This window comes from Fundulus heteroclitus, chromosome 3, assembly GCF_011125445.2.
Source record: "Fundulus heteroclitus isolate FHET01 chromosome 3, MU-UCD_Fhet_4.1, whole genome shotgun sequence".
Taxonomy (NCBI): domain Eukaryota; kingdom Metazoa; phylum Chordata; class Actinopteri; order Cyprinodontiformes; family Fundulidae; genus Fundulus; species Fundulus heteroclitus.
This window is the reverse complement of record NC_046363.1, coordinates 38,960,652-39,103,963: the sequence shown is the minus strand read 5'-3', so window position 1 is coordinate 39,103,963 and position 143,312 is coordinate 38,960,652. Positions and strand designations below refer to the sequence as shown.

At 40.3% G+C, this 143,312-nt stretch overlaps 7 protein-coding genes across 15 annotated transcripts; 5 read left to right on the top strand and 2 right to left on the bottom strand.

The window, feature by feature from the left end:
• The first annotated feature begins 23,235 nt into the window (after positions 1 to 23,235).
• On the top strand, positions 23,236 to 56,307 carry dpy19l1l (dpy-19-like 1, like (H. sapiens)). Of its 2 annotated transcripts, XM_036135359.1 has the most exons (22): positions 23,236 to 23,458; positions 23,900 to 23,924; positions 24,024 to 24,111; positions 26,633 to 26,770; positions 29,386 to 29,506; positions 33,062 to 33,155; positions 33,335 to 33,392; positions 33,710 to 33,801; positions 36,091 to 36,190; positions 39,260 to 39,337; positions 42,747 to 42,833; positions 42,960 to 43,019; positions 45,879 to 45,959; positions 46,472 to 46,573; positions 48,609 to 48,680; positions 50,576 to 50,655; positions 50,793 to 50,817; positions 52,188 to 52,307; positions 53,366 to 53,540; positions 53,693 to 53,792; positions 55,206 to 55,331; positions 55,431 to 56,307. In XM_036135359.1, exons 1-22 carry the CDS (start codon positions 23,236 to 23,238, stop codon positions 55,591 to 55,593), a joined length of 2,208 nt encoding a protein of 735 aa, XP_035991252.1. In that variant the 3' UTR covers positions 55,594 to 56,307. The 2 variants fall into 2 exon arrangements, with proteins under 2 accessions (XP_035991252.1, XP_035991253.1); XM_036135360.1 differs by lacking the exons at positions 23,236 to 23,458; positions 23,900 to 23,924; positions 24,024 to 24,111 and adding an exon at positions 26,226 to 26,482 and having other exon boundaries at positions 55,431 to 55,593.
• Positions 56,308 to 63,787: 7,480 nt separating this feature from the next.
• On the top strand, positions 63,788 to 67,418 carry LOC118562670 (fucolectin-7-like). Its single transcript, XM_036135357.1, has 5 exons — positions 63,788 to 63,931; positions 65,772 to 66,066; positions 66,139 to 66,293; positions 66,781 to 67,060; positions 67,213 to 67,418. The coding sequence occupies exons 1-5, from the start codon at positions 63,868 to 63,870 to the stop codon at positions 67,355 to 67,357; spliced, it is 939 nt and encodes a 312-aa protein (XP_035991250.1). The 5' UTR covers positions 63,788 to 63,867; the 3' UTR covers positions 67,358 to 67,418.
• Positions 67,419 to 72,584: 5,166 nt separating this feature from the next.
• LOC105923817 (fucolectin-7-like) lies at positions 72,585 to 75,117 on the top strand. The gene is made up of 5 exons (XM_036135358.1): positions 72,585 to 72,678; positions 73,522 to 73,816; positions 73,892 to 74,046; positions 74,528 to 74,807; positions 74,958 to 75,117. The coding sequence occupies exons 1-5, from the start codon at positions 72,615 to 72,617 to the stop codon at positions 75,100 to 75,102; spliced, it is 939 nt and encodes a 312-aa protein (XP_035991251.1). The 5' UTR covers positions 72,585 to 72,614; the 3' UTR covers positions 75,103 to 75,117.
• Positions 75,118 to 86,017: 10,900 nt separating this feature from the next.
• LOC118562667 lies at positions 86,018 to 88,382 on the bottom strand. The gene is made up of 5 exons (XM_036135355.1): positions 88,252 to 88,382; positions 87,403 to 87,697; positions 87,176 to 87,327; positions 86,352 to 86,631; positions 86,018 to 86,215 (listed from the first exon to the last, which is right to left on the bottom strand). The coding sequence occupies exons 1-5, from the start codon at positions 88,313 to 88,315 to the stop codon at positions 86,071 to 86,073; spliced, it is 936 nt and encodes a 311-aa protein (XP_035991248.1). The 5' UTR covers positions 88,316 to 88,382; the 3' UTR covers positions 86,018 to 86,070.
• Positions 88,383 to 93,098: 4,716 nt separating this feature from the next.
• LOC105935534 (fucolectin-7) lies at positions 93,099 to 137,693 on the bottom strand. Of its 6 annotated transcripts, none has more exons than XM_036135346.1 (5): positions 137,554 to 137,678; positions 94,206 to 94,500; positions 93,979 to 94,133; positions 93,449 to 93,728; positions 93,099 to 93,301 (listed from the first exon to the last, which is right to left on the bottom strand). In XM_036135346.1, the coding sequence occupies exons 1-5, from the start codon at positions 137,615 to 137,617 to the stop codon at positions 93,157 to 93,159; spliced, it is 939 nt and encodes a 312-aa protein (XP_035991239.1). In that variant the 5' UTR covers positions 137,618 to 137,678; the 3' UTR covers positions 93,099 to 93,156. The 6 variants fall into 6 exon arrangements, with proteins under 6 accessions (XP_035991239.1, XP_035991240.1, XP_021178987.2 ...); XM_036135347.1 differs by lacking the exon at positions 137,554 to 137,678 and adding an exon at positions 131,517 to 131,639; XM_021323312.2 differs by lacking the exon at positions 137,554 to 137,678 and adding an exon at positions 94,984 to 95,124.
• On the top strand, positions 103,994 to 109,466 carry LOC118562664 (fucolectin-7-like). 3 transcript variants are annotated; one of them, XM_036135351.1, is made up of 5 exons: positions 103,994 to 104,131; positions 104,945 to 105,239; positions 108,191 to 108,345; positions 108,831 to 109,110; positions 109,261 to 109,466. In XM_036135351.1, exons 1-5 carry the CDS (start codon positions 104,068 to 104,070, stop codon positions 109,403 to 109,405), a joined length of 939 nt encoding a protein of 312 aa, XP_035991244.1. In that variant the 5' UTR covers positions 103,994 to 104,067; the 3' UTR covers positions 109,406 to 109,466. The 3 variants fall into 3 exon arrangements, with proteins under 3 accessions (XP_035991244.1, XP_035991246.1, XP_035991245.1); XM_036135353.1 differs by lacking the exons at positions 108,191 to 108,345; positions 108,831 to 109,110; positions 109,261 to 109,466 and adding exons at positions 105,312 to 105,466; positions 105,880 to 106,159; positions 106,307 to 106,509 and having other exon boundaries at positions 103,995 to 104,131; XM_036135352.1 differs by lacking the exon at positions 104,945 to 105,239 and adding an exon at positions 107,823 to 108,117 and having other exon boundaries at positions 104,003 to 104,131.
• LOC118562666 (fucolectin-7-like) lies at positions 114,306 to 116,803 on the top strand. Its single transcript, XM_036135354.1, has 5 exons — positions 114,306 to 114,399; positions 115,208 to 115,502; positions 115,578 to 115,732; positions 116,214 to 116,493; positions 116,644 to 116,803. The coding sequence occupies exons 1-5, from the start codon at positions 114,336 to 114,338 to the stop codon at positions 116,786 to 116,788; spliced, it is 939 nt and encodes a 312-aa protein (XP_035991247.1). The 5' UTR covers positions 114,306 to 114,335; the 3' UTR covers positions 116,789 to 116,803.
• Positions 137,694 to 143,312: the final 5,619 nt, after the last annotated feature.

Below are 143,312 nucleotides of genomic sequence, written 5' to 3'. Positions count from 1 at the left end.
TTAGGTGATTCATTCTTCTTTCACTTTTCTTGTTTTTGTTTTTCATGTTTTCAGTGTTTCCCATCACAGTAATCCAGCACGCTGGGACACCACAGAGTTAAAGAGCTGCGGAAGGTCAGATTTATGAGGAACGCGACTGCGATGAAACCGCATCCAAGACATAAATCTGTGTTAAAATAAATCTTCAATTATTAGTTGTCCCACTCTGATATATTCATATTTCTTTGACACAGATGTTTACTGTAAAGCAGTAATTTATTCCGCAAACAGTAGACAGTAGACCCACATAATGAGAGACAAATCATATGGGACGGCACCACTCGGCGTCATTTTCAAAAAAAAAAAAAAAAGACTGATTATATAAAGAAAAGGAGAAGAAATGACATCAGTTAAGATATCTGCTGATGATTCTGGTAAATACGGCCATTTTCCTGACAGCCAGTGATAAACTGACAAAGCAACACATCGTTTGTTTCACTGAGCCACAAGTCAGCAAATTCTTTACCGCCATGCTTTTGTAATCTTCAGGAGTCCTTCCCGCATCATTTGTTCTGCAGCGGCTAAAAGCCAGTGATGGCAGCGTTTGATTTTTGGCCCATTTTCCTGATTAAAATCCAACCCAATGAAGGTTAGCATAGGCTTTGTTTTATCTATGCAGATATATCTGTAAATATGTAATTATCTATTCAAATTAAGGCCTGAGACTTTGGCCTATTGGCCAAATTTGCTTTATTTTTTTCTCTGAATTTATGGTTTTGTCATTTTTAACCTTTTTAGGACTCATTTGTGTTCACAGTGCACGGCCGCAGATGTCACTAATGTCCCCGAGCTATCCTAATTAATTCATTAAACTGTCCGATTCTGCTGCAAGAGTCCAGTGACCGTAAGGAAATTAATTGTGAGGAGTGGGAACGAGTGTTTAATTGAAACATAATGATGCTTCATTGTTCTTTTTTGTTTTGTTACAGGAAAGTTTTAGAGAGAGATGCATATTTTATCCAGGGCAAAATGACGTCAATTTTATCAAACCGAATCCAATTACAAACTCTTCATATATAGCTTTGGGAAATAATTAATAATAATGAAAAACAGCTATAAGAATTTGATTCCATTAGGGTTATTTAAGTTAATTTATCACAAAACATGCTGAAATAATAAGCAGGTTGAGTAAAAAGGGTTTAATTAAACTAATATTATTTACATTGACAAAAAAAAAAACCTTTCCAAACATTACTACTCATCATTGGCGCTACATTGTCAGGTGTGTGCTATGAATGAAAGCTGTTTAATATCTGTTTTAATATGTTAATAGATTGTGTGCAGTGATGATTTGTCAAGTTGCTCTTTAGCTAAAACTGGGAGTCAATGAGGTTAATCGTTCCTCCAGTGGATCCATCCTTCTTCGTTAGCCTCTTGATCCATCCGTCAAACGGTGAAAAAAGCCTCCAAGCTGAGATTTCCCGACAGTTTTTCAGCCTCCGCTGCAGCCTTCACTCAAAACAATCATCAGAGAAGACAAATAAGCGCCGCCATGAAAAAGGCTGCCACTCTTCCAGGAAAGGCCACCCCGATCAGTTGTGCTCCATCACTCGTCCGGTTGACAGGGGAGCATTCGACAGGGCAAAACCGTGTATCGAGAGCCTTGCCACACCCACCGTCTTCGTGTCCTGATGTCTTCCTGGACTCTCGGGGGCCGCAGCTGCTCGTCAGGCCTCCTCGTGCCTCCATTCTGTCAGTATCGGCAGCCAAAACTAAATAAAGATGTTTACTGACAGCTTAATGAACGGATGGGCCCTGGTGATTTAACCTTGATGAATGGTCCGCCCAGGTGTTTTCAATAACGACAATAAGCACTGCAAGCCGCAGGCCCACTGATACCGGTATAATGCATTATTAGGCCATTAGAGGCAGGCCAAGAGAGACCACTTATGCACTGGCCTATCAATAATGTGGTGTCCCAGTCCACATTTGGGCCGGGGGAATTAGTCATACTGATATTCTATTTAATAAAAAAATCACAAGACGACGCATAAAGAATCTCATTACATTTTAACAGGGTTACAGTAACCCAGGAGGACTGCGAGTTTAATTTTCATAAGAGCATCCATTCCTCAATTATGTCAAGCAGAGAAAATGTAAATGGCAAATGGAATGCTAACAATATCTAACCAGCGGCGTATTGGCAGGAAAAGAGACTAAGCGGGCAGCAGATCTGTCTGTGTGCTTACATAGTTTCTGATCAAGCCCAAAAGAGAAAAGGGAGAGCCTCACAGTTTGCTGTATTAAACCAGCGTCACCCTTGGATTCAGGAATAAAGTGCAATAAATACGACTTCATCTCGCAGCTCATTTTTACCAGAAAACACAAATAACTAACGAAGATGTTTTACAAACTTCAGATTGAAACTGAGAACTGTAAGATCAAACTTTATAATTTCAGCATAAATAGCCATATATTTTATAGTTATTGTCAGCAATGTCTGAGTTATTGTTGTTTAATTGTTAGTCTGCTACTGCGAGCTGTAAAGCTAATTGCCCTAAGTGGACAATAAGGAGTCCTTGAACCTTTGTTATATATACAATTTCTAAATGCAAAGCCACGGATATTCAGTTGCTGAAAAAAACTACAGTTTTCAAAACTACAACATGGTCATTGATGATGAAACATAAGTACACACTTTATGTGTTTTAAAGGTGAATCTAACAGACGAGTGCTTCTAATCAAAAGCAGCTGATTTACTGAGCCACCGTCATCAGGGACCAGCTACATGAAAATGGAAATTTAGGAAGTTTGCAGATCTGGAGCCTACTGGTGTGCATTAGCACAATACTAAGATAGAAAGACGACAGCAATGAGATGAAGGAGGAAATGGCTGCTTGCCATTCATTAAGGATTATTAGGCCATATTTAAACAAATTGAAGTTCAGTAACATCAAAAGTTAGAAAGACTGTCCATGACAGGAACAGAAGCTTCACATGATTGAGTCAGAGGTACAGGATTACCAGAGGCTGGTGGGCTACGTTCACACTGCGGGGAAATGAGAACCAGATCCGAACTTTCTGCCCATATACAACAGATATCCTTCTTTTTTTTATGCCAGTGTGAACAGCCCAATTTCTATCTTTTCATCCCCCCAAAAAATCCAATCTGTGCCACTTCCATATGTGGTTGTAATTCGGATACGTATCAGATGTTTTTAAAGCGTCCCCAGTCTGAACGGTCATGTCGCATTTTATCCCTCTTTCATGTAACTCTCCCGTCTCTTACTACACGTTCACGCAGTAGCAGTTCCATAGAAGATCATTAAAAGCTGTGCTGCTTTCTTCATATATTTATTCTTCTTGCAATTATATATGTTATATATGTCAGGATTTGTCTTTGATGAACCCAGAACCACACACACAGGACTAAAGTTGAGGAGTTTTATTGACAGGTTTGATGGGATGGTGGGTGATGTAACCAGAAATCCAGGAACACACAGGTACAGGGGTGTAGATGAAGGCAGGAGCTGACGGCTTGGAGAGAGAGTTCAGCTAAGCTGGAAGGCTTGGCACTGAACCGAGTCTTCTCAGAGTGGCTAGTCAGGTTAGCAGAACTTGAGAGACACCAGGGCATAGAGCTGAGCTTCTCCAGGGCGGCTAGTCAGGTTAGCAGAACTTGAGAGACACCAGGACACAGAGCAGAACCTCTCCAGGAGCAAACAATGAACGAATAGTCTTTAGAGTGACTGGCAGGACTAACCTTAACAACAGGAGTGAAACAAAGCTTCCAAGGCAAAACGGGAACTGGCATGGAGAGGTGTGGAATGATGTCGGACCGGCACAAGAGTGAGACAGAGGGAGGCTTAAATAGGGAGACTAGGAGGTGAAATGCATCTGACTGATTACCAACAGGTGTGACTAATGGCTGTGGGAGGGAGAGCTGGGTGAACTACAAAACAAGAAACAGGCCAGACAACTAAAACCATCACAATATATTATATGTTTGTTACTGGTCTCACAGCCAGTGACTGTTTCAATGTGATTATTATTTTTTTTATGTTTTCATGATGTAAAGCACTTTGAACCGCCTTGCTGCTGAAATGTGCAGTACAAATAAACTTGACTTGACTTAATATTGCCAGCTCCCATTGCTCAATAACTCCTAGTAATGAGAGACACCATTTTATTTAATTTTATGTATTTATTTAAAAAAAATTTTAATTAAGATTTATTGAACACTTGTAGAAACAATTACAGCCACCCTTACTTCTACAGTAATTAGCAGTGTAATTAGCAGTGTGCTGCTGTGCCACATCTCCTGTTATCTGAGCCTACGGGTAGCATCGCAGTCTTGAACTGTTCAGACAGCAGTATGATGAAGGTCCCATTTAATAGTATTATGAACCCCAAAAAATCTCTTTTCAGCAAGAAATCAGGAGTGAGCATCAAGACCTGCAGTGTGAACAGCAACAAGACCTGCAGTGTGAACATAGTTTGTTTTTTACTTTTTTTTAAATAGTGGTGGAGTTCAAACATCTGGATGGTAAGGTGCAAACGATGATGACTAAGGACAATATTGTTCATGAAGTGCTGCATCAAAACCATCACAATGCAGGAAATGTTGGTTACTGATGAAAATATCAACAATTCTTCTGTTTGTGAAGAAGACCAGCAAAACATATATTGTTGGCTGGACTTTAAGACAGCTGCAAATCCTTTTCCGTTTGGAAGACACACAGGAGAAATCCTCTTTTCTCTAAAAAGAATAACCACTGTAGAGTTGAAGCCAGTGTCAGTCTTGACTCATTTAAACAGAATGTGAAGTTATTCTTACTTATGTGTGATTTTCCCTAAGCTCTCTTTATATGCTACTTGTTATAATTTTATTTACCCTTTAAGTTTAAGTTGTTATCACATTTTCACTTTTTTTCTGCAATCAGCAGGGCTCTGATCTCTCGTCTGCCGCTGGTTCCGAACTCTCCATCTGGACTTCAGACATGGAAAAATAGACAGTATCTCCCTTGTGGTAGTATCATTTCACTGGATTCCTGTTAAGCACAGGACAGATTTTAAGTCATTCTGGGTTTTTTTATAGGCTTTGGATGGCATTGGCACTGAGATATATATTTCCACATTTCCTGTTCTTCACCCTAATATTAGAACGCTTTGATCATCTAAAAAGCTCCTTTTATATCCTGTTCTAGATCAGTCAATAGGAGAGATAATGTAATTTTTACAATTTTTTGTTGTTATTAAAATTTCAGTTCATTAAAAATGTAAATTTGAGCATGAATTGTCATGCAATCTCTCTATGCTTTTTTTGATTTTATGAATTTTCTTTACACGTTTTTTCTGTTTGAGGCAGGGGTCAGAAACTCTAGAGCGAAAAGTGGCTCTTTTGACATTTCATAATGGCTCTTAATAACTTAATAACACAAAAAATAATATAGGATGAAATCATATTTTTTTACATATGGATATAATAACAGTTTTGGTAGACTTTTCATTAAATAGTTGCTTTAAATTTCCTATGAATTACACTAAATAGACCAATAATATATTTTAGATGTATTTTGTTCTCGTCATTAGGTTTGAAATTGTATGCTTTTACACCATTTCCACAAATATCCACATTACATTGAAAAAAATATTCATTTTCTTTTTGCAAAGGTTTTCTTTATTTTAAAACTTAAAAATTATGATAAAATGGTAAAACAGATTTCCTATAGTAGATATTTATATTAAAAAAATATAGGTTGTCTTTTTAGGGCCATGCAATACTTGCAATTTTAAACAGGGTTTATTTATCTAAACTGAGGGCAAAAATGGCTCTTTGGAATATAAAGGTTGCAGACCACTGGCTTGTGGGGTTATTTTACGGTACTTTGGTCAACTTCCTTCTTTTGAAAATAAGTGTTAAATAAAGTTAATTGCTTTATTCTATACATTTTATCCACCAACACTTTGAAAGACAAGATATAGGTAATTTAGGGCACAAGTACTGCAACACACACATGCATGAAAAATAAAAACATAAAAGTGTCAGTGTTGGATGCAGCTTTCAAATAAACTATTTTGGTCAATTTGTCCTGAATCTTGTCTCAAGCTCCAAAGTCTCCTGTTGAAATATGTCACTCTGCGCTTTGGCACTCCATCTCTCTCACACTCACAAACACACGCACAACTCATACACTGTCAGTTATTGTATTGGCATGTAGCTTTCAGCACTGGGGGGGGAGGGAAGGGGGGGTAGTGCAGGGCCCCTGCAATAATAAACTGCTAATTGAAGGACTGCAGTGAGTAGAGAGGTGTGAGCGGGGCTTCCAGCCGCTGAAAGATCACTGCAGCACGCCAGCCTGCCAAGGTGCTGAAAGAGTCTATTAGAGCCCACCTCTGTACCTGGATCTCATAGTAATGGGGACACACATTTACACACGAAGGCTGGAAGAAATATAAACATCATTCATTAGACCTCACGTGCTGCATGGGCATACTGTAAACAGGCAGCTGATCCTGCAGCTGTGGGCTAAACCTCAAGCTTCCCTTTCAATCACTTGATCAAATACTTCTTCTTTGGATAGTAGAAGCTAGTTCCAAAAGAGGGGAGAGTGTCGGCATTTGGATGGAGCAAGTTCTCCTATCAGAAACCAGTTTGCCACAAAACTGGTAAACTCCCAATAGCTCCTAATGCTAAACCCTCGGGTCCTGGACAGACATTTAATTTTTAACTCCTAGAGACTCCAAGTATGAAACATCATTTGAAAGAGCTGGTCTCTTTATTACCTCCTCATAAGTGATTTAGCAGAAACAAAATCTATATGCCACTGTTTGAATTGATTTTAGGAGCGTGGGCATTACTTAATGATATTATTGATATTGTTCTGTGTGTTTTTGTAACTGTTTTGTTGTCAGGACTTTCTTGTATAAGAGAGCTTTGAATCCACGGAGTCTTGTCTTGGTTAAATAAAGGTTGAGAGATGATAGAAATAAAGGGTGTTTACTGTAAGAGCTTAAAAGTGGATTTTGTATGATATGTCCCCTTTAAACATAGATCCACAACTTCAACAGAATGGTTTAGATCAAAACACATTTATGTGTTTAAGTCCACACCTAAATCTACACAGAATCTGATAAAATACAAATAAAATACATTTCTGTGATTAACGTGATTAAAATCTGGAAAAGTTCAAGGCATTAAATTACATTTTCAAGGCCCACTACACATTTGATTTTACTGCTCATGGGACAGTTGTTTAAATACTGCAGAAAAACCAGAGGTTCACAGAAGAAACACACTTGTAAATCTGTGCATTTGTAATGGTCGTTTTTCTGCACAGAAAAATCCAACACAACAGTCAAAATCTCAGATACACAAGAAACAAACATAGCAGCCCCACCAACTTTCCTTTAGTTTTCAGGAAAATTAGAAAAAAAAATATACTCTTGACACCAACATTCCCTTAAAGGAGCAAAACGTAATTTTTCGCCACTAGGTGAAGCTTGAGCACTGTCTGTAGACCAAAACAAGACGTGTATTAAGCCACGCCCTTCTCAATCTCATCAAAGGATAAAAACACAGCAAAACAGCATCACCTTGTAAAGTGAGGAAGTAAGTAACTCATAACTTTATAATGTTGTTAGTAAGAGAACGGTCTGATCTGATGGTCATGCTCTCCGCCATTTTGTGTCTGGCGGTATCATTTTATGGGCAGGGAGAGGGCAGCTGTTCACATGCACGTACGCGCGGTCGGCCCGGCTATGTCAACAAGAGATTGTGGAACAACACAGAGTGATAGTGTGTGGCGTTTGACCATAGTCCGTCTAAAAAGAAATTTTTAGTTCTTCACAAAACTATTTTTACTTCTTTCTATCTAAAATAAAATAAAAATTCGCTTATTGCTCCTTTAACTTCTGTATCCCTCCCCTTGTGTGCCTCTCTTCTGGTCAGCCTTCACTTTATCCTCTTTGAGAGTTGACCAAGTTGCCACTGGTGAACCAGCCCCTTATGCCGTGTGCAAAAAGCCATGAAAAACACTTATAACCTTTTAATACTCGCACAAGGCAGAAAAGATTAAACCGTCAAGGTGTTGACAAGCGACAGGCGAAGCCAGACACGCTCGTTCACAGAAAGCATTGCAGGGCTTGAGCCACCTTCTTTGCAAATGATCAGTGACTCTTCAACTTGATTAAAGCAATGGGATTTCCTGACCGCTTCCCCAAAACTGAACTGAACAAATCTGCAGAGGTAAGAAGCTTAGGCGTAGATCACTGCAACAATGAAAAACCAGTGGATGAACAGGGGGGAGAGAATGGGATATCGGAGATAATCCTGGGACTGAGGTGGCCATGGAAAAAATTAGAATTTTTTTTTGTTTGTCTTAATATGTAGTGAACCATTTCTCTGGTTTTGGATGTTTTGCATCACTATCCTGCAAAGAGATAGTCAAAGTCGACTAGATCTGATTTAAAACCTTCTGGGATTTCAGAGAGCTCATTATTCATACCTAAAACCTTTCTATGGGTATTAGAGAACCAACAGCATAGCATCACAGATCCTCCCCATGCCTAAAAGTGGCCACAAGAGCTGTTTCCAAATAAACCAAGTAAAATACATTTCAGCATGTTTAAACTGGTTTTGAGTGGGACTGATACATTATCTACTTCGTGGCTTACAAAAGGAAAAAATATACACCCTTTAGATCCAAATTCTGGATTTGACGAACTATAAAACCTTGAGCTCTTTGTGTTTTATCTGTGCGTCGCCGCTTGACCCTGGGTCCGCCATTGTTGTTTGGTGCATTATCTAGAGAGTCCCAGCTGTGTTACTCTGTTGATTTTAGTATAACAGTGTGTGTGTGTGTGTGTGTGTGTGTGTGTGTGTGTGTGTGTGTGTGTGTGTGAGAGAGAGAGAGAGAGAGGAAGAGAGAGCAGGGCCCCTGTAGCATTGTGTCAGCTCTGAATAGGGGGCCACTGATTTAGACTAATTGTATTACTTAGACCCTATTCAGGCCTCCTTAGGGTCTCTCATATGTGTGTGTGTGTGTGTGTGTGTGTGTGTGTGTGTGTGTGTGTGTGTGTGTGTGTGTGTGTGTGTGTGTGTGTGTGTGCTTATGTTATGTGTGTTCTTGTATGTTTGTCTTCTCAGTACCAGTTTACGACCTTGAAAGTGAGAATGCATTTTTTTAACTTAATTTTTTTTTTTTTTTATGTTCTCAGCAACTTCGTTTTGAGTGAAAGAAAAAAAGGCAAAACAAAAGCTGTTCTGCTACTGGAGTAAATTAAACATACTCACTCTTAGTAACAGTAACGCTCAGTCCTGCCACAGCAGCCTGCTTGGTTCAAGCACAGCGCTCGTGTGTTTTCCTCGTTGCAGCGGCTAATCCCCTGTGTGCTGGCCTGCCAACTTTGTCATTGCTCTGCTTCATTTGTCTGCACAGCCAGCACGGAGCAAAGCCCGTCATGTGACTGCACGCTCTGCACATCGCCTAATCATATGGAATAGAAGATCACAGGACAGGAAATCGCAGCACAGCACCAAAGGAAACAATCTTTCTGCAGCACCTTAAGCCAATCATGTCCTCTCTCTCACCTCACTGCCTGGCCTCTTGCTTGCCCTCCGTCTCCTTTTTTTTTGTCTTTTATGCTACTTAACTGTTTTCAGTAGTTACAGCTTATGTTACCTTTGTTTTGAACAAAATATCTAGATTCTGCTTGTTTTTCATCTTAGAGTATCAGGTTTTTTCAGGCGTGAAGATGTCAACAGAACGTTCTCTTATATTTAATGCTATTATTTCCGTATCTTCTGTTCTCCACTGTATAAATGCCCGGCCTGACTGAGATGTGTGCTGCTTAAGAGGCCAATTTAGCACACTGCTCTCCTGGAAAATCCTCCGTCGGAACATTCTGGGGGGAAAATGCTATCATGATCAAGTTGTGTACATGATGTGGTACACCCCACGCAGAATCACAAAGGACGGGGTTCATAAATACATTTAAGAACAAAATTGTTCTTTGCTGTGTATTTAGATTTTAAACAGTTTCCATTCACCTGATAAATTTGTCTCTGATGGCAAATGAGACAGGCCTCCTCAAAAGACAAAACCTTCATGTTAAAAGAAGAAGCAAATTTCTGTTTCACTAAGAAATGGCATGCTAAAAATGTATTATATCTTTCTCAATAAATGGCAGGAAAAACATTTGCTTGGTTTATTTCCACAAGTATTATGAAGATTTGTCAGCTGAAACTTTTAGATTCAAGTCAGGACTCTGGCCGGGCAACACCTAAATGTTAATATTACTTCCAGTTAGAAGAAATGTGTTGTTAAAATTGAAATATTGCTTTTCACAAACCTGCCCAGGGGGTATGAATAATTATGGGCTATTTTTTTTTACATTTTCAATGTGAAAATATACTTTTTCCAAGCTTACATTTTTTACATTAAATATAGAAAGGTCTACCATAAAAAAATGTATGTATGTATGTATGTATGTATGTATGTATGTATGTATGTATGTATGTATGTATGTATGTATGTATGTATGTATGTATGTATGTATGTATGTATGTATGTATGTAATGGGATTAGTATTAATGCCAGAAAATGCTAATATTTTCCTTGTTCCATTTTATTTTCCTGTAATTCTTCAATAAAATTCAAAAACATTATTTTGGGGAAAAACTAGGATAATATTATTCAAAGCCTTTTGCTGCTAGAACAAATCTTGCTGCTGGTACCCCAAGGCAACCAGACCCAGCCTTCTGCACATTCTGCCTGGACAGGACGGTGTTAAAAAAGCTTCACCATGAACTAGCAAGGAGTGGTTGAGTCACTCTTTATCATGTTTATTGTTACCACTTTACAGCTGATTGATTTATGTCCAAACATGATAAAAATCATTCTTAATCAAATTGATCACCTGAGGGGGAAAGAACAGAAGAATGCGTGTCTGATGTTCTTCCTGATGCCTCATGCTCGCCTTTATCTCTCCATCGCAGAGCGGCAGGTGAACCAGGCTGTCAGCTTTGTCCTGGGAAGAGAGGGATTGAAACCCACCAGGTCAAGGTGCGCTGGTAATCCAGGCAGCTGTGTTACTGGGATTAAGATCCGTCCAAGGGCATCACTGTGTCCAAGTAAAACAGTTTTTCCATGACAACGACCAAAGGGTGAAGGAAAGGTCCCGGAGCACCTGTTGGAGCTAAAGACAAAACATCACAACAGAGCGGAAAAAGCCGCTGCAGTCGTACGGTACAGATTTAAAAATTGTATGTACCATTTACTCAACGATTTATCATCTGATGCATTAGAAACTTTAGAAACCACAAAGTGACTGTCAATTTTGAAATAAAAACTTTTTTGTCCATTTTTAGGTGCATTCCTTCACCTACAGATGTTGTTCTTTGTTGGCTTTTGCTTTTAGTTAATTTCCTTTCACAGATTTTGATTTAAAATGCATAAATTCCTATAATATAAAGTAAATGGATCAGGATGTCAAAGAGCTTTTAATTAAATTAGTGTTCCGTTTTCCCAGGGTACCAATAAGACCCAACACAGAGACCCGGTTCTCTTAACCACTCTTCAAAGTGGGAAAGACAAGAGAACATGCGTTTCAAGCATAGTGTAATGCATGTTGATCTGTATCAGTCAGGACATATTTACCTAAATCTAGCTTAGATCACTAAGCCTCCACTACAAACATTTTCATCAGCATGCCAAAAAAAAGCATTTCCATCCTAATAACACAAATGTAAATGGTTAAAGATGTGAGGTTTGCTCATGGGACTTTAACTTGTCTAATTTAAGTATTAGACAAGAAACAGTCCAGGTTGGTTTGCCATGAAAAAAGCAGGAAAAACATGAATGCCCGCTGTTCAATCCTGCAATAAAACATCCGCTCACCAAAACCTCCCCAACTCTACAGTCAGAGAAACAATTAAAATGTGTAAAGCAACTGGAACTGACTGTCACGCCAGGACAAAGACTCGTGTTCATCAGGCCCTCATGAAGAGTGAGAAGGACGGTAAGGAAGACAAACATTTCCTCAAAGCATATTGTCCAAGAACTGCGGCAAAAGAGTGGCACCTCAGTGTCAGCAAGTCTACAGAACATTTATATTAAGCCTTGTGGCCAATAATTGTAGAGGTTTATGCGTGTATCACATTAGTACATTCATGTTAACATGTTCTGCTTTGTAATTTAGAGTGCTTTTTGTCTTGTACTTTGCGTACTTTGATGTAAACAGATGATGTTTTCCAATTAGGAAAAGCAAACCTCATAAAAACCCATCACTTCTAGTTTTTTTGTTTTTTATGTGATATGTTTTTTTTTTGTTTTGTTTTTTTTTAAAAGCCTACAAGCTTTAAACTAAACAGTTCAGCTCCTATTGGATGAAAAGATCGAGATACAGAAACAGGATCTCTATATCTTTACTTTTTTTTATTAATGGCTATGTCGTTTTATTAAAATAAACAATTTATAATAATGAACAGCTGATGACACTCAACTCCTAAACTGATGAGTTGGAAACTCAGTTGGAAACTTCTTCCTGTCTCAAAATGTCAGCGAGCTCCAACAAAATGATTACACTATACAATGAAAAACCTATCAATAATCAATTAGTACAGAAAATTTTTTAAATAGCTTTTATATAATACCTTGCCTTAAATTGAATCATCATGTACCATAAGTTTAGCAATCCACTGAAAATACCCTAAAGTTAAATATCGTCATTTGATGTATAAATGTTTCGCTCTCATTACTATAACTTACAATATACAGTTTTATATTCTCTCTAACCAGCACACAGCACTTTAATCAGACAGCCGTTCAGTCCTGCGGCCTCAGAGAGGTGGGGCTGAGGGCCCCGTGGCCCCTGGAGATCTCTAATTGAATTTGTTTCCCGAGAATACTGATGGCCCATAATGTTGAGATAACTGACACCCAGACAAGGAGTGAGCATTGACAACATATGTTCCTGCTTCGTAATGAACATGTCACAGTGACAGGAGTGGCCAGCTGGCATGTAAATTAATTCACACATCCTGCCTCTCCCTCACAAACACACAAATATGCACCAACCATTTTTAGCCCTTTTGCCCAGCCAGGATTTATGCAGAGGGAGTGAAAGTGGGCTTCTCAATAAACAGGAACGCCCTCTAATGTCTCTTCCAGCGCTGGTTCCAGTCACAGCCCACACCGGTGTAATCTCCAAACTTTTAAAAGGGCCTTTCTTCACCATACTTTGATTATCTCTGCTGTTTTGTGCAACTGTTTCGAATGCACATTTTCCTTCCACTAAATTTTCCATTTATATGCTTGCATACAGCACTCTGTGCGATTACCTTGTGTGAATGCTCACCTTGGTTGAGGGGAGTAATGCCTGTGTGCTGGACAACTGAACAGTAACTTTTTAATTTAATAACAGAAATAAACTCCATCTTATGATATTTGGATTTATAGAGATGCACCTGTATATGTTTGGATCCCAGAAATCTATTGTGAGCCCATGCCTACTTATTGCCAATCAGCCTGAGTAAAATCCAAATGGGGCTCATACAGAGAAGTTTTCAGAGTGTTTGCCTCTCATCCTTTTTCATACTTCATTCATCCAGTTTCCTCGGACACACTGCACGCCATGGTGAGATTTGCAAATATTTCTGCCAATTCTATGCCTTTAAGAATTTCAGCACTATAAACATATATTTTATCCTATATTGTGCTGTCTTTGGCATATTTTGAATGGGAAACCACAAAGATGATGACAAATGGTGTCTCTTTGTGACAAGCTGTTCGTAACGAAGCACCAAAAACACAAACATAGCTCCTTCTTACAAAGTTGGCTGTTACATGCAGACACAAAACTGCTGATGTATTTGGGTAAAGTAAATTTTATGTTTGTTGGTCAGTAGTACAATGGTCAGCAGAAAGTGACTCATAAGGAAATAATACATTTTCTGATAGAGACCAGGGAAAATCATTTTGAAGTTTTGCAAGACTATTTCTGCAGAGTTTTAAAATAATTTAAGGACGTTTTGCAGCAATGTTTGATGAAAATGTATGCAGAAATTACGAGCAGCTGCAAACTGTTGCACAGCACTGTACAAATCTTGTAAATCTAATACAATCTAACACTAATGTAACCCATTTAGCATAAGATAAGAGAAATTTATTGCCACAAATAAGTTGTGGCGACTACTGTCATTTTTCTTTGACACAAATAAACTGTTATAACAACTTCCTATGGGCAGCAGCAGCAATAAAAGTGATGTAACAAAAACAACAGAACACAATTAAACACAATGTAACTTATAAAGGAGGAAGCAAACAGACAAAGCTGCTGCGTTAGAAACAAGAACTGCAATAGTGACGAAACAAACACAATGAGATGTTATGCTGAAGCGTGGTAAAATTATATATTCTGACTCACAAATGTATACAAGGTGGGACAGAGTTTATGGTATTTAAAATGTAAATATTGTGGAAGAATGTAACAATGTGTGCCATAGTTATTTTACAACATATACATTACAGTTACAGTAGAAAATATTTATCATTTAATGCAGGATTCTGTAAAAAGCAAAAATAAAAACTCTAAATGTGTACAAAATTATTCTTTTCATTAGGAACTTTAAAGCTCATATATTGTATGTTGGAAATTCCAAGCAGATTATCAGGAAATTGGAGATTAGAAAGTGTCTAGTTTGTCATATAAAGTCTCCCACTAGCTACGTTTACATGGACCAAAGTAATCGGAATAAAAGGCCGATCTGAAGAAAAAAGCATCATGTAAACAAGCTAATAGGAATATGATGATTGGATTAAACTCAATCAGAATTAAATTGTAATCCAAATGAGAGGGTTGGTTTATGCCGATTGATAATCCGTTCAACGCGCATATAATCGCTTGTCAGGCTTAAGTTGTTCCAAATATGGCAAACTGACCCGAGTGCGCATGTGCGCCTGACGTCAACAAGACATATTTTCACGTTAGAGAATGCCGGAAATATATGATATGACCTTTCTGTTCAAAAAAATAAAAGAGCTCAAAACTGTTGCTTAATCAGTAACGTTTCAACCGTTATTAGAACATTGTGCAAGTCCAGCCTGGCCACTTGGAAGACAAACAAACTCGTATAATACTCCTATGTTTGCTTTTTTTGTTGTTGTTGTTGTTGTAGTTTAGCAAAGACAGAAGTACTTTTTCCGTGATTTTTTTTAGGGGAATTTGATAACTGCGCATGTCAGAGTGGTTCTATTCTGAATAAACCCAGGTGCATAAATATGCGCATTATGATCGGACTAATTGATTGTGTGCCCATATGAACATACAATCCAATTATTTAATCCGAATACATTTTAATTCGATCGTGACATTTTGTGGATATAAACTGCTGCATGTCCTTCATTTTTGTATTTCATCAGCAGCAGGTCCATTACACACCACTCTGTGATTCAATAACACTCCAAACGTCTTGGATGGACAGTGTTGTCAGCACCGGTTCACTGACCAAGCTGGAAACCAGTGACAGTACCCACCCTGGCATTCCGTGTTTTCTGTTAAAACAAATCCCTTCAGCGTAATCACACACTGAGTGAACAGTTTTCAATAGCTCGTCCCTCACCAGAGTCCAGTCCAGCGACACCTCCTGTTTCTGACAGCCGCGACGACCACTCAGCCACAGTTATTGTGTTTCAGTTTAAACTGGCTGCTCTGGTTCTGTGGGGAGTTTGAGAAAATAATGTTGTGGTAGCAAAGAAGGGCGAGGAATCGGGCTCCTGGTGGGATGGAATTAAGGCTGGATGATGAGAGATATGGCATGCAGGGAAGGATTTTCTATCCCATGCGATGTCCACATGTACCGGTGGTTTTGTAGGGTTGGCTTTGGACAGAGGGAACGGTAAAGGCACAGCGCCTGGCGCTCCAACAACAACTGCTGAGGATGTAACAATAAGCAAAGAGTCAGATGTGTGTGGGCTGAGAGAGCGCCTGTTTGACCAAGGCGATGATACCAAACAGTCTGAGAGACGACGCAGTCTCAGGGAATACAGAACAGTAATACGGATCAGATCTGCCAGAGAAGATGTTCTAAAGACAATCTAGCATTTGTGTGGATGTTCGTCTATTCTGTCTTTTTTAATCAAAAAGTTTAATTTATTTGTTTTACCTGCAAAACGTGTGAAAATGTCTAGAGACCGGAGATGCACTGAGAAATGGCCTCCTGACAGAAACTGGTGGTTTTCTGCTTTATTCGCCCCTGACTGAGGACTGTGAGGAACTCAAATATCGGGAATCCTTTTTCCGATCAGTGAACCCGACACAACCAAGTGCTGACAGGTTGTGCTGAAAGCAACACTGTTTGGAGTGGACACAGTTAGTGAGTGAAAACTCCACGTTTGGCATTTTTAGTATCAGTAGGGTGTTTAAAAATGAACTGAGACGAAGCACAAAAGTCGCAACGAGGTAGATAGTGTATGCTGTACATCACGAGGGATTCTACAAGGGTAGGATCTAATAAGTATTTCATTACTCCTACTCCGTTTTGGATAAGAAATGGTAGGATTTTACTTTATTCTACATAATCTGAATGATAGAGATAATCTGAAATCTTATTGAGATTTGTTTTTTATTGCTTCTGTTTCTTGTTATATTTTCATATGTTTAATAACATGTGTTGTTTATTTATAAGTATGAAATACATCTTTTAATTATTCATTAATACATATAAAAGGGAGCTGTATTTTTTATGACATGTCATGTGTGTGGCTCATTCAAGCCAGGATATAGAGTGAGAGAGAGCAAGGTTTTCAGCAGATAACAGGAAGGATATAATGAGTATTTACATTTACTGTGTTTTATCCTTTGGACCTTCAACCACCTTCCAGCAAAGGATCACGTTAGATTTGAAAATGTTGGATGCCTTCACAAAATCTCAGTGTTAAGACGGTGAGTGTCTGCATAAGAATTGTTAGCTATTCGCTAATATATGATGCTAAAGTTTTTTAAGCAGTAACACCCAGCTTTGCGTTAACGGCTCACTCACTTCTTGGAATGATAGAACATTTTCCTTGGAGCAGGAAGGTTTGAAAAACACTTTGAATGCTGTCATTATAGCTCTTAAAGAGAAACTGGAATTAACTAAAACCAACATCTGCTGATCGAAGCTTTATGAAAATGCAGAAACTTGTTCCAAATGTCATGGTTTCAACTTCTTCAGGGCTTAATTAGCCAATTTGGCTTTTTAAGGTCTATTGTTACTTAATTTTCCTTAAAAGACGTGTGAATTTCTAATTGTTTTATGCGCTACAGTGTCATTATTTTGAACAAACCAAATGTGGGACTTGCTGAGCATGTTTGTGTGATTAATGAAGGATGTATAAAGGCTCACAAGAAGTGGTTCAGAAGATAATTTCACAGCAAGACACCAACAAACCTGAGAACCCTCTTAACAGTAACTTAACTGTCTCATGGGTAGCTATCTTAATAGATTCAGTCTCCTTATTTAAGATAATGAAGTGCAAAATGTGCGATATTGTGTGACGTCTAAAGGTCAAGCACAGTGGAATCTTAGTGACAACAAAAAAGAAGGAAAACTTTCCAAAAATAATTGGCGAGATTCTTGTTATGCTGTTTGTTATGGCCTAAATTTTCACTCTCTTACTACAATAATGCTATAATGTTTTGTTCGGATACCTTAGTATCCTGAGTTCATTTGCATGATTTGTTGGGTTGCATTAGCTGAAGATATTTTAACAGATGTGCTCCTCCGAAGTGTCTGTAAAGGTACCCGTATTTGAATCTTAGTCTGAATTTACCTCTTACTTGCTTTTTCTGCAGATTTAAAATCTGAGAGTGCCAAACCTCCATTGATTAAAACAAAAGTGCATTCTCATGTTTAAATAGCCCTTAATTGATAACCCAGTTTAGCAGTACTGTGTGTATCAATAAATATAAGATTAACTAAGTAAGAAATCTTTTTGCAGTTTGATGATGGAGTTCGTTGACTGGTTTAAACAAGGCACCAACTACATACAGTATATCCAGTTTAAGTTGTTGCACATTCAATGTTTTCTTTAGTTTGACTTCAAACCGAGTTTATGTGTTAAAAAATACAAAAAGAAAAAAAAAAAACAATGGGTTAATGTCCTTTTATTATCTGAAGCTACAGCATTCAGAAACCACCCAAATATCAGATTCTAGCTCAGAACTGGATGCTCTGAAACGTTGAAAAACAATTTGATTCAATACACTTTCCACCTCCTTTTTTCACAGTTATGCAGCCGTGATGTTCCCGATGATCAAGTCTCTGTTGCCAAAGATCAAGTTTCATGTTTCTGAGCATGAGCCGAAAAACATTTGTTTCACGTCTGAAGTACCATTTCCTAAACTATCCATACATCATTCGGGTTTTTTTTTGTTTGTTCAGTAAAGAAATAAGAAAAAAAAAAAAAAAAGTCAACCGGGCAACATACAATCAGAACCATTAGTGAGAAAACAAGTCCAGCTTGTGGTGCTGCAGTGACGTCTACTGGTCAGATTTGCTACCCTGTCACGTTTTTTTGTTTTTTTCCCCCCAATGTGATCATCTTGCTGCTGTAAAGAATAATGTGCATCGCATCTCAAAAATAAAGAGAATTAGACACTGACATGATGTTTCCAAATCGATGGCTGTCACAAGAGAGTTATAGTTTTTGATTTACCAGAGCCTTTTAGTGGGAGTTGTGACATGATTGCGCTCACTTAAAATACTTTAATCTGTGGAAATTATTTATTTTGTGGTCATGTTTCGTAAATAAATTATTTCGGTCTGCTCTTTTTGTCAGCCAGTTATTCCTTATTTTTCCCTTTTGTTCCTTTTTTTTTACGTACAAAATGAGATTTTACTCTTTGTTTTTGTAATGTGCATTTTATTTATTTATTTGGCTACTTGATAGTCTGAAGCTTTTCATAAATGTGTGCTCTAAAAAGTGCTTTACTCTAGTATTTCTCTTTATTTTGTTGCTAGTTTTCTACACCGTCATGTCCTATTTTTTCCATAAGCAGCCTGGAGCAGAACACATCAACATCCACACACAAAATACCAAAATTTGTGCTTTTGAATAGCTTTCCACTGTGTTAGTCACTACACATTGAAACGTTGGAGACAGGACAGACTGGAGCTGATGTATTAATTGTGCTTTGCTGATTGTTCTGTAGAGAACAGGGATCGAGACGAAGCTTCAGAAAACAGTTTGTCTATAGCAGCAAGACTGCCACTGCCCTGTGAGTGTGCAGTGGCACCTCCAGAAATGTTTTAGGGGGGGGGGCAGATGGGGCCGCTTAAACTCTTGGGGTGGCATACTGAAACTAAAAGCCATAATTTCATGATTTTATTCTACTGTTGTAGTACAGCTGCCTGTAGAAAACTATCTTAGAGACTTAAGTAAATGCCTGCTAATATCTTTTGGTTTATTGTTTGATTTTTAATGTTACTAGTGATCTAATATGCATAGACCAACAACAGTACAGTTAACACTTTGAGTTGAACAACAATTCCTTTATATTATGTAATTATACTAGGAATAAGGTGTACATTTATTAATTTATTGAAAAACAAAACATTTTCTACGCACTCTGTGCATACAAAATGACAAATAAAGTTGTCTAAGTCTAATTACTAGGAGAAAGTAGATACTGGCAGATACAAATAAAAGTGCGATAAAAGGTCAAGAAGAGCAGCTGCCTTGCTAGTGGTGCATAAGGGGATGAAATGCTAAACTGATCCTACTACAATTTACACTGGCCAGTGGGGTGGCCAGAACAAGGCACCACCCACAGACATACATACGTAGATGCCTCATTGGGCACAGGTTTGCACGTCGACATCACCGCCGTATTGTATGTGACAAAGAGTAGTGAACGTCGATCAGAGAAGATGCTTTATTCCTATATATGTTTTACGTATTTAGATAGAAAGATATTGATAGAGCTTATATAAATATATATTTGTAAAGAAATATATATATATAGATTAATTGATAAAGATTGGCAGAACAGAGAGGTAGTGATTGAAGTTTTTAGATATAGATGTGCATATATAGATTTTGAAGTATTATAAATAAATAGGTGTGTGTTTATATATAACTATATGTCCAAATTACAGATGTATATACATCAATAGCAATACCATTATCAATATATATATATAAATATAATCTGGACATATAGTTATATATAAACACACACCTTTTTGTTTATAATACTTCAAAATCCATATATGCACATCTATATCTAAAAACATTGATCAATAGCTCTCTGTCTGCCATATATATATATATATATATATATATATATATATATATATATATATATATATATATATATATATATATATATATATATATATGTCTATGGCACCCCCTCCCTGACGCCATTGACAGTGTGAAAGATGATTCGAGTCTATTTTGAGTACAACAATACGATATTAATACAAAATAATAATAAAAATTAAAAATTCGAGTAAAACATTTTAAACTAGAAAAATTTGCATTTCCTGCGAAAATGCACTGTGAATGCAGATAGCTGAATGATTAAGCAAAAGATGCAGAAGATCTTTGAAGAAGAGGAAAAAATAGCTGAAAAGCATTGAAGAAGTTGAAAAAGTTGAAGAAGTTGAAAAAGTTGAAGAATTTGAAAGAGTTGAAGAATTTGAACATGAAAGAACAATAGCTGAATGATTAAAAGAAGAAAAACTGAGGGAAAGGCACCAAACATTTCCTAACTCATTCTAAACACTGAATCGTTTAACAAAGCGGAAGTAGAATTTCAAACTTTAATATACTGTAGCCATATGTGGGCCTGCATTTCTAGGGAGTATAAGGGGTTTCGCCCCCATTGAAAAGCATTGGATGTTTGACACCTCCTAACTTGGAGATGCTTTACGTGACGAGGCCCAAACTTATTGTGGAGCATTCTGTATAAAGGAGGTACAGACTCTGTAAAGCAGAAGTTTGTCCGAGCTTCCTAGAGCTACTTCCAATTAGCAACATGCTAACCATTAGCCGCTAACATGGTTGTGCTCAGGATCACCGGGTGATTGTACTCTGTCAGTTTGGTCCAAATCCTGTACTGGGAAGTGCCTCAAATAGGGGTGCCAATACTTAATGTCGCCAAACGTCACCAAAGTTCATGGGTCAGATTGGCCTCCTTTAGCAACTCAGCCTCACCACATCTGGGCCCAGAACTCAATATTTGACCAAAATGGTCAGTAGCGCCATTTCCCACAGGTGGGTGGTGCTGTATTGGCCAATTGGGTCGTGTCTGGGCATCATGCCAGGTCCTGTTGGAAGCAAAGGCCCAATAGGAAAGCATGTGAAATCCAAAATTGGACAGAAAAATGACACATAGCTGAAAGTCACTTGAAAATTTGAAAATGTCAAGAGGAAGTGACTGTGCGAATTTCAGATTCCTACATTAATCACAGCAACTGCGGTGAGCGTCGAAAGTTGCCATTCTATCTCAATTGATCCTCTCCCTCTGGCCCTCAGAGTTCCGTCGTCATGGAAACTCACTGACACACCTGCAGCGGCCAGTCTGCCGAAGTGCAGAGACTTTGCTCACAATAAGTCTCATTGGATTATAATGGAGAACTTTGCCCCGAACAACGCTTCATATCTCCTGATCCCTGAATGGTAGAGACGTAATTTTTTCTGCGTTTAGTTCATAACGGATAGGGGAAGAAGAAAAGCTATCGTTTTTTGCTGGAAAAAGTTTAATAAAGGCGTAAAAAATTATGATCTAAAGGGTTTTTTTAAGGAATTTGCAAAATCCTCTAAAAACAGTCCCGAACAAATCGCTCTAGCTGAAAAAGTATAAGAGATATCAAAACAATTATTTCACTGTGAGTATCAGCAGGCTTTTGAGGACTATGTTGCTAATTTTTATGTTTGTACAAAAATCGGTGTAGGCACAGCGACGATGTAAAAAAGTGGATCATTTGGGGTGATGGAGGTCCAAAGCGTCTTCAGGATTTTGCAAATTCGCTACTCCCGAACAAATTGTTCCTGCGGAAAAACCGTAACAGTTATCCACAAAATTCCTTTTTTGTGAGTGCCAGAAGGGTTGGGACATTCATATGTGAAAGTCTCATGCTTGTACATCAAACGGTTTAGGAGTAGCGACGATGTGAAAACGTGTGATGTTTTGAATTTTCAGACGTCATTTTTCAAAACCGCTCCATAGGAAATGAATGGGGAAGGTTTCGGGTTTGTGTCGCTCTGAGGTGATTTGCGAAAAATCTATAAATGCTACACCAATGAGGGTTACATTTCCTGAATCCTGACAAAAATTCCTACGTTTTGATGTATAATTTATGTGGATAGGTTGAAAATAGTGCGAGTGAGAAGAAGTTGTTCGGAGAAGAAGAATTTGTTGAATTTCTAGAGTGTGCACTCTACCAACTGCCACTTGACGACCATAGCAACGCATGTTATTTGCTGAATTTCTTGAAAAGCCAAAATTATTTTAAGGAGGTACTATATGAAAATGGTAAAAGATATGAAAAAGCTGAAATAGACCATACTAGCTGAAAGATATCACTACATTTTAAAAGTTGAATGGCGTTTCTAGCTGAAAGTAGGCTGAAGCAGTAAGCTGTCAAAAAGCAGCTGAAATGAGCGGAATTTTAGTGAATTACATTCATTTCCTATGGGAGAAAAAAAGCTGAAAATTTGCAGAAAAAGCTGAATATTTTAAAAAGTTGAAGAGTTAAAAGTACAAAAAGACATAGCCATCCATTCCAGAAGAAGCTGAATAGTTTAAAAGTTGAATGGTTGAAATCGGAGAAAAATTGTAGGAGGAGAAGCGAATCAAACTTTAAACAGTAAAAACGCATTTGGAAGAATAACCCATAAGAATAAGAAGAATAAAGAATAAAGAGAAACAGGATCTCAAGAACTGTGAATGCCTACTGCATTCACAGTAATAACTGCACAGTATTGTTCGTTTATTGTAGATTTGCCATTGCTCAATAACAACTTTCTCCTGCTTTGAGCGCAGGATCCGCGCGCCATTGGCGTTTCCATGGCTACAGTTTAAAGCTAACTGCAGTGCCGCCGACCCCCCAGCAGAGGGCGCGGTGTCACAACACTTGCACGAGGAGTCCAGTCGCAGCATCACTTTTAGGTAGTAAAGCAGATCGGAGGAGCAGATAGGAGCGACAGCGGAGCCGTGTAGCTCCATTCCCCCAGCTCGCTCCCTGAACCTCCGCTCTTTATCACCATGGTGGCTAAAACCAGGAAACAGACCGGCAAGAGTCCCGGTCAGACCCCGACCGAGCGCGATCGGAACCTTCACCACGTTTCGCCCCACAGCAAAAGTAACATCAGGCGACCGGGCAGGGAGAGCAAGGCTTTCTCTCATCCGAACGGGCTGTCGGTGATCGGGCACAAGCTCGGGCTAACTTCGTCTTCGCTCTGGAAGCTGGGCGTAACGATCCTGCTCGGTGAGTTGGGAGCCGTAGCCTGCTAGCATGCTGGTGAATCCCAAAGCTAACGGGGGGGCTAACCCTGGCCAAGCGCTGCCGTTATAGCGGAAACCTGGGAAATTATCTCAGTTCACCATCGCGGTGCTAACAGCTAGCTTACACCAACGCTAGCACTCCTGTGGTCGTTATTGTTGAACTCTCGTATGCATCATCTGTTCTCGTGTGTTTTTTTTCTTATGTTATACAGCAGTTAAACACGTGTTAAATGGGTTTTCACATCAACTTCACGCTTTGGCATCTTATTTAATAATAACCCAACAATGAACTAGTGAGTCATATTTGAATGGTGACCTGTGTGGTTTGTGTAGTGGTTTTTCTTTTTTTTTACTCGTTTTTAATGCCAAGATGAAGCAGTTTTGCTCTTGCACATTTAAAGTTGGTGATCTCTTGTGTCCACAGCTGGGCTGACTGGATACCTGCACTGGTAAGCCGTGGCACCGACGCTGCTGTGTTGCGCACACCTGTGCTAAGCCGCTCACCGTTTGCACACCTCTCCTCCTCCTCCTCCTCCCTGTGACCACAGGTACCATCTGTCTCAGCTCTTTGAGAACGACAGGCACTTTTCACACCTGTCGAACCTGGAGAAAGAAATGGCTTTCCGAACGGAAATGGTAAATGGTTGTTTTTGTTTGTTTTGGTTCCAGAAAATGCTCCAAATGTTTTCATTTTAAGCTGATTACTCTTTCTGCTTTTATGATATATTGGAATAGATTAATTACTGTTGTTAATACAGTTTGCATTTCCTGATGCTGGACAAAGCAACAGTTTGATTTAATAATCAACCAAACAGATCTGGAGTATTAATACACTGACTGGACATAACGTGATGAAAAGCATGAACATCCTGCCATATGCATCAAATAGGAAGGCGCTGTGCATTCTCACACCTTTCTACCAGAACCAGCATTAACGTCTTAAGCAATTTGAGCTACGCTGGCGATAGATACTGACGCATGCTGGTGAAGATTCTCAGTCATCCAGGTTACGATCGATCCAAAAAGAGGTTAAAAAGACGAAACAACCGGACCTGAAGACGTTCCGCTTCCCATCCAGGAAGCTTTCTCAAGTCAAAACTTGAATTGAATACATTTTTGAACTGGGAAAGCTTCCTGGATAGAATAGAATAGAAGTCCGGTTGTTTTTTTGTGTTTTTTTTTTGACCTTTTATTTGGATTGATAGATACCGACCACTGCAGACCTGTAACGTTTGTCGAGCCACACAATTTGCCTTTGATGACCTGCAGTAGTTTTCAAATTCAGTTTAACAAAGAAAGAAACAGTGTGTAAAATACAAACAGATGAAACATCAAACAAGTGCAGGACTGTAATGTTTATAATTTCACCGTCCTGTTGTCCTTAATAGCTTGGGACAGTGAATTATGTAGCAGTCAGGTTGTTCAGTATTTCATGTAGCTGTAATGTTTGCCTGATGGGAGCAGTACAAACTTTCCACAGAGTGGGTATTCGGACCCTTTCACTGTTGATTGTGGACAGGTCTGGTCCAGCAGTGGCTTTAAAACAGATCCAGGGCAGAGAGACACTCACCTCCTGCAGGATCTTTTTTCTATAATCTATTTATGGTTCACTGTTAGGGAATGTGATCATTTGACTAATAAATATCAGATAGCACCATTTAGCCTGATCACAGACCATAAGCGGCCATATTCCCACAGTCAGCTGACCCAAACAGGCATCAGAACCTCTGGAAACAAAAGTAGGGTCTCGAGAAAATGTCGTACAATTTTGTCATGCAAGACATTTGAGTATTTTTAACACTATTAATTTGACCAAACTTTAAAATTGACCTAACTAAATTGAAAAATGAACTGATAGACATTTGTTAAGTCACGTAGCTTCACAAGCAGGAGGTCCTGACTCTGAATCCTGATAGGGGCATTTCTGGATGAAGTTTTGCATGTTCACATCACCCATTCTTGTGTTATTTTTATTTATTTAAATTTTTTGGATAGTGCAGTTTCCTCCCAATGTCCAAAAACTTGCATATCTCTGCAAATTGCTCTCAGGTGAAAGTGCTTTTATGCACAGTGGTTTCTCCCGAGTGTCCCCTTGTACCCCGTCGTTGCTCACCTGTTGACTAAAGGACATGTGACCCCAGCGCCTTCACCAATCTGCAAAGCAAATATGGAAAATTAACATAGCAGTTGATTGTTTATACTCTGACTTTTGCCATTTTTTCTTAAGGAAATATCTGTACAGTTATCGGGTGGAACTCTGGCGTGTGTAGCATTTGTTCTGGGTAGAAAAATATGATTTGTATTAAAAATGTCTGTATAATGTCTGCACAGAGACTTCTTCCTTGTCTTGAAGCAGATTGTGGTAACTCCTTTGACCATTTAATAGATTCTTTACTTCACATCTTTTGTGTCATCACGATGTTGCTGCACGTATTCACCAGTCGTAGGATTTGTTGCAAGCGATGATCAGATTAACAACATTGAGCGTAATGGATCAGATAGGAGCAGCCCCTCCGCCTGACAGAAGGATGTGGTCTCAGCTTTTGAGTGCAGGAAAGAAACGGATGTTGAGCAACAAGATAACTAAAGTCCGAGGCTGGTTTTGATGACGAGGCAGCAGATTTGGTCGTTTCCCAACACTTCGTTTATATTTGATCAACAAACAAGATCAGTCTGTTCGAGCAAAGGTCAGCCTTCCCCTTTGTGTTCACCGGTCTGGGTAGGCCACAGCCGTGTGTCTAAAATTGTGAACACATCCAGAAAATGTTAAGAAGGGGACTTGGATTTGAGCTAAACCATTTTTTTTTTATTTCTGTGACATGTTTTGTAATTCCTTGCTTTGGTCGTGACACGGATCCCCGCTGAAGGGCAGCGTCGGGGAACAAGTGTCTGCTAAGACAGCGCGGCGTCTCAGTGATATCGTTAAAGGTGCAGACGTGGTCGTTTCGTCTCACCTCTGCTGCGTGTTGCCAAACAGACGGAGAGTCTTGTCATCTTCTGAGCCAGTGTAACAAATCTCCCCTGGGTTTAATTAAGGCTCCGTGTGCTGCTGCTGCTTTCTCTCACGATGGATCTCTTGTGCTCGGCTGTCCTTTTTGTCTTCTCCTTCCTCTTGTTCATCCTGCTGCCTCTTATTGATCTTTTATTTTGATTCCAGGGCCTGTACTATTCCTACTACAAGACCATTATCAAGGCTCCCTCATTCCTGGACGGACTCCACATGATCATGAACGATCGACTAACGGAGTATCCTCTGGTTATTAACACGCTGAAAAGGTTCAATCTCTACCCTGAGGTAACGCTGTTGTTTTAACCACGTTTTTAACTGCTGCACTTTTACATCTGCCCACTTTACACTATAGCTGTGTTCACCTAATTGGATACGCCTAATTGGTAGACAATTTGGGGTTACCCAGGGGCACATCAACCTGTAAAGCCGGGCATACACTGTACGATATTTTCAGTCGTTGCACTCAGACACAGCTCAAACTGTACCATGAATCCTCAGGGTTTAAAAGTTCACTGCCCACCATATCTGTTCTGTATGGCCCGACGCTCTGATGCGACCTGACTGGTCACGCTGTACATTCAAAAACCACACGTCGGACTCAGCCCCGTAGAGAGATGGCGCTACTCGGACTCGCTTACCTGGAAGCCATATGTCAACAGTAGAAGAAGAAAAAGACAGAAGTATCAATGCTCACTGTTAAATATGAGGCTCACTAGAACGAAACACGCTGCTTGGCAATTCTATGAGTTGCTCCTCCTTAGTTTGGTTCCATGTCACACGTACCGCCACCATGCTTCTCGTCTTCGTCTGAGGAGAAGAAGAAGAAGAATTCCCTTGTTTGCACATGCTCAGTGCGCGAGGTTGGGGGAAATCGGCTCGTAGACGCTGGTAGCTCTGCTTCAACAGCAGGAGGCGCTCACGATCACTCACGATTTCTCACGAGGGCCGAATTTCAAACCTCTTTGATTTTCATATGACCGTACGATTCCTGATCAGGAGGTGGTGAGAGGCTAATCGTCCCTCGTTACCCCCTGAATGCTACACAACGCAGGACGCACGATCAAGCTGAAACTCGGCTCGATCCAAATAATTCTCGCACGACTGAAGAATCGGCCCAAAAAGGGCGAAAACACGTACAGTGTACGCCCGGCTTAACCGGGGAGAAAATGGAATTGATCCCTCAGCCTTCTTATTGGTAAACAACTATTCAACCTGCTGAGCCATAGTCGCCTAACTATTTCATTCACAATGTGGGGTTTGGGGTATTCAGTGAGAAGAAATAATTGGTATTAGGGCTGGATGATAATTTAATAACAATATATATCAATGATAGAAAAAAAGGGTCAATAAAAAGATCAACAGAATAACAGTTTTCCTTCTTTTTGTATTTTAGCCATATAGGTTAATATTACAGTCATTACATCCTCCAAACCAATCACAAACGCAGACTCTGGAACCAGGCTCCGCCCCCTTCAAAGAGTTCAGAGAGCACGTGTTATTTGTTTCTTTTTTTAAAAAGTTGCAGTTTTGGTAAAAAGTTGGTTAAATAAACGGTTGAGTTTGAATTCAGTGTTTGTGTGTATTGTATATGAAAATAGGTTGCTAAGCAACAGCATAAAATGACTAGGGCTGCGCTCAAAATATGTTTTGAATTTTGAATTTGTTGATAATTATCGATATCGATCAATGTGATTCATATTTTATTGATAGCCTTTTTTTTATATATCGTCCAGCCCTAATTGGTATAAAAAACAATGACCTAATCCACACTTGTTAGCACCCTCCCTGAAATACTTTATGTTGAATTCAATACAATGTTATGTATATAGCACCAATTCATGAAACATGTCATCTCAAGGCACTTTTCAAAGTCAAATTCAATCAGATTATACAGATTTGTCAAAAATTTCCTATATAAGGGAACCCGTTGGTTTCTTGACAAGCAGCATTCACTCCTGAAGCCACAGGGACAGTCGTCTGCATTGTTGATGGCTTTGCAGCAATCCCTCATACTGAGCATGCATGAAGCGACAGTGGAAAGAAATGTTATCCTCTTTTTTCCATCCAACAGCTCTTAGGCGTCTAAACATTTCAAGATGTTTGCACAAATAAACAGAAGGATCAATGATTTCCTTTTGTACAAACCTTCAGGAGTTCTGGGTCCTCCATTCCTCTATTATGCCCCCTTCTCCTCAGCAGAACCCACTGGTTCTCTATAGGACTTAGGTCTGCAGAAAGAAAGGCTCTAAAAGACCAAGGAGGCGCAATACATCGGTATCAGCTGTTAGTCGATGAAAAAAAGTATATTTCTTAATTTACTCCTGTGTATTGTACAGTTCTCTAGCAGACAAGGCATGGAAATATATATCAGTGATCAGCCTTATCTGCAATATAGATATCAGCATCGGCCTGAATTTTCATATCATTAGATCCATTTAGAAGATGATTGATTTGTTTTGTTTCTCGTGAACCATTACTGCCTTGATGTGACCATGTGTTTTGGACCATTCTCCGACCCATTTTCAGTTTTCTCGCTGATCTCATCGGAGTTTTTGCCCAAAATGTTCTGGTTCAAAATGATGCCATGCACTCTAACTTGGTCACCAAGCCCTTCACTAGAGAACAGGCCCACACCATCACTGATCCTCCATCTTGTTTAACAGCGGCCAAGCGGTTCTGTTTATATAGTTTTATGGGATGTCGAATAGCTTAATCCCAGCCTCGTATCAGGATACTAATGAAAAGTTCCCAGACACTAGGATTACCTTTATGGTCAGAATCAGAAACCCAGAAGCCATTCAAGAGGATCCTGTGTTGTTTATTCCTCCAAGATAAGAGAGACAACCCTTTTGAAACGTGATGTTTGAACAGGCTTTTCACCGCCTGTCTCCTCTCCCCAGGTGGTCTTGGCCAGCTGGTACCGCCTGTACACGGGTGTTATGGGCTACTTTGGGATTCCCACAAAGATGTGCTGGTCCATCAACAGAGGAGAGGGCCTCACTCCAGTGGATAGCTGTGAAGGTATCCACCCGTCCTGAACTGCCGTCGCTTTCCTCACAGTCAAACACACACAGAGCAGATCTGCTGCATTGCAGTAGTTGGTTTTGGTGCAAGGGTAAACGGTCTTAACCATCAAAGGCCTTCACCGAAACACAGTTTGGCACAAGTGTTAAGAGAAATAAAAAGTCCTGTGTCCCCGGAACTAGGGCTGAACAATTAATCGCATTTTCAATATAATCGCGATTTAAAAAAAAACGCAATTTCCAAATCGCAGATTCTGCAATTTTTGGCTATGTAACAATTAGGGAATCAGACGCGTCCATTAGGTGTTGGTAAAATGTTTAAAGTGGGTTTGCCTCCACATGGAAGGGAAGACAGTTGCAGCAGTGAGATAATCTAATTGTATTACTTGTTTTAGAGTTTATATAATCATACAAAGCATTAAGTACAGGTCAATCAGTTTAATACATAGACTTGCTTGTTGGTTGCACTTTATGTTCAACAAGAATTGATGTCCAAATCAACTATAAGCTGTTCTCTTGAATAATATTCTGATTAATAGAAACATTAAAAATTCTTGTTTTAAATAGTCCTTGTTTACAAACGTCTTTATTTAGACGCCATTTTTGTTGCTTGTGGTTAACGCAGAGAAAAGTCAAAATTGCAATTTTGGTTGAAATATATTGTAGGCAGAACGCAATCATTTCTGCTCTGAGTTTAGATGCTGCGGGTCTTTTAGCAACTAATCTGCACAGCGAGGAAACAAAATGATTTGTTGTTTGTATATGTTTAAAAAGACATGATAAATTAAACTGGGGAAAAAAATCGCAATATTAAGAAAAAAAATCGCAATTAGATTATTTTCCAAAATCGTTCAGCTCTACCCGGAACCAGAATCGGACATCAGGGATCAGTGCGCCGTGGCCCTTAACAACTGATGTTAATGTTCCTCGCCACAGATAGAGGAACATCCAGGCCCGTTTGGATGGGGCTCCTCCTGTTACTCAGGTTGAGCCACCAAGAGCTCCCTACAGAACCTCCTAAAAGGTCTGGGTTGGAGAACTGGCCATTGTCTTCCTAATCTGTGCCAGGTTGGTTCTTGCCATCTAGACTCCTGTATCATTGTTAGTCTGACCCCTTAACCAGCGGCGAGTCTGTGAAGTGAGACTGGAGACCATGGCCCTCAGGACAATACTGGTATAAAAACCCTCCATTGGGTTGAGGAGGACTAGGTGTGCCGCTGATGCTCCTCCAGTTTACCTAGATTGGCTGATGTAGTTCTGGGTATTTGATCAGGATGCATTATAATCAAACTAGATCTCACTAAAAGGAGATCTTAAGGCAGTCTCTGAATGTACCAGAGGGAACTTGCATCCCATCTGTCCCAGGAACGCCCTGGAGAGCATCTCCAAGGAGCTCGATGTCTGGGTCTATTTTCAGGTATCGGTACGACGTGTAGATGGTTCCTCCTGAGCTTGTCTCCTCAATTTCTTCCAAGATTGAGGAGAAGCTGAAGAATGAAAATTAATTTTGTTTTGATTTTAAATTGACCCATCGGTCAGGATATAATGAAGTTTTTGTTTAAAGAATTGCTAAAGGAAATTAATAAGGGAGTCCATCCAAGCCTTTAAAGATGAGAGCTGTCCGGGGATTATGACGAGGACCTTTTTTCTTGCTGTGATGTGGATAAAAATGGCTGAGAAAAAAAATAAGCTAATCATAACAAATGCAAAGCAGCGCTCTCCTCTTTAGTGCTCCTTTTTTTAAAAAAAAAAAATAGGCAACAAACAAAAGATGAAGACAAGCTTCACAATTCATTGAAATGATTTCCTGAGTAAAAGCTGTTTGTAGCATCTCTCCATTTAATAGCTGCGGTATCTGTTCTGCTTCTGTTTCATTAGTGGAAGCAGCCGGGCCGTTATAAACAGTCTGCTTTCACAGTGTTTACACAGCTACCCCCCCCTCTCCTCCCCCCCATTTCCGACAAAACCTGTCAAAATGCGTTTCCATGTTTTTGTGAATCTTGAGCAACACGTCAGAGAACAGCGTACCGGTTCCATATATAGAGCAGCAGCTGCTGGTTCTGTGATTCACAGCCACAGAAGGGCGTTAAAGGATCATGGCAACGCACAAAGAACCCGTTAGTCATTACACCCTTAATGCTGTGCACCGTTTTCTGCCTTACTCTGCTGCAAATGTTGTTGTTTTTTAAAGGTGCTCGTTTTTATTCTCCTGAAATGAGTCAAATGCTGCGTGTTTATCCTGGTGATGGTAGTCTGTTGTGTGTAAACGGTAGTTAACATTGTGTTACTCTGCTGTTGCATGGTTTTTAATTTCTTTACAAGTAAAGAGCGTGCTGTAAATCTGCAGCCCTCCATCTCTACCAGCTTTGTGATTCTCTAAATGGAAAATTCTTTGCGAGTTAGCGCAAAATCAGTCAGATTGGATCTCACAACATCTGTAAACACCAACTTTCAAGTCTTTCTGTCTCTTTAGACATTTAGGTCTGGCCTTTAGTTAAGCCATTGTGACATAAATCTATATTTAGGTGTAAACTACCCTGCAAAAACAGATCTAAAAATAAGTAAAATGTTCCTAAAGTTAGTGTATTTTTCCTTGATTTGAGCAGGTGAATAAGATGATTAGCTAATGGAATAAGATTTTTGCACATAAAGTTGGAAAAATTCATCTCCATCATCTTATTTCAAGTGCAGTATGTCTAATTATCTTATTTTAGGGGTCAAAATACTCATTCCATTGACAGATAATCTTATTTACCTGCTCAAATCACGGATAAATACACTAACTTTAAGAACATTTTACTTATATTTAGATCAGTTTTTGCAGTGCACAGGTGCACAGCTCCTCTTCTGAATGTTTTAGATGCTCCCCCTGGTTTATCACACATGTATCAAACAAATGTGTTTTTTTCCACATTTTGCATTTGGTATTCAGGCCAAATAGTTTAGTTTTAGTATTAACTTTAGTCCACATGTTTGCCTTTTTTTTAACTTTGCGATCTTGTAACAACTTTGCTTTGGTCTGTCACTTATATCCCTAACAAAACACACCAAAGGTTGTTGATGTAATTTAACAAAATTTGTTCCAGAAGTATAAATACTCTTCCAAAGCACCATCGTTTAAGAGCTCAAGGTTATTTTTACTGAGGGATCAAAAAACTGCAATACTAAATTTGCTAAATATATAATCAAGCATTTGAATGACATATATCAAAAAATTGGATAATAATGATCTGTGTTTTCAGCCTCTCGAGTACACAAAGTGCCCCGACAGCTGAAATTAAAATCTTAACCTTATCATCTGTAGCAATGAATCAGAGTTACGCGTGTCGTCATTGGAAAAGCGGCGCTCTGCAGATATGTTGCCTTTTTCATGAGCCATTTGAGTGACACCGAACTTCACCAACCCAAAGCGCTCCTGATCTTACTGAACTCAAAATGTCATCAGTTGAGCTTTAAAGTATTTTTTTCCTCAGTGTAAACCACAATAATTTCACTGCAAATCAATCAAGTGACTAAAAACTTTGATTTGTTTTCTGTGTCTGCTGCACATCAGGACTGGGCGACCCGGCATATTTCTATGTAGCCTGCGTCTTCCTGCTGAACGGTGCAATGATGAGCCTGTTCTTTATTTATGGCGCCTACCTCAGGTAAGGCCCCCCCCCCCCCCTGCTCTCTGCCCTGGAGCGTCAGAGAAAAAAGCTTTTTTTATGCCAAGAATGTGTCAGTCATTCGTTTTTATTTTTTGGATTTTAAACAACATCTTATCCCCTCATTCTTCTGCTCTCTTATGTTTTTTTATTTATTTTTTCTGTCTTTTTCTAACCAGTGGGAGCCGACTGGGAGGAATCGTCACCACGTTGTGTTTCTTCTTCAATCACGGTGAAGTGAGTTCCTTGTCCTTACGAACCGTATCAGGAAAAACGCCCTGATCAGACTGCAAATCTTTTGAAAATTTGGGAAATGTTTAGGTTTTAGGGTGAAAAAGTAGTTTGAAAATCAGAGATGGACCTTCAGCCTAGCTGCAGTTTCCTTTTTGCATGCATGATGTGTGATGGTTAAATTTAGTTCAGAGCTGTACATGAACACTGCCTGTCTGCCAGTTTGTTTGTTTGTTCTTTAATTAGATGCTGAATGATTCATTTTATAAACTGTGTTTTGCTTCCGTTTACTCTAAATAGTTTTTTTTTCTGTATGAAAACAGAGCACTCGTGTGATGTGGACTCCACCTCTGAGGGAGAGCTTTGCGTACCCATTTTTAGTCCTGCAGATGCTGCTTCTCACCTACATCTTACGGTAAATGCACATTTCAGCATCGGCTGCTTTGGCGCTCAGACGCTTGAAATCACGCCGTATTCTGACCTCTCGAAGCTCCTAGATGCACGTCCACCATAGACTTTGCATGTAAACCAGACCAGATCTTGGATTAAAAGCTACACCTTGTAGTCATTGAGTTGTCTCTAAGGTCCTCCATATTTTTACCCGAGTCCTCTAGAGCAGAGGTTTTCAATAGGTGAGGCGCGGTTCCCCATGGGGGGCACCAAAGAGTCGCAGAGGAGGAGCTAAGAAATATAAGACTCAACTCTGTGAAATCGGTCATCAGAGCGGGTTTCCACATGTTTCTGCCAGAGCCATGAGAGTCCTGATCCTCTTCACCTCCACCTACCTGTGTGAATGTGGGGTTTTCCGCTCTCACCCTGATCAAAAACAAATACTGGTCAAGGCTACAAGTGCAGGACGACTGTTTCTTTCTTCTGTACAACCCCAAATCGAACAGCTTTGCGCGTCAAAGGCGCATCCTCATTGTTCGCATTGAGAATGCTTGAGAACATGGTTGTTAAAATAGCAACAGGTTTAAGTTGTGTACAATTAGCCTAAAAAGTAAATCGGTATATGGAATATGTTGACGTCTGTTAAATTCAGGTTATCTTTTTTTATTATTATTTTAGTTGACGTCTCCTGTTGACGTGAGTTCAGTTTGACATTGGCGTCTGTTTAGTTCAGTCTGTCTGCTGTTGAAAACAATCGTTTATGAATTTGCTCCAAAGACAGTTAAATTTTAAAAGTAGGCCCTCTGTTTGTGACGTTTCAGTAAAAGTAGCCTCTAAGATGGAAATATTTGGATGGATATTTTATTAACAGGCCTTTTTTCTGAATGTAGTTTGTTAAAACAAATAGAATAAGAAAAAAACATGTGTTGGGCTATCAGTTGTTTTTGAAGCACTGATAGCCCAGGAACACAAAAGAAGGATGCATTTACTGTAGGGATCTGTGTGGGGTAGGTTTGTGTTTGGGGGACTTGGTTATCTTTACCTATTCCAAGGGGAGGCTCACGTTCAATGAATTTTAAAACCCCTGCTCTAGAGTCATATGTGAGAACGTCTGTCTGAAGGCTGAAACCCGGCTCAAACTTGGAACAAACACGTAGAACAAACACGTCCCAAACCCAGCAGCAAATCCAGAACCATTGTAATTAGTAAAAATATAACAATGTTTGCTTCACATCACTTGTGTCACTTAATTACAAAGTAACTTTCAAAAACTTAATTAATAAATAAAAGTGCCTCGTCTTATGATAAAAAAAAGTTTACTCTTTACATTATTTTGACAGTATATTTACCCAAACAAATATTCAGCATTGCATGCTGTTCTCTTCATGGAAGTCCAATGAGTGCATTGGCAAAATAAAATCCAGATTTTCCAACAATTAAATCTTAATAAATTGTAAATTCAAATGAATCAGTTAAATCGATTTATCACCCAGCCATAGTAAGGCCTTAAGAAAGCTGTGCAGAAACAAATGTTTGAAAAGCTCCTTGAACTGAAGCAACGTTTTGATGAAGAGTTGGGTCAACGCAATGTGAGAGAAGGATGAAGTCATCGCTGCCACCGGGGCTCCTCCAAGCTGTCGGTTCCTAGGATCCAATTTTTTACCCACGGTTTTCTTTCATTCTGGCTTTCTGTATGTTTAATATTTAATGACAGTGTGAGATCTGTGGTGTGGATTCATAAACTTGAGGTTATACGTAAATATTAACAACCTGACAAAGACCAGATTATCATTTCATAAAACCTTGAAACAAGTGTACTCTGCCCCAGGGTATTTCAGTAATACTGAGATGTTTCTAATTAAGCCGTCAGCGTGTGCTCGAACAAAAGCCCTTGTGTAATTTGTCTCGGTAGCCTATAACTATATAATGTCTTTTGCGCTTCGAAGAAACGAGGTTCTGCTCTGGTTATCAGCTAAACGACAGTAGGAAGGAGCTCTCAGAGGAGCTACAGCACTTACCACAGCGGAACGTCATCCTGTCATGTCGTGTCACCTTGTGAATAACACTTTGTTCTGGGTGAGACCTGTTAGCAAGCCGTTTTACGCCAGCTTTGTGGCAAACGTGAAACGGTCTCTGTGCCATGTGTCTGAGCGACATCATGCATAATGAGGCATTGTGGGTTTTTCTCCCTGTACCCTTTGAATGTGTCTGTTTTCTCAGGCGTCTTAATGCAGCTTTGCTTATCGCCCTTTAGCCAAATGGATTCCCAGCTCTGAAGAACGTCTTTACCTCCTCTGTGTCTCTTCTCCCGCAGCACACGAAACCCAAGCAGGACCGCCTTGGTGGCTCTGGGCATCTCCACCTTGTGCTTCATGCTGCCGTGGCAGTTCGCCCAGTTTGTGCTGCTCACTCAGGTAAACAGAGAGCGCGTTTAGAGAGCATGTGTGCAGGGCTGGTAGATTAGGAAGAAAATACGGGCTGGGAACAAATATCACACTCTGGCAAGGACACTGATGACAAGGGCTGTCACTGAGCATGAGAGAAACGAAGCAAGAAGATAGGAGGGGGAGCAGGTAAGGACAGGGAAACATTTAAGTGCTGCACACAGTCTGAACATCGGAGATTCACTGCCTCCTACCACTGTTTCACCAGCAAATAACACCCAGGACAAGCATGGCAAATTGTTAAAGGTAAGGAAAATGGTGTTTGAATTAGCCTGGAAGAGACCAAAGACAGATACAAGCAACCTTTCCCTGAGTCTATTCACACAAACAGACCCAGTGCTCCTGAACGTTTGCAAAACCAAAGCAGGTAAAAATATGTCACGACTCTGAGTGTGAGTTTACCTGCATGCGAACGCAGGTGACTCTGAGCTGAAAGTAGATCAGCGACGACTTTTAGGAGAACCATTAAAGGCTCCGGCACACCTGGGCGTACTGGGTGCAGACTGTGAGCAGTGCGGACTCTCCGCGAACGTTTTAGCCGTCATAGGTGAGCGCACCTGTTGGCTACATCGCTTGTGACAAATTCCACCCACCGCGCAGACGTCCGTGTGGCACAGAGGGGCTGTGACGCCGCAGGTGTGACCGCCTTGGAGCAGCTCAGTGTATCAGCTCTGTGCTACATAGAAAAAACAGTTCAAGGTTAAGATTTCTGCCCGCCGAGCAGTTAATGGTGTGACGCCGCGTACAGGCTGGTAAAAACTGAGCTCTGCACGTACCTGTCCACAGACTCACGTCCGCCTTAGTGTGTTAGAGCCTAGAGGCAGAAACAGCTCAGGATGTGATCTGGTGCTGGAAAAAGTCTGAAGTTGACGTTTTTAAAGTTGGAAAATGGTTGTGTGATGGGGGTTAAATACCTGCAGTGAGGTGAATGCTCGTTCAGAGACCAAAACTCAAGTGTGTGTGAGGGAAGCTGATTACTGCCCACTATGACACAGGCTCTGAGTCCTAAATGTTACCAAATGATCTCATAATGATTAAATGTCATTTTTTGACCTCAGCTAGGGCTGGACAATATAGAAAAAAAGCATATTGATAAAATAGAAATCATTTTGATAATTATCAAAAAGTTCCAAACATATATTTTAAGTACAGCCCTGGCCATTTTATGCCGTTGCTTAGCAACCTATTTTTAGATACAGAACACACAAACACTGAATTCAAACTCCACCCTTTATTCAACCAACTTTTTACCAAAACTGTAAGTTTTTTTTAAAAAGACAAAAGAACGCGTGATCTCTGAACTCTTTGAAGGGGGCGGAGCTTGATGACGGAGCGTTCCTGGGTCTGCGTTTGTGATTGGTTGGGAGGATGTAATGACTGTAGTATAAACCTACATGATAGGCTAGAATGGAAAAGGACAGGAAACTCTTCTTCTATTGAACTTCTTATTGACCCTTCTTTTTTTCTGTCTGCCGATCCATCCATCGTCTTCCCCTTATCCGGGGTCGGGTCGCGGGGGTAGCAGCTTCAGTAGGGAGGCCCAGACGTCCCTCTCCCCGGCCACTTGGGCCAGCTCCTCAGGAGGAATCCCAAGGCGTTCCAAGGCCAGCCAGGAGACATAGTCCCTCCAGCGTGTCCTGGGTCTTCCCCTGGGCCTCCTCCCGGTGGGACGTGCCTAGAACACCTCACCAGGGAGGCGTCCAGGAGGCATCCTGACCAGATGCCCGAGCCACCTCAACTGGCTCCTCTCGACGTGGAGGAGCAGCGGCTCTACTCTGAGTCCTCCCCGGATGACTGAGCTCCTCACCCTATCTCTAAGGGAGAGCCCAGACACACTATGGAGAAAACTCATTTCGATCGCTTGTATCCGGGATCTCGTTCTTTCAGTGACCCAAAGCTCGTGACCACAGATGAGGGTAGGAACGTAGATCGACCGGTAAATCGAGAGCTTCGCCTTTTGGCTCAGCTCTCTGGACAGACCGGTACAGCGCCCGCTTCACAGCAGACGCCGCACCAATCCGCCTGTCAATCTCCCGCTCCATCTTCCCCAGCACATCCTCCCCAACCCGAAGAAGGCACTCTACCCTTTTCTGGCTCTAGACAATGGCTACATATTTTTAGTGAATTATTTCCCGGCCCTAACATCAACTAACTAGCTGAAATAATGGACGGTCGGACCTGCTGGGATCAAGGTCAAGCCGACAAAATCTCCCTGAGGGATCCCCCACCTCCCACCCTTTCATGACCAATCACTGTCATTTTGTCACGTCATCTATTGTATAAAACCTATGCACTGCACGATTGAGGCTCTTCCTCTGGAATGTTGTGCGTGTCTGGGCGTGTATGGTGAGACGAACGCAGCGAGAGACGCAGCGCGAGCCGAACACTTGGGACTCCAGTAAATTCTGACCAGACAGAAGCAGCCTGGTGATCAGAGTACCAGAGTCAGTATCTTTAAAACTCAAAAGGCTGCTGGTATGTGTGGTATGTTTCCACCAAACTGATCCCCACTAACTTATCTTCAGCCCAACTGCGTCTAATTCATTGTCCGACGTGTGGAAATTAGAATGAAAAAGAAGCAAAGTAGCCAAACCTTGTCTCACTACATCTTCTTTTCTCTCGGCTCCCCGCAGCCAGAGCTTAAACCAATTTTCACCCTTTGCAAAGCATCCTTGGCAACATGTCCTTGACAGTGTCGTAACCCCCCCCCCCCCCCCCCCCCACACCCTGTCTCTCAGAAAAATGTGTGTTTTTCTATCCAGGCGTCTTTGAGAGCTGGGTCCTATGACTGAGGCACCCCTGGTGAATATGTGTAAAACGCCTTAAAAGATATTTATCTTTATTGCAGTGGAATAATTTCACTGTAAAAATAGTAGAAAACGTCAACATTTAAGTACAGTAATTCACTTTGGGCCAAAATGTGACATGACGGGTGCTGCACCAGCCGTGGGGGTTTGTCCCTTTACATTGGAGCTAATGTTATTGTCTGAGCTGCTGTGGGTCTCCCTCTCTAAGGTTTCTGCCCTGTTTGTGTTCTAGGTGGCCTCCCTGTTTGCCTCCTACATCCTGGGCTACCTTGTTGCAGCGAAGATGCAGTCTATCCTTGTCACTCACATGGTACGGTAGATCCAAAGCTCTTCCTGCGTTAGTCAGTGAATCTGTTCTCTATGTTTTTGCTGCTTCATTTTTTTTTTTACTAATTTCTGCAGCTAATCAGCTTTGATTTGTCGATTTTTTATTTTTTTTTGAAGTGAAGGAAAGTATTTGTATAAAACCAAGCTTTTTCTCGGCTGGTGTCACCTGTTCCGGCTCAGTTCTTGCTTTCCCACTCGGCTCTCTCGGCTGAAAGAGTATCCCACAAGACAAGAGGACAGAACCGGCAGACACAGGGATGAGTTCCTTGGACATTAACAGTATCACTGCACACTGTTCCATTTTTACTTCAATAAACGGAGAAAATATGGGTATGCAACCGTTTGTGCCTCTGGTCCACATTCCTGTCGTCCTAATCCTCAGCCTTGCCTGGCTCTCAGCTGCTGTCTGTGGCCGCTACAGATAAGGAGAAGCTCCTTTGCGGTAAGATTGGGACAGGAAGGCATATGGCTGTGCATAATTTAGAGAGCTTGGCAATGACTTTGGTTTTGTCTGCTTAAATAGAAGTGACACAGTTTGATGTGTGCGTCCTCTACCGCATGCTCCGCTGCGTGTAGCAGATAATATGATTAGCGCTTAGCCTCTCAGGTGTTTGTTTGAATAATTAAAAAGCCCTCGAGTTGTCAGAATAAATACGGTTTCTGAATGCTCAAAAGCAAAAGTGATAAATTCATGTACATCCTCAGCTTTTTATGATAATAAATCAGACAATAGCTGCAACATTGTTTACTTATGGAGGCGTATTAAAAGAGCCCGGTAGAAATTGTTTGACATGCTTTATAGTCTGTGAAGTCAGATTTTCCTTAGAATAATCAACATTACCAAACATTTGAGACTCTAACCATTGAATATGTCTTTAAACGGGCACAAAATCAGAACCCCACCCAGGAGAAGGTTCCATACAAACACACCAGCCACTTTAGAAAGTACACCTTCTTAATAGGGACTGGCAACGCCGCTTTCTTGCAGAACTGCTTTGATTCTTCATGGCATAGATTCAACAAAGTGTTGGGAGAAATATCTCCAATATTTTGGTCCATATTGACGTGGTAGCATCACACAGTTGCTGCGGATTTGTCGGCTGCTGAACCCTGATGAGAATCTCCCATTCCACCGCCTCCCGACGATTTCAGTAGAGCAAACCTGTTGCCATGTCCAAGAAACCAGATTAAGATCATGTGAGCTTTGTGACGCGTTGCACCATGAGAAGATTGGTGCACTGGGGTCATAAATGGGTGGACATGGTCTGCAACAACACTCACCATGTTGTGGCCTTTTAATGAAGGTGCTCAAACCATCACACCACCAGCCTGACCCACCAACACTACACAGGGTGCATGGATCTATGTTTATGTTTACTCCAAATTCTGACTGTGGGTCTTAAAGGTATACTATGCAACCGGGGTTGATTTTCCAGCGAGGCTCCCCCCAGAGGGCGAAAGTAAAAGTGCACTGTCATAAAGATGCTCAGCTGTTCTGGTTCTCCGTCAAGCCAGGCGCGGTTGTTTTGAGCTTAGCAGACAGGCGAACGCAACGAAAAGTGGAAAAAACGGCAGTACAAACAATGACTAACACAGTGAAAGTATGAACATCAGGGTTTTTGTTTTTTTTTACCCAACATCAGGGTTTCCCGCAGCGCTATCTTGGCGAGGCGGCCGCTTCACCAAACTCACGCTACACCTCGCCAACATAAAAAAAAATAAATAAAAAAAATAAAATAATAATAATAGTAATAATAATAAAAAAAGAAATCGATATGCTTACATGTTTATTCTACGTTAACACGTGGTTCTTTGTTGTTGCTTTTGCGCGTGCATATAGTGAATGGCAGGGCAAAAACACATGGAGTTCTCGCCGTAAAGCAAGACCGACTCTCGCGGTCTTGCTTGAGACTTCTGTGTGTGCGGGCCGAGGGCTCCTGCAATTGCAAGTACGGTATTTCCCCCACAGATCACCAGGGCGGCCGAGAAAACCTTTGTCCGACCTGAAATGACTCATTTAATCATCCAAAACTGTATGGAACACATTAATTAACTGAAAAATGTTGCACAGTATGCCTTTAAAGTCGTAGCTGCAATTAAGACTCGTTGGACATCTTCACTCAATCTGTTACTGTTTGAGCTGCTTTTTGCTTTCTACCAACCCAAACCAGTCTGTCCATTCTCCTCTGACGCAACAAGGTGTTTTTGTCAACACAACCTCCAAATAAAAGCTCAGTTTTGTTGTAGGTTTTAGTTCTGGAGTGGTCTCTCCCCTTAAAGCCCAGGCGGACCAGGGTACAAACAGTTTCTCTAGAGACTAAAGAAGCCAGGGCAGTCGGGCTGTGATTGGCCACCTGTGAGAGCATAGATTGCTATTAGCGCCTTTGTAACGCATCCAAACTGGTTTAGGTTAGTATTATTTTCTCTCCGACTACAGTTGACGATTACAGTCTTGTACCTTCAATTGCAGAGCAGCCGTCTCAGTATGGAAGCGGCTTTTCCCTTTTCATAACCTGCTACAGTAATCTTAATGCCGCTTTATCAAATACCCACCGGCAGCCGCTAAAAAGCCCCTCAGTTCTAAGCAACCCCCGTTGGTAATCGGCGTCTGCATAATGGAGGGTGGTTCGGTTTTCTGCACTTAACTGGGATTAAGTTTTAAGACTTTGTTGAATGGGATTACTTTTTGCTGCTGGCCCTGAATTCACAGTTTAATGCATTGGTTAGATGCATTATTATCACTCCACAGGGAGATCCGTGAGCACCCTGCTGCTGTGCCGAGGCACTGAGAGTATTTTTGCAGACTGCTGTTTGTGTTTCTCTGGGTCTACAGGAAACCGCTGAAACGAGAAGTGTGTATAGTGAAGAGAAAATTGTTGGTACTATATTACCTGATATAACAAATGTTTTTTTAGAGAGAGCCACACAAAAGGAGGGAGCCATTCTCAAGTCCCCTAATCACCCACTTCATGGAGAATTTAAGCTCCTGCAATCTGGTTATAGATCCAGACAGCCTGAAGCAAGGACCAACAGATGGGAAGGGGGGGGAAAAAATCGTTATTACTCAGACAAGTTATTCAGATAAATTTAAAACTGGATGAGCTGTATTTGCGTTGTCGTTTTAGTCATGTTAATTGATATTTGTGCCAATGTTTTTCCTTGCGTTTCCTTTTCTGTTTTCCTGTTGAGAGAGTGTGTCAGCTTTTCACATCGCTGCAAGGCTAATTTCCCTACAGGGTCAATAATACAGTGATACTGTGTGGTATTGCTGTCAGCCTTAAAGTGTTATTTGGGACTACACGGACCGTTCGCGAACACAAAGCTACAGATTTCACTCTGAGGGAATATCAGGGCTTCAATAATCAACACTTCTTTCTCTGTGTTTTCCTCAGATCACACTCGGGGTCTGCTTCATCCTCATGTTTGGGAACTCCATGCTCCTCACGTCTTTTTACGCCTCCTCGCTCATTTCCATCTGGGTGAGTTCTCCGAGTCCTTTGTGCACGCATATAATTAACCGGAGCTGTGTTTGTGAGAATAAATGTATTTTATACAGAAACAGACTAAAAACTGGTGTTTTTTTTGTTGGTTTGTTTTTCTTTTAGGTCATCATTGCTTTAAGGGACCGGTTCATTCAGGTCTTCAAACCTGGCGTTGTCATCTGGGTGAGAGGAAATAACTTAATACTGTTTTTTTTTTCTACATTCTTACTAAATGTTGGGGTAGGTGCAGGGTTAGGGTACAAGGTTCAGACAGACAATGTCTCTCTTGGCCTCACAGAGCGTATAAGAATTTAACTATTGGCGAAAAACCACAAAACAAGATTACTGAAAGAGAAGATTAGTAAAGCACACAATGGTAAATGGCTTGATTTGTTCAGCGCTTTAACTCGTCCAGGGGTCTGCAGCCTGTGGCTCTGGAGCCACAAGTGGCTCTTTGGACCTTCCACAGTGGCTCTTAATGGCTACAAATTATATTTTTTTTATGGTGTTTAAATGTAATAATGATAATAAATGCAGGTTTTAGCAGTTTTTTCTTAGAATGATTGCTTTTAATTTTTTACAACAGAATGATGCTAAAAGTGCCAGTAATATTTAATTTTAAATCAATATCTTTTCATTATGTTGGAAACTATGATTTTTTTTTACATCATTATCCACAAATATTAACATCCCGTCCATCTTCGAAATAGACTCAAAATAGACATAAAAGGGTGTTTCTGTAAAGATGAAAACATATTTCCTACAGTAGATCTTTATCGAAAAATTAGAACTTGTCTTTTTTCAAAAGGCCAGGCAACATTTGCGGCTCTGAGCGAGTTTAATTCAAGTGGGCAAAATGGTTCTTTGGACTGTAAAGGTTGCAGACCCTTGAACCAGTCCAATGACCCCAAAGCACTTTACACTTCAGTCAGTAATTCACCCATTCACACCCTGACGGTGGTGAGCTATGCTAGTAGCCACAGCTGCCCTGGGGCAGACTGACAGAGGTGAGGCTGTCGTACGTCGGCGCCATCGGACCCACTGACCACCACCACAATGTCTTAGGAAGCACATGGGGGCAAGCTGAAGGATCGGGTGTTGGCTCAGCAGATGTGTTTGGTCCAGGTGTTCCAAAGCTGGTCCAATGGATGCTCCTCAGCAGGGAGGTGGGTCAAACAGTCAAACAGCCAGTCCTAGGGATGTGCTGCCACATTCACCACTGCCTCCAATGTGAGAGGCCATAACAGCTGTCTGCATGCCAGCTAGTTGTTTGGAACAGGTGTCAGGTGAAAAAAAAACACAACACCTATCTGTTTTACCATCAAAATGATATAAATACAGGCAGCTGGTAAACTTGTTACGGAGGTCGAAATGCAAGGGATTTAAAGGGAATTTTGATTAAATCCTTCAGCTACATGTATTTGATTGTGGAGGCGCCACACCAAAAGAAGTGCTGCTCTCGGTAGTGAAGGAAAACTGGAGACGACAGTCCAGTGGTACCAACTTAGCGACTGTCGCTTCATCTGGAGACTTTTCTCACCTGTATAGCAACTTTTATGTAAAAAAAAAAGCGATTAGAAACAAAACTAGTGACTTTTCTCTGTGTTTTTGGCAGCTTCATGTGAAAGCATAGCGTCTCAGGACAGCTGCTAGAGCTGTGCGAGTCTCCCTATTCCCTCAGCGCTGTCTCACAGCGCAATATAAATCTCCCCTTACTTTATATTCTTGAACCAACTGGTAACAATCCATAAACTCATGAATTTTGTAGGTTGTTAGCTTATTTAATTTGAGTTGAAAGTTTTAATCATTTGTATCGTTACTGTCTTTGTAACTTTTTTGATATTTTTGTGTTTCATCAAAATGAGTTTCTTGTAAATGAGATCACTCATCTTAATGAGACAACCTGTATAAATAAAGGTTAAATTTAAAAAAAAAATAATTGTTTTTAATAAAAAGGCAGTAAGATGAAATTTAAGATTTTCACACATCTTTACAAAACATTTATGGCAGCAAAGTATGTTCGCTTCGTTCTGTTAGAGGATTTAGTTGTTCCTAATGTGGCTAAATGTGACATTATAGTTGTTGCATTGAACATTAGTTTTAGTGCGCCTATTATTAATGAAACTACTTTAAAAAAGTGCTATCATAACCATCCGTCATGTGATGTAGTGCATGTAGGAAGTCACACTTATCGAGTCAAATCTATTAACAAACTAATGTGGTTAAAAACTGTCGCTTCGCAGCAAGAAGCTCCTGGCTTTGAATTCTGACATTTCTGTGAGGCGTTTCTATGTTCTCCCTGTGCGAGCGAGGGTTCTCGCCGGGTACTCCACCTTCCTCCCACAGCTGGAAGCCGTGCATGTTAGGTTAAATGGCCTCTTCAGACTGGCCTTAGATGTGTGTGCATGTTTGGATGGACCTGTGACTTGTCCCAAGTTGAACCCCCGCCGCTCACACGACCCTGCAGAGAATAAACGGCTGTAAAAATGGCCGGAGGACAAGAGTTTTCAGAAATAGACAAACACAAGAAGTGTCTGAAGTAGTAATAACAAGTCAGAAGTGGTTGATCTAATGCATGCAGCATATCCAGTGAAACCTGTTGGTAAAAATAATAAAGCCTTGGGCTGTTAGACATTTTCATTTTGGGATTGACTTGGGGAAAAAAGAAACGGCATTAAAAATTTAATATAGTTGCAGAAAAATGTTTCTCTGAGTCCAGCTCAGGCTTTTCTTTTTTATATTCTGACCTGTTTTTTCTTTCCTCTGCATTTTCATTTACTGTGATTTCTGTGGATTTTTTTTTTAGCAGGCCTGGTTTATATTAATTGTTTTAATTGTAGCTTTTGCTGTTGTTTTGTTGGTTAAAGCCAACGTTCAGTGTGATACAACACCTAACTCAAAAGAGTGGGAGGTGAAATGATGCAGATAATAATTAGTATATTATTGTAATAATAGTAGAGGATGTTTTCTATTAGCCTTACCTTATTACAGAGAGGCTTGTGTTACTAGTGCATGATGGATAATGTGTGTTTTTGTCAACAGGTCATGCAGGGCCTGGCTTGGGTCGGCTCCACGGTTCTGCTCAAATTTCTGCTTTCCACTGTATTCGGTGCCTCTGATGATGTAAGATACACAGTTTTCATGTTTAAAAGCTTCTACTTTTGCATTTGATGGAGATATTCTGACTCTATTAAAAGATTTTACTGTTACACTGCAAAAACAGATCTAAAAATAAGTAAAATGTTCTTAAAATGTGTGTTTTTGTCCTAGATTTGAGCAGGTAAATAATATTATCTGCCAATGGAATGAGTATTTTGACCCCTAAAATAAGGTAATTAGATATCCTGCACTTGAAATAAGATGCTGGAGATGAGATGTTCCTATTTTAAGTGCACAAATCTTATTCCGTTGGCAGATCATCTTATTTACCTGCTCACATCAAGGTCAAATGCACTCATTTTAAGAAAATATTGAAGCTGCAGTCTAGTAAAAGCTGCTCTGTAATGTTCGATGTGGGAAAAAGGAATCACAGAATATTTGGAAACCCGTTAAAAATGTAAAATAAGCTGCTGGGTTCTACATTAGAGTAGAACGGGCACGTTCTGTTTTGAACCAGATCTTTGTTATTTTTCCAGGCTCACATCAGTGGACTGATCAAGTCCAAATTCACAAGTTACAAAGACTTCCACACTCTGATGTACACCTGCGCCGCCGAGTTTGACTTCATGGAGTTTGAGGCAAGTGGAACCAAACCGTTTTATTTCATTAGCGCCGATGTTCATGTTTCTGCTGCTGAACGCTGGAATCTGATCAGGGGAACATTCAAGTCTTCGCTGGCAAACTGCGAATCTGAAGCAGCTCAGCGTAAATGGCTTCACTACAAAATGTCACTCGGTTTTCTTTTTAGATGTCAGAAATGTTGAAACGCCCGCTGCTTTGTGTCAGGGTTCAGATGAAAGCACATCTGTCCCGACAGGGAACAAAAAAAAAAAAAACCTGCAGCAGAACTTGACAGCTCGTTCAGAGCGGAGCTGTGTGCTGCACAATTATCTGATTTTGGTTAGAAGATCTGTAGACGGCACAGAGAGACTAATGGACGCTTTTCTGAAGTTTTAAGAGTGAACAAAAGACGGAGGAAAGCACGCTCGCTACTCTCCACACACGCTGTTCTTAAACCTTTTGCAGTACATTGTAATTCCTTACTTTGCAAGTATTTTTGTCATTAAAAGGCGTTTAATTTCAGACGCAGGATGTCTCACTTGATTTTGTAGTGAAAAAAGTTAACTTAGAAATTAAATATGGGTCATTTTTAAAAAAGTTTTTTTAAATGTTAATCTGTGTTGATTTATTTTGTCTTACCTCTTCAATATCTAGAGTTTAACCTTTTTCCTCTTTTGCTTTTTTTCTGGTTGTTTTTGCATTTAACATTTATTTACTGGACCGTTATGATTCCCATCAGAAGTTTATTTAGCCTGATCATCAGCATAAGGATCCTGTTTATTTTAGCCATTTTGCTATTTGATCTCTGCAATTATTCTTCAACAAACCACAACATTGATTTATAAAAAACAAAACAAAACAAAAAAACAATTGAAGGATCTGCAATAAGTTTATTGTAGATTTTTTTTCCCAAATCCGTGTGGGATTTAAATTCAACATGAAGACTGAATTATCCAAATGTAGCCCTAGTAACACTTTTTGTAGCCATCCATAAGCTTCTGGGATAATTCAGAAAACTGGTTGTCTTCTTGGCTGTTCAGCCTTTTTATCCATCTTTAATAGCAGTTATTGTGGCTTTGGAGTATCAGGTTGGAATAAGCAGTTGTTTTGGTTTAGACCAACCATCTAAAGTTGATTTGAGGTGAAGAAAGCTTTGGCCGGCCTCCTTTCTTATGCCACCCACTCTGTGAAATGCGCTGGCAGCGAAACAGACCATCATCATGATGCTCCCTCCGCCATGCTTCCCAGTCTTTACAGTGTGCCGGGGTTTAAAAGCCTCACCACAATTTCTCCAATCTTTCTTTAAACATCTTGATCTTCGTCTTACTTGATCCTGAAGCTTTTCTTCAGAAGGCATCTTGGCCATGTGGTGTAAGCGAGTCTTTGTGGGCCACCACCGGGACAACAGCTCGGGTGTTCCAGCAGGTTTCAGCTTTGATGGTTCCTGTTGTCCTTCCTGAAGTTTCTAACGAGCTTTATATTTCTCTAATGGGGCCCAATTGTTGCCAAATGCTTAAAACTTGGGACATAACTGGATTTTCCAACAGGACATTGATCCCAAACACTAAGCAGAATTGTTTTTTGGAACGAATAAAGCATCCAACATAAGTCATCTGGAGTTGCCAATCAATTAAAAGTTTAGACTGTACTGACTAAGTTCGTGCCAGGAAATGAGCTATCGAACCTGCCAAGAGGATTGGCCGAATATCCAGCAAGAATTATGCAAGAAGCTTGTTTATTGCTAATGAAATGATTATGGTGCAACTGTCAAATATCAGCAGAGATGCCTGTATTTACTGGAGCATTTTGGAAAATAAATAAAAAATATCTGGACCCAGTACTAGTTTTTCTTTTTAAAGCTACTGAAGTTGTTTGTTGCATAATCATTCCACACCGGCTCAAATAAATAATTAAAAGCCCAAATCCACCTATAAACATGAAAACTTTGCATTCATTTCATCTTGTAGAGAGGCTTAGATTGAGATTTAGTTTGATCAAAAGCCATCATATTTCTTTCCCTTCTCACTTCCTTATTCTATGTCTCTCCCTCAGACACCTGTACGTTACCTCAAAACGTTGCTGCTGCCCATCAACTTGCTGGTGGTGGCGCTCGTTGCAGCCAGGGTGAGTTCTGTCACGAGAAATCCGCAAAAATAAATTTATCATACAAAGTATTTCTATAAAATAAGAACAGCTTTTTTCCTTTTTCCTGTTTGTCTCAGTGGACTTTCACAATCACATGTGATAAAACTCACAAGGATGAGCTAAAGGGTGCAGTTTTACAGGAGGTTCATAGAAATTACTAAAACAAGACACTGATAGCAGCATATTACCGCAGAAATTATGCATACTGGAAGTTGAAGAATTTGATTCCGATTGGACATTTTAAACGATTGCTCAAAGGTTTGGAAATGAGATCTATGGTTTGTAACTGTTTTATGAAATTCTAATTTAGATAGATGTTATTGTAAACTGTAATGTAAATTGTAATGTAATCTTTTGCCGCTATCTTGGCCAGGACTCCCTTGAAAAAGAGATTGTTAATCTCAATGGGACTTTTCCTGGTTAAATAAAGGAATAATAAAAAAAATAATAATAATAAAATGCAAACACTTATGTTTTATATGAAATATATTACCATATTGAAGATTATTTTTGATTATATTAAAAATACCAAAAGGCATTTATGTTTGATCCGACATAAAAAGAAAGAAATAGGCTGTATCTAGCATTTTTATCGTCATCATCACCACTGTCATACTGTTTTACAGTTGAAGGAAAGGCTATTCCTCGTATTATAAGAATGTGGTGTACCTTTAATTAGCTGAGGTTAGAAAATCTTACCTACTTAGATACTAGGAATTAAATATTAGAGACTAAAGATAGATTCGTTAAAACACAGTTTGTAATTTTTGAACATCTTTTATTACCTTTTTTAAGTACTTTTGAAAGGAGGACCACATCAGATTGTGGTCAGTTAGAAAACAGGTAATAAATATATATATATATATATATATATATATATATATATATATATATATATATATATATATATATATATATATATATATATATATATATATGAAACTCATATATATGAGTTTCACTTTTTGTATTGAATTACTAAAACCAGTTAACCTTTTAATGAACTTCCAGGTTACCTGGATGTACCTGTACATGAAACCAACCAGGTTTTCCGTTCCCATCTGATCAGAAACGGTTTAGTTCATCCCGTTCATTTCATTCTAGTTCCAAACAGAACATCAGATTATCTGAATAAGCCAACAGATTGCATTGAGTCTTTCTCCACCCTGAGCGTGTTTTCTGCAGTTAAATGATCTCCTGTGTGTTTGCGAGATTATGTATGTAATCTGATCTGTATTAACTAACTAATGAAGGACGGCAAAGCTAAACTCTTCTGTAAAGTCACTGAGATTAGTGAGGAATTAAAGCTCTTCTCTGCAGCCTTATTCAATCGTTTGTAATTTTCAGAATTTCCTGGTGTGCGGCGTCATGAATTCAACATTAAGACGGTCAAGTGGTCTCACTAGAAACCCTGTACCGTTCTGTGCGACGCTGCACGCTGTCAGGCGTAAAGATGAAATCGCTTTTTTAAGCCTTGAAGCTGTTTCTGAGCAGAAAAAAAAACTGCTAGAGTACAGGAAACAGGTCGCATTGCCTCAGTTTGACACATCGACATGAATCTGGACGCTCTGCTGAAACTATTACACCCTCGCTTCTCCAAACTGTGAAAGGAAAACAGACATTTAATCCAGATTCTTGGATCACAAAGATTTTTCTTGATGGAAAACATAAAAGGAAACATATTTGGTGACTGCTTCTTGTAGTTTAATCTCATTATGCCCTACCCACGCTAAGCTAAGAATACCTAAATCATTTTGGCAGAGTAGGCAGTACACGAGAAAGCTGTTAAAGAGGGTTATTATTACAGAAAATATCCTATAAACTGCTGCAGCCATGACATCAAAGATCTCTTAATCCTAATTTGTCCTTCTCAGACGTTGCAGGATTTGTTTCGGACTCTGACACAAGAAGCAAAGACGTCTGCAAAGACGGAGGATGCTGATGAAGCTGCGGGGTGATTCTTCCTCTCTGCTTTTGATTTTATCTGTCCTCTTTGTCACGTTCAAAATATTCAGAGTAATCCCATTCAGATTTAGTTTTGATCCTCTTATAAGTGATTTTTGTCTCATTACTGTCTGTTTTGTGTTTCAGGTCTGATGTAGCTGCGAATGCAGAGGTAAGGATATCATGCCTTGCATCTCTTATACTTTTTAATTGTGTACAGATCGAGTCATTTCTTAGATCCCATTCTTCCTTTCCTGCAAGTCTGGTCCAAGAGGTTTCTCCTCTGCTTTGAAGTCTGCCTTAGTTTTGTCTCCCTAAGTGATTTTCATCCCTCTTGTCACTTCTCAAAAATGAAAAGCGGTTTGTCCTCGGCTGTGAAATCCTTCTCTACCTCCACTTTTTCATCTTCCTCCCAGCTGACTTGCGTAATTTTCAGTAACGTTGTTCCGACGTTCATCCACCACCGCGGATTCCTCACATAATGGCTTTTTTTTATTTTTTTGTGCAGAACGAACAGCGACCCATAAATTGGGTTAAAAAAATGCTAATTTCAGTATCCAGCTGCTGCAGTGGAACCCTTAGCCTTTTTTATTTTTTTGCACAAAATATTTCCAGTCATTAAACAAATGCTTAGGATAACACAAGTAAAGACAAAATGTGTTGTTTTTATTCTAAATCCACCCCTGTGTGAAAAAGTGATCGCCTCCTAAACCCAATATTGTCTAATATTTAAACACATTTGATGACCTGAAGGGTCCAACCAGGGTTTAGTTGTTTTAGGAGTGCCCTTTTGTAATCTGAATTTGGAGCCTTTGAATTAGAAAGCAGTCAAATTAAGCTTTCTAATAAACCTTTAGTAGCCTTGAAGCTTCATGTTCTGAAACCCGTTTTGCTCCTTTTTGGCTGAGGAACATGAAGCAGGAAATGAAGAATTAGCTCAGCACTCCATTAACGCAGGTTAAAGCTGAATTAGTTCACTATTCACTGTTACATTCATTTAGCAGTTTTATTGTGGGTACTCTTATGCTTTACTGTAATAGAATATAGATTTTATTGGAGCTTATCAAAGCCTCCCGCTCTGCTGAGATTTAGCCGATGTTTTTCTTATATAAAAGCTATAAAGGCACGGTGTCGTGACATTCTGACTTCTCTTGATCTTCTGCAGTGAGCTGCACTGAACCCGAGGCAGAAGCATGCACTGCATACAGAAATGGGCCTGCAGGCACAACTCTGCATATATTTTTCATTTATAATGGCTGAAGAAATAACGTTGTTTATTTATTTTTAATAGAGTTTTTTATGTTTGGTTTGTGTTTGACGGCTAACCTTAAAGGAAAGCCCCCGGGGTGTATCCTGCTCCAGATAGGAAATGTTTTTTCTGCATAACATTATCTGGTTAGGTCCTAGAAGTCCTCGTTTTCCTGAAGTTCCCAAAACAGGAAGCTTTTTGTTTTTATATTATAGTTTCTGTATTTTGAAAGCATGGACAGTTGTGGATGTCGTCGTAAACTCCTTTCTCTGTGTGAATTTGCTATTCTGCAGCTGGTGTACCACAGCTTACAGCTGGTAGCCTTCACCGTCCTGGCCATCCTCATCATGCGCCTGAAGCTCTTCCTGACGCCGCACATGTGCATCATGGCGTCGCTGCTCTGCTCCCGACAGGTGTGCCTCAGCAAGCAGAAAAAACAGAAACCGGCTCCTGAACAACGCTGTTGTCTCTGTGTTCGTTGTCCCAGCCAGAGTTCCTACAGAACAGCTTTACTGTCCCGCTCCGCCAGATGTTTAACTCTGCCAGGAACAGTACAGCGATCATGTGTCACCTAAAACATTCAAAGCTTTATCATTCACTTTTAAATGTATATCTGAATCGACACGCAGAGCTACTGCTTTCAGTAAACTTCCTGGTTTTAGTATTCTCTGAAATTGTTTGCACATCAATTTGAGTAACTACATTTAAAAAGTTATTCACTATTTGTGTTTATTTCTAACAATTATGGCTTAACGCTTTTGAAAACCCATGGAAACACTCTAGCGGCAGGGTAAGCTCAATCAGCTGGCTCTTTAGTTAGTGCTACAGCCGAGCATTTTAACTCAGGTGAAAGGAAAAGGTTTACAAGCAAAGCCGCTACACTGCAAAAACGGAACTTAAAATAAGTAAAATGTTCTTAAAATTTGTGTATTTGTCCTTGATTTGAGCAGGTTAATAAGATGGTTTGCCAATGGAACAAGATTTTTGCACTTAAAATAGAAACAACTCATCTCCATCATCTTATTTCAAGTGCAGGATGTCTAATTGTCTTATTTTAGGGGTCAAAATACTCATTCCATTGGCAAATAATCTTATTTACCTGCTCAAATCAAGGACAAATACACTAACTTTAAGAACATTTTACTTATTTCCAGATCAGTTTTTGCAGTGTAAGCACAACCTTGAAGGACAGTGAAGCAAATGTTAAAGGTATATACTGTGATCGTACGCATGCATTACATGGGCAAGCTTCTCTACAGGCAGATATTTCTGCACTGGTCTAATCTAAGGTTGGAATTTAATTTTTCAAATTAGGTTTTTTTATTAAGCCAGAAACAATTTCTGTCTTTATACAATTTACTATCGGCAATGTTGGAATTTAATCACTGAAAGAGTTTCATATTTTTTAACGGCGTTGAGAACCCAGCTGTATGTTGAGCATCAAAATGCGCTCTCCTCATCCTCTCTCCAGTTGTTTGGTTGGGTTGGTGAGAAGTTCAGGCACCAGGCTGTGGTGTTTGGACTCGTGGCCATGATGGCGGTCCAGGGAGTGGCCAACCTGCAGGCCCAGTGGGCGATCATCGGAGAGTTCAGCAACCTGCCGCAGGAGGAGCTGCTGAACTGGATCCAGGAAAGCACCCGTCCCGGTGCGTCACGGCAAAATGCCCCCTCTGGCTTCCGTAGATGTTTTTAAGCTTCACGGTAGAAAGTACAACGTGGAGTTCTTCCACATTAAGATGGGTCTGTGGTTCCGATATTAGTTGTAGTTTTGTCACGGTTCTCTGTGTGCTCGGTGTAGATTCGGTGTTTGCCGGAGCCATGCCCACCATGGCCAGCGTGAAGCTTTCCACGGGGCGGCCCATCGTCAACCACCCCCACTACGAAGACGCTGGCCTCAGGTCAGTTTGGCTGCGCTGGCTTAAACATTTTACCATCCCGACAAAACACATCTTCACGTTTCTGATGTGAAACCAACAGTTTCACAGGGCCTTGCAAAAGGATTCCCCTCCTCCCGGCATTTTTTTTTTGTGTTGTTGCCTCACACCACGGAAATGACCTGAACAGTGTGAGAGTTTGAACCGTTTTAATTTACAGAACATGGAGGTGTGTTTATACCGAAATTTGACACTTAGACTGCACACAGGTGGACTTAATTTCACCAGTTATGGGACTGTTGAAGGTAAGTAGTTGCTGCAGAACTTTTTTATGGGCTTCATAGCAAAAGGGAGTGGATACATGTGTCAACTTTAATTTCTTATTATATATTTACTAGTGCTGTCAAACGATTAAACATTTTAATCGCATAATGTCGATAGTTAACTCGAGATTAATCGCAAATTAATTGCATATTTTATCCTTTTATTTCTGAAAGTGTAATAGCCTGTTTGGGCATTTTAATGTGCAATTTTGCAATAAATGACACTAATAAAATACATGCTTGTACAAAACATATTTTTATGTTATTTTTCAAGCACTTTTCAGAATTGGAATGAAAACATCCTGGTGCCACATGTTAAACTCTGGACTATAATGGCTAAATGACTAATCATGACGCCCTGATGTTTACACCATGTGTAAACAAATGTGTAAATAAATACCTGTTTTCATGCCGATATATATATTTTTTGCCTCTTAAACAAAGATAGACATGGTATTCTGCACCAACTAATCTACTTTCAGCAGTTATCACCGGTTATTGCACCGTAAACTGCAGAAAATACGAGCAGAGTTGCTCTGACTACCGTCGGCTCCTATGGCGGAGGGAGATTTCAGCTGGATACACTCAAATGTAGTGCAGGCAGGTCTCATAATAATCCCTATTTCGTCACTTATTTTAGAGCCCAAATAAGCGATTTCACTTTCAGAAACGTGCCCAAAAAAAAAACGCAACCCGTGACTCATGAAATTTAGAAGCGCTTTTAGAAAAAAGAAGCCCAAAGTTGCATATGTCCGAGGGTAAAAGAAACTTTGTTCTTCAGGCCCGGCTGCGGGTCTGTCTTGCTAGTTTTCTAGCACTCTTGAAACTACGGAAAGCGCCGAGGGTAAAAGAAACAGTCCGGAGAGCGCGGCGGGGGGAAAAACATTAGGGCGCTTAACGCCGACAAAAAAATTGTCGGCGTTAAAATGGGTTTGCGTTAACGCCGTTAATAACGCGTTTAACTGACAGCACTAATATTTACTCATTTCACTTCCCAAACTTAGACTATTTTGTGCAGATAACATAGACAAAAAGCCAAGGAGGGTGAATACTTGTGCAAGGCACTGCAAAAGTATCAACATTGAGTGTTGCTTTAATCAATTGTTCTTCACAGGGAGAGAACCAAGCTGGTTTATTCCATGTACAGCCGCATGTCTGGAGAAGCTGTGAAACAGAACCTGATGACTCTGGGCGTGGACTTCTTCATCCTGGAGGATTCCTGGTGCACCAGGCGAACCAGGTGAGCTCAGGCCCACCTGCACAGTCCCCTCCTCTCTGGTGGTCGGCGGCGGAGGCGTGGGGAGAGGAGTCTGTCCTCATTCCTGTCTCTGTTCTTCAGGCCCGGCTGCAGCATGCCAGAGATCTGGGACGTAGAGAACCCGGAGAACGTCGGTAAAATTCCCTTCTGCACCCACTTGTCCAGGAACTCGCGGCCCTACTTCAACACCGTCTTTTCCAACGACATCTACAAAGTCCTCAAAGTCTCCAAAGATCTCAGATAACGGCGTTGGACAAACAGGACCAAACCAAATCAGCTTTTATCCAGCTCTTTTTTTTTTTTTTTTCTTCTTCTTCTTCTCTTGTCGCACACTTCGGTTTCTGTTCTTTCTTCCCGCATCTCAAACAACTCATTATTTTTTGGTACAGGTGTCACCGTCTCTCATTTAGCATGTTGCTTTGGCTCCGGTCTGATTATTCCTTGTTTTAAAGGATGCATCCGTATTTTCCTGCGTTTTTTTTTTTTTTTTTTTTTTATCGCTTCAGCCGTAAACTGTCAGTGATGTCCACATACTGTGAAGCAATACCCAAAAGAAGCTGATTTCCTCTGTCGTTATGCACAGTGAAAAGGTTTTCCTGTAGTACAGTATTTTCATAATTTATTGTGTGAGCAGTTTTATGCAACTTCAAGATTTTAGGATGTCTCTATTCAGAGGCTTTTTTTAAAATCTTATACATATCATACAGTGTTAGACAATTTCACACGAGAAGGGAGCCCTTGTCAATTTTGTTGTTATCCGGAAGTTTTTTTAGGGATGAATATGGTTAAGAAAATGTATTTCTTTAAGCTGCCCTGGCACAACTTTTTATATACTTGTTTTGTAAAATACTGATGTTTAGCCTTTTTAAAACGGTTCTTGTTGTGTTTCTTGAATTACTGTTTGTTGCCAAAATGAAGTCTTGTTATTAAAGCTGCATATTCAGGGTACTCCACCTCACAACAGACCTTTTTATTTTTATTTATTTTTGTTATTAAAGCCAATTAATAAGTCGGGTTTTATTTTTTTAAACGAATCAGCATTAACATATCCGTTTCCTTCCCGTAAATATATCCACCCCGACATAACAACTGATGTTTACTTCCATCTCGTTAGCGTTGGTGTGGAAGGTTGTCCCTGTGGTATTTGCTCAGGCAGGCGATGGTGATGCAGAGCAGGACTGTGGAGTGTTTTACTGACACAGAGAGGCGTTGTCGGCACTATGGCTGTTTCTTTGTGTTGTTTAAAGGGTAGGGAATTATATTAGTAAATTTCAACCATAACTGCAATATTAATACCATGTATTGCTAGATGCATTCGCTCACCTAGCCAAATAATGACAATCAGGTGTTCCAATTACTTCCATGGCTGCAGATGGTTAAAATGAAGCACCTAGAGCTCCAGGCTGCTTCTACAAACGTCTGTGAAAGACTGGGTGGCTCCAGTGTAGTTCTGTGATAGGATGCCGCCCTGGGCAACAAGTCCGGTCGTGAAATGTCCTCGCTCCGAAATATTCCCAGGTCAACTGTAAGTGGCATTATAACAAAGTGGAAGTGATTGGAAACAACAGCAGCTCTGCCACAAAGCGTTAGGGGTGGGGACAGTGGATGCTGAGGTGCGTGGTGCACAGAGGTCAACTTTCCGCGGAGTCAATCACTGCACGCCTCCAAGATCTATGCGGCCTTCAGATCGGCTCAAGAACAATGCGTAAAGAGCTTCATGGAATGGGTTTCCATGACCGAGCAGCTGCATCCAAGCCATACGGACCGAGGGCAACGCAGAGTGTCGGATGCAGACGTGTAGAGCCACTGGGCTGTAATTTCAGGTCTGAACGGTTCCGATGTCCTTCCCATCACGCCGGATCACTTTTAACACACCACACCTATCATGAACCTCTCGTTAGATTATTTTAAGAGAGATCCCAATAAGCCGGGGTTCCTTTAGATTGGATCGGGGGCAAAATCAGTCATACTGTGCCCATGTCATTTATACATTTATAAATGTCACAGTTCCAAACTAAATACTTAATTAACAATTAAAATATTTAGTTTTGAAACTAAATATTTCCTTTCCAAACTAAATATTTAATTTTTAAATTAAATATTGAATTAAATATTTAATTTTCAAAATAAATGTTTCATTTACAAAAACTAAGTATTTAATTAGCAAGTTAAACATTCAGTTTCCAAACTAAATATTTAATCAGCAAATTGCATATTTAATTTGCAAACTAAACATTTAACTCCCGAACTAAATATTTAATTTATATAAATATTTAGCTCAGTGTTTAGCAATCTAAGTTTATGTTATCTAAATATTTTACTTGGTTGAAAATGTTTAGCTAATATGCAAATTGCCTTGCCGATAAGCGGAAATGGACTACCAAAATAAAAGCTGGATCTTGCTATCTCCAACTGCTGCCTGACGATACTGGATCGCTTCAGTCGTCACTTATAACTTCATTTATCATCGATCCTTTTCCTCTCAATTTGCCCAGAATTGTAGCCAAAATCAGGACGAGTCGTTTTAATGGCGATAAAACGATTGGTCGTCCCCGATTTCCAGACTGAAGTCAAGTGAGCCGACATTAACGTTTAGCTTCGCGCATACATGGGGCATTACGGTAGAAGAGCAGTAAGTGTGGCCTTAAAAAGGTTGCAGAAATAAAGAGAAACGGAGAAGCATAACCCTTAGAAAATGTATATTTATTATAAAACTATTACCTTCACACACTTATACTACAAACAGAATAAATGTTTCATAATTTTACTGTAGATTTTTGGAGAAATACCAAGTAGATGTAGAAGCCGACTCATTTTCAGGAATTTATTTCTCCAAAATGCTAAGAGGTGACAACAATCTGTTCATATTAGTCAAGCAAACTTTATTTATAAGCACTTTAAGAACAGCAGAACTGACCAAAGTGCTGAACAAATTTAGATAGGATATGTAAACACATAAAAGATGTTTCAAGCAACTAGAGTAAAATACAACATAAGACATAAAAGATGTGATAAGAAACTGGAATAAAATTAATAAAGTAAGCCCAGTCGTGCTCCAAAAGCTAATGAGAAAAAGAGTGGTTTTAGAGCAGATTTAAAAATAAATAGTGAAGAGGCCTGGTTGATGTATAATGACACTAATATTATTTTAAAGAGTCACTTAAACAATAACTAGCATAAATATTTCATCATTGCACTGTACATCTTTGGAGAAAAACCAGGTCAAAATTCTACATAATGCCAGTCCAGAAAATGTGTTTCACTCATTTTCAGGAATTTATTCCAAATTTTTAAGCAGGTTAGGTTTTACTGTTTGGTGGTCAATCCACGCAGACTGCAGTGGGACCGTGGGGTGTGATTACTTTCCGTTTATGTGATCTCAGATCTGTTTCTCAATAAAAGTGCTGGAACTTCATCACTCCACCGTTTCCTTATACAATAACTCTAGGAAGTCAGTTATTGTTTAGAAGTCCGACCACACCCTGATGATGCCAGGAGCTGAAAAACAAATAAAAACAAAAAGATCCCACACCAGAAGTATGCAGCAGCTAAAACATTTATTTAGAACAGCTGAAAAATAACATCTAGTTCCTTTGAAGTGTTTGACATCAACATTAACTTAGCTTCCAAACCACCAGAGCCAGGGGCTTCTGTCATAGTCATAGGGTTGTCCAAAACCCATTTTATTATTGTTATTAAAGAAAAAAAAATGTTTCATTAATTTCGATATGTAGGTAAACTTGATTTATTCCCTTAGTATTAATCAAGTTACACTATATCCATAAACAGCTAAAATATGACCAATTCAAACATGAAGATTAACTGCAGAACATAACAGATTTGACTGATAACATTAATCTCACCAGATATCCAGATACTTTTTATACCACAGCTATTAATCTGTGAAGGGCTGCTGGCAGGCCGGTGTCTATCTCCGGTAAAGATTTGTTTTAAAGACTACACCTTAGGTAATCACAAACAAAACATATTTATTTTTCTTTAAATATCCAGGAAATTTCAGAAATATGTATTATGGTTATAGTATAAGTGACCATTTAAGATAATATGCATAAAGTGTATTAGGATTTTGGAGAAATAAATTCATGAAAATTAGTCAAAAGCATGTCCTAGATTGCCATTATAAGGAACTTTGACTGTTTACAGTAACATTACGAAATATGTATTGTTATAGTATATTTGCATGAAAGTAATTGTCAAACTGTCAAACATTTTCTGAGGGTAAACCTGACATTTCTATCGTTTTCGCCTGCAAATGCATCCCTACTGGTCTGTTACCGTAATGCACCATGTATGCGCGAAGCGAATCTTTAACGTAGGCTGTCATGAAACCGTATTTTCAAGTGTCGGCTCACTTGACCGCAGTATTTCACTGTAGTCCTTAGTTTTAAAGCACGGTTCCGGTTAAAACTGTCCTTGGAAATGTCTTCGATTTTAGCGTATGAATTGGAGCAACAGCTGACAGAAGCAGCGTCGCCCACACGGTAAGCCTTGGCCCCCCTCACACCCCCCAAATCCCGATTTAATTTGAGAAATCTGATCACCTTAATCTACAGCAGCATCTACAGCTGCCACAGAGACACTCAACCAGCAACAGGTTTGTGACCCAGCCGGGATAAAACGGGTTTCATCAGCAATCATGACTGAAGCGATTCAGTCTCGCCACGAGCAGCAGGAGTTTATATAGAGATGGCAAGACCCAGCTTTTATTTTGGTAGTCCACTTCCGCTTATCGGCAAGTGAATTTGCATTAATAAGACAAAAACACCAAAATAATCCTTAGTGAACATTTTTTTTAGTGAACATTTTTTTTTTAACCTACCGGTGACGGGTCTTTCTCTCTGCTGAGGCGCTGTGTGTCAAACTCCGCTTTTTGAAAAAATAACCCAATTTTTCTTCTTACATGCTAAATAACCCAAAATAATAATTTTACATATTGCACCCCATGAATAACTGATGGTCAATCATCTTTGTCAGAATGTGGCTTCAATCCTGAAAATTGACAATTTTCTTATAGGTCTATAATTTGTGCCTACCTCACTTTATATCATATAGGCTATATTTATATTTTAAGTTGAAATAAGGGGGCATCTTTTAAGTGAAGAAATGTGTTGTAGCCCTAACCATGTGTGTGAGAATATAAAAGGAAATTTAGAGCTGGAAGTCTCAATTTGATATTTCCTTCTGTACAGTTTAATAATCTTGTGGGTCTGACTGAAACACCTTTAAACTACTAAAACTGAGCGCAACTCTAACATCCCTGACAGCGCGATAAAAAGCTGGCTGTTAAAGATTTGCTGTGTCACCCATGTTATTAAAAAGCTGCTGTGGGAAAAAAAAAATACAAGCGTCATTGTTCAGAACAAAGCGTCCCCTCGTGTTAGAAAAGCATGTGCGGGCTGAGATTAAGATAAAGCAATGACAGCAACAGAAAATGGCAATGCTTCAAAATATTTCCATAAATGATAAGACATGTCATCTGATCAGCCTCTGCTGAGTAGCTCAGGTCTAGAGCAGTGGTCTCCAACCTTTTTAAAAATCCTTCACTTAAAAAGACAAATCTGTAAAACTACTTGATACTCAATTTTGGACAGGTCACTTTATGTCCTGACCACAGCCTCCACACTTGGCAGGGTCAACCAACTTTTTTATATGTATATTTTATTTCATATTCTGTAGAGGCAGGATCACTGTGAGGTTACTGCCTTAAAGTCCCTGTCCTTCAAATAGGATTTAAATACATTGTGAACTGCACCAGAGAGGCTGAACCACTGTTCCTGGCTTTGTAACAGAATGGAGGGATCAAATGCTACAGAGGTACAATACCAGTGCTGTGGTTCTTCCAGTCTGCATTTAAACATGTCATTGTACAGTAGGCCAAATCTCCCCTTTATCTTGCTAATAAAGGGAAGATTTGAGATGGTCCAGCAGTAGTAGTACTAGTTGGTCCTCTCTGGAATTGTAGCATTGAGAGCTTTACTCTAAAAAGTGTAGCATTACTGCTTTTCTCATAGTGCCCTGCTTAATTTAAATGTGCAAAAAGCTTCATTTTATTCTGGGACTATTATTCAATGGACACATTAAGGGGGTAGATGCAACGCAATGCTTAATGGGTGAAAAGGACAGAAGCACATATCCACTGAATCTGCTTCTACACCTGCAGAGAGATGTAGAAAGAACAGCAAAACCAACTGAGAAAATATTACAGGTACAAACGTCTTGATAACCTCACTTAAGAATATACAGTATTTGATGCAAGATATATAAATAGACATTGCACCCACGTACCTGTAGGTTTTTGCGAGAGTGCACTTGTGTATAAAAGGTTTATCCATATGAAAAATGCCAAAAAATGGTGGTGAGGAGCCAAAGGAGCCCCTAGAGTGCTGAGTCAGAAACCGGGGAAACCAGAACCCCAGATGCCAGAAAGGACCCTCGGAGTAGAGGGGCCAAGAGGGACCACCACCTCCCCCATCCCAGGGAAGAGCAGAGAGGAACCCAATCCCCCCCCTCCTCAAAAGCCAGAGTGCCGAAGTCCCTGGGAGCTGTGGCGACGAGCCCGTGGACTCCGCCGGCAGGAAGCTACACTGGAGCGGATCCAGACATAGCTCCCCCTACAGAGCCACGGGGGCCAAGGCCTTGTGAAGCAGCCACCAGGAGTGAGTAAGCACACACCCGAACACCCGGACACCAAAGACCACCAACGCACCAGCGGGTGAAGGCGCCTGTCAACAGAGGGGAGCCGAACTGGATGGGCTCCACTCTAAGTGGAGACCTGACAGGTCCCAGGAGAGGGGGCAGTCCAAAACCCAACTTGACCAAAAGACAAACAGAAAATCAGGTACACAGTCACATTCCCACCCTAATGCCCCCACATGCATACACTCTTACCCACAGAACATAACGCTGTACACTCACCTCACACATCCTAGGTCCAGGTACCAGCACCCCTGAGGGGTATCCAGCCTCCAGACCTGGGAGGTGAACCCCATTATCAGGATATTTTTACTAATACTAGTCTACCCTCAAGATCTATAATGTTGTCTAACATTTTGAAACTGACATTTTTGTGGATTAAAATTGCTTCTCCTTTTTGTCAAGAGTAACAGCAGGCGCAAAAAGACTTAGGTGAGTTAAGATCACAGTTGTGGCTGATTTGTGAATTTCTTGTAATAAGACATCTGCCTTTAATCATTTAAGATGGTTAAAATTTTCCAACTCTTCCTCTCTGGTGCCATGCACATTCCATGTCACAAACCTTAGGTTCACCAAAGATGTGCCTATCACCATGTCCAGCTCTACTGTCTTTTAACCAGTGTCATATGTTTTAAATTCACCTGTTGTGCTGCTAATAAAGCCACAGAGTGACCTTCCAATCCCTGAACAGCTGATCATTAACGTAAAGATGGTGCCTGGTCCAAAATTACATCAATGAATATCAAGCCTTAAAAGCCAAACAGCTCTCATTCTCTGTCAATTATTTTATTAATATTTGCTAGGTTGGTTGTGGTTATAGAAAACAATAGAAAAAGAAGTGAGTTATCATACTGGCATTTTCAGACAGGAAACTCTTCAAACATAATACACGATAAACACATATACGTAACCTCTGTCCAACATACGAGAATGTATTTACAAAATACATAAACTTTCAGTTAGAATTGCCATAATGTTTGGGTTTGTAGCTGGATCAAAGTGCAGACCAGAACTTGGGGGCCACATGATGAATAAATGACAATTTATTGAAAGAAGATAACAAAAGAAGATAACAAAACTTACAGATAAGGCAGTAAGTAAAATGTATTTGTATAGCACCTTTCACAGACATTAAAATCACAAAGTGTTTCAGAATAAAGACAACATAAAGCACAACCCCACTGCAATCTCTTGCACATCCTATTTAAAAGCCTTTTTTAATACAAATGTCTTCAGTTGACTACACAAGGGATAGACGTGTTAGAAAATGGATGGATGGACGGAAGTAAAAAGACTATTACACTAGTCCAAACGAGACAAAACACAAGTATGAACAACCATTATCAAATCCTGCATTATTTAAGACATCCCTTTTTATTTTATTTAAATCAACATTTTTATCCAATTGTGAACAGGTGGACTTGAGCAGGAACTCAGTTAAACAGCACAATCTACTCTGTCAGCTGATAAATGAAGGTGACCCACTTCTTCTTCTTCTTCTTCTTTTTTTATGGCGGTTGGCAAGCAACTTTTAAGTGACCCACTGATTGACCAAGTAATTAAATAATTTGATACAGGTGTGTTACTGCTGCTACCTGCTGTGGTTCAGGGCTATTTAACAGCAGTAAAATGAGTTGTTCAACATGGAAGCTCATCTGAAACCTCTCTGTCTGCGTTGTAGTTGTAGTTGTAGTTGTAGTTGTAGTTGTAGTTGTAGTTGTAGTTGTAGTTGTAGTTGTAGTTGTAGTTGTAGTTGTAGTTGTAGTTGTAGTTGTAGTTGTAGTTGTAGTTGTTAGCCTAAACAATGGGGTTTATTGTAGTTCTTCAATTACTGCTGTTCTTGCCAGCATGCTTCTCTTGCAGATACCGTAAGTATCAGATGATTTACTCAAACCTTGATGTTGTTGGGCCTTAATTCTCAATATTTTAGTGTTTACAAATACCACTTGCATTAGAGAGATTTAAAATGCATTCTAATTCAATAGAGTTTATTTAGTCATTAGGGAAGGGGTGACATAACTTTGAGCTCTTAACCCAAAACTTTAACTGTAATGGTGGTGGCCTGAATTTTTAAAATGCTTCCAAATTTATTGCTAAAAGGTGTGTGGGTTTTTTTTTTTTTTTTTTTTTTTTTTTTTTTTTTTTATAAATTGAGAAAATACTCCCTTTTTTTTTTTTTTGGAAACTTACTATGACAGGAGTTTTATTTTGGGTGGGGTGTTCTTGAAAAAATCCAAACTTGGCATGCCAGCTGTAAATGGAGTAGGTCTACATGTGTTGTCTCCATGATGGTGAGAAATTATGACGCAACACATTGCAGGACAGATTGCTTTAACAGGCCTTATTCTTGGTACCTGTGTGATGCAGCATGACTACTTGTAGCCTGCAACTTTTGCCCTTGGAAAAAAAAACTTATTTCTGAATCATCTTAAAACTAGGGGGGGTGGTAAATCTTTGTTTCAGAAAGCTAGATGCCTTCGGCTCATATAGTGGGTAAATCCTGGTGGTGGTTCAAATAAGGGCCTCTCCACTAGCAGGACCTCATTGGGTACAAGGATTGCAGTTCCACCTCTTTAGACTTTGCGTTAGATTTAAAGTCTAAGTCACACGTAAAATGTATCTTAACGCAGATGCATTCAAATGGTCACCAGAGTAAAGAAATGTATATTATGTGCGCCGTCTGGAAGTAATTTCAATAAAACTTGCTGTATATGCAAATGAGCCTGGCCATTCCTCAATCGGCCGATCCGGTATGTGACTTCACACACAGAACGAGTACCGTGCATCCGGCAATAACACTGTCTGCTAACACTACAACTTTCCTCGCTCGTGAAGTGTGAATTGCATGAACACTCTTGTCACTGCCGGCAATCCAGTCCTTTCGCGTTTCTTTTACGAATTTATCCCATTTCTTTCGGACCTTTTGATCCACCGGCCAAGTATGTAGCAATACTTTCTGGCCTGCACTAGACCGCGGTGAAGTTGGTTTGATATTGGACATTCAAGCTCCGTGGAGCACTCTTGAGAAACAAATCAAATCAGACTTATTGACGGCCCCTAACTGTATCACAGCGTATGGGAGGAGGGAGCAGCTGAGAGATGCTGGTCGAAATCGGAGTCCTTCAACCGTGAGCTAGATCCCGCTGACTCCGGAGTTTTGATGTCCAATATCAAACCAACTTTACCGCGGTCTGCAATAGGCCTATAAGCGACACTACAGCCATCAACTACGCACCTAGAACGCATTTTATCTTGTAATTTGGCAATATTTTTATAAGCTCTTGCTCAAAGTACACGTGGATCTGCAGATTTGGTGTGTGTGAAAGAAGATCCTGGAAAACATGCATATATATCCTGGTTCACCGTACCAGTTGTACAATGTAAACAATATGTTTCTATGCAAGTTTGATTCGCGTGTTCTTGAATTGACGTCACTTGTCGGAAATGGCAGATGGTAAACGGAGGCAGCACTCAAACGTGAAATGCCATAATCGGTGTGTTAATAAAATAAAAAAAAAAGTGATATTTAAACTTAATTTGAATACTTAATACATGAATATTCAAAGTTTACCTTGTTGTAGAAGTTATTAAACGGTTTTCAGGATATATTTTTTTTTTTTTTTGGTAAAAGACTTAAACTTTAACTGCTAAAATCTAAATGTGTGAGGACTATGCTATTTACATTTGGAATTTCTTTGTCTTTTCCAGGAAACGTTGCTTTACGGGGCAAGGCAACACAGTCTTGGCGCTACAAAGGAGATTGGGATGCATTTGTTGATGCCTACAATGCTATTGATGGTAACAGAAATCCTGATCTTAGAAAAGGCTCATGCACCCACACCGCAGCACATGATAACCCCTGGTGGAGAGTGGACCTGCTGGACTCCTACGTAGTCGACCAAATCAGCATCACAAACAGACAGGACTGCTGTGCAGAGCGGATCAACGGGGCAGAAATTCACATCGGCAACTCATTAAAAGATGAGGGTGCTTCAAACCCTCTGTGAGTGATCTGCATCAGTTTAATTGTGACATGTGTGATACATGTATACAATTCTTCTTGCTTGTCTACTAGGGTTGCTACAGTTTCTTCAATTCAAGGAGGTTCCAATCTTACTATAAAGCTCTCTGAAGGTGTGGAGGGACGTTATGTAACCATTTTACTGCCTGGTCCAAGCAGGATTCTATCACTCTGTGAAGTGGAGGTCTGTGGGTACCCGGCCCCAACTGGTAAGGATTTGGCAGAGCTGTTTCTTTTCCTTTGCATTGCAGATTTTGTGCTGAAATTTACTCAATTGGAGCCCTAGGTGAGCCCTTCTCTGCGGTCCCCAGAGATGCTCTTGTCTTGCAGTAAACTACTATCAAATGTCTCACTGCAGAACCCAAATATTGCTACTGCAACACTACAGGGTGTTTTTTAATGCAACATCTGTACATGGTGCTGATCAAATGTTTGGTTGCCATTATGAACTTTAGAAATGTGCTGCTCACTTTGGTAGGTAGCTCTGTTGCAGTGCTGACAGTTGCAATACTTGAAGATCTGCCTCCAGCGTTGCTAAGATGCCTGTAAATTCTCAGCTACTTATTGCAATGACCATCAGCCACTGACTCAACCTGAGATATGACGATGAGGCAAAAAAAAAAATCCCCAAACTGCTTTACATCTTGAGGATTATTCTTTGACAAATGGCATTCATGTTTCTATTCTCTTTTGCAGGTGAGAACCTAGCACTTGATGGCAAAGCAACCCAGTCATCCCTGTATGGGTCTGGCTTGCCATATAATGCCATTGATGGTAATCGTAACAATAACTGGGAGCAAGCATCCTGTTCACATACGACAAATGACTACAGTCCCTGGTGGAGGCTGGATCTGCGCACCACCCACAAAGTGTCTTCCATCAAAATTGTCAACAGGGACATTCTCCAACAACGACTCGATGGTGCGGAGATCCGCATCGGAGATTCCCTTTTCAACAATGGCAACTACAATCCCAGGTAATTGAAACTGGCTTGACTTCAACGTCTATAGGGTCTTGTACTTGTCTAAAGTGAGAGCTTCTACATTTACACACAAATGAAACAGCCCTTCAAGGCATAATGTTGGCTTTATTCAATGTTCATAATAATGATATAACTTTCCTCTTTAGGTGTGCTACAATCTCTGCTCCTGGAGGTAGCCTTGAGTTTGAATGTAATGGGCTGGAGGGGCGTTATGTAAACGTGGTCATCCCATGGAGGAAGGAGTACCTGACTCTCTGTGAGGTTGAGGTTTATGGTTCCAGACTTGAGTAATCCTGTACTACAATAACTTCTGAAGCACTAGCTCTTGTTAAATAAAATACATCTGACTTGAGATTTGTTTTTGGGTTTTTATTCAAATTACCCCCCCCCCCCCAAATAAAAACAAATGTCTTGACTAGTTTGTTTCTTTCTTCTCCACCCCCATTAAATTAAAAGGAACATGTAGAGGAATACACTGCTGGGAATAAGATGTGATGTTCTAGAGCTGGAGAAATGTTCTGTCAATTGTTCAAAGCAGTGTTGCTTGATTCTGCTGTTCACTCTGAAGTGCTTGGCTTTTTAAATATGGCTTTCAAGCATGCAGTCTAAAATGGTTTGAAATATCTGACTTGCTCCAAGCCTTGGTAATTGGATACTGCATCTGCTAACTGAACATGACTAACCTCAAACTTAATATCTTTTAAATGATAAAACGCCATATTTTTTTTTATTTTGGCTGCAATGGTCAAGGGAACATTCCTACTGAAGGTTATGGAACCACCTATTTTCTAGACCTGAGCTACTCAGCAGAGGCTGATGGGATATGTCTTATCATTCATGGAAATATTTTGAAGCATTGCCATTTTCTGTTGCTGTCATTGCTTTATCTTAATCTCAGCCCACACATGCTTTTTCTAACACAAGGGGACACTTTGTTCTGAATGATGCTTGTAGTTTTTATTCCCACAGCAGCTTTTTAATAACATGGGTGACACAGCAAATCTTTAAAAGCCAACTTTTTATCACACTGTCTGGAATGTTAGAGTTGCACTCAGTTTTAGTAGTTTAAAGGTGTTCCAGTCAGAGCCACAAGATTACAGAAGGAAATGTATATAAAATTGAGACTTCCAGCTCTAATTTTCCCTTCATATTCCCACACACATGGTTAGGGCTACAAGACATTTCTTCACTTAAAAGATGCCCCCTTATTTCAATTTAAAATAAAATGTAGCCTATGATATAAAGTGAGGTAGGCAAAAATTATACACCTACAGGAAAATTGTCAAGTTTTAGGATTGAAGCCAAATTCTGACAAAGATTGACCAGTTATTAGCTTTTGTTAAAATCTGACTTGAGATTTGAGTTTTAATTCAAATTACTCCCCCCACTGACAAATGACATCAGACTTGTTTGTGTGGCTATATGTGTCTCCCCCATCAGATTAAAAGGAAGATGCAGTGACTAAACTGTAAGTCGTGATTTCCTGGGGTTATTGTTCTTAAGAAACTTGGCTGTGAAAAGCAGTCAAGTTTTACTCCTGAGGAAACAAGCATTGTTCTAATTCACTCTATTGTCGCTGGTTTAAGCAGTGGTGCTGGACTTCTCTGTTCCACATGTTCACTAAAATGCTTGGCTATTTGGCTTTTAACCATGACTTTCAGGTGTGCTTCACTGTCTGAAATCCCAGGCTTTTATTTTGAAATGGTTTGACTTGCTCTAAATGGTGGTAGGCTTCTTTCCATAGCCACCAGGGATCAGGTTTCCTTGCCAAACATGACATGGTTGTCCAATTTGGTTCCAAGATCTGTTGCAATCAGTTTACAGCTTCAACTTTCTTTGAAATGCCACCAGTTTTCTAACCAAATGTATAAACTTCTGAATTTAACCCACCATGAGAGTTCAGTAACATCTGAAAAGTAACCACAGTATTAGGTGGTCTTCCGTGTTTGTGACTAATTATTAAAAGTCCCAAATATTTGATATAACTTAGGAAATGGGACTGTCTAGTGTGAATTGCTCAAGGTTCTGAGGAACCACCCTCTCTCTGAACCTGAGCTGTCACTGTTTTTATTTTATTTTTTTGGACAGGTTACTTCCTGTCCTGACCACAGCCCCTACACTTGGCAGGGTCAACCCACTTTTTTTTTTTTTTCTAGAGGCAGGATCTCTGTAAGGTTACTGACTTCAAGTCCCTGTCCATCAAATAGGATTTAAACACATTGCGAACTGCACCAGAGGCTGAACCACGGTTCCTGGCTTTGTAACAGAATGGAGTGATCAAATGCTACAGAGGTACAATACCAGTGCTGTGGTTCTTCCATAGTCTGCACTTAAACATGTCATTAAACACCTCAACAAGGGTACTCTTTGTACAGTAGGTATGAAAGCCAAATCACCCTTTTATCAGCAAGATAAAGGGGAGATTTCAGATGGTCCAGTAATAGTACTAGTTGGTCCTGTCTGGAATTGTAGAATTAAGAATTGAGAGCCCAACAGCTTTACTCTAAAAAGTGTAGCATTACTGCTTTTCTCATAGTGCTCTTCTTGATTTAAATATGCAAAAAGCTTCATTTTATTCTGGGACTATTTAATATTGAATGGACATGTGAGAAAGGTAGAAGAGGGGGGGGGGGGATGCAACAAAATGCTTAAAGGGTGAAAAGGAGAGGAGCGCATAACATCCACTGAATCTGCTTCTACACCTGCACAGAGATGTAGAAAGAACAAAAACCAACTGAAGAAAATATTACAGGTACAAACGCCTTGATAACATCACTGAAGAATATGAAGTATTATTTGATACAAGATATATAGACACTGGACCCATGCACCTGTAGGTTTTTGTGGGAGTACACTTGTGTGTGTAAGTTTATCCATATGAAAAATGGTTGTGAGGAGCCAAAGACACCCACCCCCCAGATGCCAGAACCCCAGAGCAAAGAGCCCCAAGAGGGACCAACACCTCCCCCATCCCAAGGAAGAGAAGAAAGGAGCCCCAGGAACCCCCCCCCTCCCCTCAAAAGCCAGAGTGCCGAAGTCCCTGGGAGCTGTGGCGATGAGCCCGCGGACTCCGCTGGCAGGAAGCTACGCAGGAGTGGATCCAGACATGGGGTCCCCTACAGAGCCATGGAGGCCCGAGCCTTGTGAAGCAGCCACCAGGAGTGAGTAAGCACACACCCGAACACCCAGCCCCGGACACCAAGGACCACCAACGCACCAGTGGGTGAAGGCGCCTGCCAACAGAGGGGATGGGCTCCACACTAAGTGAAGACCTGAGAGGTCCCAGGAGAGGGGGCAGTCCAAAACCCAACTTGACAAAAAGACAAACAGAAAATCAGGTACACAGTCACATTCCCACCCTAATGCCCCCACATGCATACACTCTTACCCACAGAACATAACGCTGTACACTCACCTCACACATCCTAGGTCCAGGTACCAGCACCCCTGAGGGGTATCTAGCCTCCAGACCTGGGAGGGGAACCCCATCATCAGGATATTTTTACTAATACTAGTCTACCCTCAAGATCTATAAGTTTGTCTAACATTGTGAAACTGACATTTTTGTGGATTAAAATTGCTTCTCCTTTTTGTCAAAAGCTATAGCAGGCGGAAAAGACTTAGGTGATTTCAGATAATTTACAGTTGTAGCTGATTTATGAATTTCTTGTAATAAGACATCTGCCTTTAATCATTTAAGATTAACATTTTTCAACTCTTCCTCTCTGGTGCCATGCACATTCCATGTCACAAACCTTAGGTTCACCACAGATGTGCCTGGGGAGCTGAAGTTGGAAAGTGCATGTCCCTATAAGTATAGATATACACAGACCCAGGTAACATCACATAAAGTGCTTGTGGTTGTCTGGCCAACAGGAAAGAAGCAGAGGAAGGAAATAAATACATGAAATTAAAAAGGTGCAGAAAGTGAGATGGAGTGAAAGAAAAAGGATTATGACCCATAACACAGACCCAGAAACCCAGCCATGACTAAACCCACACACAATGCAAACATCCTGCTGAGCTGTGCATACATTTAACTTATCACCATGTCCAGCTCTACTCTCTTTTAACCAGTGTCATATGTTTTAAATTCACCTGTTGTGCTGCTAATAAAGCCACAGAGTGACCTTCCAATCCCTGAACAGCTGATCATTAACGTAAAGATGGTGCCTGGTCCAAAATTACATCAATGAATATCAAGCCTTAAAAGCCAAACAGCTCTCATTCTCTGTCAATTGCTATTTTATTAATATTTGCTAGGTTGGTTGTGGTTATAAAAAACAATAGAAAAAGAAGTGAGTTATCATACTGGCATTTTCAGACAGGAAACTCTTCAAACATAATACACAATAAACACATATAACATCTGTCCAACATACGAGAATTTATTCACAAAGTACTTCAACTTTCAGTTAGAATTGCCATAATGTTTGGGTTTGTAGCTGGATCAAAGTGCAGACCAGAACTTGGGGGCCACATGATGAATAAATGACAATATATTGAAAGAAGATAACAAAAGAAGATAACAAAGCTTACAGATGAGGCAGTAAGTAAAATGTATTTGTATAGCACCTTTCACAGACATTACAATCACAAAGTGTTTCAGAATAAAGACAACATAAAGCACAAGCACACTACAATCTCATGCACATCCTATTTAAAAGCCTTTTTTAATACAAATGTCTTCAGTTGACTACACAAGGGATAGACGTGTTAGAAAATGGATGGATGGACGGAAGTAAAAAGACTATTACACTAGTCCAAACGAGACAAAACACAAGTATGAACAACCATTATCAAATCCTGCATTATTTAAGACATCCCTTTTTATTTTATTTAAATCAACATTTTTATCCAATTGTGAACAGGTGGACTTGAGCAGGAACTCAGTTAAACAGCACAATCTACTCTGTCAGCTGATAAATGAAGGTGACCCACTGATTGACCAAGTAATTAAATAATTTGATACAGGTGTGTTAGTGCTGCTACCTGCTGTGGTTCAGGGCTATTTAACAGCAGTAAAATGAGTTGTTCAACATGGAAGCTCATCTGAAACCTCTCTGCCTGCGCTGTCGTTGTTAGCTGTTGGGTTAAATGTTTATACTTCATTAACCGATTTAGCTTGTTATGATGTAGTAATGTAAGCTTGTGATATAATTATATTACTCACATGATAGCTAAATCATGTCCGTGCGAAGAAACGGGAGACGCTCTGTTTGTTCGCTTCCTGAAACAAGAAGACTCAGCTACAAGATTATGTGCTGACTGAATGTGGTTGCTCAGCTGTGTATCTTTGCTGACAACTGAGGATGTAACTATCTCGTTCCCCAACCCTTCAGTACAGCCCTAGTCATGTAACCAGGGAAACGCCCCAAACTTAATAAAATCGAGAGGAGAACGCTGGGACCGGCAGAGTGAATTGGAGATTTCAACTGCGGTCCCTTCCTACTCTCCTTGAGAGTAAAACCAACTAATTGTCTTTGTCCCTTTCTTTCCCTGTGTTGTCTGATGTTTTAGGTATTTAGACCTGACATTAGCATAAAGGATGGGGTTTATTGTAGTCCTTCAATTACTGCTGTTCTTGCCAACATGCTTCTCTTGCAGACACCGTAAGTATCAGATGATTTACTCAAACATTGCTGTTGTTGGGCCTTACGTCTCAATATTTTAGTGTTTACAAATACCACTTGCATTAGAAAGATTTAAAATACATTTTAATTCAAATGGAGTTTTTGTCTTTAGGGAAGGGGTGACTTAAAGTGACATAACTTTTAGCTGTTAGCCCAAAACTGTAACTGTAATGGTGGTGGTCTGCATTTTTAAAATGCTTCCAAATTTATTGCTAAAAGCCCCCTTTTTTGATATATATATATATATATATATATATATATATATATATATATATATAGAGAGAGAGAGAGAGAGAGAGAGAGAGAGAGAGAGAGACAATATTCCCTTTTTTGGGAATTTACTATGACAGTGGTTTTATTTTGGTTTTTGGGTGGGGTGTTCTTGCAAAAACCCAAACTAGGCATGCCAGCTGTAAATGGAGTAGCTACATGTGTTGTCTCCATGATTGTCCTGCAATGTATGTGTTGCTTCATAATTTCTCACTAATTGATTTAACAGGCCTTATTCTTAGTGCCTGTGTGATGCAGCCTGACTACTTGTAGCCCACAACTTTTGCCCTTGGAAAAAAAAACACCTATATCTGAATCCTCTTAAAACTAAAGGACAGGGGGCAGTTTTGTTTCAAAAAGCTAGATGCCTCTGGCTTGTATAGTGGGTAAATCCTGGCTGTAGTTAAAATAAGGGCCTCTCCACTAGCAGGACCTCATATGTCACAAGGATTGCAGTTCGACCTCTTTAGACTTAGGGTTAGAATTTTAACTGCTAAGATCTAAATGTGTGGGGTAATATGCTGTTTCACTTAGAATTTCTCTTCTGTCCAGGAAACGTTGCTTTACGGGGCAAGGCGACACAGTCTTCGCACTACGAAGGAGACATGGATGTGCTTGTTGATGCCTACAATGCTATTGATGGAAACAGAGATCCTGATCTTAGAAAAGGCTCATGCACCCACACCGCATCACAAGATAACCCCTGGTGGAGGGTGGACCTGCTGGACTCCTACATAGTCGACCAAATCAGCATCACAAACAGACAGGACTGCTGTGCAGAGCGGATCAACGGGGCAGAAATTCACATCGGCAACTCATTACAAGATGAGGGTGCTTCAAACCCTCTGTGAGTGATCTGCATCAGTTTAACTATGACATGTGTGATACATGTATAAAATTCTTCTTCTTGCTTGTCTACTAGGGTTGCTACAGTTTCTTCAATTCAAGGAGGTTCCAATCTTACTATAAAGCTCTCTGAAGGTGTGGAGGGACGTTATGTAACCATTTTACTGCCTGGTCCAAGCAGGATTCTATCACTCTGTGAAGTGGAGGTCTGTGGGTACCCGGCCCCAACTGGTAAGGATTTGGCAGAGCTGTTTCTTTTCCTTTGCATTGCAGATTTTGTGCTGAAATTTATTCAATTGGACCCCTAGGTGAGCCCTTCTCTGCGGTCCCCAGAGATGCTCTTGTCTTGCAGTAAACTACTATCAAATGTCTCACTGCAGAACCCAAATATTGCTACTGCAACACTACAGGGTGTTTTTTAATGCAACATCTGTACATGGTGCTGATCAAATGTTTGGTTGCCATTATGAACTTTAGAAATGTGCTGCTCACTTTGGAAGGTGGCTCTGCTGCAGTGCTGACAGTTGCAATACCTGAAGAGCTGCCTCAGCATTGCCAAGATGCCTGTAAATTCTCAGCTGCTTATTGCAATGTCCATCAGCCACTGACTCAACCTCAGATATGACGATGACGTAAAAAAAATGCCCAAACTGCTTTACATCTTGAGGAATATTCTTTGACAAATGGCATTAATGGCTCTGTTTTTTTGCAGGTGAGAACCTAGCACTTGATGGCAAAGCAACCCAGTCATCCCTGTATGGGTCTGGCTTGCCATATAATGCCATTGATGGTAATCGTAACAATAAGTGGGAGCAGGCATCCTGTTCACATACGAAAAATGACTACAGGCCCTGGTGGAGGCTGGATCTGCGCACCACCCACAAAGTGTCTTCCATCAAAATCGTCAACAGGGACATTTTCCAACAACGACTCGATGGTGCTGAGATCCGCATCGGAGATTCCCTTTTCAACAATGGCAACTGCAATCCCAGGTATTTGAAACTGGCTTGACTTCAACGTCTATAGGGTCTTGTACTTGTCTAAAGTGAGAGATTCTACATTTACACACAAATGAAACAGCCCTTCAAAGGCATAATGCTGGCTTTATTCAATGTTAATAATGATATAACTTTCCTCTCCAGGTGTGCTACAATCTCTGCTCCTGGAGGTAGCCTTGAGTTTGACTGTAATGGGATGGAAGGGCGTTATGTAAATGTGGTCATCCCATGGAGGAGCGAGTACCTGACTCTCTGTGAGGTTGAGGTTTATGGTTCCAGACTTGAGTAATCCTGTACTACAACAACTTCTGAAACATTAGCTTTTGTTAAATAAATTAAATCTGACTTTGTTTTTGGGTTTTTATTCAAATTACCCCCCCCCCACCCAAAAAAAACAAAAAAAACAAATGTCTTGACTAGTTTGTTTCTTTCTTCTCCACCCCCATTAAATTAAAAGGAAAATGTAGAGAATACACAGCTGGAAATAATATGTGATGTCTTAGAGCTGGAGAACTGTTCTGTCAATTGTTCTAAGCAGTGTTGCTGGACTCTGGTGTTCCCTCTGAAACGCTTGGCTAATAGCTGTGCTTTTTAAATATGGCTTTCAAGCATGCAGTTGTGCAATTATACAGTTTAATGTTAATGTTTATTAAATAACCCTCTGTTAAGTATTGTTTGATGTTGACCACCTCTTAAGCTGATATCAAGACAATGGTTGAAAGGGATGAATTTGAGCACTAGTGATCTTTTAACAGCAAAACCTGCACACACATACAATAAAGGAGTGACAACTTCTTTTCAAGTCCAAGAATTTAATAACAGAACTAAAATGAACATCCAGAGAACATCACTATGTAATGCTGTTTACCTGAATTAACACAATATTTCGATTAACAAATCCTCTCTACTAGGCTAGTAAAACGTAACTAAACTACTAAGCAAAATGAAGATTAAAAAATAAGCTAAGGAACTATTTACATGCAAAAACAAACAAGACAAAAGTGGTTGATCAGAATAATTCGGTGAATCCTTGTTCACTGCAGATCTGGTTAAAAGAAAAAAAAACATGGAATGGAATTAAAAACATTTGGCATGTGTTTCAATCCATGCACAAGTTAAAACATTATTGTAAGAAAAAACATTCTGGTTACTGATTTGCCCAGTAAAATAATTTAAACCCTTATGACCGAGTTTGTTAATGCGATTCTCCTTCCGGGCATCTGGGGTCGCAGTAGCAAATCGGTGGCTAAGAGGTTACGACATAAAGTTATCAAAATTGCCTTTACCAACATTAATATTCGATAGAAATGTGGTGATAAGGCTCATAGCACATTCGAAGGACGGCGGAGCCGAACGATTAAGCTTTGTGCTTTAAAACAAACTCCTTTTGAAATGTCCGGGACCGTATGTTAGCAAGGCTAATAGCATTAAGGCTAGTGTGAGCTACCTGTTAGCCCTTTGTTCTAAAGCATTATGTGTCCAATGAGTTACAGACATTTCCCAATAAACCTTTTTACTTCACCCTCAACTCCGTGTCCAAACCTGTCTTTTGTCTCGTGTCAGTTCTGTCCAGTTTGGCCATTCACGGAAGGAGCGTTGAAGGAGGGAAGTTGTTTGCTTGTTGTTGGCGGGCTAGCGCTTAGCTCTTCAGCCTGACCTAACTAACAGCGTGTGGAGAGAATGCTTGGGGTTTCTGCGGCCTAGCAGAAACACGCATGTGTGGTCAGGACTGATGTCCATTCAATAGTCTGATCGTTCAGCTTGTCTGGTGAGGGGAGACATCCACCGTCTCGCGTCTGCTTTCCTGCAACAGCTGACAACAATGAACAAAGCTGTTTCGGTTATCTGTACTTTGCGGCTGGTTTGCGCAGCAGTCAGAGTGAAAATTAGCTCTGTCCCAGTGTGTTGTTTATCCGGATTCAGTCAGGTCCTCTATTGAAGCCGGCGGACGACATTAGCAGACCCTGGATCAAGCATGGCTGGTCCAGGCACCTTCCCTCAGCTGTTGGCTTGTGTAGCGGTCATGGGCCCATGCAGGGCCCATAATCTGAGCATCTTGGAGAAGAGAGCCGGTAGCAGAAGAGAAGAGCTGAAGAGATGTGCTGTGACTTTTATCTGTAGGGAGTGGTCAGAGCTGACCTCCAGCTGAGAGAGAGTGACGCCATCCTTTCTGACTGTGTATCCTTTGCAGGAGGAGTGGGATTCCTTTGTCATCTCTTCCATTGTTCAGAATTCAATCTGAGATCAATTATTCATCATGGCGTTATTATAGCATAACACAGTCTAAGATGGTTTGAAATATTTCACTTGCTCCCAGCCTTGGTAATCGGTATACTGCATCTGCTAATTTAACATGACTAACCTCAAACTTAATTTCTTTTAAATGATAAAAGTTATTGAACCCCATATTTTTGATTTTGGCCACAACAGTCAAGGGAACAGTTCTGCTGTGATAGCTGAAGGTTATCGAACCACCTTTTCTCTAGACCAGTGGTCGCCAACCCGTCGATCGCGATCGACTGGTAGGTTTCAGTGTCCCGATGATCCTAGGAGCTATGCTGTCAGGGGCTTTAAGCCCCTAGTAAGGTCACCCAAGGCAGACAGGTCCTAGGTGAGGGACCAGACAAAGCGCAGCCCAAAAAGCCCCTTATTATGAGTACAATTATTGGATCTTGTGTTCCCTCGCCCGGACGCGGGTCACCGGGGCCCCACTCTGGAGCCAGGCCTGGAGGTGGGGCACATTGGTGAGCGTCTGGTGGCCAGGCTTTCGCCCATGGAGCCCGGCCGGGCTCAGTCCGACGAGGCAACATGGGTCCCCCTTCCGATGGGCTCACCACCTGTCGGAGGGGCCAAAGGGGTCGGGTGCATTGTGCAACGGGTAGCAGTAGAGGGCGGGGACCTTGGCGTTCCGATCCTCGGCCAAACAGCAGTTCAGGTTACCCACCCTTTTTGGAGTACTTGGAAGGGGTACTGGAGAGTGCCCGTCCTGGGGACTCCCTCGTTTTGCTGGGGGACTTCAACGCTCACGTGGGCAATGACAGTGGGACCTGGAGGGGCGTGGTTGGGAGGAACGGCCCACCTGATCTGAACTCGAGTGGTGTTTTGTTGTTGGACTTCTGTGCTCGTCATGGATTGTCCATCACAAACACCATGTTCAAGCAAGGGTGTCCATATGTGCTCTTGGCACCAGGACACCCTAGGTCGCAGTTCAATGATCAACTTTGTTGTCGTTTAATCTGATCTGCGGCTGCATGTCTTGGACACTCGGGTGAAGAGAGGGGCAGAGCTCTCCACCGACCACTACCTGGTGGTGAGTTGGCTCCGATGGCGGGGGAGGAAGCCGGTCCGACCGGGCAGGCCCAAACGTACTGTGAGGGTTTGCTGGGAACGTCTGGCAGAGTCCCCTGTGAGACAGAGCTGTAACTCCCACCTCTGGGAGAACTTTAAACACGCCCCGAGGGAGGCGGGGGACATTGAGTCTGAATGGACCATGTTCCGCGCCTCTATTGTTGAGGCGGCTAGTCGGAGCTGTGGCCGCAAGGTTGTCGGTGCATGTTGCAGCGGCAACCCTCAAACCCGCTGGTGGATACCAGCAGTGTGGAAAGCCGTCAAGCTGAAGAAGGAGTCCTACCGAGCTTTTTTGGCCTGTGGGACTCCGGAAGCAGCTGATGTGTACCGGCAGTCGAAGCAACAGGAGGCTCGGCTGGTCGCCAAGGCAAAAACTCGGGCGTGGGAAGAGTTCAGAGAGGACATGGAGAAAGACTTCCGTACGGCTTCGAAGCGATTCTGGTCCACTATCCAGCGTCTCAGGAGGGGGAAGCAGTGCAGTACCAACGCTGTTTACAGTGGGGGTGGTGTGTTACTAACCTCGACTCGGGACGTCGTGTTTCGGTGGGCAGAATACTTTGAAGACCTCCTTAATCCCACCAACACATCTTCCATTGCGGAAGCAGAGCCTGAGGACTCTGGGTCGGGTTCTCCCATCTCTGGTGCTGAGGTTGCCGAGGTTGTTAAGAAGCTCCTCGGTGGCAAGGCCCCGGGGGTGGATGAGATTCGCCCTGAGTACCTTAAGGCTCTGGATGTTGTGGGGTTGTGTTGGTTAACGCGGCTCTACAGCATTGCGTGGACATCGGGGGCAGTTCCTCTGGATTGGCAGACTGGGGTGGTGGTCCCCCTATTTAAAAAGGGGGACCGGAGGGTGTGTTCCAACTACAGAGGAATCACACTCTTAAGCCTCCCTGGTAAGGTCTATTCAGGGGTTCTGGAAAGGAGGGTCCGTCGGATAGTTGAATCTCGGATTCAGGAAGAGCAGTGTGGTTTTCGTCCTGGCCATGGAACATTGGACCAGCTCTATACCCTCAGCAGGATTCTGGAGGGGACATGAGAGTTTGCCCAACCAGTCTACATGTGCTTTGTGGATCTGGAGAAGGCATTCGATCGTGTCCCCCGAGGGATCCTGTGGGGGGTACTCCGGGAGTATGGAGTACCGGACCCTTTAATAAGGGCTGTCAGTTCTCTGTACGACCGGTGTCAGAGTCTTGTCCCACAGTGCTTGAACAACAAAAAAAACTTTCCATATCTCAGCGTAGAGCCACAGGGAGAGTCGTCTGCATTGTACATGGCTTTGCTGCAATCCCTCATACTGAGCAAGCATGAAGCGACAGTGGGAAGAAAAACTCCCCATTAACGGGAAGGAAAACCTCTGGCAGAACCGGTACTCAGTATGAACGGTCATCTGCCTCGACCGACTGGAGGTTACAGAAGACAGATCAGAGACACAACAAGAGAGACAAAAAAGCACAGAAGCACACATTGATCCAGTAATCTGTTCTACATTAGATGGTAATAGCGTGTGAGCCGTCTTCTCTGGATGATGTCACAGTTAACAGAACGCCAGACCAGGTGTACCTACTATGAAGATAAGAGAGAGAACAGAAAGTTAAAGCAGAAATGACAACACATAATGCATAATTGAAGAACAGTAGAACTCTATAGAGTGAGAAAATTAGATCCTGATATCCTCCAGTAGCCTAAGCCTATAGCAGTAAAACTATAAAGGTAGCTCAGAATAACATGAGTCACTCTAGTTATAAGTTTTGTCAAAAAGGAAAGTTTTAAGATTAGTCTTAAAAGTAGATAGGGTGTCTGCCTCACGGACCAAAACTGGGAGTTGGTTCCACAGGAGAGGAGCCTGATAGCTAAAGGATTTCCCTCCCATTCTACTTTTAGAGACTAATAATAAGTATAAATAAATAAATTGATAACTTTTACTCAGAACTTAAGAACTTACCTTGAGGGGTTCAGACGATTGGTCCGACCTGGAGGCAGTGCAAGATGATCATAACTACAGCTGCCATCCCTCTCCTGGTGATTTTTTTTAAACAAATTAAACTCCATATTTCTTTCTTAAAGATAATTGAGTTATAAGTTTATTTAGCTTTTCCCGAGATAATTTCAGTGGGTCATTACATACATTTTTATTAGAGCTGTCAAAATCAATTTGTTAATGAAAGGAAATTAATCTGAGAAATTAATTTCTGCACATACATGTGATCGCACACTGTCTCTTTCTCCTGCATTGTTTACATTTAAATTGTTTACTGTTAAGTCACTGCTGCAATTTATCCTGTAATTTACTGTAATTCTCAAGCTGTGTGCAAACGAAATTTCGTTCTGTACGCACTCAACTTTATTTGTCAAAATGACAAATAAAGTTGTCTAAGTCTATTTGTCACGATTTGTCTATGGATAAACCCAGAACCACACACACGGGACTGGAAATGAAAGTCTTTATTGAAGGTTTGATGGGATGGAGGGTGATGTAACCAGTGAGGTAGAACTGCACAGGAACAGGGTGATGGTGTTGGCAGGAGCTGACGGCCCGGAGAGAGACTTCTTGGAACCTTCCTTGGCTGAGGGCAGCCACATAAAGCTGTACCTATAGTTGCATTGAGAATTGTGTTAAAATAAGAGTTTTGTTTGGTAAATGTTGATTTTAATGTGACTTAGGGTTAGGGTTGATGCTTCAGGAGATGATCATAACACTTGATAAGACATTACTTTACTTTTGTGTTGAGATTAATTGAAGTTGATGTATTGATGTGACGCTATGGCCAGTTTGATATGCTACTTACAATATTTTCTTTGTTGCATTAATTTGTCCAGTTGGACCAAAACATTTTATGTAATTCAAAAACAGCTGATTTATGAGTTCATTTATGAATAAAAGGCTTCAAGTTTGAAGTAGAATCTGGGCTGTTTTTCTTGCAACACCTCTACAGGTAGATCTTGCTTCCCACCAAAGTGGAGGTGGGGGATCTTGGGCTTAAGCAGCTCATGTTCAGAGAAAGGGTGGTTCCTAGGAACCTTGAGCAATTCACACTGGACAGTCCTGTTCCCTTAATATCAAATATTTGGGGCTTTTAATAAAAATTCTATACAAAACACAGAAGACCACCCAATACTGCGGTTACTTTTCAGATGTTACTTAACTGTCATGGTGGGTTAAATTCAGAAGTTTATACATTTGGTTGGAAAACTGGTGGCATTTCCACAAAGAAAGGTGAAGCGCTAAACTAATAACAGATCTTGGAACCAAATTGGACAACCATGTGATGTTTGACAAGGCAACCTAATCCTAGGTGGCTTTGGCAAGAAGCCTAACACCATTTAGAGCAAGTCAAACTATTTCAAAATAAAAGCCTAGGATTTTAGACAGTGAAGCACACCTGGGGTCCGTTCTTCGTACGTTGCTTAAAACATCTGAGATCAAATGACAAATCCAAGATGATTTCATCCGGCTAATCATGATCCGGCTAATTGGGTTCTTCGAACACACCTGTTGTTTACGATTAGTATGGCTGGATTGAGTTATCTGAGACAACTGCGCGTTCATGCGTTTGTTTAAAAGGGGAAATGTATCGATAGTGGAAACAATGATCAGCAGCGCTGCTATTGGCTGTTCAGCATGGCCAAAGAACACCCACAGTTTTTCTCTCAAGCAGAACACGAGCTTTTAATGGAAGGTTATGCCGAATTTGAGTCATTAATTAAAACACCTCAAAATCTGTTAAAGCCAGGAGAGAGGGCTGACAAAAATCAGCAGACAAACGTGTAAATACTGTCCATGGTAGATGTTTCTCTCACTTTCTACAGTATGAATTTTTGCATTTTAATAATTTGATATTTACTTTGTTCTTTTATATTGGAGCCTCCACGGGACCCACTAGAACATGGGGACAAGTAAAAGTGAAATACAAGAATATTCTACAAAATGGTAGCCTTTAATTATACTTTATTTTAAAAAGGCACTTATGTCAAGAGATCCAAATTTCAGTGTCATTCCTTAGACACTGGAAGTAAAGGACGCATGCAAACTGGGAATTTTAACAAAAAAAAATCTTTATCCATAAAAAAAAAAAAAAATGAAAATTTTCCTTTTCCAAGTCATCCACAGTTTACACGGTAAAACTGTATTGCTCCGTGTCTAGATAATCCATCCATAGTTTTTTCTACAGTTTTTCTCAAATGCTAAAACACAAAAGCCAATCCTCTAAACCAAATGAACAGTTGTCTAAACACATTTACTAAATCTAGCCATCATTTTCCAATATCATAAACACATTTCACATGAAGACACAATTCACAAAACACAATCCTCCATTCACATAAATCTTAACACATTTTTCCTTGCTAAAACACAGGTTGCAAAAGAACTCTGCTCATATTCTCAAATGAAAGCTCATGTGATGCAAAATGCTTGCCACAGTCAGCAATATTTGAACAAAATGAACACACCTGGCGTCATTCATTACACACAACGACTCAAAATTGAAAACACCTGTTGCTAATGCTGTGACCACATGTATAAAAGCAAGTTCAGAGTGCACAGTTTGCTGAAGATTCCAAACAAATACAATGGATGAAGGCAGAGTCAGGGGAAGAGGTAATCGCGTCAGAGGAGGAAGAGGAGCAGGCCAAGGAGGAAGAGGAGCAGGCCAAGGAGGAAGAGGAGCAGGCCAAGGAGGAAGAGGAGCAGGCCATGGTGGAAGAGGAGCAGGCCATGGTGGAAGAGGAGCAGTCCAACAAGGGAGAGAAGGTCCAGGAGGGAGAGCAAGACAACCTCGTACCATCATTACGGACGAGATGTGAGCAACAGTCATTGACCATGTCATTGTCCATGGCATGACAATGGCTGAAGCAGGACTAAGAGTCCGTCCAAACCTGAGTAGGTTCACCGTGGCCACCATTATCAGGGCATTCAGACAACACAACAGGTATTGTACTCTATTGCTTTCTTTGTCACAATACAATTTTACAAGCCTGTGAAAGTAGTCTATTACAGTTTCAAATCAGTTGTTACTGTATTGTAAAACATGTCAATTGACGACACGTTTCTTTCTTTAGAGTTGAAAGACTGCCATATAGAGGTGGGCGGGTTGCCATATTTACAGCAGCACAAGAAACCCCCATTGTGGATATGGTTCGTGAGAACAACCTCATCAGACTCCGGGAGATCAGAGACAAAGTCATTGACGATAATGTGAACTTTGAGGGCATTGATGATGTCAGCTTGGCCACAATAGACCGAGTTCTCCGGCGCCAAAAGATGCGGATGAAACAAGTCTATAGGGTTCCCTTTGAGCGAAACTCTGCACGACACAAAGACCTACGTTACGAGTATGTGCAAGTAAGTATACATCCATGTTCACAGTACAGTTAGTAAACATACTGTGTTGCTCAGTGGCCTACATTACTTCTGGACAATACAGTAATATGCTACCTGATTGACTGTTGTTCTGAACACCTGTGCACTTTCACATTTTCACAGAGGATATTACAGTTGGACGCGATGGCCAGACCCTCATGAGTACCTCTTTCTGGATGAGGCTGGCTTCAACCTGCACAAACGAAGGCAAAGAGGCCGTAACATCAGTGGCCAAAGAGCCATCACTGAGGTTCCTGGCCAACGGGGGGGGGGGGGGGTAATATTACTGTTTGTGCGACTATGGGTTCGGAGGGGCTTGTCCACCGGCAGGCTGTCCTTGGGTCTTACAACACCCAACGTCTCCTAACCTTCCTAGAGGAGCTAAAAGATATCCTCCTGGACCGCCAACAACACCATCCTGGGCCCGAACATCCCATTTATGTGATCATTTGGGACAATGTACGCTTCCACACAACAAACCAAATCAGTGAGTGGTTCACCACCAACAGTAACCACTTTTTAAACATCTGTCTGCCACCCTACTCCCCTTTCCTGAACCCTATAGAGGAGTTCTTCTCATCGTGGAGATGGAAGGTTTATGACAGACAACCATACACTAGAGAAGACCTCCTAAGGGCAATGGAGCTGGCGTGTGTTGACATCCCAGTGGAGAACTTCCAAGGATGGATCCGCCATTCCAGGGCGTTTTTCCCACGGTGCCTGGCAAGAGACAATATAGCCTGTGATGTGGATGAGGTGATGTGGCCTGATGCAGCTCAGCGACATGATGCCGCACAGTGATTGTGGTGTAAATACTGTAAAATGAATAAAAAAAACTTCACACCCTGATCATGTTTTCAAGAGTACTGTTGTGTGCAATAGATTCTGCTTTTGCAGTGAGTTGTGTTACAGTAGTGTACAGAATTTACTAGAGATTTATACCCTTCATATGAAACTCACAAATCTAAATGCCCAATCCTCTGCAGAACTCTAAGAAGATCCAGAATTGTAAAGTTTCTAAAAAATATGCATTGGCAGTAAAGAAACAAAGAACCTTCTCACAAATTGAGCATTGTGTTTTCAATTGTTTTGCTGTAGTGTGTAATGATGTGTATAGTGTTTACATTTTTGAAAGCTTCGAGCTGCTCTTTGGGTGTGAAAGTTTTAGTTTTGAAGGGAGAAGGTGTGGTTGTGTTTATGTAGCTTTAGAAAAGGGTGTTGTGTTTAGACATTGGAGAACATGGACGAAACATTTGTGAAATGTGTTTTAGCATTTGAGAAAAACTGTAATACAATATACGGCTACCCGAACAAATCTTACTATAGGATAAAAAGCAAACCATCATACAAATAACTTAAATATTTTCTATTTATGGCTCTAACACCACTTTTTCCTCTATAAAAGCCACTGTTAAATGAAGTGTTTATAACAGCCACCAAGAAAATCTCTCTACAATTACACTGTCGCGCTGCACTAAAGGATCCTGTCTATTGCGCAATACGCGATTAATTCAAAAAATTCTGCAAATTATTCTTGCACCTTCCGCAACAGGTTGCAATCGTAAAAATGGACATGGCTACGACAGACTTTGCCATCTCCTCCGCTTATACAGCTGTGATCTAATCTCGTTTACATGAAATAAGCCTGCTCTGGAGCAGATTTAAGCTGGCGCGCATGTTGCTGTGACAAGTGCAGGAAGTCTTTCGAAGAACCAAACGATCCAAGATCCTGCTGAGTTAGTGACGTACGAAGAACGGACCCCTGAAGGTCATGTTTAAAAGCAAAATAGCCAAGCATTTTAGTCAACATATAAACAGAAGTCCAGCACCACTGCTTAAACCAGCAACAATAGAGTGAATTAGAACAATGCTGGTTTCCTCAGGAGTAACACTTGGCTGCTTTTCTACAGCTCACTTTCTCTAGAATGAAACCCCAGGAAGTCACAACTGACTTCCAGTTTAGATACAGTCACTGCATCTTCCTTTTAAAAAAAAAAAAAGGTATACTATGCAACCGGGGTTGATTTTCCAGCAAGGCTCCCCCAGAGGGTGAAAGTAAAAGTGCACTGTTGTAAAGCTGCTCAGCTGTTCTGGTTTCTCCGTCAAGCCAGGCGCGGTTGTGTTGAGCTTAGCAGACAGGCAAACGCAATGCAAAAGGAAAAAAAAAGTTCTCGCCGTAAAGCAAGACCGACTCTCGCGGTCTTGCACGAGACTTCTGAGCCTGTGGGTGCAGGCCGAGGGCTCCTGCAATTGCAAGTACGGCATTTCCCCCACAGACCACCAGGGCAGCCGAGAAGACCTTTGTTCGACCTAAAAGGACTCATTTAATCATCCAAAACGGTATGGAACACATCAACTGAAAAATGTTGCATAGTATGCCTTTAATCTGATGGGGGGGGGGGGGGGGGCCTACCCACACAGAAACAAAATTGATGGCATTTGTCAGTGGGAGGAGTAATTTCAATAAAAACCCACAAACAAGTCTCAAAGTCAGATTTTTTTTATTTTTATTTAAATAGGTAGTGTTTCAGAAATTGTTGCAGTTCAGGATTACTCAAGTCTGGAACCATAAACCTCAACCTCACAGAGAGTCAGGTACTCCTTCCTCCATGGGATGACCACGTTTACATAACGCCCTTCCATCCCACTACATTCAAATTCAAGGCTACCTCTGGGAGCAGAGATTGTAGCACACCTAGAGAGAAAAAAAAAAAATTAACTAAGTCAGTTTTATGACTAGAAGGGCTGTTTCTTCAGTGACCAGTTATCTGAAAGTCAAGGCTCTCGCTTTTTATTTTAGACCCTACAGACATTGCAGTTTAGTCAATTACCTGGGATTGTAGTTGCCATTGTTGACAAGGGAATCTCCGATACGGATCTCCGCACCATTGAGTCGTTGTTGAAAACTGTCCCTGTTGACAATTTTGATGGAAGACACTTTGTGGGTGGTGCGCAGATCCAGCCTCCACCAGGGCCTGTAGTCATTTTTCGTATGTGAACAGGATGCCTGCTCCCAGTTATTGTTACGATTACCATCAATGGCATTATATGGCAAGCCAGACCCATACAGGGATGACTGGGTTGCTTTGCCATCAAGTGCTAGGTTCTCACCTGCAAAACAGTAGGATAAAATAAGAGTTAATGCCATGTGTTAAAGAAATCTTCCAAACTGCTTCACCTCCTGGATATTTTTTTTGCCTCATTGTCACATCTGTGAAGTCGAGTCAGTGGCTGAGGTACACTGCAATTAGAAGTTGGGAGTTTACAGGCATCTTAATGAGGCAGATCTCTTAATGGTGCAAGTTTCAGTATTGCAGCAGAGCTACCTACTAAGGTGAGCTTTGCATTTCCAAAGTTCATAAGCTGAAGCAAACATTTGTTCAGCACCATTTACAGATGCTACTTTAAACATCCTGTAGTGTTGCAGCAGAAACAAAGTCACCAGCTGGGTTCTGCAATGAGACAAGTTTAACAGTTACTCCCATCCCCCACAAATATTCAGGTTGTGATGGGTTTTCTAGGGTGGGAATAGATCTTAAAAGTTTAAGTCCAGGAGACTGCAGAAGAGGGCTCATCCAGCGAACCAATTAAATACATTTCAGTGTAAATAAGTGCAGTGTCAAGCAAAGAAATCAAAACTTTGCCAAATCCTTACCAGTTGGGGCCAGGTACCCACAGACCTCCACTTCACAGAGTGTTAGAATCCTGCTTGGACCAGGCAGTAAAATGGTTACATAACGTCCCTCCACACCTTCAGGAAGCTTTACAATAAGAGTGGGCCCTTGAATGGAAGAAACTGTAGCAACCCTAGTAGAAATCCAAGAAGAAGAATTTTATACATTTATCACACATGTCATAGTTAAACTGATGCAGATCACTCACAAAGGGTTTGAAGCACCCTCATCCTTTGAGGAGTTGCCAATGTGAATTTCTGCCCCGTTGATCCGCTCTGCACAGCAGTCCTGTCTGTTTGTGATGCTGATCTGGTCGACTACGTAGGAATCCAGCAGGTCCACCCTCCACCAGGGGTTATCATGTGCTGTGGTGTGGGTGCATGAGCCTTTTCTAAGATCAGGATTTCTGTTACCATCAATAGCATTGTAGGCATCAACAAACGCATCCCAGTCTCCTTTGTAGCGCCAAGACTGTGTTGCCTTGCCCCGTAAAGCCACATTTCCTGGACAAGACAAAGAAAATCTGAACGTAAACAGCATATTCCCACACATTTAGATTTTAGCAGCTTTAAAAAAAAAAAAAAAAAAAAAAAAAAAAAAAATAGATGTGGAACTGCAGTCCTTACCATGTGGTGAGGTCATGCTAGTGGAGAGGCCCTTATTTGAACTACAGCTAGGGTTACAAAAAAATGCCCAGGGCACCAAGCCATCTAAACATATCCCCCAGCTTTTAGATGATTTGGAATAAATGGCTCATCTTCACCGTGCAAGGCACCTGGACAGGTAAGATGACTAAGGCTTGTCAAGTTTTACGCATCTTAAAATGCAGGCCATCATTAAATTTAAACGGCATGTTTTCTGTGTAGGAGCTAAAATTTCAGTTGCTTTAACTGTGTGTGTTGCGGGGCAGGGGTAGTACTTCCCTAAAGACAAAAGCTTAGTTTGAAGTAAAATTTACTTTTAAGTACCTCTAGTGAAAGCAACATTTGTGAACACTAACATAATTAGATGTAGGGCCCAACAACAAAAATGTTTGAATAAATCATCTGATACTTACGACATTTGCAAGAGAAGCATGTAGGCAAGAACAGCAATAATTGAAGGACTAGAATAAACCCCATTCTTTATGCCAACAACTACAGAGCAGACAGAGAGCTTTCAGATGAGCTTCCATGTTGAACAATTCATTTTACTGCTGTTAAATAGCCCTGAACCACAGCAGGTAACAGCACTAACACACCTGAATCAAATGATTGAATTACTTTGTCAATCAGTGGGGTCCGCTTCATTTGTCAGCTGGCAGAGTAGATTGTGCGGTTTAACTGAATTCCTGCTGTTCAATACCTGTTCAGATTTGGATAAAATGTTGATTTAAATAAAACAAAAAAGGACATCTTAAATAATCCATAAAGTCTTTCAGTCTGCAGACCACAGGCAACCCCAGGCTTTTTATTTAACCACCATGGTAATCTACTGTATATTCATCATTGTCCGATAAAGGTGGCAAACTCCAGCTCTTGAAGACTGGAGTTTGCCAGTTAAACATCAGTTAAATGCTTTTCTCAGTTTTACAATGTGATTATAGGATTTCAATTAAATTAATTTATTTTTAATTTATTTCTTTTTAAAATTAGTTTCACACTCTTCAGCAGTGGTCCCGTTGTTTTAGGGTGCTGTAGAAAGTAGAAAGTCCACTTCAGTTTTGTATTTTTTTAATATGAGATCAAACTGCTTCAGTTCTACTTTGTTATAAACATAACACGATGAAGGGGAACATTTGCTTCGTATTTTACTCATCAATAAGCACATTTTTAGGGAAAGCTGAAAACATTTCTATAAAGCAGAAATAGTGCAAAAAAGTGAAGTGATTTGTTGCCATTATGCACGTTAATCACCTTGGGAGCCATAAACCTCAACCTCACAAAGAGAAAAGTACATTTTCCTGCAGGGATTGATTACGTTTTTCTAGCATCCACAAAAACGTTGAATCTGAGATCACGGCTCACCTTTCAGGAGAAACCAACTTTTATTTTAGTAAACCTTTCATTTATAATTTGTTCATGGAAAGCATGCATTATTTTGGCTGTTACAAGTAAGAATTTATGGTATATAGTGGGTTTATATAAAGTATGTATATAACTGATACGAAAGTGAGATTGCCACAAATTATAAACTTTTATGTCTTCCTGCTTCTCAGTGAAGGCAGACACTTTCCTTTACTGTTATCTCCTCTCTCTTTCCCCTCTCCCTGTCTGTTTCTATGAATCTTTTTGGATAAATCGTGATTTATGGATCTGGTAAGCTGGTCTCTGAATGCAATTGATCAAATTTTCTGAACCAGAAGACTGGGGGATTGAAAAGCCCTCCCTGTGCCTGATGGGACATGTGCAGCTGGACAAACGGTGAATGAAGGATTTTGTGTCTGTCTATTTTGTCAGTCGAGGATGTAGAAAATGTATAAAAAATTGGATTTATAACATATTTATTTTGGAGCTGGTGGTTACCTGGATTATAGAGAAATTCTTAAAATGTCTGCAGCTGTTTCGGGCCATGTCAAGGGTGTCTGAACTATGTGAGGGATATATCAATTACCAGCACTCCTGAATAGGGATGGGAATCGAAAACTGGTTCCTGTTCAGAACCGGTTCTGTGTTTTTCAATTCCGTGGCACCGTTTGGCAGCTCGCTAAACGATTCTCTTTTCGATTCCGTTGTGCTGCGGCTCTGAGCAAGTTACGCAAGTTACGTCACGTTTTTACGCAAGTTACGTCGCGTTTTTTACGTAAGTTACGCACACGGCATTCAGTAAGCAAGTACGACGTGACCAGGCGAAAAACCAAACATAAAAAATGCCGCCCCATCGGGGGAAGCGGTCGAAAGTTTGGTTTCATTTTAAGGAAGAGAAAGATGGCAACGAGGCGTTTTGCAATCATTGCAAAATGGCATATACATCCGCGGGAGGAAATAGATCCAACAGGCAGAAACACCTGCGCACACAATATGGCATACAATTTAATGAATGCCGTGTTTTTGATTCTTACCGAACAGAAGCAACTCTGGTGGTAAGTAGCTAGTTATACATCACTGGCTGTGCTTAATGTGGTGCCCAGTAAATCATATGCCATCTCTGGAAATAAACCAATTTCCTACCTCTCTTTGGGGTTATTAAGGGTGCCTTTCTCGTTAATCCAGCCCTTCATTGGTAGCATGTTTAATTAGAACTACTGGTAGCTGGAATTCTTACATGATTCTAGGCATTGCAATGGATGTAACAAAACATGCTACGAAGTTGCTCCACAGTTCAGGGAGCGAGAGAAAGGTGACACTTGTTTATTTAAATCAGGGGGAGATGAGTTTATTTCCCAAAATTGTACAGTAATGCTTTTTCATTAAACGGATGGCTTCTCCTTTAGATTTAGATGACTGAAGTTATCTAAATAGAGATTAATAAGCAACAAACTTACATTTTCTTGTATTCTAAACAACTCATCTACTGTATTTAAGTTTGATCTTATATTCCTTTTTTTATTTAAACAAAGATAAATGTTACTCCAGTTGCACATTTGCTGTGGACATCTTGACCTTGTTAGTTTGTAAGGTTGTGTGATAGTTAAGTAAACAAAGTTGATGCTCATCATCAAACTGTTTGTTCTCCTTTTTTCCCCAAATTGGAATCGAAAAGAGAATCGAAAAGGAATCGAATCGTTTCACAGAATCGATAAGGGAATCGGAATCGTGAAAATCTTTTCAATTCCCAACCCTACTCCTGAACAATTTTGGCTGTATTGGGATTGCCATTTAGATGTACCAGTAAGATTTTAAGGCAGACAGAAAAACAATAGTCTGCCTGGCCAAAAATGCTATTATGAAACTCTGGCCTTGAAAGGCAAACCATCTCAATGTCTCCTAGATGTTATGTAAACCTTTTACCTGGAACAGGGTGCTATTGAACTGCCAGATAATGTCACTATCAGACTCTGGCTGCGACAGTCATCCGACACTACATCTATGCTTGTAGTGTCAGAAAGGTCATATGACAGACCTCAAGCTGTAGCTTTATGAATAGAAGCAATTAAGCTTTGAATTTTTAGTGATGAAGCTCGTTCTGGTAAAGCTATTATGCATAGAAGCATTTCTCCTATTTTAGCTGTGGTTTAGAAAAGTCAGCTCAGAGACCTTAAGATGTAGCTTTCAGTAATGTATAAATAGAAACAAGCTTTGAATTTTTAGTGGAGGCTTGTTCCAGTGAAACAATAAAACAAAGTCATTTTAATTGTAGCTTTAGAATAGACAAAATTACTTTAGATCACAAATCCAAGAATATTTAGTTTATGAATAGAAACAAGTCTGTATTTGTTAATGTATGAAATAAGTCAAGTCAATGATTTACTTAGCCTATTTGTTATTGTAATTATTTTCTGTTCATGTACAGCACTTCAATCGTCTTATTACTGCAAAGGGCTATATAAATATACTTGCCTTTCCTTACAAGAATATCAGCTACTTTTTTGATGGGTGTCAGAGTCAAACACTGGCTAAAGGACGAACATGTCAGTTATCTCTATAACTCACACCATCCCATTAATTGCATACCAAATATAGCCAATTGGTTAAGGTTGAAGATAATAGCTTATAATTGGACCCAACCTGAACTATAACATTTCCATCTTTATTTGCTTCTGTGTCCTTTGTGTTGCACCTAGACATGTAATGAATGCCCCTCTTTTTCCTGGATATTAAATGTGAATAGAGCTTTAATTCATTAAACACGCTTTGACTTGCCAGTCTCGCTTTTAACAGTTAATGTTTTGCTTTCTTCCAAATACCTTCATTAAAGATTATTTCCATTGACAAGAAAGGCTTCATTACCTGCCATTGCCAGTCTAGTCATGTGTTCCATTGATGGCTTCTTTCATGTTTAGCTCAGGGTTTATTGGACTTGGAGTTTCGTTACCTTACTGATAAAACCTGGTTCTGAATCCAAAACCGTTCAGTATGACAGATTGAGGTAGAACTACTAGGCTGTGTTCTACTTGGGGCATTTCAGCCAATCCCTCTGAAACAGGGGCCCTGAGTCAAATTCAAGCAAAGTACTCCATGAAACTCTGCTTGGTAGTAAAGTTGGTTGGGTGAACCCTGGGTTTCTTTAGCTGAGATCTGCATATGGAGATCAGAAAGGGTGTGTCCTTTTCTGGGGGAACTTCTTGATCCTAGAAGGCAAGTATGCCGCGAAAAAGTTAGGAGAGGTTGGTTAAGCGGTGATTAATTTGAGCGTTCCAGTTTTTCAAGTCATCTTCATTCTGCCAGGCTTTGCTTGTATGAGGGCATGTTCACATTCTGTGAATACTGAAAGCACTTTTGGACCACCTCAAATTTCTAAACTTGAATATCACGACCTGTACATCTCAGTATGAGAGTGCAGTTGCCACAAATTGTTCTATTCTAGTGGCAACTGCTCCCCCCCCCCCCCCCAGACGCTGGCAGAGGGATGATCAGGTATTTTTTACTCACGCCATCCTTTTAATTGCATATATTGAAAGATCAATAAATGCTTTAGTTGGTTAAGGTTAGACAACTTATAACTGGACTTACTGCTCAATATCTCAAGAACCCACTCTGATTACCAGTTCAAATTCTTTCATTCCCTGCAGCTTCCTTTTGATCCAATTAAAAAAAATTTCCAGAGAGAAAAAGTTTAAGGAAGCCCACATTTCATTTTAAAAGAAAATTTCAGAGATCTCACATAATGGTTGACATGTCAACCAAAGGCAGCCATTATGCAGAATGGCTCACTTGACCATCTTACGCCACTGCCATTTGGATGGACTTTTTAGATGCTCAACAAAAGATTGCCTGGATATTCAGCCATTTGCTTTATGGAAACAAAAAACACCAGTCTCAAGTAATTTTTCCTCTTTTAATTCAACAGATGCTAACATTTCAGAAATTGTTGTAATACAGAATTACACAAGTCTGGAACCATAAACCTCAACCTCACAGAGAGTCAGGTACTCCTTCCTCCATGGGATGACCACATTTACATAACGCCCTTCCATCCCATTACATTCAAACTCAAGGCTACCTCCGGGAGCAGAGATTGTAGCACACCTGGAGAGGAAAGTGATATTATAAGCACATTGAAGCCATCATTATGCCTTCAGGGGCAGTTCCATTTGTGTCAAATTCTCTAAATGTAGTCTTCACTTTGATTTAGTCAAACACTAGAGACATTGCAGCTGAGCCAATTTCAAATACCTGGGATTGTAGTTGCCATTGTTGGCAAGGGAATCTCCGATGCGGACCTCAGCACCATTGAGTCGTTGTTGGAGAATGTCCCTGTTGACTATTTTGATGGAAAACACTTTGTGGGTGGTGCGCAAATCCAGCCTCCACCAGGGACTGTAGTCATTTTTTGTATGTGAACAGGATGCCTGCTCCCAGTTATTGTTGCGATTACCATCAATGGCATTATATGGGAAGCCAGACCCATACAGGGATGACTGGGTTGCTTTGCCATCAAGTGCTAGGTTCTCACCTGCAAAAAAGTAAAACCATTTGTTGGTTAAACAAATAAAATTGAAAATGTGAAGCAGTCCAGGCACTTGAGGTTATATCAGTGGCGAAGGGGCATTGCATCTTAGCAACTCTGAAGACATATTGTAGTTTTAAACACTACAGCAGAGCTACCTACTAAAGTGAGTAGTGCAATTTTAAAGCTCATAATGTGATACACTTCAGCATAAATGTCTGAAGCTAAGTAAAAGGCAGCTCGGCCATATCCTTACCAGTTGGGGCTGGGTACCCACAGACCTCCACTTCACAGAGTGTTAGAATCCTGCTTGGACCAGGCAGTAAAATGGTTACATAACGTCCCTCCACACCTTCAGAGAGCTTTATAGTAAGATTGGAACCTCCTTGAATTGAAGAAATTGTAGCAACCCTAGTAGACAAGCAAAATTAGTTTTATACATGCATCATGTATGTCATAGTTAAACTGATGCAGATCACTTACAGAGGGTTTGAAGCACCCTCATCTTGTAATGAGTTGCCGATGTGAATTTCTGCCCCGTTGATCCGCTCTGCACAGCAGTCCTGTCTGTTTGTGATGCTGATTTGGTCGACTACGTAGGAATCCAGCAGGTCCACTCTCCACCAGGGGTTATCATGTGCTGCGGTGTGGGTGCATGAGCCTTTTCTAAGATCAGGATCTCTGTTTCCATCAATAGCATTGTAGGCATCAACAAATGCATCCCAGTCTCCTTTGTAGCGCCAAGACTGTGTTGCCTTGCCCCGTAAAGCAACGTTTCCTGGACAGAAGAGAAATTCTTAATGTAAATAGCATATTCCCCACACATTTAGATTTTAGCAGCTAAAAAGCCAACTCAAAGTCTGAAAATATGGAACTATATAGTCATGAGGTAACACTAGTGGGGAGACCATTATTTGAACTACATCCAGGACTTGACCAATATACAAGGCAATGGCACCTGGCTGTATTAATATTCCACCCCCCTCCCTTCCCTAATTTTAAATATGATATAGAACTTTAGAAGTGGCCCATCTTGGCCATGCAAGTTTCTTCAAGGGCTGCATTACACAGAGACTAAAAGGCTGTCAAACTAAAACTCAAGTTGCTTAAGAGAATGACTTCCCTAAAGTCAAAGACTTTATTTGAATTAAGATGCATTTTAGGTCTCTCCAAAGCAAGTACAATTTGTACACACTGATATAATTAGATGTGGAACCCAACAACGGCAAAGTTTGAAAAAAAAAAATCATCTGATACTTACGATATCTGCAAGAGAAGCATGCTGGCAAGAACAGCAGTAATTGAAGGACTACAATAAACCCCATCCTCTATGCTAACAGCTACAGAACAGAAAGAGAGGTTTCAGATGAGCTTCCATGTTGAACAACTAATTTTACTGCTGTTAAATAGCCCTGAACCAATGCAGGTAGCAGCGACTAACACACCTGAATCAAATGACTAAATTACATGTGCAGTCAGTGGGTCCTCTTCATTTGTCCGCTGGCAGAGTAGATTGCTCACGTCCACCTGTTTTGATTTAAATAAAATAAAAACCAATGTCTTAAATAATGCATAAGGTCTGTCAATCTGCAGACCACACTCAACCCCAGGCTGTGTATTTAGCCACCATGGTAATCTATATTTATCATTGTCCGATAAAGGTGGCAAACTGCCAGTTAGAAAAACATTTAACTGTCAGTTAAATGTTTTTCTCAGTTTTTTGTTTTTTATTGTGTGTGATTATGTGCTTTTAACTAAATTAGTTGTATTTTTTCTTTAAATAAATGTATACTCTCCAACAGGGATGCCATTAATGTAGGGTGCTATGTTAAAAGTATAAAGTTTTTTTTCAGTTTTATTTTTTAATATATGATCTAGCTGCTAGGGCCTCCCTACTGAAGCTGCTAAAATCAGAGTTAAAGTTAATACTTTAATTCTGATTTTTTTTCCACAAAATAAATGAATCTATTCTTAAACTGACAATTGACCATATGACTTTTTCAGACAGTATTTTACTGCATTGTTATTAGACTAACCATGGAGTAAAACACATATATTAAAACAAGCAGTTCAAACTACTTTTAGGGTAAATATTTACATAAAAGACACAGATATAGTGTCATTTAAAAGTTTCTCTTCTTGTAAATAATGTTTCATCTGACACCTTTTGTGCTCTACCACCACCATTATATTGAGTGAAGTCAATTGAGCAAATTATTTTTAAAACAACACTTTTTTAAAAGTGTTTTATTTTCCACACTGCTTGGCATCGAGAACGTGTTATTTGAATACCTAGCAAATGTCGCTCGTTGTTAGCTTTTATAGCTAATTTGGCCTCATTTCCAATTCATCAAAACAAACCTTGGTTATTAAACATACATATTAACACTGAATTGTGATATGACTGCATTGTTTGTTTTTTTGGTATCTTGATCTTGACTGGATGTTACTGGCCTAGTTAGAGTTTCTAAGGTATTTTTATACTTTATACTTTTGTCACAAGTATTTTTGTCACAATCCCTAGGGGTTTGATTTTTTTCTTTTTTTTTTTCTTTAGGTTTTTTCTTTTGACAAATCATTTTTGTTACTTTGTTCCTCAAATACTAATACAGTATTACCAATCAACAGGATTACTAGATAAACCATTGTAATATATTCTCTTTCTTCCATATTTTCCCATAGCTCCCCATTCAACCACGGAAACTTTATACATCTCACTAACTTTTCATATAAAATGAAGTGCCACATTCATATGTATTTCTATCAAGCCTGAATATGCTGTAACCATCTATTGCCAGAGCTGTATCTTCTTTAATTTAATCCAAGTGTGTCTCAGTAACAGCCATTATTTCAATGTTGGATTTTGATAAGATAGAAGATAATTATAAAACTTTATTTTTAGGCTACATATGTCATGTAGAGCAGTTTCCATTCATTTTATGGGTCTCTGAAACACCATATTAGTAAAAATGGTTGATATAAAGTGTATTTGGCCCTAATAAATACATATACAGAGCAACAAAATAAGCTTCAAGTGGTACTGCGAAGTGTCTCCGTTTGTCATTGCTACAGTTACTTGGAGTGTCCAATAGGTGCCACTGTTGTTCTAAGTTTTGAGGGTTCTATACTTCATGCACAATAAAAAATGGTTAATAAACAAAACAGCTGGACTTCTATTTTGAAGCTGATGGTGTTTTGCTTCCCATCCAGGAAGCTTTCTCAATTCAAAATACCGGAAGTAGTGTGGAGTTTCAAGCTTTATATGAACTTGCATACTCTAATGTGTAAAAAAACTGTAAATACTAAGTATATTGTGTATGTGTGTCATGTTATTTGTTTGTATCCTAAGCCGGTGGTAAAACATGGTGACAATAAAACATTCTTGATGACACATTTTGCATTTAAAATGTGACACTGGAGGGTAAGGATAGCTACAAAAAAGGGGATTGCTGCACAGGTTTTTAAAATGAAATTTGACACTGTTGCAAAGGGCAATGTGATTTCACTGGACACGTTCAGAGACATTGGCAATGAAGAAACTCTGCACAAATCACACAAACAGGTGTTGTGCCAGTTCAGACGTGACAAAAGCGGGCATCAATTCAGGATGTAACGGACTGCGTTACCCATGATGCAATGTGGTCAAAATGGCCACCAACTCCCATCACGCAACACGGCAAAATGGCCGCCGATCAAGATAAGGTTGCTATGGTGATGGCTATAAAAGCCGATCACACACGACAACCTTCCTTCTTCCCTGGCTGTTAGCCAACCCGAGAAGACACAGCTGTTTCCGTTGGGGTGATTCCCCGCCACGTGTTCGATTGCTCGCTGGACCGAGATTTTTCGACGCAACGGTTATTCCCTGCTTGTTATAACAGGAGGTCGACTTAAATAAGTACTTTTAAATTCCCTCTGATCAAAAGACTGAGAGACGCCGGATTTCCCAGTGATCGAAGAGGACCCCCCTTTGTCTGGCCAACAAAGCGACTGTTGAACCCGGAGGAAGAAACGAAGCAGCTTCTCCCCCGTCCCGCTGCAGCCTGCGGACAACTGCGCTCGTTAAGGCGCGTCCAGAAAGCCACACTCGGAGCGCTCCGGACCAGCCCCGAGGCATCTCAAAGTAACGGAGTCTCCCCTTTTATTTCTGTCTCACCAACAGGGTGTTTAGAAGTGCCTGGGCAGGCGTAGAACTTTGTAGGTGTTGGTTAATGCTTTTATTCCACGACGAAGTTGGAATTATTTTGCTGAACATTTTCTTTGTATGTGCATGCATTTTACAATTGATTTGCTGTGTTGATTTGTGATCCATCAAGAACCCCGCCGTGGGTTACTGCTTCATTCCTTTCCATCTTCTTCCCTGCTTCCCCCTCTCTCTCTTTTCGCTCCTTATCAGTTTAATTTCTTTGTCCGAGCTCAAGTCGCGGGCTTTGCTTTAAACTCCCAGTTAGCTGCCCCCTCTCGAAGCGAGGCATTACCCCATCAGCGTAAGCGTGGTTACGTCATTAGGACCTCCCCTCATACGTCATCGTAGCAGCCATCTTGGGAGGGTCACGTGTATCTGAACTGTAGGTAGCTTAGCTGAACTAGCTTTCGTAAGACATCAAAGCGTCCAGTGAGATTCCCGAAGCTGTTCTGTCTATCAATGCTGATTCGTCAAATGCCGATGTTTCGAGGGCGGTGTTAAACAACTTTGAGTTAAGTTAAGATCTGCTAACCGCTCATTTTAATCCATTGTTTATTTTTGTTTTGTTCTTTATTTCCACATATATTTTTGCATGTTTTAGTTTAGTAATGAGTAAGAATTCCAAAGTTGTTGAATCAGAGAATTACTGTAACAGGGAATTGCTTTTGGTTCAATAAAACCAACAACTGCGGAATAGACATTGTTTTGTGTTCAGTCCAATTCACAGTTGCCTGGGTATTCAGAAATCAGAGCTAACCTCCTTTGGAGTTAACATCTGACATTAATACAGAGACAATATCATTGGATGGTGATAAGGAATAAGGATTTAAACTCTAATTGCAGTTACATTGGGGTTCTCACAGCCTGCTGGATAAACCTGGTCAGTTAACAGTCCGACCTGATCATTTATTCCAGCATAAATGAGTTCATAACAGCAAGTTAACTAATGCATTAGTGGTATAAATACTTATAAGCTTATAGCTAACATCACCACCATTTGAACTATATTTGTTATAGCGAAATTTTGAGTTGAATGATTTATTATTTAAATTATAATACCAAATTATAATTAATAATAATAATAATAAGCATATTCAACCAGCTTATGGCATAACACAGGTAACTCTTTTTAAGGGAGACTGTGGTTTGATGGGTCGAGTAGTCGTCTGACAAGCAGCAGGTTCAATTCCAGCTTCCTCTTGCCGCATGTTGATGTGCCTCTGGGCAAGGCACTTAACCCTAAATTCCCTACGGGCTGCATCTCAGTGTATAAATGTGGGTGTATTAGTGAGAGCGATTGGGTGAATGTGGCTATAGTGAACAGTGCTTTGGGTGGTCTGCATGACTGGAAAAGCACTGTATAAGTTCAGTCCATTTTTGCTTTTGAAAGTACAGAGATTAAATCCATAGGTACAGGTACTCTCAAATGCAAGCTCGCTGGACAGTTTTTTGGTCTGCATTTTAAAGTTGCAAAACACAATGTGCAATCCAATTTAGGATTAAAGGACAGTGTACAAATGAGTACAAAGTCTGCCATATTGACACTGATCAGGATGGAACATTAGCACAAAAAGTGTTTCATGAATACGCAGACCTGCATTAAGATGTAGTCAGAGACATACATGCGACCTATTCAAGAAGACTCCACCCCAAATCTGTCACCAGTTGTCAACCTTCCAGTGCGCATTCCTGTTCCCATGCAGGAAAAAGTTGAAAAGGATCTCCAGAGAATGCAGGCCCCAGGAGTAATTAAACCGGTGGAGGAGTCCATAGAAAGGGTGTCCAACATGGACACATAAAAAATATACTGATGACGCTTGGATATGTATCGATCCGAGACATTTAAAAATGGCACTAATATGACCTCACCATCCCATGTGCACTGTAGATGAGGTAGCAGCTTAGACTTCAGGAGCAACCGTCTTCTCTGTTTTAGACACAAAGAGCTCCTTCTGGCAAATAAAACTAGATTACACCTCATATCATTTAAATTACTGAGGATACCCTTTGGTATTAATACTGAAATACAGAAATCCTCCAAAGAGCAATGGAACAGATATTCGCAGGATATCCGTGCACAGTGATCTTGGATGATATCCGAGTAGGAGGAAAAGGAGTTGAAGAGCATGACAAAAATCAGAATGAATCCAAAAAGTGCAAGTTTAGGCTCAAACAGGTGAGCTGTGTGATACACATTTTCACTGATGAAGGACTGAGAGCAGGTCCAACTAGAATTGATGCGGTTAATGACACATCATTGCCAGAAGACAACACTTCCTCCAATGTTTTGTGGAAATGATCAACTATCTGGGGAAGTTCATCCCAAGTTTGAGTGGACTGTCAGTACCATTACGTCAGCTGCTTCACAAGGATGTGGCATGGAGCTAGACTGAACACCAGCAAGATGGTTACATCAACAAGCTTAAAGTGTGCATCACCAGCCCACCTTTTCTCCAGTATTATGACCAAAGAAGACAGTGACTAACATGTGATGCTTCCCATCATGGTCTTGGAACTGCCCATCTCCAAGACAACAAACCTGTAGTGTACGCATCATGGACTTTAACTCAAACAGAGCGAAGGCATACTCAGATTGAAAATTTCTCTCTCCTCGAGGGTGCACAGGCAAAGAAGATAAGTCTGGTGTAGCCTGTGATGAGTGCAGAGAATGGGAATGCTGGTATAAAGGATTATTCTATAGCGTGTTATGCACATGACATACAGGACTGTCTCAGAAAATTAGAATATCGTTATAAAGTTCTTTATTTTCTGTAATGCAATTAAAAAACATGAAATGTCATACATTCTGGATTCATTACAAATCAACTGAAATATCGCAAGCCTTTTATTGTTTTAATATCGCTGATTATGGCGTACAGCTGAAGAAAACTCAAAAATCCTATCTCAAAATATTAGAATATTTCCTCAGACCAAGTAAAAAAAATATTATAACAGCAAAACAAAATCAAACATTTGAAAATGTCCATTAATGCACTCAGTACTTGGTTGGGAATCCTTTTGCACAGATTACTGCATCAATGCGGCGTGGCATGGAGGCAATCAGCCTGTGGCATTGCTGAGGTGTTATGGATGCCCAGGATGCTTCAATAGCGGCCTTTAGCTCATTTGCATTGTTGGGTCTGGTGTCTTTCAGCTTCTTCTTCACAATACCCCACAAATTCTCAATGGGGTTCAGGTCAGGGGAATTGGCAGGCGAATCAAGGACAGTAATGCCATGGTCAGTACACCAGTTACTGGTGGTTTTGGCACTGTGGGCAGGTGCCAGATCTTGGTTGTGCAGCGTTTCCTGCCACATTTCCCCCTTCCAACACACTTTTTGTGAATATGCTTTGAAACTGCACTCTGTGAACAGCCTGCTTTTTGAGAAATTTCTTTTTGTGTCTTACCCTCCTGATGGAGGGTGTCAATGATGGTCTTCTGGACAGCAGTCAGATCAGCAGTCTTCCCCATACTTGTGATTTAGTTTACTGAACCAAGCTGAGTGTTTTTCAAGGCTCAGGAAACCCTTGCAGGTGTTTCGAGTTAATTAGACGATTCAAGTGATTAGTTAAATAGCCTACTAGTATACTTTTTCATGATATTCTAATTTTCTGAGACAGTCCTGTACGATGACATACGACATAAAACACAGACACACAAGCAGAAAAACACTGAGACACATGCAAATACTAAAGCAGAAATAGATTTGGAGGCTGAGGAATAACATAACATCTGAGACAGAGAGCAGGAGAGAGGTGGAGGCTTAGACAGAGACGGAGAAGCAAGCGGAGAGAGAGACAAAAAAGCCATAGCAGCTAGTAGATAATGCTAGGCTAGGTTAGTGACCCCTTACCACGCTGAGAAAAAAAAGATGTGTGAAACACAAAGATTTCCCAGACATAAAGTGCAGCAACACAAAATATGCACTTGAGATGTGCTTGTGTATTTGAAACAAAGATATTTCACAGTAATAAGATTTAGGATAAAATCAACCAGATTGTATTTTATGAGGTGAAAAATACAAAACCACACCTGTCACATTGCTCACTAAAACCTTTGTGGAACCAATACTTCAACTGATTCACTCCAAATGTGCTGTAGTTATAGTCAAGATGTGGATCTATAAATCAGGTGCTTTCCCCAGGTTTTCAAAAAGGATTTCAAAAGGAATTTGAGCAAAGCTCAGAAAATGTGATTTTGTTCTTTACCAATTTCATTACCAATAAATCAGTTGTGGTAACACTTGCAAAAGTAGTTCCACTGGGAAAATACTTTTGTCTTACCTTTACAAACATACCAAAAGTTTGTGTTCATACCTAATACCTGTGATGATATTGATATATATCAGGTATGTAATTTCAGCCTGAAATTGCTCCTAAAACCCTTGGGGCTTAACACTGTGTCCAGTTTGTCGATGCCTCAAGTCACGTGTCAAAAAATGTGGCCAGATTTATTGTGAAACTTGTATCGATGATGTAGATGATGATGTTCAAGGCCTTAATACCACATGACTAATTCAGGACCTGGTTCACCTGTTTGCCATTTGTTTCCATATTCTCTTGAATCCAACCAATGTGTTGAAGATAGTCCCAGCATAAAATCTAATAAAGCTTTTTGCATATATACCAACCAAGTTATATGGGACCAGACCACTGATCTCTATTTATTCACTGGATCGCTGATTGGCCCAAAAAAGTGAAGTCACTGGCCTCCACCTTGCTACTCCCTACTCTCATCGAACCATTTGGCTGCAACAACAAGCAGTTTTAAGGCTGTGAGAAGACGTTTCACAGGTAATTTTACCGTCAGTGGATGTACTAACAGTATCAAGTACTGAGAAACCCATGTGCTGAAATATTTTGCATGTTTTATATACATACATATATATATATATATATATATATATATATATATATATAATGCCATTGCGATTTGCAAAAAAAACAGAGGGGGGGATCATTTCCTCCATTAATCACATGTCGATAGGTAACTCGAGATTAATTGCAAATTAATTGTATGTTTTATCCTTTTATTTTTGAAAGTGTAATAGCCTGTTTGGGCATTTTAATATGCAATTTTGCAATAAATGACACTAATAAAACACATGCTTGTACAAACATTTTTTTTTTTTTTTTTTTTTTTCAAGCACTTTTGAGAATTGGAATGAAAACATCCTAGTGCCAAATGTTAAACTCTGGACTATGATGGCTAAATGACTAATCATGACGCCCTGATGTTTACACCATGTGTAAATAAATTTGTAAATGAATACCATGCCGATATATTTTTTTGCTTCTTAAACAGAGATAGACATCGTATTAGGCATTAATAAAAATTGTAAATTTCAATAAAGTCATAAGTTTTGTTCATTTTTTCACTCTCTCACACACACACACACACACACATCTAATTCTGAGCTTTCAAACCAACAATAACTTCTTTGAATATTTTTGCTTGCTGTTTATATCCATACAGTTTAAGCCTGGAAAAAGGTTTTAAATTTCCAGGTCATTCCAGTCTTACACTTTTCTTGCAACTGGGCAGGAGCTTAATACCCTAGATCTTATATATAAAAAATGAAACACAGAACCTTATAAAAATGCCATCCCTGTTGGAGAGTGTAAATTTTAATTTAACGAAAAAAATACAATGAATTTGGTTGAAATCACATAATAACACACAATAAAAAACAAAAAACTGAGAAAAACATTTAACTGACACTTAACTGGTAGTTTGCCACCTTTACCGGACAATGATGAAAATAGATTACCATGGTGGCTAAATACTCAGCCTGGGGTTGATTGTGGACTGCAGATTGACAGACTTTATGCATTATTTAAGATATTCCTTTTTATTTTATTTAAACCATAATTTTTATCCAATTGTGAACAGGTGGCGTTGAGCAGGAACTCAGTTAAACCGCACAATCTACTTCTTCTTCTTCTTTTTTATGGCGGTTGGCAAGCCACAATCTACTCTGCCAGCTGACAAATGAAGTGGAACCACTGACTGACCAAGTAATTAAATAATATGATTCAGGTGCGTTGGTCGCTGCTACACGCTGTGGTTCAGGGCTATTTAACAGCAGTAAAATGAGTTGTTCAACATGGAAGCTCATCTGAAACCTCTCTGTCTGTGCTGTAGTTGTTAGCCTAAACAATGGGGTTTATTCTAGTCCTTCAATTACTGCTGTTCTTGCCAACCTGCTTCTCTTGCAGATACCGTAAGTATCAGATGATTTACTCAAACCTTGCTGTTGTTGGGCCTTACATCTCAATATTTTAGTGTTTACAAATACTACTTGCTTTGGAGAAACTTAAAAATGCATCTTAATTCAAATGAGTTTAAATTAAAATGTTTAAGTTTTTTTTTTTTTTTTTTTTTGACCTACTTAAACAGATCTGTTCAGAGGCCAGGCACAAAGTCGGAATGTTTTATGGCTCTTGTGTTATCTTGGTTAAACTCTCAAAGCATGAGCTATAAATTGTAAATATTTTTGTAGCTAGCAGGCAGAAAGAGTTCCTTTGTTTGGGGAAGATGGGTGCCTGAAGACTGTGTGGGGTTCCCACTCCCTTGATATTATGTAGGGGGGCTGGTCAGTCTATTAAAGATTTACTAAGCAGACAAACTGCTTGCAGCACCATCGAGTAGGATGTTGGCTAAATGTACAAAATGAGGTGGTATGAAGCTTGTAATTGCTTTAGTCTCCATGCCTGTCTCTGTGAAGCAGCTAGACTACTTGTAGCCCACAAATTTTCCCCTTGAACATTGACTAGTTTAGATGAGCCATTTAATCCAAATCATGTTAAACCTAGAGGGGTGGGGAATCTGTTTAGAAGGCTAGATGCCTTCAGCTTGTGTTGTGGGTAACCATGGATGGAGTTAAAATAAGGGCCTCTCCACTAGCAGGACCTCACTTGCCACATTGTAAGGACTGCCGTTCCACATCTTTAGACTGTGGTTTAGATTTAACTGCTAAAATCTAAATGTGTGGGGACTATGCTATTTACATCTACAATTTCTCTGTCCTGTTCAGGAAATGTTGCTTTACAGGGCAAGGCAACACAGTCTTGGCGCTACAAAGGAGACTGGGATGCGTTTGTTGATGCCTACAATGCTATTGATGGAAACAGAGATCCTGATCTTAGAAAAGGCTCATGCACCCACACCGCAGCACATGATAACCCCTGGTGGAGGGTGGACCTGCTGGACTCCTACGTAGTCGACCAGATCAGCATCACAAACAGACAGGACTGCTGCACAGAGCGCATCAACGGGGCAGAAATTCACATCGGCAACTCATTAAAAGATGAGGGTGCTTCAAACCCTCTGTGAGTGATCTGCACCAGTTTAACTATGACATGCATGATTCATGTATAAAATTGTTCGTTCTTGTCTACTAGGGTTGCTACAGTTTCTTCAATTCAAGGAGGTTCCAATCTTACTACAAAGCTCTCTGAAGGTGTGGAGGGACGTTATGTAACCATTTTACTGCCTGGTCCAAGCAGGATTCTAACACTCTGTGAAGTGGAGGTCTGTGGGTACCCGGCCCCAACTGGTAAGGATTTGGCAGAGCTGCCTTTTTAATTAGCTTCAGACATTTAGGCTGAAGTGTATCTAATTGGAGCCCTTCTCTGCAGTCCCCAGAGATGATCTTGTCAAACGGTTAATGTAAATCAAGGCTTATTGAAAGCCTGACAAAGTTTTGAAATTTAGTTGCATCCAAGAAAACCCTCCATGACCATCTGGATACTGGAGGGTGAAGGTTCAGTGTGTCACTGCAGAAATCAAATATTGCTACTACTGCACTGGAGGATGTTTAAAGCGGCATCTGTAAATGGTGCTGAACTAATGTTTGGCTCACATTATGAGCTTTAAAATTGCACTACTCACTTTAGTAGGTAGCTCTGCTGTAGTGTTCAAAACTACAAAATATGTCTTCAGAGTTGCTAAGATTTTACTTTTTTGCAGGTGAGAACCTAGCACTTGATGGCAAAGCAACCCAGTCATCCCTGTATGGGTCTGGCTTCCCATATAATGCCATTGATGGTAATCGCAACAATAACTGGGAGCAGGCATCCTGTTCACATACAAAAAATGACTACAGTCCCTGGTGGAGGCTGGATTTGCGCACCACCCACAAAGTGTATTCCATCACAATTGTCAACAGGGACATTCTCCAACAACGACTCAATGGTGCGGAGATCCGCATCGGAGATTCCCTTGTCAACAATGGCAACTACAATCCCAGGTATTTGGAAATTGGCTCAGCTGCAATGTCTCTAGTGTTTGACACAATCAAAGTGAGAACTACATTTGGAGAATTTGACACAAATGAAACAGCCCCTGAAGGCATAATGATGGCTTTAATGTGCTTATAATATCACCTTTTCCCCAGGTGTGCTACAATCTCTGCTCCTGGAGGTAGCCTTGAATTTGAATGCAATGGGATGGAAGGGCGTTATGTAAACGTGGTCATCCCATGGAAGGAGTACCTGACTCTCTGTGAGGTAGAGGTTTATGGTTCCAGACTCGAGTAATCCTGTACTACAACAATTTCTGAAATGTTAGCATCTGTTGAAATAAAAGTGAAAAATTACTTGAGAAAGGTGTATGTCTTTTGTTTTCATAAAACAAGTGGCTGAATATCCAGGCAATGTTTGGCATCTAAAGTCCATCCAAATGGAGATGGTCAAGTGAGCCATTCTGACATGTCAGTCAACATGTGAGATCTCTGAAATGTTACTTTTAAAATTAAATGAGCTTCCTTTAACTTTTTCTCTCTGGAAATATAAAAATGTCCTCTGATCGAAAGGAAGCTGCAATGAATGACCAAATTTGAACTGGTAATCAGATGTGGTGAGGTTTTTGTTCTTGAGATATTGAGCTGTAAGTCCAGTTTAAAGTTGTCTAACTTTAACCAACTAAAGCATTAATTGGCTATATACAACGTACGAAGAACAGACCCCTGGGCTGTGTTCTACTTGGGGTATTTCAGCAAATCCCTCTGAAACAGGGGCCTTAAGTCAAATTCAATGTACTCTACTCGATATTCTGCTTTGGTAGCAAAGTTGTTTGGGTGAACCCTGGGTTTCTTTAGCTGAGAACAGCGTATGAGTCCTTTTCTGGAGGGAGGAGAACCTTTTGATCCTAAAGGGCAAGTATGCGTCAGAAGTTGGTTAGGTGAGTAAGTTGTGTGTTCCAGTTTGTCAAGTCATCTTCATTCTGCCATGCTTGTACAGGGGCATGTTCACATTTTATGTGGTTACTTTTTGGGCTACCTCAAATTTCTAAACCATGACCTGTACATCTCAATATCAGAATGCAGTTGGCACAAATTCGACCATTTCAGTGGTTTCAGTAAAAGGATGGTGTGAGTAGAAATACCTGATCATCCTTTTGCCAGCGTCTGGGGGGGGGGGAGCAGTTGCCACTGAAATGGTCGAATTTGTGCCAACTGCATTCTGATATTGAGATGTAAAGGTCATGGTTTAGAAATGGATCCGCAGATTTGGTGTGTGTGTGTGTGAAAGATCCTGGAAAACATGCATATATATCCTGGTTCACTGTACCGGTTGTACAATGTAAACAATATGTTTCTATGCAAGTTTGATTCGCGTGTTCTTGAATTGACGTCACTTGTCGGAAATGGCAGACCGTAAACGGAGGCAGCACTCAAACGTGAAATGCCATAATCGGTGTGTTAATAAAATTTTTAAAAAAGTGATATTTAAACTTAATTTGAACACTTAATACATGAATATTCAAAGTTTACCTTGTTGTAGAAGTTATTAAACGGTTTTCAGGATATATATATTTTTTTTTTTTTGGTAAAAGACTTAAACTTTAACTGCTAAAATCTAAATGTGTGGGGACTATGCTATTTACATTTGGAATTTCTTTGTCTTTTCCAGGAAACGTTGCTTTACGGGGCAAGGCAACACAGTCTTGGCGCTACAAAGGAGATTGGGATGCATTTGTTGATGCCTACAATGCTATTGATGGTAACAGAAATCCTGATCTTAGAAAAGGCTCATGCACCCACACCGCAGCACATGATAACCCCTGGTGGAGGGTGGACCTGCTGGACTCCTACGTAGTCGACCAAATCAGCATCACAAACAGACAGGACTGCTGTGCAGAACGGATCAACGGGGCACAAATTCACATCGGCAACTTATTAAAAGATGAGGGTGCTTCAAACCCTCTGTGAGTGATCTGCATCAGTTTAACTGACATGTGTGATACATGTATAAAATTCTTCTTCTTGCTTGTCTACTAGGGTTGCTACAGTTTCTTCAATTCAAGGAGGTTCCAATCTTACTATAAAGCTTCCTGAAGGTGTGGAGGGACGTTATGTAACCATTTTACTGCCTGGTCCAAGCAGGATTCTAACACTCTGTGAAGTGGAGGTCTGTGGGTACCCGGCCCCAACTGGTAAGGATTTGGCAGAGCTGTTTCTTTTCCTTTGCATTGCAGATTTTGTGCTGAAATTTATTCAATTGGACCCCTAGGTGAGCCCTTCTCTGCGGTCCCCAGAGATGCTCTTGTCTTGCAGTAAACTACTATCAAATGTCTCACTGCAGAACCCAAATATTGCTACAGCAACACTACAGGGTGTTTTTTAATGCAACATCTGTACATGGTGCTGATCAAATGTTTGGTTGCCATTATGAACTTTAGAAATATGCTGCTCACTTTGGTTGGTAGCTCTGTTGCAGTGCTGACAGTTGCAATACTTGAAGATCTGCCTCAAGCGTTGCTAAGATGCCTGTAAATTCTCAGCTACTTATTGCAATGACCATCAGCCACTGACTCAACCTGAGATATGACGATGAGGCAAAAAAAAATCCCCAAACTGCTTTACATCTTGAGGATTATTCTTTGACAAATGGCATTCATGTTTCTATTCTCTTTTGCAGGTGAGAACCTAGCACTTGATGGCAAAGCAACCCAGTCATCCCTGTATGGGTCTGGCTTGCCATATAATGCCATTGATGGTAATCGTAACAATAACTGGGAGCAGGCATCCTGTTCACATACGACAAATGACTACAGTCCCTGGTGGAGGCTGGATCTGCGCACCACCCACAAAGTGTTGTCCATCAAAATCGTCAATAGGGACATTCTCCAACAACGACTCGATGGTGCGGAGATACGCATCGGAGATTCCCTTTTCAACAATGGCAACTACAATCCCAGGTAATTGAAACTGGTTTGACTTCAACGTCTATAGGGTCTTGTACTTGTCTAAAGTGAGAGCTTCTACATTTACACACAAATGAAACAGCCCTTCAAGGCATAATGTTGGCTTTATTCAATGTTCATAATAATGATAACTTTCCTCTCCAGGTGTGCTACAATCTCTGCTCCGGGAGGTAGCCTTGAGTTTGAATGTAATGGGCTGGAAGGGCGTTATGTAAACGTGGTCATCCCATGGAGGAAGGAGTACCTGACTCTCTGTGAGGTTGAGGTTTATGGTTCCAGACTTGAGTAATCCTGTACTACAATAACTTCTGAAGCACTAGCTCTTGTTAAATAAAATACATCTGACTTGAGATTTGTTTTTGGGTTTTTATTCAAATCCCCCCCCCCCCCCCCCCCCCCAAATAAAAACAAATGTCTTGACTAGTTTGTTTCTTCTCCACCCCCATTAAATTAAAAGGAACATGTAGAGGAATACACTGCTGGGAATAAGATGTGATGTTCTAGAGCTGGAGAAATGTTCTGTCAATTGTTCAAAGCAGTGTTGCTTGATTCTGCTGTTCACTCTGAAATGCTTGGCTTTTTAAATATGGCTTTCAAGCATGCAGTCTAAAATGGTTTGAAATATCTGACTTGCTCCAAGCCTTGGTAATTGGATACTGCATCTGCTAACTGAACATGACTAACCTCAAACTTAATATCTTTTAAATAATAAAACGCCATATTTTTTTTATTTTGGCTGCAATGGTCAAGGGAACATTCCTACTGAAGGTTATGGAACCACCTATTTTCTAGACCTGAGCTACTCAGCAGAGGCTGATGGGATATGTCTTATCATTTATGGAAATATTTTGAAGCATTGCCATTTTCTGTTGCTGTCATTGCTTTATCTTAATCTCAGCCCACACATGCTTTTTCTAACACAAGGGGACACTTTGTTCTGAATGATGCTTGTAGTTTTTATTCCCACAGCAGCTTTTTAATAACATGGGTGACACAGCAAATCTTTAAAAGCCAACTTTTTATCACACTGTCTGGAATGTTAGAGTTGCACTCAGTTTTAGTAGTGTAAAGGTGTTCCAGTCAGAGCCACAAGATTACAGAAAGAAATGTATATAAAATTGAGACTTCCAGCTCTAATTTTCCCTTCATATTCCCACACACATGGTTAGGGCTACAAGACATTTCTTCACTTAAAAGATGCCCCCTGATTTCAATTTAAAATAAAATGTAGCCTATGATATAAAGTAAGGTAGGCAAAAATTATACACCTACAGGAAAATTGTCAATTTTTAGGATTGAAGCCAAATTCTGACAAAGATTGACCAGTTATTAGCTTTTGTTAAAATCTAACTTGAGATTTGAGTTTTAATTCAAATTACTCCCCCCACTGACAAATGACATCAGACTTGTTTGTGTGGCTATATGTGTCTCCCCCATCAGATTAAAAGGAAGATGCAGTGACTAAACTGTAAGTTGTGATTTCCTGGGGTTATTGTTCTTAAGAAACTTGGCTGTGAAAAGCAGTCAAGTTTTACTCCTGAGGAAACAAGCATTGTTCTAATTCACTCTATAGTCGCTGGTTTAAGCAGTGGTGCTGGACTTCTGAACTTCTGAATTTAACCCACCATGAGAGTTCAGTAACATCTGAAAAGTAACCACAGTATTAGGTGGTCTTCCGTGTTTGTGACTAATTATTAAAAGTCCCAAATATTTGATATAACTTAGGAAATGGGACTGTCTAGTGTGAATTGCTCAAGGTTCTGAGGAACCACCCTCTCTCTGAACCTGAGCTGTCACTGTTTTTTTTTATTTTTTTGGACAGGTTACTTCCTGTCCTGACCACAGCCCCTACACTTGGCAGGGTCAACCCACTTTTTTTTTTTTCTAGAGGCAGGAACTCTGTAAGGTTACTGACTTCAAGTCCCTGTCCATCAAATAGGAATTAAACACATTGCGAACTGCACCAGAGGCTGAACCACGGTTCCTGGCTTTGTAACAGAATGGAGTGATCAAATGCTACAGAGGTACAATACCAGTGCTGTGGTTCTTCCATAGTCTGCACTTAAACATGTCATTAAACACCTCAACAAGGGTACTCTTTGTACAGTAGGTATGAAAGCCAAATCACCCTTTTATCAGCAAGATAAAGGGGAGATTTCAGATGGTCCAGTAATAGTACTAGTTGGTCCTGTCTGGAATTGTAGAATTAAGAATTGAGAGCCCAACAGCTTTACTCTAAAAAGTGTAGCATTACTGCTTTTCTCATAGTGCTCTTCTTGATTTAAATATGCAAAAAGCTTCATTTTATTCTGGGACTATTTAATATTGAATGGACATGTGAGAAAGGTAGAAGAGGGGGGGGATGCAACAAAATGCTTAAAGGGTGAAAAGGAGAGGAGCGCATAACATCCACTGAATCTGCTTCTACACCTGCACAGAGATGTAGAAAGAACAAAAACCAACTGAAGAAAATATTACAGGTACAAACACCTTGATAACATCACTGAAGAATATGAAGTATTATTTGATACAAGATATATAGACACTGGACCCATGCACCTGTAGGTTTTTGTGGGAGTACACTTGTGTGTGTAAGTTTATCCATATAAAAAATGGTTGTGAGGAGCCAAAGACACCCACCCCCCAGATGCCAGAACCCCAGAGCAAAGAGCCCCAAGAGGGACCAACACCTCCCCCATCCCAAGGAAGAGCAGAAAGGAGCCCCAGGAACCCCCCCCCCCTCAAAAGCCAGAGTGCCGAAGTCCCTGGGAGCTGTGGCGATGAGCCCGCGGACTCCGCTGGCAGGAAGCTACGCAGGAGTGGATCCAGACATGGGGTCCCCTACAGAGCCATGGAGGCCCGAGCCTTGTGAAGCAGCCACCAGGAGTGAGTAAGCACACACCCGAACACCCAGCCCCGGACACCAAGGACCACCAACGCACCAGTGGGTGAAGGCGCCTGTCAACAGAGGGGATGGGCTCCACACTAAGTGAAGACCTGAGAGGTCCCAGGAGAGGGGGCAGTCCAAAACCCAACTTGACAAAAAGACAAACAGAAAATCAGGTACACAGTCACATTCCCACCCTAATGCCTCCACATGCATACACTCTTACCCACAGAACATAACGCTGTACACTCACCTCACACATCCTAGGTCCAGGTACCAGCACCCCTGAGGGGTATCTAGCCTCCAGACCTGGGAGGTGAACCCCATCATCAGGATATTTTTACTAATACTAGTCTACCCTCAAGATCTATAAGTTTGTCTAACATTGTGAAACTGACATTTTTGTGGATTAAAATTGCTTCTCCTTTTTGTCAAAAGCTATAGCAGGCGGAAAAGACTTAGGTGATTTCAGATAATTTACAGTTGTAGCTGATTTATGAATTTCTTGTAATAAGACATCTGCCTTTAATCATTTAAGATTAACATTTTTCAACTCTTCCTCTCTGGTGCCATGCATATTCCATGTCACAAACCTTAGGTTCACCACAGATGTGCCTGGGGAGCTGAAGTTGGAAAGTGCATGTCCCTATAAGTATAGATATACATAGACCCAGGTAACATCACATAAAGTGCTTGTGGTTGTCTGGCCAACAGGAAAGAAGCAGAGGAAGGAAATAAATACATGAAATTAAAAAGGTGCAGAAAGTGAGGTGGAGTGAAAGAAAAAGGATTATGACCCATAACACAGACCCAGAAACCCAGCCATGACTAAACCCACACACCATGCAAACATCCTGCTGAGCTGTGCATACATTTAACTTATCACCATGTCCAGCTCTACTCTCTTTTAACCAGTGTCATATGTTTTAAATTCACCTGTTGTGCTGCTAATAAAGCCACAGAGTGACCTTCCAATCCCTGAACAGCTGATCATTAACGTAAAGATGGTGCCTGGTCCAAAATTACATCAATGAATATCAAGCCTTAAAAGCCAAACAGCTCTCATTCTCTGTCAATTGCTATTTTATTAATATTTGCTAGGTTGGTTGTGGTTATAAAAAACAATAGAAAAAGAAGTGAGTTATCATACTGCCATTTTCAGACAGGAAACTCTTCAAACATAATACACAACAAACACATATAACATCTGTCCAACATACAAGAATTTATCCACAAAGTACTTCAACTTTCAGTTAGAATTGCCATAATGTTTGGGTTTGTAGCTGGATCAAAGTGCAGACCAGAACTTGGGGGCCACATGATGAATAAATGACAATATATTGAAAGAAGATAACAAAAGAAGATATCAAAGCTTACAGATGAGGCAGTAAGTAAAATGTATTTGTATAGCACCTTTCACAGACATTACAATCACAAAGTGTTTCAGAATAAAGACAACATAAAGCACAAGCACACTACAATCTCATGCACATCCTATTTAAAAGCCTTTTTTAATACAAATGTCTTCAGTTGACTACACAAGGGATAGACGTGTTAGAAAATGGATGGATGGACGGAAGTAAAAAGACTATTACACTAGTCCAAACGAGACAAAACACAAGTATGAACAACCATTATCAAATCCTGCATTATTTAAGACATCCCTTTTTATTTTATTTAAATCAACATTTTTATCCAATTGTGAACAGGTGGACTTGAGCAGGAACTCAGTTAAACAGTACAATCTACTCTGTCAGTTGATAAATGAAGGTGACCCACTGACTGACCAAGTAATTAAATCATTTGATAAATGAGTTGTTCAACATGGAAGCTCATCTGAAACCTCTCTGTCTGCGCTGTCGTTGTTAGCTGTTGGGTTAAATGTTTATACTTCATTAACCGATTTAGCTTGTTATGATGTAGTAATGTAAGCTTGTGATATAATTATATTACTCACATGATAGCTAAATCATGTCCGTGCGAAGAAACGGGAGACGCTCTGTTTGTTCGCTTCCTGAAACAAGAAGACTCAGCTACAAGATTATGTGCTGACTGAATGTGGTTGCTCAGCTGTGTATCTTTGCTGACAACTGAGGATGTAACTATCTCGTTCCCCAACCCTTCAGTACAGCCCTAGTCATGTAACTAGGGAAACGCCCCAAACTTAATAAAATCGAGAGGAGAACGCTGGGACCGGCAGAGTGAATTGGAGATTTCAACTGCGGTCCCTTCCTACTCTCCTTGAGAGTAAAACCAACTAATTGTCTTTGTCCCTTTCTTTCCCTGTGTTGTCTGATGTTTTAGGTATTTAGACCTGACATTAGCATAAAGGATGGGGTTTATTGTAGTCCTTCAATTACTGCTGTTCTTGCCAACATGCTTCTCTTGCAGACACCGTAAGTATCAGATGATTTACTCAAACATTGCTGTTGTTGGGCCTTACGTCTCAATATTTTAGTGTTTACAAATACCACTTGCATTAGAAAGATTTAAAATACATTTTAATTCAAATGGAGTTTTTGTCTTTAGGGAAGGGGTGACTTAAAGTGACATAACTTTTAGCTGTTAGCCCAAAACTGTAACTGTAATGGCGGTGGTCTGCATTTTTAAAATGCTTCCAAATTTATTGCTAAAAGCCCACTTTTTTGATATATATATATATATATATATATATATATATATATATAGAGAGAGAGAGAGAATATTCCCTTTTTTGGGAATTTACTATGACAGTGGTTTTATTTTGGTTTTTGGGTGGGGTGTTCTTGCAAAAACCCAAACTAGGCATGCCAGCTGTAAATGGAGTAGCTACATGTGTTGTCTCCATGATTGTCCTGCAATGTATGTGTTGCTTCATAATTTCTCACTAATTGATTTAACAGGCCTTATTCTTAGTGCCTGTGTGATGCAGCCTGACTACTTGTAGCCCACAACTTTTGCCCTTGGAAAAAAAACACCTATTTCTGAATCCTCTTAAAACTAAAGGACAGGGGGCAGTTTTGTTTCAAAAAGCTAGATGCCTCTGGCTTGTATAGTGGGTAAATCCTGGCTGTAGTTAAAATAAGGGCCTCTCCACTAGCAGGACCTCATATGTCACAAGGATTGCAGTTCGACCTCTTTAGACTTAGGGTTAGAATTTTAACTGCTAAGATCTAAATGTGTGGGGTAATATGCTGTTTCACTTAGAATTTCTCTTCTGTCCAGGAAACGTTGCTTTACGGGGCAAGGCGACACAGTCTTCGCACTACGAAGGAGACATGGATGTGCTTGTTGATGCCTACAATGCTATTGATGGAAACAGAGATCCTGATCTTACAAAAGGCTCATGCACCCACACCGCATCACAAGATAACCCCTGGTGGAGGGTGGACCTGCTGGACTCCTACATAGTCGACCAAATCAGCATCACAAACAGACAGGACTGCTGTGCAGAGCGGATCAACGGGGCAGAAATTCACATCGGCAACTCATTACAAGATGAGGGTGCTTCAAACCCTCTGTGAGTGATCTGCATCAGTTTAACTATGACATGTGTGATACATGTATAACATTCTTCTTCTTGCTTGTCTACTAGGGTTGCTACAGTTTCTTCAATTCAAGGAGGTTCCAATCTTACTATAAAGCTCTCTGAAGGTGTGGAGGGACGTTATGTAACCATTTTACTGCCTGGTCCAAGCAGGATTCTATCACTCTGTGAAGTGGAGGTCTGTGGGTACCCGGCCCCAACTGGTAAGGATTTGGCAGAGCTTTTTTTTTTCCTTTGCATTGCAGCTTTTGTGCTGAAATTTATTCAATTGGACCCCTAGGTGAGCCATTCTCTGCGGTCCCCAGAGATGCTCTTGTCTTGCAGTAAACTACTATCAAATGTCTCACTGCAGAACCCAAATATTGCTACTGCAACACTACAGGGTGTTTTTTAATGCAACATCTGTACATGGTGCTGATCAAATGTTTGGTTGCCATTATGAACTTTAGAAATGTGCTGCTCACTTTAGAAGGTGGCTCTGCTGCAGTGCTGACAGTTGCAATACCTGAAGAGCTGCCTCAGCATTGCCAAGATGCCTGTAAATTCTCAGCTGCTTATTGCAATGTCCATCAGCCACTGACTCAACCTCAGATGTGACGATGACGTAAAAAAAATGCCCAAACTGCTTTACATCTTGAGGAATATTCTTTGACAAATGGCATTAATGGCTCTGTTTTTTTGCAGGTGAGAACCTAGCACTTGATGGCAAAGCAACCCAGTCATCCCTGTATGGGTCTGGCTTGCCATATAATGCCATTGATGGTAATCGTAACAATAAGTGGGAGCAGGCATCCTGTTCACATACGAAAAATGACTACAGGCCCTGGTGGAGGCTGGATCTGCGCACCACCCACAAAGTGTCTGCCATCAAAATCGTCAACAGGGACATTTTCCAACAACGACTCGATGGTGCTGAGATCCGCATCGGAGATTCCCTTTTCAACAATGGCAACTGCAATCCCAGGTATTTGAAACTGGCTTGACTTCAACGTCTATAGGGTCTTGTACTTGTCTAAAGTGAGAGATTCTACATTTACACACAAATGAAACAGCCCTTCAAAGGCATAATGCTGGCTTTATTCAATGTTAATAATGATATAACTTTCCTCTTCAGGTGTGCTACAATCTCTGCTCCTGGAGGTAGCCTTGAGTTTGACTGTAATGGGATGGAAGGGCGTTATGTAAATGTGGTCATCCCATGGAGGAGCGAGTACCTGACTCTCTGTGAGGTTGAGGTTTATGGTTCCAGACTTGAGTAATCCTGTACTACAACAACTTCTGAAACATTAGCTTTTGTTAAATAAATTAAATCTGACTTTGTTTTTGGGTTTTTATTCAAATTACCCCCCCCCCAAAAAAAAAAAAAACAAAAAAAAAACAAATGTCTTGACTAGTTTGTTTCTTTCTTCTCCACCCCCATTAAATTAAAAGGAAAATGTAGAGAATACACAGCTGGAAATAATATGTGATGTCTTAGAGCTGGAGAACTGTTCTGTCAATTGTTCTAAGCAGTGTTGCTGGACTCTGGTGTTCCCTCTGAAACGCTTGGCTAATAGCTGTGCTTTTTAAATATTGCTTTCAAGCATGCAGTTGTGCAATTATACAGTTTAATGTTAATGTTTATTAAATAACCCTCTGTTAAGTATTGTCTGATGATGACCACCTCTTAAGCTGATATCAAGACAATGGTTGAAAGGGATGAATTTGAGCACTAGTGATCTTTTAACAGCAAAACCTGCACACACATACAATAAAGGAGTGACAACTTCTTTTCAAGTCCAAGAATTTAATAACAGAACTAAAATGAACATCCAGAGAACATCACTATGTAATGCTGTTTACCTGAATTAACACAATATTTCGATTAACAAATCCTCTCTACTAGGCTAGTAAAACGTAACTAAACTACTAAGCAAAATGAAGATTAAAAAAAATAAGCTAAGGAACTATTTACATGCAAAAACAAACAAGACAAAAGTGGTTGATCAGAATAATTCGGTGAATTCTTGTTCACTGCAGATCTGGTTAAAAGAAAAAAAACATGGAATGAAATTAAAAACATTTGGCATGTGTTTCAATCCATGCACAAGTTAAAACATTATTGTAAGAAAAAACATTCTGGTTACTGATTTGCCCAGTAAAATAATTTAAACCCTTATGACCGAGTTTGTTAATGCGATTCTCCTTCCGGGCATCTGGGGTCGCTGTAGCAAATCGGTGGCTAAGAGGTTACGACATAAAGTTATCAAAATTGCCTTTACCAACATTAATATTCGATAGAAATGTGGTGATAAGGCTCATAGCACATTCGAAGGACGGCGGAGCCGAACGATTAAGCTTTGTGCTTTAAAACAAACTCCTTTTGAAATGTCCGGGACCGGATGTTAGCAAGGCTAATAGCATTAAGGCTAGTGTGAGCTACCTATTAGCCCTTTGTTCTAAAGCATTATGTGTCCAATGAGTTACAGACATTTCCCAATAAACCTTTTTACTTCACCCTCAACTCCGTGTCCAAACCTGTCTTTTGTCTCGTGTCAGTTCTGTCCAGTTTGGCCATTCACGGAAGGAGCGTTGAAGGAGGGAAGTTGTTTGCTTGTTGTTGGCGGGCTAGCGCTTAGCTCTTCAGCCTGACCTAACTAACAGCGTGTGGAGAGAATGCTTGGGGTTTCTGCGGCCTAGCAGAAACACGCATGTGTGGTCAGGACTGATGTCCATTCAATAGTCTGATCGTTCAGCTTGTCTGGTGGGGGGAGACATCCACCGTCTCGCGTCTGCTTTCCTGCAACAGCTGACAACAATGAACAAAGCTGTTTCGGTTATCTGTACTTTGCGGCTGGTTTGCGCAGCAGTCAGAGTGAAAATTAGCTCTGTCCCAGTGTGATGTTTATCCGGATTCAGTCAGGTCCTCTATTGAAGCCGGCGGACGACATTAGCAGACCCTGGATCAAGCATGGCTGGTCCAGGCACCTTCCCTCAGCTGTTGGCTTGTGTAGCGGTCATGGGCCCGTGCAGGGCCCATAATCTGAGCATCTTGGAGAAGAGAGCCGGTAGCAGAAGAGAAGAGCTGAAGAGATGTGCTGTGACTTTTATCTGTAAGGAGTGGTCAGAGCTGACCTCCAGCTGAGAGAGAGTGACGCCATCCTTTCTGACTGTGTATCCTTTGCAGGAGGAGTGGGATTCCTTTGTCATCTCTTCCATTGTTCAGAATTCAATCTGAGATCAATTATTCATCATGGCGTTATTATAGCATAACACAGTCTAAGATGGTTTGAAATATTTCACTTGCTCCCAGCCTTGGTAATCGGTATACTGCATCTGCTAATTTAACATGACTAACCTCAAACTTAATTTCTTTTAAATGATAAAAGTTATTGAACCCCATATTTTTGATTTTGGCCACAACAGTCAAGGGAACAGTTCTGCTGTGATAGCTGAAGGTTATCGAACCACCTTTTCTCTAGACCAGTGGTCGCCAACCCGTCGATCGCGATCGACTGGTAGGTTTGAGTGTCCCGATGATCCTAGGAGCTATGCTGTCAGGGGCTTTAAGCCCCTAGTAAGGTCACCCAAGGCAGACAGGTCCTAGGTGAGGGACCAGACAAAGCGCAGCCCAAAAAGCCCCTTATTATGAGTACAATTATTGGATCTTGTGTTCCCTCGCCCGGACGCGGGTCACCGGGGCCCCACTCTGGAGCCAGGCCTGGAGGTGGGGCACATTGGTGAGCGTCTGGTGGCCAGGCTTTCGCCCATGGAGCCCGGCCGGGCTCAGTCCGACGAGGCAACATGGGTCCCCCTTCCGATGGGCTCACCACCTGTCGGAGGGGCCGAAGGGGTCGGGTGCATTGTGCAACGGGTAGCAGTAGAGGGCGGGGACCTTGGCGTTCCGATCCTCGGCCAAACAGCAGTTCAGATTACCCACCCTTTTTGGAGTACTTGGAAGGAGTACTGGAGAGTGCCCGTCCTGGGGACTCCCTCGTTTTGCTGGGGGACTTCAACGCTCACGTGGGCAATGACAGTGGGACCTGGAGGGGCGTGGTTGGGAGGAACGGCCCACCTGATCTGAACTCAGCGGCAAGATGGCTCCAAGGAAGAACGCGTCTGAGGATATGGAGGAACTAAGAAGAGCGATTGAATTCCTAACCGAGGAGGTTTCCTCGGTCAAAACGCAGCAAAAAGGAATTTTGAGCTTAGTGGAGGAGATCAAGGCACTTCGTATTCAAAATGCAGAAAAGGACAAGAAAATCGAGCGACTACAAAGTCGGGTTGCAGAGCTGGAGCAACACGCGAGGTTAAACGAGGTAATTATTACAGGCCTCAGGGTGAAACCTTGTTCGTATGCTCGCGCTGTCACTGCAGACGAAGGAGAAACGAATATGGAGATGCAAGCGTCCACGGAGCAACAAGTTACTTCCTTTTTCCAATCTAAAGGAATTGAGATGGACAATGGGAGTATCGAGGCTTGTTTTCCAATCACGAAGAGAAATGCCGGTGATAGGCAAGCCATCCTGATACGTTTTTGCAACAGAAAACACAAGGCGGCACTGTTGAAAGAGGGGAGGAAATTGAAAGGAACCGATGTTTATGTAAATGAACATCTGACCAAGGAAAATGCGGAAATAGCCAAACAAGCGAGATTCCTTAAAAAACTGAAGAAAATACAACAAACGTGGACTGTAAACGGCAAGATATTCATCAAGTTAAATGGGGCTCCGGAAGAGGCTAAAGTTGTTCAAGTAAGGAGTATGGAGGAGTTGAGAAAGTTTGAATGAGGAACGTCTTGGGAGCTACCGTAAGGTAACGCAAAGACTACACCTACATGACAAGCATAAAAGAAGATTTGGCGGAGGCCAGTATGTCACATCTTCATAATTTACAGGACATTACGGAGTTAGGCCTACACCAATTTCAATACACTGAGCATACCCAACTAGATATGGAACAGGATATAGATCCCGACAACAACTTCTACACTCACATCAACAGTGACTGTCGTTACCACACCAACAAACAATACAATCAAATAAAGCAGGACGGGAAATTATCAGTACTACACATTAACAGCAGAAGCCTGTATAGAAACTTTGTAAACATAAAGGACTATGTGTGTCAAGTTGTACATCCCTTTGATGTCATAGCAATAACAGAAACGTGGATAAACAACGAAAGGGGGGCGGATTTTGGGATCGAAACAATAAGACTGGTGGAGGTGTGGGATTTTTTGTGAAAAATGAGTTGAATGCTAAGATTGTTGACAAAATGACGGTATGTGTGGATGACTTACTGGAATGCGTCACAATTGAAATTGGTTTAGAAAAAATGAAGAATGCTGTTATCAGTTGTGTTTACAGAGCACCGGGAGGAAATGTTGAATTATTTACTGAATGGTTTGGGCACTTCTTTAATAAGACACAGACACTTTTATTCATCTGTGGAGATTTCAATATTAATCTCATGAATACAGGACATAGAAAGACGGAACAGTTCATAAATACAGTCTACAGTATGGGTCTATATCCAACCATTACCAGACCAACAAGATTAACTTGTCACAGTGCCAAGTTGATTGACAACATATTTACAAACTACATGGAAAATAGCACAGAAAGTGGTATATTAATTACAGACATATCTGACCATTTACCAATTTTTACATTATTTAATTGCAATTATAGAAGAAAGAAGCTTGCAATTAATGGGTTTAGATATAAAAGAATTAAAACAGAGGGAGCCATGATGGCTTTAAAACAAGATTTATTGCATCAAAACTGGGAGCTTGTGTACATCGAAGAAAATGTAAATGCAGCCTATGAGAAATTTATGGATATGTTTAATATGGCGTACAATAAGCACTGCCCAGTAAAGAAATTTAAAGAAAGCATTAAACAGATAAATAGTCCATGGGTGACAGAGGGGTTGAGGAGGGCGTGTATGAAGAAGAACTCATTGTATAGACATTTTCTTAAAAAAAGGACAGTGGAAGCAGAAGCAAAATACAAGTGGTACAAAAATAAATTAACTAATATATTGAGGTCTTGTAAAAGGGAATACTACAATAAATTGCTGGAAGGAAATAAAAATAATATTAAAGGTATATGGACTATCTTAAACAGCATTGTGAGAAAGGAGTCAAAGGGAATAAAATTACCGGAATATTTTACTGAAAAGGACAAAATTATAAGGGATATGACTGACGTTGCAAATGGTTTTAATAGGTTCTTTGTCAATGTTGGACCTGAGCTTGCGTCAAAAATATCAGAGACAAATACATCTGTCTGCGAAGACATGGGGGAAAGGAACCCATACACAATCTTTCTGGGTGCAGTGACTGAGACTGATGTTAGAGAAATAATACAAAACTGTAAAAATAAAACCTCTGCTGACTGGATGGAAATAGATATGAAGACTGTTAAGATTGTTATGGAAGAAATTATTAAACCACTAACCTACATTTGTAACCTGTCCTTTCAAACAGGTACATTTCCAGACAAAATGAAAATAGCCAAAGTTATTCCACTGTTCAAAACCGTAAACAGACACCATTTTACAAACTATAGGCCAGTTTCTTTACTCCCTCAATTTTCCAAAATAATTGAAAAACTATTTACCACTAAACTAGATATCTTTATGGAACAACATAACATATACACTGACAATCAATATGGTTTCAGGTCAAACAGATCAACATCCCAGGCACTACTACAACTCATGGAGGAAATCACAGATTGCTTTGACAATAAAAAAGTGGCAGTTGGGGTTTTTATTGATTTAAAAAAGGCTTTGGATACCATTGACCACAACATATTGCTGACCAAACTAGAAAGGTATGGGATAAGGGGAGTTGGGTTAGATTGGATAAGAAGCTACTTAGGAAATAGACAGCAATTTGTTCAAATGGGGGAACATAAATCAGAGCTCTTGGAAATTACATGTGGAGTACCACAGGGTTCAGTGCTGGGCCCCAAATTATTTATCATTTATATAAATGACATCTGTAAAGTTTCAAGGGCATTGTCATTGATTTTATTTGCAGATGACACAAATGTATTTTGTTCGGGCGAAAGTTTACCGCAGATCTTGGAGCTAATTACAACAGAAATGAATAAATTTAAAATTTGGTTTGACAAAAATAAATTATCTCTTAATTTGGACAAAACAAAGTTTATTATATTTGGAAGAAAGAATTCTGAGATTAATGGAAACATTTTAATTGATAATAAAGAAATCAAAAAAGTGAATGAAATAAAGTTTCTTGGTGTGATTTTAGACCACAAGATCTGCTGGAAACCACATGTAAGCTATGTGAAAAATAAGCTTGCCAAATGCTGTGCTATACTTAGTAAGGCGAGTCATATATTGAACCCAAAATCTCTAAAAATGCTTTATTTTTCATTGTTCTTGCCATATTTGATTTACTGTGTTGAAGTTTGGGGCAACATCTATAAGAGCACATTACAATCCATATGTACACTACAAAAAAGAGCAATAAGAATAATATGCAAAGTAGGATTTAGAGAGCACACCAATCGATTATTTTTAAAGCTATATACATTAAAATTCACAGACCTGGTAAAATTTAAGACAGCGCAAGTAATGTATAAAGTAAAAAACAAACTCGTGGCTAAAAATATAAATGAATTGTTTCAAGAACGAGATGAAAAATATAACTTTAGAGGAGAGGCAGTATTCAGAACGAAGATGGTACGAACAACGATGAAAAGAATGACTATATCAAGTAGTGGAGTGAAGTTATGGAATAGTTTAAAGCCGTGTTTAAAGCAGAGTGTGAACATAAATTTGTTTAAGAGAAGGTATAAAAAATTACTTTTGGATAAATATGTAGACGAGGAAAGATAAAAAACAGGTAGATTAATATGGAAGAGTGAATGTAATTAGTTAAATGAGCAACTTAGGTCACTTGAATCATTAGGGATGGGAAACTTAAAAGTTTATACTTCGTCCCATTCCTTTTCGAACAATTTATTATGGTTTATGTATTCATTGTGTTGTGTTGTATTTACACATCTTATATTGTTTTGTTGTTCGAATAAACTGAACTGAACTGAACTGAACTGAACTCGAGTGGTGTTTTGTTGTTGGACTTCTGTGCTCGTCATGGATTGTCCATCACAAACACCATGTTCAAGCAAGGGTGTCCATATGTGCTCTTGGCACCAGGACACCCTAGGTCGCAGTTCAATGATCAACTTTGTTGTCGTTTAATCTGATCTGCGGCTGCATGTCTTGGACACTCGGGTGAAGAGAGGGGCAGAGCTCTCCACCGACCACTACCTGGTGGTGAGTTGGCTCCGATGGCGGGGGAGGAAGCCGGTCCGACCGGGCAGGCCCAAACGTACTGTGAGGGTTTGCTGGGAACGTCTGGCAGAGTCCCCTGTGAGACGGAGCTGTAACTCCCACCTCTGGGAGAACTTTAAACACGCCCCGAGGGAGGCGGGGGACATTGAGTCTGAATGGACCATGTTCCGCGCCTCTATTGTTGAGGCGGCTAGTCGGAGCTGTGGCCGCAAGGTTGTCGGTGCATGTCGCAGCGGCAACCCTCAAACCCGCTGGTGGATACCAGCAGTGTGGAAAGCCGTCAAGCTGAAGAAGGAGTCCTACCGGGCTTTTTTGGCCTGTGGGACTCCGGAAGCAGCTGATGTGTACCGGCAGTCGAAGCAACAGGAGGCTCGGCTGGTCGCCAGGGCAAAAACTCGGGCGTGGGAAGAGTTCAGAGAGGACATGGAGAAAGACTTCCGTACGGCTTCGAAGCGATTCTGGTCCACTATCCAGCGTCTCAGGAGGGGGAAGCAGTGCAGTACCAACACTGTTTACAGTGGGGGTGGTGTGTTACTAACCTCGACTCGGGACGTCGTGTTTCGGTGGGCAGAATACTTTGAAGACCTCCTTAATCCCACCAACACATCTTCCATTGCGGAAGCAGAGCCTGAGGACTCTGGGTCGGGTTCTCCCATCTCTGGTGCTGAGGTTGCCAAGGTTGTTAAGAAGCTCCTCGGTGGCAAGGCCCCGGGGGTGGATGAGATTCGCCCTGAGTACCTTAAGGCTCTGGATGTTGTGGGGCTGTGTTGGTTAACGCGGCTCTGCAACATTGCGTGGACATCGGGGGCAGTTCCCCTGGATTGGCAGACTGGGGTGGTGGTCCCCCTATTTAAAAAGGGGGACCGGAGGGTGTGTTCCAACTACAGATGAATCACACTCTTAAGCCTCCCTGGTAAGGTCTATTCAGGGGTTCTGGAAAGGAGGGTCCGTCGGATAGTTGAATCTCGGATTCAGGAAGAGCAGTGTGGTTTTCGTCCTGGCCGTGGAACATTGGACCAGCTCTATACCCTCAGCAGGATTCTGGAGGGGACATGAGAGTTTGCCCAACCAGTCTACATGTGCTTTGAGGATCTGGAGAAGGCATTCGATCGTGTCCCCCGAGGGATCCTGTGGGGGGTACTCCGGGAGTATGGAGTACCGGACCCTTTAATAAGGGCTGTCAGGTCTCTGTACGACCGGTGTCAGAGTCTTGTCCCACAGTGCTTGAACAACAAAAAAAACTTTCCATATCTCAGCGTAGAGCCACAGGGAGAGTCGTCTGCATTGTACATGGCTTTGCTGCAATCCCTCATACTGAGCAAGCATGAAGCGACAGTGGGAAGAAAAACTCCCCATTAACGGGAAGGAAAACCTCTGGCAGAACCGGTACTCAGTATGAACGGTCATCTGCCTCGACCGACTGGAGGTTACAGAAGACAGATCAGAGACACAACAAGAGAGACAAAAAAGCACAGAAGCACACATTGATCCAGTAATCTGTTCTACATTAGATGGTAATAGCGTGTGAGCCGTCTTCTCTGGATGATGTCACAGTTAACAGAACGCCAGACCAGGTGTACCTACTATGAAGATAAGAGAGAGAACAGAAAGTTAAAGCAGAAATGACAACACATAATGCATAATTGAAGAACAGTAGAACTCTATAGAGTGAGAAAATTAGATCCTGATATCCTCCAGTAGCCTAAGCCTATAGCAGTAAAACTATAAAGGTAGCTCAGAATAACATGAGTCACTCTAGTTATAAGTTTTGTCAAAAAGGAAAGTTTTAAGATTAGTCTTAAAAGTAGACAGGGTGTCTGCCTCACGGACCAAAACTGGGAGTTGGTTCCACAGGAGAGGAGCCTGATAGCTAAAGGATTTCCCTCCCATTCTACTTTTAGAGACTAATAATAAGTATAAATAAATAAATTGATAACTTTTACTCAGAACTCAAGAACTTACCTTGAGGGGTTCAGACGATTGGTCCGACCTGGAGGCAGTGCAAGATGATCATAACTACAGCTGCCATCCCTCTCCTGGTGATTTTTTTAAAACAAATTAAACTCCATATCTCTTTCTTAAAGATAATTGAGTTATAAGTTTATTTAGCTTTTCCCGAGATAATTTCAGTGGGTCATCACATACATTTTTATTAGAGCTGTCAAAATCAATTTGTTAATGAAAGGAAATTAATCTGAGAAATTAATTTCTGCACATACATGTGATCGCACACTGTCTCTTTCTCCTGCATTGTTTACATTTAAATTGTTTACTGTTAAGTCACTGCTGCAATTTATCCTGTAATTTACTGTAATTCTCAAGCTGTGTGCAAACGAAATTTCGTTCTGTACGCACTCTACGCACTCAACTTTATTTGTCAAAATGACAAATAAAGTTGTCTAAGTCTATTTGTCACGATTTGTCTATGGATGAACCCAGAACCACACACACGGGACTGGAAATGAAAGTCTTTATTGAAGGTTTGATGGGATGGAGGGTGATGTAACCAGTGAGGTAGAACTGCACAGGAACAGGGTGATGGTGTTGGCAGGAGCTGACGGCCCGGAGAGAGACTTCTTGGAACCTTCCTTGGCTGAGGGGAGCCACATAAAGCTGTACCTATAGTTGCATTGAGAATTGTGTTAAAATAAGAGTTTTGTTTGGTAAATGTTGATTTTAATGTGACTTAGGGTTAGGGTTGATGCTTCAGGAGATGATCATAACACTTGATAAGACATTACTTTACTTTTGTGTTGAGATTAATTGAAGTTGATGTATTGATGTGACGCTATGCCCAGTTTGATATGCTACTTACAATATTTTCTTTGTTGCATTAATTTGTCCAGTTGGACCAAAACATTTTATGTAATTCAAAAACAGCTGATTTATGAGTTCATTTATGAATAAAGGGCTTCAAGTTTGAAGTAGAATCTGGGCTGTTTTTCTTGCAACACCTCTACAGGTAGATCTTGCTTCCCACCAAAGTGGAGGTGGGGGATCTTGGGCTTAAGCAGCTCATGTTCAGAGAAAGGGTGGTTCCTAGGAACCTTGAGCAATTCACACTGGACAGTCCTGTTCCCTTAATATCAAATATTTGGGGCTTTTAATAAAAATTCTATACAAAACACAGAAGACCACCCAATACTGCGGTTACTTTTCAGATGTTACTTAACTGTCATGGTGGGTTAAATTCAGAAGTTTATACATTTGGTTGGAAAACTGGTGGCATTTCCACAAAGAAAGGTGAAGCGCTAAACTAATAACAGATCTTGGAACCAAATCGGACAACCATGTGATGTTTGACAAGGCAACCTAATCCTAGGTGGCTTTGGCAAGAAGCCTAACACCATTTAGAGCAAGTCAAACTATTTCAAAATAAAAGCCTAGGATTTTAGACAGTGAAGCACACCTGGGGTCCGTTCTTCGTACGTTGCTTAAAACATCCGAGATCAAATGACAAATCCAAGATGATTTCATCCGGCTAATCATGATCCGGCTAATTGGGTTCTTCGAACACACCTGTTGTTTACGATTAGTATGGCTGGATTGAGTTATCTGAGACAACTGCGCGTTCATGCGTTTGTTTAAAAGGGGAAATGTATCGATAGTGGAAACAATGATCAGCAGCGCTGCTATTGGTTGTTCAGCATGGCCAAAGAACGCCCACAGTTTTTCTCTCAAGCAGAACACAAGCTTTTAATGGAAGGTTATGCCGAATTTGAGTCATTAATTAAAACACCTCAAAATCTGTTAAAGCCAGGAGAGAGGGCTGACAAAAATCAGCAGACAAACGTGTAAATACTGTCCATGGTAGATGTTTCTCTCACTTTCTACAGTATGAATTTTTGCATTTTAATAATTTGATATTTACTTTGTTCTTTTATATCAGAGCCTCCACGGCACCCACTAGAACATGGGGACAAGTAAAAGTGAAATACAAGAATATTCTACAAAATGGTAGCCTTTAATTATACTTTATTTTAAAAAGGCACTTGTTATGTCAAGAGATCCAAATTTCAGTGTCATTCCTTAGACACTGGAAGTAAAGGATGCATGCAAACTGGGAATTTTAACAAAAAAAATCTTTATCCATAAAAAAAAAATGAAAATTTTCCTTTTCCAAGTCATCCACAGTTTACACGGTAAAACTGTATTGCTCCATGTCTAGATAATCCATCCATAGTTTTTTCTAATACAATATACGGCTCGACAGGAAGCAAGCCTTTCAAAGTAAACTAAACTTCACAATAAAATGGCCCGAACAAATCTTACTATAGGATAAAAATAAAAAGCAAACCATCATACAAATAACTTAAATATTTTCTATTTATGGCTCTAACACCACTTTTTCCTCTATAAAAGCCACTGTTAAATGAAGTGTTTATAACAGCCACCAAGAAAATCTCTCTACAATTACACTGTCGCGCTGCACTAAAGGATCCTGTCTATTGCGCAATACGCGATTAATTCAAAAAATTCTGCAAATTATTCTTGCACCTTCCGCAACAGGTTGCAATCGTAAAAATGGACATGGCTACGACAGACTTTGCCATCTCCTCCGCTTATACAGCTGTGATCTAATCTCGTTTACATGAAATAAGCCTGCTCTGGAGCAGATTTAAGCTGGCGCGCATGTTGCTGTGACAAGTGCAGGAAGTCTTTCGAAGAACCAAACGATCCAAGATCCTGCTGAGTTAGTGACGTACGAAGAACGGACCCCTGAAGGTCATGTTTAAAAGCAAAATAGCCAAGCATTTTAGTCAACATATGAAACAGAAGTCCAGCACCACTGCTTAAACCAGCAACAATAGAGTGAATTAGAACAATGCTGGTTTCCTCAGGAGTAACACTTGGCTGCTTTTCTACAGCTCACTTTCTCTAGAATGAAACCCCAGGAAGTCACAACTGACTTCCAGTTTAGATACAGTCACTGCATCTTCCTTTTAAAAAAAGGTATACTATGCAACCGGGGTTGATTTTCCAGCAAGGCTCCCCCAGAGGGTGAAAGTAAAAGTGCACTGTTGTAAAGCTGCTCAGCTGTTCTGGTTTCTCCGTCAAGCCAGGCGCGGTTGTGTTGAGCTTAGCAGACAGGCAAACGCAATGCAAAAGGAAAAAAAAAGTTCTCGCCGTAAAGCAAGACCGACTCTCGCGGTCTTGCACGAGACTTCTGAGCCTGTGGGTGCAGGCCGAGGGCTCCTGCAATTGCAAGTACGGCATTTCCCCCACAGACCACCAGGGCAGCCGAGAAGACCTTTGTTCGACCTAAAAGGACTCATTTAATCATCCAAAACGGTATGGAACACATCAACTGAAAAATGTTGCATAGTATGCCTTTAATCTGATGGGGGGGGGGGGGGGGGGGGACATACCCACACAGAAACAAAATTGATGGCATTTGTCAGTGGGAGGAGTAATTTCAATAAAAACCCACAAACAAGTCTCAAAGTCAGATTTTTTTTATTTTTATTTAAATAGGTAGTGTTTCAGAAATTGTTGCAGTTCAGGATTACTCAAGTCTGGAACCATAAACCTCAACCTCACAGAGAGTCAGGTACTCCTTCCTCCATGGGATGACCACGTTTACATAACGCCCTTCCATCCCACTACATTCAAATTCAAGGCTACCTCTGGGAGCAGAGATTGTAGCACACCTAGAGAGAAAAAAAAAAAAATTAACTAAGTCAGTTTTATGACTAGAAGGGCTGTTTCTTCAGTGACCAGTTATCTGAAAGTCAAGGCTCTCGTTTTTTATTTTAGACCCTACAGACATTGCAGTTTAGTCAATTACCTGGGATTGTAGTTGCCATTGTTGACAAGGGAATCTCCGATACGGATCTCCGCACCATTGAGTCGTTGTTGAAAACTGTCCCTGTTGACAATTTTGATGGACAACACTTTGTGGGTGGTGCGCAGATCCAGCCTCCACCAGGGACTGTAGTCATTTTTCGTATGTGAACAGGATGCCTGCTCCCAGTTATTGTTACGATTACCATCAATGGCATTATATGGGAAGCCAGACCCATACAGGGATGACTGGGTTGCTTTGCCATCAAGTGCTAGGTTCTCACCTGCAAAACAGTAGGATAAAATAAGAGTTAATGCCATGTGTTAAAGAAATCTTCCAAACTGCTTCACCTCCTGGATATTTTTTTTGCCTCATTGTCACATCTGTGAAGTCGAGTCAGTGGCTGAGGTACACTGCAATTAGAAGTTGGGAGTTTACAGGCATCTTAATGAGGCAGATCTCTTAAATGGTGCAAGTTTCAGTATTGCAGCAGAGCTACCTACTAAGGTGAGCTTTGCATTTCCAAAGTTCATAAGCTGAAGCAAACATTTGTTCAGCACCATTTACAGATGCTACTTTAAACATCCTGTAGTGTTGCAGCAGAAACAAAGTCACCATCTGGGTTCTGCAATAAGACAAGTTTAACAGTTACTCCCATCCCCCACAAATATTCAGGTTGTGATGGGTTTTCTAGGGTGGGAATAGATCTTAAAAGTTTAAGTCCAGGAGACTGCAGAAGAGGGCTCATCCAGGGAACCAATTAAATAAATTTCAGTGTAAATAAGTGCAGTGTCAAGCAAAGAAATCAAAACTTTGCCAAATCCTTACCAGTTGGGGCCGGGTACCCACAGACCTCCACTTCACAGAGTGTTAGAATCCTGCTTGGACCAGGCAGTAAAATGGTTACATAACGTCCCTCCACACCTTCAGGAAGCTTTACAATAAGAGTGGGCCCTTGAATGGAAGAAACTGTAGCAACCCTAGTAGAAATGCAAGAAGAAGAATTTTATACATGTATTACACATGTCATAGTTAAACTGATGCAGATCACTCACAGAGGGTTTGAAGCACCCTCATCCTTTGAAGAGTTGCCTATGTGAATTTCTGCCCCGTTGATCCGCTCTGCACAGCAGTCCTGTCTGTTTGTGATGCTGATCTGGTCGACTACGTAGGAATCCAGCAGGTCCACCCTCCACCAGGGGTTATCATGTGCTGCAGTGTGGGTGCATGAGCCTTTTCTAAGATCAGGATTTCTGTTACCATCAATAGCATTGTAGGCATCAACAAACGCATCCATGTCTCCTTTGTAGCGCCAAGACTGTGTCGCCTTGCCCCGTAAAGCAACGTTTCCTGGACAAGACAAAGATAATCTGAACGTAAACAGCATATTCCCACACATTTAGATTTTAGCACCTCTAAAAGAAAGAAAAAAAAATGTGGAACTGCAGTCCTTACTATGTGGTGAGGTCATGCTAGTGGAGAGGCCCTTATTTGAACTACAGCTAGGGTTACCTACAATACAAGCCCAGGGCACCAAGCCATCTAAACATATCCCCCAGCTCTTAGATGATTTGGAATAAATGTCTCATCTTCACCATGCAAGGCACCTGGACAGGTAAGATGACTAAGGCTTGTTAAGTTTTACGCATCTTAAAATGCAGGCCATCATTAAATTTAAACGGTATGTTTTCTGTGTAGGAGCTAAAATTTCAGTTGCTTTAACTGTGTGTGTTGGGGGGCAGGGGTAGTACTTCCCTAAAGACAAAAGCTTAGTTTGAAGTAAAATTAACTTTTAAGTATCTCTAGTGAAAGCAACATTTGTGAACACTAACATAATTAGATGTAGGGCCCAACAACAAAATTGTTTGAATAAATCATCTGATACTTACGACATTTGCAAGAGAAGCATGTAGGCAAGAACAGCAATAATTGAAGGACTAGAATAAACGCCATTCTTTATGCCAACAACTACAGAGCAGACAGAAAGATTTCAGACCAGCTTCCATGTTGAACAATTCATTTTACTGCTGTTAAATAGCCCTGAACCACAGCAGGTAACAGCACTAACACACCTGAATCAAATGATTGAATTACTTTGTCAATCAGTGGGGTCCGCTTCATTTGTCAGCTGGCAGAGTAGATTGTGCGGTTTAACTGAGTTCCTGCTCAAGTCCACCTGTTCAGATTTGGATAAAATGTTGATTTAAATAAAACAAAAAAGGACATCTTAAATAATGCATAAGGTCTTTCAGTCTGCAGACCACAGACAACCCCAGGCTTTTTATTTAACCACCATGGTAATCTACTGTATATTCATCATTGTCCGATAAAGGTGGCAAACTCCAGCTCTTGAAGACTGGAGTTTGCCAGTTAAACATCAGTTAAATGCTTTTCTCAGTTTTACAGTGTGATTATATGATTTAAATTAAATTAATTTATTTTTAATTTATTTCTTTTTAAAATTAGTTTCACACTCTTCAGCAGTGGTCCCGTTGTTTTAGGGTGCTGTAGAAAGTAGAAAGTCCACTTCAGTTTTGTATTTTTTTAATATAAGATTAAGCTGCTTCAGTTCTACTTTGTTATAAACATAACACAATGAAGGGGAACATTTGCTTCATATTTTACTCACCAATAAACACATTTTTAGGGAAAGCTGAAAACATTTCTATACAGCAAAAGCAGATATAGTGCAAAAAAGTGAAGTGATTTGTTGCCATTATGCACGTTAATCATCTTGGGAGCCATAAACCTCAACCTCACAAAGACAAAAGTACATTTTCCTGCAGGGATTGATTACGTTTTTCTAGCATCCACAAAAACGTTGAATCTGAGATCACGGCTCACCTATCAGGAGAAACCAACTTTTATTTTAGTAAACCTTTCATTTATAATTTGTTCATGGAAAGCATGCATTATTTTGGCTGTTACAAGTAAGAATTTATGGTATATAGTGGGTTTATATAAAGTATGTATATAACTGATACGAAAGTGAGTTTGCCACAAATTATAAACTTTTATGTCTTCCTGCTTCTCAGTGAAGGCAGACACTTTCCTTTACTGTTATCTCCTCTCTCTTTCCCCTCTCCCTGTCTGTTTCTATGAATCTTTTTGGAGAAATCGTGATTTATGGATCTGGTAAGCTGGACTCTGAATGCAATTGATCAAATTTTCTGAACAAGAAGACTGGGGGATGGAGAGCCCTCCCTGTGCCTGATGGGACATGTGCAGCTGGACAAACGGTGAAAGGAGGATTGTGTGTCTGTCTATTTTGTCAGTCGAGGATGTACAAAATTTATAAAAATTGGATTTATAACATATTTATTTTGGAGCTGGTGGTTACCTGGATTATAGAGAAATTCTTAAAATGTCTGCAGCTGTTTCAGGCCATGTCAAGGGTGCCTGAACTATGTGATGGATATATCAATTACCAGCACTCCCGAACAATTTTGGCTGTATTGGGATTGCCATTTAGATGTACCAGTAAGATTTTTAGGCAGACAGAAAAACAATAGTCTGTCTGGCCAAAAATGCTATTATCAGACTCTGGCCTTCCCGTCAGCCTTGAAAGGCAAACCATCTCAATGTCTCCTGGATGTTATGTAAACCTGTTACCTGGAACAGGGTGCTATCGAACTGCCAGATAATGTCACTATCAGACTCTGGCTGCGACAGTCATCTGACACTACATCTATGCTTGTGTCAAAAAGGTCATATGACAGACCTCAAGCTGTAGCTTTATGAATAGAAGCAATTAAGCTTTGAATTTTTAGTGATGAAGCTCATTCTGGTAAAGCTATTATGCATAGAAACATTTCTCCCATTTTAGCTGTGGTTTAGAAAAGTCAGCTCAGAGACCTTAAGATGTAGCTTTCAGTAATGTATAAATAGAAACAAGCTTTGAATTTTTAGTGTTGGCTCGTTCCAGTGAAAATAGTCATTTTAATTGTAGCTTTAGAATAGTTAGACAAAATTACTTTAGATCACAAATCCCCAAGAATATTTAGTTTCTTTATGAATAGAAACAATGAAGTCTGTATTTGTTAATGTATGAAATAAGTCAATGATTTACTTAGCCTATTTGTTATTGTAATTATTCTGTTCATGTACAGCACTTCAATCGACGTATTACTGCAAAGGGCTATATAAATATACTTGCCTTTCCTTACAAGAATGTCAGCTACTTTTTTTGATGGGTGTCAGAGTCAAACACTGGCAAAAGGATGAACATATCAGTTATCTCAATAACTCACATCATCCCATTAATTGCATACCGAATATAGCCAATTGGTTAAGGTTGAAGATAGCTTATAATTGGACCCCTCTCCTTTTTCCTGGATATTAAATATGAGAATAGAGCTTCATTAAACATGCTTTCACTTATTCAGCAATTCTCTGCCAGTCTCACCCTTTTCCGCAACAGTATTTTGTTAATGTTTTGCTTTCTTCCAATGCCTTCATTAAAGATTATTTCCATTGACAAGAAAGGCTTCATTACCTGCCATTGCGAGTCTAGTCATGTGTTCCATTGATGGCTTCTTTCATGATTAGCTCAGGGTTTATTGGACTCGGAGTTTGGTTACCGTACTGATAAAACCTGGTTCTGAATCCAAAACTGTTCAGTATGACAGATTGAGGTAGAACTACTAGGCTCTGTTCTACTTGGGGTATTTCAGCCAATCCCTCTGAAACAGGGCCCTTGAGTCAAATTCAAAGTACTCTGCGAAACTGCTTGGTAGCAAAGATTGTTTGCATGAACCCTGGGGTTCTTTAGCTGAGAACATCATATGGAGGTCAGAAAAGGTGTGTCCTTTTCTGGGGGGGGGGGGGGGGGGGGGGGAAAGGAATCTCTTTATCAGGAGAGGTTGGTTAGGTGATTAAGTTTAGCATTCCAGTTTGTCAATTCATCTTCTGCCATGCTTGTACAAGGGCATGTTCACATTTTATTCTATTACTTTTTGGGCCACCTCAAAGTTTCTAAACTGATATCACAACCTGTACATCTCAGTATAAAAGTGCAGTTGGCACAAATAGTACAATTTCAGTGGCAACTGCCCCCCCTCCAGAGGAGGATCAGGTATTTCTACTCACACCATCCTTTTAATTGCGTGTTGAACATGGCCAATTAACGCTTTAGTTGGTTAAGGTTAGACAACTTATAACTGGACTTACTGCTCAATATCTCAAGAACCCACATCTGATTACCAGTTCAAATATCATTCATTGCAGCTTCCTTTTGAGCAATGCAAAATTTTATATTTCCAAAGAGAACATTTAAGGAAACGCACATTTAATTTTAAAAGTAACATTTCAGAGATCTCACATGTTGTTGACATGTCACCGAATGGCTCACTTGACCATCTCCATTTGGATGGACTTGAGATGCCAAACATTGCCTGGATATTTAGCCACTTGCTTTATGAAAACAAAAAGACATACACCAGTCTCAAGTAATCTCTTTTAATTCAACAGATGCTAACATTTCAGAAATAGTTGCAGTACAGGATTACACAAGTCTGGAACCATAAACCTCAACCTCACAGAGAGTCAGGTACTCCTTCCTCCAAGGGATGACCACGTTTACATAACGCCCTTCCATCCCATTACATTCAAACTCAAGGCTACCTCCAGGAGCAGAGATTGTAGCACACCTGGAGAAAAACAAAACAGATCTTGTTAAATGAAGCCAGTGTTATGACTAGGAGGACTGCTTCATTAGTGACAAATCTAAAAATAGAGACCCTCACTTTTGATTTAGACCCTACAGACATTGCAGTTTAGTCAATTACCTGGGATTGTTGTTGCCATTGTTGACAAGGGAATCTCCGATGCGGACCTCAGCGCCATCAAGTCGTTGTTGGAGAATGTCCCTGTTGACAATTTTGATGGAAGACACTTTGTGGGTGGTGCGCAGATCCAGCCTCCACCAGGGACTGTAGTCATTTTTCGTATGTGAACAGGATGCCTGCTCCCAGTTATTGTTACGATTACCATCAATGGCATTATATGGGAAGCCAGACCCATACAGGGATGACTGGGTTGCTTTGCCATCAAGTGCTAGGTTCTCACCTGAAGGGAAAAAAAAAAAAAAATAAAAAAATAAAAAACATTTTATTGCTACAGAAATATCTTCCAAGATGTGAAGATTTTTGCCTCATTTGAGGTTGAGCAAGTGACTGAAGAACAGTGCAACAAGCAGCTGGGAAGTTAATGCATCTCAACTCTGGGGCAGCTCTTGCTTATGGTGGTACAAATTCTAGAACTGCAGCAGAGCAACCTACCAAAGTGACAGTGGATTTCTAAAGTTCATAATCCAAGCCAAACATTTGTTCACAGCATTTCCAGATGCCGCTTTTCCCCTGTAGTGTTGCAGTAGAAACTGTCATATTTGCATTCTGCAGCAAGATAATTTTACCAATGTCACCCTCCAGTATCCAGATTGTCATGGAAGGTTGTGTGGGAACAGATTTAAAAAGTTTAAATTACTGTCAATAAACCTTTACGTTACTGTAACATTTTACCACTTGGGGTGGGGGACACTCACACAACTGCAGAGAAGGACTCCAATTAACTACATTTCAGTGTATTTGTATGTTGAAAGAAGTTGGGTTGGTGGTAGTGGATGCTCTACTGCCAAAGCCTTACCGGTTGGGGCCGGGTACCCACAGACCTCCACTTCACAGAGTGTTAAAATCCTGCTTGGACCAGGCAGTAAAATGGTTACATAACGTCCCTCCACACCTTCAGAGAGCTTTATAGTAAGATTGGAGCCTCCTTGAATTGAAGAAACTGTAGCAACCCTAGTAGACAAGCAAGAAGAATTGTATACATGTATCACACATGTCATAGTTAAGCTGATGCAGATCACTCACAGAGGGTTTGAAGCACCCTCATCTTTTAATGAGTTGCCGATGTGAATTTCTGCCCCGTTGAGCCGCTCTGCACAGCAGTCCTGTCTGTTTGTGATGCTGATTTGGTCGACTACGTAGGAGTCCAGCAGGTCCACCCTCCACCAGGGGTTATCATGTGCTGCGGTGTGGGTGCATGAGCCTTTTCTAAGATCAGGATTTCTGTTACCATCAATAGCATTGTAGGCATCAACAAATGCATCCCAGTCTCCTTTGTAGCGCCAAGACTGTGTTGCCTTGCCCCGTAAAGCAAGGTTTCCTGGACAGAAGAGAAATTGTAGATGTAAATAGCATAGTCCTCACACATTTAGATTTTAGCAGTTAAATCTAACCCACAGTCTAAAGATGTGGAACTGCAGTCCTGACAATGTGGCAAGTGAGGTCCTGCTAGTGGAGAGGCCCTTATTTTAACTCCATCCAGGGTTACCCACAACACAAGCTGAAGGCATCTAGCCTTCTAAACAGATTCCCCACCCCTCTAGGTTTAACATGATTTGGATTAAATAGCTGATCTAGACAAGTCAATGTTCTTCAAGGGCAAAATTTGTAGGGTACAAGTAATCTAGCCGCTTCACACAGACACGTGGACATGCATGAGACTAATGCTTGGTAAAGCAATAAGCTTGGGGGGGGGACACACACTTAAAATATGCATATTACAATTGAAGACTGACCAGCCCCCTATGGAATATCAAGGGAGGGGGAACCCCACACAGTCTTCAGGCACCCGTCTTCCCCAAACAAAGGAACGCTTTCTGCCTGCTAGCTACAAAAATCAATACAATTTATTGCTCATGTTTTACCAAGATAACACCAAGAACCATAAAACATCCTGACCTTGTGCCTGGCCTCTGAACAGATCTGTTTAAGTGGGTCAAAAACTTAAACATTTTAATTCAAACTGATTTGAATTAAGATGTATTTTTAAGTCTCTCCAAAGCAAGTAGTATTTGTAAACACTAAAATATTGAGTTATTAGGCCCAACAACAGCAAGGCTTGAGTAAATCATCTGATACTTACGGTATCTGCAAGAGAAGCATGTTGGCAAGAACAGCAGTAATTGAAGAACTACAATAAACCCCATTGTTTAGGCCAACAACTACAGCGCAGACAGAGAGGTTTCAGATGAGCTTCCATGTTGAACAACTCATTTTACTGCTGTTAAACAGCCCTGAACCACAGCAGGTAGCAGCGACCAACGCACCTGAATCAAATTATTGAATTACTTGGTCAATCAGTGGGTCTGCTTCATTTGTCAGCTAGCAGAGTAGATTGTGCGGATTCCAGTAGATGGCGGTAATGCACATCTAAAAGTTGCTTGCCAACCGCCATAAAAAATAAGAAGAAGAAGAAGAAGATTGTGCGGTTGCTCACAGTACACTTTGGGATAGTAGTAATGATTCTAATGGAGAGGTGATAGAAGAAGTAATGGATATGAAGAACTTGGTTTGTATTAATGATGGGAGTGGTACCAGAATTAATATTAGGAATGGGTCAGAATCAGCAATAGATATTACATTAGTATCTAAAGATATTGCAGGAATCAGTAATGGGAAAGTTTTAAAAGATTCAACCATAGTGACCATTATCCAATACTAATAAAAGTGGGTTGTGAGACAAGAAAAAATTATATTGAAGTTAGGGAAAGATGGGTTTTTGCAAATGCTGATTGGGAAAAATATAAGAGAATTAGTGATGAAGAAATGCAAAAGGTTGATATTAATTTCGATGTAGATAATATAAATGTTTCTGTTTGTGAAGCTATATTAAGTGCAGCTAGACAATCTATACAAAGGAAAAAAGGAAGCGGGAAGAAGAAAATAGTACCGTGGTGGACAAAAGAATGTGACTTTGTTATTAAATCTCGAAATAAAGCGTTTCGAATGTTAAAGAAAAATCAAAATTTTCAGTATTTTATTGAATATAAAAGGTTGCAAGCTCTAGTCAAAAGAACTGTTAAATATGCAAAAAGGGTTTACTGGCAATCGTTTTTTGAGTCGGTTGGTAGAGAAACAAAAATTTCAAATATCTGGGGAATGATAAAAAGAATGAATGGAATTAAGAGAGAATATGGATATCCAGTTCTGAAGGATGGGGATATATGTGCTGTGAAAGAGGAGGAGAAAGCAAATATGTTAGTGGAGAAGTTTGCTAAAATTCATAGCTCAAATAATTTAACTGAAAAAGAAATAAAAGCAAGAGAAGGTATAATTAATGAAAACAGGCAATTGTTAATAAAAAATATAAATAGTAATGACTTATTAAATCTTCCATTTTCTTTTGTAGAGCTTAAGAATGCTTTAGGGAAATCAAAAAAATTCATCTCCAGGTAAAGATCAAATTTCATATATTATGATAAATCAGTTAAGTAATTCATCTAAAAGGATTTTATTGGATTTCTATAATAAGATTTGGGAAGTGGGTCATTCACCTAAAGTTTGGAAGGAGGCAATTATTGTTCCTATTTTAAAACCAGGTAAAGAAAGATCAAATCCAGGGAGTTATAGGCCAATTGCATTAACATTGCATTTATGTAAAGTAATGGAAAGAATGATAAATGAACGGATGACTTATTTTGTTGAAAAGATAGGGTATTTATCTAAGTTTCAAAGTGGTTTCAGGAAAGGTAGAAATACAATGGATCCTATTTTGTTATTGGAACATGAAATAAGAAAGGCACAAGTTAATAAAGAGAGTGTGATAGCTGTATTCTTTGACATTGAAAAAGCTTACGACATGATGTGGAAAGAAGGATTTTTGATAAAATTAAAGAAGATGGGAATTGGGGGTTCAATGTTTAATTGGATAATTGATTTTCTCAATAATAGATCAATACAAGTAAGAATAGGAAATCAATTATCAGAAAATCTTTATGTTGAAAATGGTATTCCTCAAGGAAGTATAGTTAGTCCATTATTTTTTTCTATTATGATTAATGATATGTTTGAGGATGTGGAAAATAAAATGGGTGTTTCATTATTTGCTGATGATGGAGCAATTTAGAAGAGGGGTAAAAATATAAGTTTCATCATTAAAAAAGTTCAAGAAGCCATTGATAAAATAGAAGATTGGTCTTTTAGATGGGGATTCAAGATTTCTGTAGATAAAACAAAGATTTTGTTTTTTACAAGGAAAAAAGTTTCTGAAGAATTAAAGTTACAAATGTATAAATATGATTTGGAAAGGGTAAAACAATTTAAATTTTTGGGTATATGGTTGGATGAAAGGCTTACTTGGAAAGTTCATATTGAGAAGATGATCGATAAATGCAAAAGAGTTATAAATGTTATGAGATGTTTGGTTGGGAATGAATGGGGAGCTGAGAGGAAGGCATTGAAATCAATTTATATAGGATTAATTAGGTCTGTTTTTGATTATGGATGTATAGCTTTTGGTTCAGCATCATTTTCATTACTTAAAAAATTGGATATCGTTCAGTATCAAGCTTTGAGATTATGCACGGGGGCCATAAGAACTACACCAACTTCAGCATTACAAGTAGAAATGGGAGAAATGCCACTAAAGTTGAGGAGATTACAATTACTTTCCACTTACTGGTTTCAGTTAAAAAATCATTGTGAAAATCATCCATGTCAAGAAATTTTAAAACCAAGTTGGGAAAAAGGGAAGAAGAAATTAAATTCTTTTGGGTGGATAGCAGATTCTAATATAATAGATCTTGAATTATCTCAAATAAATGGCAGTAGAACAGTTATTAGATCAATACTTCATCCATCTATCCTACCTGAAATTGATGTAGATTTAAGATTGTTGTATAAACGGAAAAATAAACAGGATATTTTAGATTCAAATATGGTTGAGCAATATATAGATAAAGAATATTATGGATATGTAAACATTTATACAGATGCTTCAAAAGATTCAAATAATAGGAATAGTGTTTCGTTTGTAGTTCCAGAATTTTATTTTAAATCAGGTAAAAGAATTAGTAATGAAGTTTCAGTTTACACAGGAGAAATGTTTGGCATCATGTTAGCATTAGAATGGATTGAAGAAATTAGACCATTAAGAAGTGTAATTTGTTCAGATTCTAGTTCAACATTATATTCATTTAAAAACAATCATTCAGATAGCAGACCGGATTTATTGGTAGAAATTCAGCAACTATTATTCGGAATTCAAGCAATGGGATTAACTGTTTCTTTTATATGGATTCCTTCTCATATAGGAATAAAAGGGAATGAGATGGCAGATAAATATGCAAAAAGAGCAAGTAAATACAGTTTAATTGATATAATAATTCCATTTAGTAAAGGTGAAATAAAATCAGTAATTAAGAAAAGGATTAGAGCAAGGTGGCAGAAACAGTGGGAAGAAGAAAGAACTGGAAGATGGTTTTATAATATTCAAAGAAAAGTAGGATTAATGAGGATGACATCAAGGAATAGAAGGGAAGAAACAGTAATGTCAAGATTACGTTTTGGACATACAGGGTTAAATAGCACATTATTTAAAATGGGGATTCATGATACAGGAAAGTGTGATTTTTGTTTTGTTGAAGAAACAGTGGAGCACGTTATATTATTTTGCAGTAAATATCATATTGAGAGAAATTTATTGATAAATAGATTACAAAACAGTAAATTAAAGTTAAACATAAAATATCTTTTAGATATGAACACCAAATCAGAGGGTTATTCTTTATTATTAAGATATCTTAAAAAGACAAATTTGATAAAACGGATTTAGTTATTTATTTTTATTATTTATAGTAGTAGGATATTAGAGTAGGTGATCCCGAGTCACACTCCATTTCAGTTGGTGGCGGTAATGCACCAAAAGTTGTTTGCCAACCGCCATAAAACAATAGAAGAAGAAGAAGATTGTGCAGTTTAACTGAGTTCCTGCTCAAGTCCACCTGTTCAGATTTGGATAAAACGTTGATTTAAATAAAACAAAAAAGGACATCTTAAATAATGCATAAAGTCTGCCAGTCTGCAGACCACAGGCAACCCCAGGCTGTTTCTTTAGCTGCCATTGTAATCTATATCAATCATTGTCTGATAAAGTTGGCAAACTCCAGCCCTTAAAGACTGGAGTTTGCCAGTTAAACGTCAGTTAAATGCTTTTCTCAGTTTTACAGTGTGTGATTATATGATTTCAACTAAACTAATTTATTTCTAATTTATTTCTTTTTAAAATTAGTTTCACACTCTTCAGCAGCGGTCCCGTTGTTTTAGGGTGCTGTAGAAAGTAGAAAGTCCTCTTCAATTTTGTATTTTTTTAATATAAGATCAAGCTGCTTCAGTTCTTTGTTATAAACATAACACGATGAAGGGGAACATTTGCTTAGTCTTTTACTCACCAATAAGCACATTTTTAGGGAAAGTTGAAAACATTTCTATAAAGCAGAAGCAGATATAGTGCAAAAAAGTGAAGTGATTTGTTGCCATTATGCACGTTAATCACCTTGGGAGCCATGAACCTCAACCTCACAAAGAGAAAAGTACATTTTCCTGCAGGGATTGATTACGTTTTTCTAGCATCCTCAAAAACGTTGAATATGAGATCACGGCTCATCTATCAGGAGAAACCAACTTTTATTTTAGTAAACCTTTCATTAATAATTTGCTCCTGGAAAGCATGCATTATTTTGGCTGTTACAAGTAAGAATTCATGTAAGATATAAGATATGTAAGATATAGTGGGTTTATATAAAGTATGTATATGATTAATACGAAAGTGAAATTGGCACAAATTATACACTTTTGTTTTCCTGCTTCTCAGTGAAGGCAGACACTTTCCTTTTCTGTCCTCTCCTCTCTCTTTCCCCTCTCCCTGTCTGTTTCTATTAATCTTTTTGGAGCCTATTTTTACATATCTTCCAAATTGTAATTTATGGATCTGGTAAGCTAGACTCTCAACGCAATTGATCAAATTTTCTTAACTAGAAGACTGGGGGATGGAGAGCCCTCCCTCTGCCTGATGGGACATGTGCAGCTGGACACACGGTGGAAGGAGGATTGTGTGTCTGTCCATTTTGTCAGTCTAGAAAAACAGAAAAACAATAGTCTGCCTGGCCAAAAATGCTATAATCAGAATCTGGCCTTCCCGTCAGCCTTGAAAGGCAAACCATCTCAATAGCCCCATTTACGCTTATCGGTTACCGAGCTCGGACTGGTCTTGGCTCGGTTAAAAAAGGGTAATGTAAATGGGGTATATGTCTCCTGGATGTTTTGGAAACCTGTGACCTGGAACAGGGTGCTATTGAACTGCCAGATAATGTCACTATCCGACTCTGGCTGCGAGAGTTATCCGACACTACATCTATGCTTGTAGTGTCAGAAAGGCCATATGACAGACCTCAAGCTGTAGCTTTATAACCTGACAACAGCCAGCTGCATGTATCGCTCCGCCGAGCTCCACTCACATACATCTGGGACACGGCCATAGGAATTGCCTTTACTGAAGGCTGGGCCTTATCAAAACTCCTTGCATATGATTGGATAAGCCACTTGTCTGTCATCTTTATCGACGTGCTATTTCAACCAGTCACACCGAAGCTAACCCGTGACGCTGATGAGACCGACGCCGGAAAAAAAACCCTTTATTTTTTTTTTTCTTTTTATGTGTTTGCGGCTCTAGTGCAGGGTTTCCCGCAGCGCTATCTTGGCGAGGCGGCTGCGGAAAACGTGTCGTCCACCCCCCGCTCCGCGAGCCGGTCCGCCTCGCATAAGCAAATTCCTGCGGGAAACACTGTAGTGACAAGCGTTTTATTGACAGTGAGCTGACAGGAAGAGGGGGGAAGACAGGCGGCA

Excerpts from the sequence above, each read along its gene's own strand:
- dpy19l1l (XM_036135359.1), top strand. The coding sequence starts at position 23,236 with ATGGTGGCTAAAACCAGGAAACAGACCGGCAAGAGTCCCGGTCAGACC. Across the intron at positions 36,191-39,259 it reads AGTTTGTGCTGCTCACTCAG|GTGGCCTCCCTGTTTGCCTC; the intron begins GTAAACAGAGAG and ends TTTGTGTTCTAG. Across the intron at positions 52,308-53,365 it reads CGCTGCTCTGCTCCCGACAG|TTGTTTGGTTGGGTTGGTGA; the intron begins GTGTGCCTCAGC and ends TCCTCTCTCCAG.
- LOC118562664 (XM_036135351.1), top strand. The coding sequence starts at position 104,068 with ATGGGGTTTATTCTAGTCCTTCAATTACTGCTGTTCTTGCCAACCTGC. Across the intron at positions 105,240-108,190 it reads GAGGGTGCTTCAAACCCTCT|GGTTGCTACAGTTTCTTCAA; the intron begins GTGAGTGATCTG and ends CTTGTCTACTAG. Across the intron at positions 108,346-108,830 it reads TGGGTACCCGGCCCCAACTG|GTGAGAACCTAGCACTTGAT; the intron begins GTAAGGATTTGG and ends TCTCTTTTGCAG.
- LOC105923817 (XM_036135358.1), top strand. The coding sequence starts at position 72,615 with ATGGGGTTTATTGTAGTCCTTCAATTACTGCTGTTCTTGCCAACATGC. Across the intron at positions 72,679-73,521 it reads ATGCTTCTCTTGCAGACACC|GAAACGTTGCTTTACGGGGC; the intron begins GTAAGTATCAGA and ends TCTTCTGTCCAG. Across the intron at positions 73,817-73,891 it reads GAGGGTGCTTCAAACCCTCT|GGTTGCTACAGTTTCTTCAA; the intron begins GTGAGTGATCTG and ends CTTGTCTACTAG.
- LOC105935534 (XM_036135348.1), bottom strand. The coding sequence starts at position 137,617 with ATGGGGTTTATTGTAGTTCTTCAATTACTGCTGTTCTTGCCAACATGC. Across the intron at positions 136,425-136,496 it reads GAGGGTGCTTCAAACCCTCT|GGTTGCTACAGTTTCTTCAA; the intron begins GTGAGTGATCTG and ends CTTGTCTACTAG. Across the intron at positions 135,694-136,269 it reads TGGGTACCCGGCCCCAACCG|GTGAGAACCTAGCACTTGAT; the intron begins GTAAGGCTTTGG and ends TTTTCCCTTCAG.
- LOC118562667 (XM_036135355.1), bottom strand. The coding sequence starts at position 88,315 with ATGGGGTTTATTCTAGTCCTTCAATTATTGCTGTTCTTGCCTACATGC. Across the intron at positions 87,698-88,251 it reads ATGCTTCTCTTGCAAATGTC|GAAATGTGGCTTTACGGGGC; the intron begins GTAAGTATCAGA and ends TGTCTTGTCCAG. Across the intron at positions 86,632-87,175 it reads TGGGTACCTGGCCCCAACTG|GTGAGAACCTAGCACTTGAT; the intron begins GTAAGGATTTGG and ends ACTGTTTTGCAG.
- LOC118562670 (XM_036135357.1), top strand. The coding sequence starts at position 63,868 with ATGGGGTTTATTGTAGTTCTTCAATTACTGCTGTTCTTGCCAGCATGC. Across the intron at positions 63,932-65,771 it reads ATGCTTCTCTTGCAGATACC|GAAACGTTGCTTTACGGGGC; the intron begins GTAAGTATCAGA and ends TGTCTTTTCCAG. Across the intron at positions 67,061-67,212 it reads AATGGCAACTACAATCCCAG|GTGTGCTACAATCTCTGCTC; the intron begins GTAATTGAAACT and ends TTTCCTCTTTAG.
- LOC118562666 (XM_036135354.1), top strand. The coding sequence starts at position 114,336 with ATGGGGTTTATTGTAGTCCTTCAATTACTGCTGTTCTTGCCAACATGC. Across the intron at positions 114,400-115,207 it reads ATGCTTCTCTTGCAGACACC|GAAACGTTGCTTTACGGGGC; the intron begins GTAAGTATCAGA and ends TCTTCTGTCCAG. Across the intron at positions 115,733-116,213 it reads TGGGTACCCGGCCCCAACTG|GTGAGAACCTAGCACTTGAT; the intron begins GTAAGGATTTGG and ends GTTTTTTTGCAG.